We start from the raw sequence: 123,456 nt of genomic DNA, 5'->3' as shown, positions 1-123,456 counted from the left end.
TTAATTAGTATACTTTCACTTAAACATGGATACCTATTTAAATTAATACTAATAGTTTTAAAAAATATTTCAAATCATAATTTCTAAAAGAAAGGTCCCTAGAGGACCTTAAGTGCGTCAATATTTAAAACTGGGACCTAATATTATTTGTATACCTAATCGTCTATACTTCATCTTAACAATTAGTATTGATGCTTGTTGATTGTTATGATATTAGGTACCTAGCATTATGATTACCTAATGCTTTAAATTAAAATATTTTTAAATATTAATAGTAACAATCCTTTAAGCCCTAAAATAGAAATTGTATAATACTGAACTAAATAATAAACAACATTAAATAAAGAAATTATTTTATAGGGTATTTGTTATCATTATTATTTATAAAATAAGAAAAAATATGCGCATAAAAATAAATACATATAGGGACATAAAAATTGTATATAAAAGATTTTAGGTCAAAACAGACATAAGATATTTTAAACATCAAAAATATATTTAAATGCGACAAAATTATAATAATTAGAGTAAGTAATTATTTAAACATGTATATCATATTTATTAATGAAAAAAAAAATACTGTAGGTATCTATATAATTATTGTGTACCAGGTACCTGCAACACGAAATTAGATATAATGAGATATTATATATACTCACTAGACACACATCTCTTATATGCAGTTAATAAATTATTATAAAGCAAACTATAAAACATATCATAATAGATTTATTTTCCAATCGTTTATCGTGCAGTGGTGGCTCTAATAGCGTATTATTTTTAAATGCGAATATAATATATAAACACTATAAACCATTACAATTTTAATATTTAGGTCAAACCGATCAGCTTTCAATACTCACCAAAACTTATACTTAATAAATAAAACGTTTATAATATACCTACTTACGACGTTTTTATAATATCATCGAACTTAAATATCAATTTTTTTCAATAATCATCAGAAAAATGGCAAATATTTTTAATTCATTATTAATCGTTATTAACTGAATATAATATAATACAATCGAATTCAAATTATTGTACCTTCTAAGTTCTGAGTAATTTACAGAAAATACCAATACCGATATTGTTGATGATAAGTGAGCTGTAGATGTTGGCTACATATATGCTATTATATAAATAATTGCTACAAAAAAAAATTTAAATATTATAATATAAATGATTCACATTAGTAAAACGATTTTAAGCGGCGCTTGGTTAAATTAATACACTTAAACATATGTCTATTAATTTTACACGTCTTATTCTTTATTTCTAAATAGTTTTGTTTTTTTAAACTTTGAGGAAGTAACTAATCATAACTAATGATTAAATTAAAAAGAAATATACCTAGCTGATCAAAAAGTCTAAGTCATCAATTAACTCGGTTTTCAATTGATGTATTACATTTCTACACCATAATATTAAGTTAAGAACAATTAAGAGTTAAATCAAAAATCAACGTAGTAGTATGAGTTAAATATTAAATTAAATTTATCTAGTTCACGTCACACCAGGTTTCCTTAAAAGTATATGACTAAATTGTCATATTATTCCTCATTGAAGCCATAAAATTGAATCTAGTGAGTAACGGCTAAACAAATGTAGGTATTAACTATTTAACTATTGTTGATGGTCAAATATAATATTTTAATATGCTGTAATATACCTTAGAATCTGAATCAACAATATTCTCTCACTTCGTGTGACATGAAAACCGGACAACGAAAGGTTAATATCGGACGAACGGTCGCTTATTCTTCCTGTTTAGCAAACTCATCATCATGTAACCTCACACACGCTCCGGTATTATTTAATATTATATAACAAGTATAACGGTAAACCCGTGGCCCAAATATGAAATAACTAATAATTTTATTTGGCCATCGGCCATAATTAATCCATCTACTAATTTTTTAATACCTGGGCCACGAGTTTTCAAATGTCTGCGATTTGTGCATATATCAATATAACGGCTCGTAACGTAAATACTCAATATCGTCTTTAAAATAATCGTCTCTCTTTCATTTCCCAAGTATTTAAATTAGCCACCTTACAAAATGATCAAAGAATATTTTTAACATATTTTAATTTATAAATAAAAAAAAACTAGCATATCCATCACTAATCACTGTCGTGGACGATGGACTACGGCAGGATAAAAAGCACATGCCATGACTGGCAGAGTATAATGTCCAATATAATACTAATGTAATAATACTAATTACACTATATACATATTAATACATTACGTACAGGCCATCAAAATCAAAGGAAATAATAGCCTTAATTAGCTCATATTTGTGTACATTAAATGCCCTAATTTCAGTAATATCTTTTTATCATTTTCAAACTGCAATTTTTAACCCCTTAACCATTTCACTTGCTTTTATGAATATATCTTAGAGAATATTGGTAATGATTAAATACTATTGTTATACCTACATAATTCAAATAATGTTTTGTTGTTTAAATAAAAATTATTCATTCATAGTATTGATACGTAATATCAAGCCGTCTATATATTATTTAATATTGTATTATATTATATTCACTTAAACATGTTTTTAATCATTATTATTTAAAAAAAAATAAATGTGTAAATAATTTTAAATATTATGTAAAATATAACGGATAACGATGGTAAACCTTAGATTATACATTATCAAACATATTTTCAACTATCCCTTAAATATTAAATTGTTAAGCTCAGTAAGCTCTTTCAAAATAAAAATAAAAATACTATATATTACGTAAATAAATATCGTTGTAAAATTGTCCAATTTTCCGTTACTTTTTTAGTATATCGGCTAGTGATGTGCCTCTAGGAATATTCTTAAAAAAATATTTCCAGGAACAAGGAATATTATAATTTATAACATTATAATGAAAGTACTATAAAAACAATACTTAATCACTTTATTTTATTTCACATCAATAGGCTAAATTACTTAATATTGATAAGTTATTTTATTTTTACATGGTTAAAAATTTTATATTCATAATTCATTGTTCATACTTCATACTTATACCTACATATATCTAATAAAATTTACTATTGAAATACCTGGTGGTGAAAAAAAAATTGGCGTGTTGATCATAATATTACCAAGCAAAAAATATAAATAGATAAAAAACTATTTGATTCGTTTTTTTACAAAGTGCAATATTCTTTTAAAAATGACCATACATTTAATTAAAAGTTAAAAATCGAAACGTATGAAGAATGTTCAAATATATACATACCTATTACTTGTATTATATTTTCGATAAATTCCTGGTTTTGGGGATATTCTATGGAATTTCGACAGGGAATTTTTACAGCCAATTTGACGAGTCAATGTCTTCATATGCGTACCCATATCAAATATGAAATAATATATCATATTATCATATACAGAAGAAACCATTAGATTACATAAACATAGTAATGTATTATTTAAAGCTAGTATACAAGTTATTACGGTAAAAGTTTTAAATTTTTATTTATTCGTGTTGCGAAACTATGAAAACTTATTTGTAAGAACAAAATTCACTTATTAATAAATTATATTATTGTATAGATAGGCGACCATGGGCGATCTGCAAATGAAATATTTGACATAATTCAAATGGTAAAAATAAGTTTTATTTTAGGTAAATTATATTATAGTATTTAAAGCACATTTTTTTAATTACCTATAAACATCGCGGGCGATTGAAAATTGCGCCCATAGTGAGCAGGTAGTGAAAATAGTATAGTAAATTGCGCCCGGTAATTTTTAGGTATAAATTTGTATATAGTAAAATGCGCCTATCGTATCTAATCTAAGTGCGACTTAACCGTTGATTATTATATAATATTAGCGATTTTATTTGCTGACTTTCCTCCGAATATTTGGGCATCAGCTTCCGTAACATTAACACGGACTACTAATGATGTCTGTGAATCTTTCCAATCATTTTAAATAAAAGCTTTTATACTCATATTTATAATTGTATGGATAAAATATTAGAGTTACAGTCCGAAATTAACATAAAAATGAATAATATAAAGTTAAAACACTAAATCAAAAAAAATGTCAAACAATGGAAAAAATTATTCAACAATACAATTAAAATACTATTACGAAAGCTGAATATTATATAAAAATGATGTCTCATTACAACTTATAATTTTATTAAACTATTAACTCTATATTATATTATAATTTACTTGATATTTTAGTATTACATTTTTTTTATTATTATTTACTGTAAAAATTAACCTAAAAATATTTAAAACAACTTATAAATCCCATAATATTAAAAATAATGTTTGGAGGATAGTGATAGTCACCTCCTCGTTGTAATGCTAAATTATTATAATAAAAATAATATTTCTATTGGGCGCAATTTACTACATAGAAATTTATACCTGAAAAATACCGGGCGCAATTTACTATATAGAAATGTATACCTAAAAAATACCGAGTGCAATTTACAATTTTTTCCCTTCGTTGGGCGCAATTTACCTTTGCCCAATGTTTACAATCATACAAATGAATAATTAATGAAATACAAATGAATTGATAAAATATACATTTGATACCTATAGACTATCTTAGCAGCGTATGATTGTAAACATTAAACACTATAAACAAACTTGTGGTTCCGGTCTCTTTGCACTCAATCGATTATACCTCAGATCTAGAATTATTTTTTACCATTCCACTCCAATCCTCCTCGGTATGGAATTCGATAAATACCTGGTGTTATAAGACCTTGCGGCATTGTGATCTATAACACAGTTTTTTTGCTTATCGTGATATTATGATATCTTGATATTATCGTTTAGTATAAAAAAAAGTATATCCGTGTATGAGATACGAGTGATGTCAATTCAGTGTTTACATGTTTACTGTTCAATGTATTACCACAAAACAGACTTAAAAATTTTAGATGCGAGCCGATTAGGTTAGGTTATAGAGTATAGGATGTTACAACATCCGTTGCCTTAAAATATGATCGCCACAATCGATATAAATGTGCCTTATAAAAAACTTATAATCAATCTACTTAAAATTGATGTGAATTTTAAATGAGTAAGTTATAATTTTCAGGATAAAGTCGTAGATCTATTACTTTTAAAATAACTATAATAGCCAGATAAAGAATAAAATATTTTGTAGTAGCCTGCAGTAAGAAAGTAGGTTAATCAGTTTGATCAGCTATTTTATAATAATATAATGTTTACAAACATTATTATTACGTATTAACACATTATATTTTGTTGTTCGTCTTAAAATTATGTACAGCATCCCGCAGTGCTCTTTTTCACCAGTCCGCGACTGAAAGGCTTACACGTCAAGACTCTCTACAGACATCATAGGTATGTTCAGATAATAACATACCTTAAGCCCGGTCAGATAAACTCATAAATAATGATTTTTTTTTTATTACGCACGCGATGGGAAATCGGACGGGCGAAAATCCGTTCGAAGACGCATATAATAATAGTTGTATACTTGTAGAGTTGTAGAAAACGCATAAACAGTACCTATGACCTGTGTTATAAACATTCTTCTAGGTATACGAATTTCTTACCGGTAGATACCTATATACCTATTCGCGGGAAGCGTATATACCTGCTTGTATATAATATATAGGTAAATAAATACAGGTATATGCACTTGACCTGCACACACACACACTGGCCGACTACACGTGAGATCCAACTGTTGACCGTTGCACACGTTTATATTACACTATACACACGTGCGAAAACCTGTCACAGACTCACACAGACTTGTGCGAAGCCGTAAGTGATGTAGGTAAGTATATAGGTAAGTATATAGATGCATAGCATGTGTATACGACGACGCGGTACATTTGCTATAATTCCGCCATGGTAGGTATAATTATTAATAAAAAACGAAACGCGGCGAAAAGCTGTTTATTATAAATATATACGTTTATAAAAAATACACTTCCATTAAGACCATTGATTCCATCATCACTCATACTATGATCATACTAACTCCTTAAGACGCCCGCCATCTGCACTTTACCAAAAGACTGCAAAAAACTTTTTTTTAAATTTAAATCGATTCATTAACCATAAAAACGTACAATTTTCTGAAATAAAAATGCCGGACCGGACGAGCTGCGCAGATACGTTTGGAATTTCATATAGGTAATCGTTTCACTCCTCAATTATCGGCCGTTCGCATGATGTAATAATATGGTATGTTTTGATACACTGAAAGGTACATCATATCATTAATGATTTGAAAGCAATATGTTATAAATAGTTGTATCTTTAGTTGGCGGTTAAGCGTTTTTTTTTTTTTTTTTTAACCCTTAATAATGCCCATAAGTATGAAAAAACTTGTAGATTTCTAATTGCCACTAAATTTGCAATATTTTTGATATTTTAAGTCCATAAAATCGAATACAACTGAAAATTAATCGAAATGTATACCGAATTTGCTATTACTGTAATATTAAAAAAAATCCCAAATCTTTAAAATGGGTAAATGGTTGGTACTTTTAAATTTAAAATCACCATTTTTTATTATAATAATCTATCGATGTTCTATTTTAAGATTTATTTTACTTGAACTCTTTCAAATTGTTGATTATTTACACGTTAAGCGTGTAGAACTTAAATGTTTTTTAAACAATATTGAACTGTGAAGTAAGTATAGTTCATCTTTCGTTTAATCGTACCTAACTCCCTAATCTAACCTTTACTTTGTATAATTCATTTAACTCTGTATAATTTTTAATATATATAATATATATTAATTATTTATTAATTATTATAAAATAAATTACAGTATAAAGTGACAAGTGACGAATAACTTTGTAATAACCTACCTATGGAGACTTAAATGGTCTACCTCTACACATACACACTATAATCTATGTTCAATTATAATGTGATTTTTTTTATTATTATTACAAACCAAAAAATAATTGACTATACACAGAAAAGTGCAGACCTTGTATATATTTTGTTTTACAATAATTTTTTAACTTCGTTAATCATCTAGGTATAGGTATACAAATAAAAATAAACAAATTAGAAAACCGATTAGAATAAATAATTATTGTATTACATCAGTATTTTTTGGCCTACGGTCTGCTAAAGATATAATTTAAGTGCCGATATTATGTGTTATAAATCTGATATCAAATCAGTATAGTACCTATGTTATTTTATTTAACTTATTAACTTTTTAAATAAATTCTCTAATTTCTGTGGTCGAACAAAACTAATTACCAGTAAGAGAGAATTGAGAATCGATATTTACATTATTATATTACATTACAAATGAATGAACAAATATAATAATAAAAATAGTATTTGAAGACTACACTTACTTTATAAGAGTCTAGATTACTACGTTGAAATTATGGGAAAATGCACTACATAATATATATATTATATATATAAAATTCTTATATTTATGTATGCAATATACTCGTAACATTGCCTACATATTTAGATTGCATAAATAGGTAAACATAAAAAGTATACGAGAATATAATATATAGAAGTATTTTTTTGTTTTAATTGTGCAATTAAAACGTGTTTATTAATTAATTAAAACGTGATTCCGTAAGATAGTCGATCTGACATATAATACCTAATTATTCTCTTATAGTCGGCGAAGACCCGCTAACCAACTAAGCGCTTTGTTGAAAATAACTAAAAAAAAAAAAATGAAAGTTCCTCATCGGATATTTTATTAAATTATTATTGTACGAAGATTGTCAATTAAAATCGAACTATCATTAGCGACACAAAATAAATATTTTTATAATACAGTTATTTACTGTAAAATGTATGTATATAATATGTTTTTTTACTCTCTCTACAAATGAAGATAATGTGTTATAACAACATATTATTTATCCTCGTAATTCGTAAAAAAAGATATACTTTCGTATAAATAATTTTTTGTTTGGTGTTTTTAAATTTGTCACGACTTGAAACGTACTACTATTTTATAATATTATGTAGGTATACAATTCAACAAATCCTGAAACCTAACTACGAGTATAATACTTACTATAATACTGAGTAGGTGCACGTGTTATTATTTGTGGACCGATTACGATTGTAAAATGATGTCCACCGTCCTGTAAACGTTTTGGCACCGATAATTAAAAAAACTTAAACGGTGTGCTGTGTATTTATGCGTATAATAAAATGTTAGTGTAATGATTATGATCGACGGAGATGTGTAACACGGGTAGCGGCGCCGAAAAATGATTTACCATGCTGATTGTTACTATATAGTTTCATTATCAGTAATAGTGTCCAGTTCTAGGAATCGTCGGAATCGTTAAAAATCGATTAGGAATAGTAAAGTTCCGAATCGGTAGATCGATGTTTGCACGCCCACTGTATTATGAAATCTATTATAAATGATAATAATAATATAGCTGTTCTACAAATTACGATGCCTAATAATTATTATTATTGTTGTAAATCAAAAGTAATCATCGTGCAGGACCATCGTTAAGACGGGTCGCGACACTGCGTCGCACGTTTCCGCGAATTTTGTAAATCGCAATGCTATCACAACACTATTCAGTAGCCCGCAGTATTTACCTATATTATTATATGCATTATACTCGTAGTTATCAGTATTAATATAATATAATAATATGTCTATGGCATATTATAACGATCGTGTCAACTTACCGGCGAAGAATGTGAAAATAAATTTGAATAGCTACATTCTATATGAGTAAAAAGTGACATTATTTTTAAACTTAAATTTGTTGTATTTTTTCAACAAAAGATAGATATTAAATCAATTGTTTTTGATGAAGACTCCTCACACCGCCGGTCATCGGAAAATTTACCGAAATACCGTACCGCCACACACGCGTTTGACTTTTAAAATAAAAAGTTAACGTACACTGGAACAAGGCCGTAACTGAAAAAAAATTCAGTAGAGGACGCTCAACACTAAAATGTATTGTCTAACCGCACGAGCCACACGATATAGGTACTTATATAATATATTAGTATATTAATATAAGCTATAACTGTACATCGTGCTGATCACGCTCATGCCCATTTTTTATTTAAGACTTAATTTATAGTTTTGATTTATTCAAATTATGATTTTTTGAAACTTTTAAATGTCATAGGTACCTTATTTTAAAATTCCTGGAAATTGTTTGATCTATTTAAAGAATATCCTGTGGTGAACTAGTTCCTAATTGTTTTTAAAACAATAACTACTCCCCCTTCTTTACTATATACATTATTCAGTGAATCTTTTATCTTTTTTCTTTTTTTTTAGATAATTTTTCACGTATGACTTATGAGTAGAAAGCTCTGTCTCACCACATCACACAATTGGCATATTATCCATAATACAACTAATATATTAAAATAAAGCGTTGATGTTTGTTATAGGTACTTATTGGTTACTCCAAAATTACCAGTAATAATTACTAACTATTTTTACAACAATTTTTAAAATACTGTGTCTTTTGGCTTAAAGAATTATACAGACTTAAAATAGTTGTACATAATAATTAGGTAAATATATTTGAACAAACAAAGTAACTTTGTTATTATTTTATGCCCAAAAACATACACAATACCTTAAACTTTTTTTTAAAAAAAAACCACAAAAATACAAAATCTAATTTTCTAGATTTTTTTGTAAATTATATATTTATCACCATAAATGTATATGTTATTGTTGGTTCTAGGCCCATACGAATACCGGGATAATCTTTTTCAATTAGTTATCTAAAACAAATTTAATGAAAAAATAAATATATATTAATATCTTATCATAGATTAAAACAATTTATGGTATAATTGCAGTTTAACTACCAAGTGATTTTTTTGATTTTTTATGTATAACATATATATTTCAACGAATTAAGAACAATGGTGCAAACAAAAAAAATTGCGCAAATCATTATTTAGGAAGTTAAATCGTTCCAAAGTTTACGATTTTACGTTTTTACATATATGCACGGAATACCCACTACTTGTATGCCACGCGCGTTTTTTTTTATTTTTTTTATTTTTTTTTTTTTGGAAACATGTATTTCAACGAGTAAGAGACCGATGGTGCCAAAAAAATTTGCTCAAATCATTATTTCGGAAGTTATATATCATTTTAAAGTTTGGGATTTTACGTTTTTATGTATGCGCGGAATACTACTTTAATGTCACGCGGAGATGGTAGGCGAAGGAAGCCACTATAATATACTTATGTCACTTTAACAGACCAATGAGTCGGTCGACCGGAGCTAGTAGACGAAGGGAGGTTAGGTTAGGTTACTCGTCGTTGAAATAGGTACATATGTTTCAATAAAATAAATCAAAAAAATCGCTTGGTAGCTAAACTGCAATTGTTCCAAATCTGTATCAGTTAATGTAGGCAAATGAAACTCATGAACAAATATTTTTCTCAAAGAGGTAAGACTTTAGATTTATAACTGTGTTTTAAACGATTCAAAAATGTATCATCCTCTTAAACAAAATTTCTAATACAGTTAAATTTATTATTAAATTAACTATTAAATGATAATTATTCATTATTTTCATAAATCATTTCATTTTGTAAAATTTTTTGTGGATAACAATATCGTTTTCTTTGCTAATGAAATATGACTTATGTTTACAAACAATTTGATGCAAATTTCACCAAAAAATATAATTTAAGTCGCCATCAATTAACACACAATCAACAAAATAATGTTGATAATAAATTCGTATGCATTTTAAAGTTATAATTTATACTTTCCAGTATCTTTATAATTTACTAAAAGTTTTGTAAAAATCATAGCAAAAGTTTTAAAAAAATACATAGGTATTCAATTATACAATATCATAGTCGTAAAATATAGTACAAATTACCAATAATTATTGTTTACTAAAGACTATTAAAAATAATAATTACATATAATTACATAATATAATACATCATTATTTTTTACTAACATTTTTTTTAAAAGTCATCATAAAATACAAATTACAATTTTTAAAATTTCTACAAATGCTTTTTACAAACTCGTACCTAGTAATTTCGCTAGATCTATCTATAAAATTATACGTTTTCGCTATATTCTTATCTATTGTTTTTAGTAGATAATTATTTATTATTGGTAATTTTTATTATAATTTGTAAATGAGATAATGTTCAATTGAATATGATTTTTTTTAAACCTTTATTATGACTTTTTACATAAGCTTTAGTAAAAAATAAAAATAAATTATATTATTTAAAAACCACTAAAATAGCTTTACAATAATAGTATATTATAATGGATATAACAAAATAATAATAAAAATATCATAGTAATTAACAATAATGAATAAATTACTGTAATAGTGCAATGTGTAGCATTAATTTTTTATCTATTAATCAACCACCATATTAATATAGTGTTCATTATAATAAATTGTTTTCAAACGGAACGTAGTATTTTACTTAGATGACGCTACGTTAGATTTATTATATGTCTTACATGTATATTTGGTTGCATCAGTAAAATAAGAAATGTATACTTTGTTTTATTATAATATTACAATAATATACCTACAAAAACAAAAATAATAATTGTAAGCCTTCGCCTTGGTTCTTGTTCTTGCAGTAAATAATTTGTCATTTGTAACATTCATATATAGACGATGCATACTGTGCTAACTACCTGTACATTATAGTAATTACACGCGTATACGATGTACCTATACACATCATCGTTAATATAGAGTACCTCCTATATACGTTTAAACGCAAAAAATAAAATTACATTATTATAAATTATATCGAGTGTAGGTACGCGAATGCCTACACGTACAGCGTACATTATAGATCAAACATGGCGTGTTATATTAACTAGGTAGGTATTTCAGTGGATATAACAATGGATAATATTGAATTGAGTCCATGCTAGTTTTTAGCGTTTGTATTGAGTCCAGTTTGTTACATTAATGTGTTTGAATTATTTCCGCTAAACCTTCAACGGCTAAGTGGTCTATATATATGCGTTTAAAATTATCAAAATTATGCTTTGTGTAGAACACCTATTTTGTGAACACAACAATTTGTTACGAGTAGGAAATCACGGAGCTTATCTACATGGCATTATGTCAAGTGAAAAACAAAAATTTTAAAGTTTTGATTTACAAAAACGTTGGAAGAGGTGGATTTGTTGTATAAGCTCATGTAAATGTTTTAAATTCTGAGCAGAGCAATGAATGTATTAATTTTATAATGATTTATATTGGCTATTTTTTTTGTCTGTATCTATCATCACCTTTTGGTACAAATACTTTATATTTTATTATAACAACTTTATAAATTTTCAAATATTTATAATTAAGACACTACTGTACACAGATATTACTTATAATAAGTTATATAATATGGCACTAGAAAGTTAGTTAAATAAACCTCACAAAAAAATATATTGTTATGTAGGCTGTGTAGATACAAGTGTACATTAGGCCCAACCATGTCTAGCGAACATACATCTTACTGTTAATTAAAAGAAAACATCATACAATAAATTTAAATAAAAACACACATAAATACTGTTTATGATAACCTTATAAATTTATTATCAGTATTTATAAACCTATTAGCGCTTATTTACTACTAGTGAGATTAACATAAAATAAAATACAAATAAATAAATAAATAAAATAAATACAATAATAAAAATAAATTATCATAGATCTTATTTAATATGTTAGGAAATAGAATATATTTTAGACATAAAAATAGTGAGTATTTTATATTTAAAAGGAATAATTTTTTTTCAGAGATTTGTGAATAAGATCTATAGTTGATAAAAAATGTCAAACATTGATTAGTTGTTTAAGATTATTAAACAAATATGAAATATACTAATAAATACATTTTTTAAATATAATTTGCCGTTTTGGTTTCTAGAAATTGACCCATTTTATATTAAGTTTTTATTTGTTGTATTTGAATAGTTATCTTTAAAAACGTTTAACAACAATTTTTATGAGCATTTAAAATATGAATCATGTCGCAATCATTTATATTTTTGACTTAGAAAAATTTTTTAGTAAAACCTAAAAAAATAATATTTTATTAATTAAAATATAAAAAAGTCACATTCAGAGAATTAAAAAATATTTATGTAAAAAAATATTGTTACATTTTTAAAAATACAAATATGTACAATAAAAATATAATTAAACTATATGTATAAAAATATATCAGTCAAAACATAATGTTAGAGTATTAATATTTAATATAATATACCAATAGGTCTGTATACAAATGTAAAATATACACATATATACTAAGTTAATATAATTTCTCAGTGATTTTAATTTATTAGTAAAAATATTGGTGTTAAATTTATAAATATTATATTTTTTGATTTTGTTCTATATAAGTTGGTTTTCACTTTACCCCAATACCCAGACAAAGTTGATAGTTTTGATATTTTTTATAAAAAAATAATCATCACAATTTGTTATTAACAAGTTAAAGTTGCAAACTATAAATATATTGACAAATACATTATGAAAAGTAAAATTAACTGAATCTTATTTAATTGTGTAAAATTTTAAAATAAAACTTAATAATTATTTGATCAAAGTGTCTACTATGTTTAAATTTCTTTAATTTAAAATATAGTAGTCACATTTGAAAAAATATAAACAATTAAATAAAAATCAATTAATTTATAGGACAATTAAATATTATAACATTTATTATTTATAACCAAGACTAATACACATATTATATAAATTAGTTTGTAGAACATATAATAATACACAATGACACAATGTAACATTGTTAATTTAATCCTTAGTTAGATAATAAAAATATTTTATAAAAACTTAAAAGTTAGACAAAGCTTTCTTTAAATTCCAGTGCTAAAATATAATATTTTTTCCTTTATCCAACCAATTAATGAATCTATATTATCCATACAATTAGATTGATAATTGTTTAATTTATTATTAATGGGTTATGTTTAAACATTTAAAAATGTATAAAAATAATATTTTGATATAGGTCATCTGATTTAATTTTTTTTTCTAATGTTATATTAAATTCACCCATATAATAAAAGACACAAAAATAATAACTACCATTGTTGTCGTGTTTTTGTATGTTCTACAATCTACAATATAACAAATAGTTATGAGGACTAAAAATACTAATAAGGTACGCAATAAAAAAAATATAGAATCAGAAAAATACATAATAAATACATTTGGTTGATTATGGTAGAAAACAATTTACTACCACCGTTCAAGATTATACAACAGTATTCTGATCGTTTTGAGTTTCTGTTCTTTTAAACATAGCCATAATCCTAGGACACCGAGGACACATTGGTACTTTCCTTGAATCGTAACACTTTTTATGATAACATGACCCACAGTCCACACATCTCGTAACAAATCTGAAGTCCCAAGGAAAAAGTATTTTGTTGTTGTTGCAAATTTCACAAAGAAACCCTCTTGCTTGGCATAACTATAAATATTAATAATGTTAATAATGAGAAGTTAACAACATTTTTGTATAAAATATTTGATTTTTTTTTTACCTGACAATTCATAACGTGTTTATTACAGGCAGCGATTAGGTTTTGTAATTTTTTACCGAGCTCTCCATTTTTGACATCCACCAGGTTTTGAATAGAATACAAGTCCGGCTTAAGTATTATATGGGCGTCCATAATTTCCAATAACTCTTTTAATCTATTTAAACATTAATGTAAAAATTAAAATGTTTATCGCTTACATAAGTACTAAAGTACAAAGAATAATACTATAATAATAAAAACGTGAAAAATGATTAATTTAAATTTATATTAACCTGTCGGCATATCTGCATAAGAATATGAAATCTTTGATGTAATACAATTGCATTCTGTACGTTCGAACTTTGTCTAGGCCTCGGGCGCGCTTGTACAAAACGCTATTTAAGTCGGTTATGTTAAACAGCGGATCAAATAACATTTTCTCAAGCAGATTGAACGAGAAACACGACACCGGATACCTAAACAAAAAGTACACATCTTAGAATATTATGGACGCATTTGCGGCACTCGTGTGACGTACTTCGAAAAATCCCATTTTCCGATTATCCGACCGGGTATGATGGCAGTTTTATCTACATGACATCCTGTGCAAAAATAACGACCCAAATAAAAGCAATAACGGAACTTCGAAGCATATTTTACTGCCACTTTCATACTACAACCCGCACATCTATAACCTTGTAATTCCATTATGTTTTTCCTACTGTAAACATAAAAAATAATACACGATAAACTACTGTTTAACACAAATTTTTTTCGTAACAATATCTATCGCAATATAAAAATTAAATATTGTTGAATTGTGTATAATATAGGATACTTGTCATTGAAACGGTAACATGATTAATATTAAAAATCTTTTGATTGATATAGATAAGATGTACATTGTATAATGTCAAACGCATTTTGTAATAACAATTTACAAAAATATAGGTACCTACACACATTTTTAGCGGGTGATGAGTAATGTAGGATACTCACATCAACTACGTGTTGGGAAAGACATTTGACAAAATACAAATTATTTATAACCGACACAAATCACAAAATACAAAATACACAGAAATTAAATGAATTAGAGTTTTTTTAAAACCGTTTAGTTTATTTACATTGGCGATGGATGACTAGTGAATATAATTTGCGGCCGTGGCGGTGCCCAATCACTAGTACCTCGCAAGCGAGACGAAGCTTCCGAACGTTCATCAGTAGATTCATGCGGGTTAACGGGCCAGCTCGATGGCAAAGGTAAAATCTGCAATATCCAAAAAAAAATATTATACAGTTCAATTTGATAATATCCAATATATTTAATTCTGCGCTGAAGTCATGTCACCTCGCATAACAGTAGTGTATATTCTATGAATTTAAGCTACGATAGTTTAAATTTGTTATAGGGTGGGTTTTGCACATCAGAATTTGAGTAATTAATTCTGAATATTTCAAAATAATTAATTATTATAATTATAACTAACATTCATACAACAAATAACGTAAAATGTCTGGAAAAAGCGAATGATGTGGATGGGTTTACAAAAATATCCTCAACTGACTCGAAAACATTCTTAATTAATTATAGAATTATAACATATAGTGCTATAAAATATTAATTACTAATGTGCACAGTGTTGCAGATTATAGGATGTGATAACGTACCCGTTGCGGGACATCATTTTCTGATATTAGCCACTGAACATTGACGTCGACGGGCCAGTTGTTCTTTTGGCTGATCTGACGAATTAATGACCGCGCAACACTTTCTGCTGTGACCGTCGAACACACGCTGGCAGACCGCATTCGGTCTGCATTCAAGTATGACGATGAGCCCGCCGATGAACTGCACACAGAGAACATAGACGACGAACAAATACTGTCATCATCCAACTCAAACTCATCCATATCGTCCGTGGTGGACATGCTAGATGTAGTTGAGCAATAAGAAGACGTCAGCGAACTCATCGTGGCTAGAAAAAAAATTATAAAAACATTATTTTATTATTGTATAATTTATACAACACGAAGCAACAAGTCTAAAACGTGCATTTACAAATACAAGAAGAAAAGCATGTCGATTGTCACCACCTGCATACACGGTATAATACTTTAGACTTTTAAAGTTTTAGAGTATAGAGATTACCAAGACATAGTTTACAACTATACTTTTCATGAGTCAAGTTATATTTTTGAAATAATACATGTTTTGAAACATATGTTAAAAAAATGCATTGATAATATTGCGTAGGTCATTAAAATTTAAAAAATTTTCTTAATGGGTTGTTACATAAAAAGTTTGGAAACCTCTGCTATAGAGAGATTTGAGAGAGACCGTTAAACATATAAACATAATTTAATTTTTAATTTTATAAAAATTCTGTAGAATTAAATTTTAGTTTATATTAAAAACAAATACGAAAAGCTCATTCTCCAAGTGTGGTGCTAATTTGCAAGATTTTTATACATTTTTCAAAATAATTACTTTAAATTGAATTTTATAGATATTACATTTAAGAGGTTTCATTATTATTAACATTATGTCATATTTGTTTTTTATAAAAAATTATCAACACAATTTTTAATAAAGAAAAAATTTTTAATATATTATTAAATAACAAAACACCCTTTAACAGTCATAAAATTATTATTCGGGACAAATTAATTTAAAAAAATTATTTTTTTGTTGGGCAGTCGTTATTATAATTAAAGATTATATACAAAATGTCGTGGATATTGGATAATATTATATTGTACATTTTACTGTAGCTTACTTACATTCGGTCAAGCCATCGGATGATGATGTGCCGGCGGTCGGCGTCTGTTCGATCTGTAATTTTTGTTTACGTCGACAACGGATTCTGTGTTTCAGCCTATTTATCTCTTCGTCGCTCTCATCAATCACTTCGTCAGTGAATTTCAATTTTTGATTGCATTTAATCTGAAAACGTCGAATACAAAACGTGCATGGGTGAGACAACAGTAACTATTAACAATAAAACCATCACGATTATAATAAATGTATAAATACATAAACGAATATTAGCAAACAATAATACATGGGTAATTAAAAATAAAAAACAAATGAAAATAAAATAAGTAAGTATAATTAGATAGGTACCTAGGGCGCGTCAGCTTCGGCAATACGCAATTTTTTATGAAAATATGAAAAACATAAGTATACGATCGCAGGGTGTAAAATTAAATACTAAAGCAATTAGACGACATAAATGAAAACAGTCATGCAGGTATAATCGTTAGAATATAATATACATGAATATACGTTTTAGAAAATGTAAAAATAATATTAATATTTAGATGTCTTACACGTCATTATACATATCAACATCTGTAGGATACTTTTAGAAGAGTATACGGTGTGCGTGTGTGTGTATATGTATTTATACATATATAAAGGGTGTATATACACACACGTAAACATTATATACTGGGAGATTATTTTATCATTAAAGAGTCATTTTGTAATTTTTAACTTGATGTGCTTTTGAAATTATTTTTTTTTTATATATGATTTAAAACATTAAAAATGCCTTTAAAAAAAAAAATTATATTTTTTACTATCTACATAATATCATTTTTACAACATTCTACATAGAAACTAGAATATTTTTTTGACAATTAATGAGCATCAAATCAGTATAATGATTTGTATAAACAACATTTAGATGAACTGAGTGGAGTAACAGTAGTATACATTGAACATTTATACCTATACTCCACTGATCTAAGCTTTAAATATTTATTCAAGCTAATCAACTACTGTCTCAAAATTCTATGAAAAATGTATATTGGCATTTAAACTTTAAAGGAGTAAAATACTTTAAATATTATAATAACATATAGATATAACGATAAACAAAAATAATAGAAAAAAATAAGATTAAAATGATGTGTTGTTATAACTGTATTAAAAAAAAATAAAAATATTTTCAAAAACACATAAATTTACTGAGAAAATGGCAATTCAATGATATAAGAATCACCTTGTACATAAAGGGGATGCCGAGTGATGGTAGTAAATGGCACATTGCAATGTTGAGGATGTGTATTGCGTGAGTAGGTTTCTTTCTCTCCCAACTGCCGGTGAGCAGGAGACATTCGGCCGGAATTCCCTGGCCAGACCGATGCCGCTACAACCATTGCACACTTGCAGTGGAAAAAAAAATTAACATAGCCATCGTTGTGACAAAAATATTTTTGTCTACATAATATATAGTAGGTACAAATAAAAATATTATAGTGTTTATTCCATACTATATTATAATTAACACATGCAATTAAAACACAATTATCACATAATTGCTGACAGTAAATAATTTTTTTTAAACTGATGATTATTTATAAAAGTTAATGTAATTAATATTTTGTTCTTTGTAGGAAAAATATAATTCTAATTAAAAAAGTAGGTAAAAATTAAATTTGTTGACTTAATGATTTAGTTGATAGAAACGTATACATTTATAATTAGTATAAATGCAAAATTAATTTCTACGTGTATGGTAGCATGAAGGTAATTTAAATTAATTTAAAAAAAATCAAGCGTTTTGTAGCTTTTTTCATTTAGAGATTTATTGTCTGTCAAAATATGTTAAATTATTATTCATTACATTGACTGGACCATGTGGCAGATATAATAATAAAAACTATAGTTATAATTAAATACTTACTTGTTCAATAGTGCCAATGATTGCTTCAGAAATTTTGAAATGTGCATTTTCACGATCAAGTTCAGCATTGGCTTGAAGAAACTGTCCAGAAGATAAAAACTTGAACAAATCTTGATCAGGAAAATATGAAGATACTAATCCACACGTTCCCACATACTTTGAAGGCGGAAATTCATCATAAGGTATTAAAGTTCTGGACCCGTCAGATATATTGCTTCGAGTGTCGTCATCAGATTCTTCTAATATTTTCAATGGAAGTGTAAATAACTTTGACCGTCGTTTAGTTCGTTTGGGTGAATCACTATTTAATATCTGATGTTTGTTTGAATTTTCATTATCGTTTAGAAGCTGTTCATAATTTACATCTAATAACTTCGGGAGCGTAACCTGTGCTGTATTTCCTATTGTAGCAGCCTTGTGGGTACAATCGAATGAGTAGTCAGATGTATGCAATGTGTCAAAACTCAATGACCGTTTGAGTTTTAGATGATCAAATGTCTTATAAATATCTGGCCAACTTTTATAGCATTGTCTTTTAGACAAGTGCTTAATTTTATGCTTAGGTAAATCATTATGATGTCTAGGATTCATATTATGTTCATTTGTGTTTTCAGAAGACTTATGCGTCAAATTATTTGTCAATGATCCCAATTGTTCGAAATATTTACTATGTGTTTGCTTATACAACAATTTCGGCAAAGTAGTACAATGTTCATTTTTAGATGAAGAATTTAAATACTAAAAATGGTTTAAAACATGTCATTAACAATAGTATTTATAGTATTAAATAGTACTAATAGTATCTAGTTAATTAAAAAAATGACTTACTAATTTAGGATTGATTTCCAGTAATAAAGACGGTTGATTTAATTCAACAACTCTTAGACATAATAATGCAGCATCACTATATTCTTTTTGACATAAATAAGCTTCTGGCTTGTAACATTTATACAGATGATCTTTGTCAGACAATAACAATCCAAGTTTTTCAGATAGTGAATGATTTTCAAGACTAAAACATTTTTACATAAAATATTTACTTTACTAATGATATAATCAACAATAAATTAATGAAAATGGTAATTAATAATAAATTAATAAACCTTTAGGATACCTAACAATAACAATATTCTTATTAAATAGTAGTGGAAGTTTTAAGACAGGCAAGAATGAAATGCCCCATCTTCTTGTAACTGTGTTAATTTTTTTTTTAGATTCTAAATGAAGTGATAAATGTATAGATTTTACAATGATGTTTTTATTTTGTGTGTGTGTGTGTGTGTGTGTGTGTGTGTGTGTGTGTGTGTGGTGTGTGTGTGTGTGTGTGTGTGTGTGTGTGTGTGTACACTATAACTTGACGAAATAATGCTTCAATTTAAAACTTCAGAGGTAGTTTTCAATTTCCAAGTGAATATCCTTAGGATATTTAAGTAAAACCAATTTTCGACAAAATCAATTTTTTTTATATAGTTGTAACTCAAAAACGAATCACTCTAATACATACCTACTTTAAATTTTCACCAAATATTTATATTAGTGTTATACAATTAATTTTTCAAAATATTCTGGATTGTATTAAGCTTTTAAAATAAACAACTAAAATAACTAAGTATTTTTTTTTTTTTTGAAATGTCGATAAAAAATATTTTGAATGACCAAAAAAAACTTGAAAATGTAATACAATGATTGGTATAAATTGTACTTATTGTAGTTGAAAAAAAACATGAATCACAATTTTTTTGTAAGCGTTTTAAGTTCAAATTTTTACAAAATATTTCAAAATCACGAAAATTTGCAAGTAATTTTGTAGCTGAAAATTCATAAAATGTTTTGTATTTATATCTAAAAAAAACAATTCAACAATAAGTTTTCCATAAGTTTTCCTTCAAATAGCTATAGAGAAAACTCAAAACTTCATTATAAAAAAAATGTTTTGAACGTCTGATTTTAAAATGTTTACAAAATTGGGTAATGTAACGATTTATCCTCAAATTAGTTTAATTTATACATGATCAATGAAATAATCATATTTCACAGGGTCTTTATAGAAAATATATTAGATTCTTGTATAATTTTACTCTAATACTCAAATTATAGATAGATTAGATATATACTGACAGAATAACTGATTATACACATTAATGTCCAGACAAATTAAACTGGAAAAACTCAATAGAAAAATTGGAAACAAAGATTTCTATAAGTGAGGTAATTATAATAATATATACTATTTATATAGAACAAAGAGTATACATCTAGTATGTAATATAATAACAGATAAATTCAATTCAAAAATAGAAATTTAGATATTATGTTATTTAATTTAGCATACAAATTTACATAGGTAATTTAAATGATTTCATAATTTGAATGTAATCAATATTGATGAATAATAAATAAACACTCAAGTTTTTTTATTATTTATGTTAAAACTAACATAATACAGAAAACAATTATAGGGTCACAAAAAAAAAATAAAAATAAATAGTAGTTGAAGGTATAGATGGCCTAACCTATTGAAGGAATTAATAGCATGGAATTTTGTTTATAAATGGACAAATGGATAGGTAGCTATTAAAATATTGTTTGGTCAAAAATATATCATTAATGCATAATAAGGTATGATAGTAACTAAAACTAAACTTTACACAAATAGGTACTATAATTAAATATTAATTAATTACGTGGTGTTGATTATCTACACTTCCAACTAACAGTTATACATCTAAACAAATTGGCAAAACATTTTATAGTAATTTATAATTTATTGTGTTTTATTTATTAACTAGTGGATGACTAATTGACTTATGTGTCATGACATACCTTTTATAAATCCATAATGATGATTTATCCAAATGTTCGTTTTTAGAATATGTATTTCTAGAAAATGTGCATAGTGAGGCTACTGTTGGGTGCAACCAATTGAGCCCTTGAATAAAATGCCAAACAGCATCTTCAGCCTTTAGAAAAATATAGTTAAACATTGTTGCTACTTTTTAGTTCTATATAAAATCATCTTAATTGCAATTTGAGTATTTCTATTTAAATCTATTTAGATCTAATTATTTCCAAAATTCAACAATAGGTATAGCTTAAATAAGTTTTTGATGTAATTATTTTTAATCAAAATACAGAAAACACTGTAGCCATATTACTTAAACAATTGTGTGAAAACCAAAATATAATGTGTTTATTTATAGGTACTACTAAATTATTTAAATAACTTAATAAAATGCAAGACAAAAATTTCTTATTCCAATATTGTAATGATTAGAGCTTAGTGGGAAATAAAAAATCTATGCCCTACAGATGATAACAAGCGAAAAAATAAATACATTTCTAACATAATCTCTACAGCTTTACTTAAATATAAGAAACCATATTATATACAATTAAGATGGTTTTATAAAGTAGTATACTAGCCCAAACAATTATTTTATACTACAAAATTAAAATAATTGAAATAATGATATGGGGAGGAGTGTTTGGTCATCACAGCTATTAAGGACAATGAATCTATTTTGCACCTACAGAGCTAATCTTCTGCAGACATCCTTAACTATAGACGAAAGAACATTAATATATAATAATAACACTGTTAAAATTCAGAGGTTACGTTAAGGTTAACAGTTATAAAGTTATAAAAAATATCTTTATTATATTATTATATGTTATCTAATACATACTTAAATAAAATGTATCGTTATTTAAAATTTGTTTTTTTAATAAATAGGCTAATACCAGTATATTACATTGATTAGGTATATTGAATTTAATGACAAACTAAAATTGAATATAGTTTTAGGAACAACTAGCTCATCATTGATTCATTAAATATGTAGTGATTATTTATGCAACTTGACATAAAAGTTTCCAAAGTTAAATCTTAATATAATGAAAATTGAATGTGTTAAGAAATGTTTGTTATTTTGAGATAACTTCACTACCTACCTACCTACCTACCTACATTACATAATATTATTTCTTTATTAAAAAAAAATGTAACAATTACCTAACTAATAATAATATAATTATTAAAAGACCAAAAATATAAATGACACAATAATTATTATTATAGGTATACTTAAATATTTTTAAATTTTAAATAAGAATTAAAAAATATTTTATTGATATTATTATGATAGGTTCATAAAGAAAAAAACATTTAATTGTTGTAAATTCTAAATAAAATTTAATAAATTACCTAAATATTGTATAAAAACACGCCCCTAAATTTCTACTTACATTTGAATTTATTGTTAAACATCCATGGCTAAAAATATTCATCATAATTGAATGTAATCGGTCTAAGCCACCACATACTTCCCAAGTATTGGTTTGAGTGGACATAGACAAACATTCTACAGTAGATTTCAGATGATCTAGTATCGCTGGCAGTTCTTCCATCTACTTGAATATTTCAATAAAACTACAAGTATACACTTTACGAAACATTAAAATAAATTTTGTGCGCTTTTTTATAATCGCGAAAATATTAACGGAAACAATTACCATCGAGTACTTGGTGTCAGTTTGTAACAATAATTCATTCAAGTTTAATTAATAAAAATAAATGAATGAATAGTATGTAGAAGATTTACGACGTGTGTAACATACATAACATTACTCAGATGGCGTTAGATAAAAAATAAATAATGATAAAATTAATATTTGGTTTAAAACAAAATATTACAATCACAACGAATTTGTTAAAATTATTTACACTGTCTGCCGTAGGTACGTAAACAAAAATATAAATATTTTAAATTTTATATGATTATCCGTGAGAAAATAGTGATTAAAGTATTAAACAAGGTTATCTGTGTAGCAAAATAAAAAATAAACAACTGATAATAATATTATTATAGCGCCCCTGTTATCAAAATGCAGAGTAAAAAATAAGATGATGCCATTATTCTAGTGGTCGTACTGTCGTATTCGTAATTTAGTCGTAACTTTGAAGACGTAACTCGTAATATGATTTACATTTATTAAGGTGACTCTTTTTCTTTGAACAGAACTCTTTTTTTTATTCATGTCCTAGTGTCCTTGTGTTAAGAGTACACTACACCCACATGTGTTGTCTCAGTCTTACAAGTGCGTAACATAGCAAATTTACGCTCAGCAAATCACATTTTGCTCCATTATAGCTTAAAAATTAGAGTGTATCGGACCTATTATGAAACTTGATGGTAAGAACATTATCTGTGTTTTTGTATTGGTTTTTTACGATAGTTAAATTTTTTAGTAAATTATGATTATATAATATAGCGTAAATTAAAAATGCTCATAACTCGATTAAAAACTAAATAATTGTAAAAACCAACATACAAACAAGCATTTAATGTTCTTACCGTCAAGTTTCATAATAGGTCGATTCACTCTAATTTTTAAACTAACGGAGCTAAAAGTGATCTACTGAACATAAATTGTCTATGTAACCTATAAGCACTTATATAACGGAGACAACATTATGCGGGTTAGGTTAGGTACACGAAGTTGTACTCTCTTTTTAAAAATATTATGAGCTAATATATTATGTTTATGATTTTTTCATAATTTGGTATTAATTTAAATTTTATGGCTCGACCGCCTCGACTTAATGCGTTCTGATTGATTGGTAATGTGATGAAATAATTTAAAAATTAATTATGCTTCAGTTAAAGTTTACTTTAAAATGTAAATTACCTACTTAAATTTAAAAGTATTTTCATCATAAAAACACACACTAAATGAGTTGACATTATAATTTCAAACAATTATTTTAGATTCTGAACGGAGTGATGAATATATTGATTTTACAATGATGTGTGTTTTTTTTTTTTTGTGTCTGTCGACATTTGGAGCAGTAAAAATGCTTCAATTTTTGACTTCAGCCCCTCTTTGAAAAGGAAATTGAATCTAGTTGGTACTCTGAGGGTCAAAAATTTTCAATATTTTTTAAATGAATCGGGAAAAACCCCAAAAAAATGAGGGAAAAACGGGATTTTTTACGCAAAACCAGTTTTCGTCAAAATCGAATTTTTAATTTTGCTATAACTCAAAAACTAATCGATGTAAATATTTGACATTTTCACCAAATGTTTATATTAGCGTTCTCCATACACAGTTAAATTTTCAAAGAATTTTGACTTTTTTTGAACTATTTATAGACAATTGAAATTTTTCTAAGTACTTTTTTTTAAATAATGATAACAATTTTTTGGCTGACCAGAAAATCTTGAAAATTTAATACAAGGTTACTTATAAGTTGTTTTTAAAGTGATAAAAAAAATCAGAAATCGTTAGTCACAATTTTTTTTTATAAGTGCTTAAAGTTCGAATTTATACGAAATGTGTCAAAATTGCGAAAATTTGCCAGTAATTTTGTGGTTGGAAAATCGTAAAAATGTTTTCTTTTATAACTAAGTTTTGAAAATTTGGTACAAGGTTCTCCATAAATTTTTCTTCAAATATCTGTAAAAAAAAAACTCTACCGGATTCAAACAAAAAATTTTTATGAGCGTTTGAAATTTAAATTTTTACAAAACCGCGTTAAATAACGGTTTAGTCTCAAACGATTTTTGATATTTGTTGTTATTCAAATAGTATAAGTCGTAAATACTTAAAAATTTTACCAGTTATTTAGATTGTCATTTTTTTTACGTGATTTGATTTTCAAAATATTTTGACTTTTTTTGAGCTATTTATAGACAAATAAAATTTTCAAATTTCCTAAGAATTTTTTTTTAAAGTGTCGATAAAATTTTTTTGGCGAAGTCAAAATATTTGAAAAATTAATACAAAGTTCCTCATAAGTTATTCTTATAAAAAAATTATAAGAATACATAGGCAAAATTTTTTTTATTAGCATTTGTAGTTCAAATTTTGACAAAAACTCGTCAAAATCATGAATATTTGCAAATTATTTTGTAGTTCAAAATTCACAAAATTGCTTGTATTTATATCTAACGTTAAATATTCTAGACTGACAAATCATCTCCGTTCAGAATCGTTTTTCGTACACAATAATACCTATCATTGCATTCAAATTTAACCTACCCTAGTCCGAGGTCCACCCCACCCCCTAATGTACAGCAGAGCGGTACCCACTTGCCGACTTTTTTTATAGTTTATAATAATAATAAAATAGATTCATTAGATGAAAAATAAACAATTTTTATAGAAGGAGATTACCTACAATATGTAATGGGCTATGACATTGCAAATTATGTAAAATATTATACGCATTCAGTATTTTTCACCTACTTTTTTTTAAAATTATTTTATTTGGTCACCATAGCTCTAATACAACACTATACCTATATATTATAATATCATTAACAGATTAACTGCTACTTCATTTTTTAGTGCATTGCCAAAAGAGCTACGTGCAAGGGCCTCCGCCGAAATTTTCACCGGGGGGGAGGCAAGGTGTATATTATATATATATATATAAAAAACGCTAGGTTAGGTAAAATTCTGTAATAAGTATACAAACATTGGCAACAAAAGCAGAGGGGCCATGGCCCCTTCTGGCCCCTCCTGTGGGCACCCATTGCTACGTGTTTTTGGTACACTTGTTGTTTTGCCAAAAAATGTTATGTGTTCCTACTATGATATAAGTAAATACAATTTTAACACAGCAAAACATTTCGTAGCTCACAAATTTAAAACAAAACAAATTTTCGACCAGCCCATTGAAATCTTATAAAAATTCATTTTTTTAAGTAAAAAAAAACCAATTATAATTTTAAATAATATATTAGCAAATAAGGCATGTTCGGTACTTTTTGGCTTAGCTCGAATGGCAAATCAACCATGTACCAAAAATGGTACACACAGCGGTTAACCTTAATTTATATTAATATGTGTAATAGCTGGTATAAGATTATTGTAGTCTGTCGAACACAATATGGAAACTTTGATAGTCTTTTTTTATAAACACAAAATTGGAACACAACATTTTTAAAATAAAATAAAATGCTAAATTTATGAGTTAGATCGTTAAAATGACTAATTAGTTATAACTTACAACTTACAAGACACTGAATTGATTTTCAAAATATTTATGCAACAGCTTCAGTTTGATCGATTTAATTTGATAAACCTGACCTAAATGTATCGGAATAATTTATAAAAATTAATTGACAAATATTAAAAAAAAATGTATAGTTTAATATTTGTACTATTGTACTTCATAGATAATTACTGCTGCAACTTTCTAAAACACGACACACATCTAAAATCTTAAAATAATTTTTAAAAAAAGTATAAATCGATTTGAACGTAGTTAGAATGGAACCCATAATGCGAATTGCAAAAAATACAAAATTATCGTAATCTAAGGTGTCAGAAGAAACAATATAGCTTTACCGACTTCTCGTAATCCGTAAGTAATCATATAGTATACTATATTATTTAGATCATATAGTTTAAAATATGTTAAAATTTAAAAATTATATAATCACATAATATACGATTTTCAAATAGGTACAATTTATTTTTTCTTCTTCTTCTTGGTACAACACCGAGAATTTATGTTATTAATTCTCAAGTCTTCGATAAAAATAAATATTAGCTATAGGTACATAATAAATTATTATTATAACAAACTTATAAGGAGATTCACTAAACATTTCGATGTACCTATAACTAGTAGTTTAAAATGTATTTAAGTAATTAATATTATTTTAACAATTACATTTATAATTTGCAAAAAAAAAATTTCCTAGTATAATAATTAATACTAAACCCGATATTTTAAAAACCAACAAGAAACTAATACTCATTCAAATTTTGAAATAGGTCTGCCAAAATTTGGAAAAAAAATCCATTAAATATAGTATATAAATAAAAAAATTGTTTCTTGTTTGTAAAGTACCTATAGCCAAAAGACATTGCTACAGGGTGGTATCAAAAACATCAAAATTTGAATAAATTCATTGTCAAAAGAAAATAAATTTAGACAAAGCATAATATAACGCATTGAATAAATTGATAATATTAAATCAAAAAAAGAAAAAATTCTTATTTTTAGTTTTTTATTATTAATATGTGTTAGGGGTTCTGATGCAAACTAATCATCAGTCTCTACGCACACATTGAACAGTATATGAAAGAAATATAGAATATTGCCTATATCCAATCCCTTAAAACGCTCTGCTTTCAACAGCCTAATATTTTAATATCGGTGAAAATATGTCTATTTTATTAATAATTTTCTAACTAAAGATATTAGATTTCATTCAACATATATGAAACAATACCCATTAGACTTGTGTTTAAATTTAGACAAAATATAATATAACTCATTGAATAAAATGATAATATTAAATTTATAAAAAGCGGGCGAGTACCGCTCTGCTGTACATTAGGTGCCGTATGGATCATTATTATATATTATAGGAGTGTTAAATTTGAATCCAATGATAGTTATCATTGTATACGAAAAACGATTCTGAACGAAGATGATTTGTCAGCCTAAGATATAATTTCTAGTGGTTGGTGAAAAAGGTGGTTTATGTTTTAATGGCCTGAATACAACAAAATTTAAGTTCTTTTATAATAATTGTAAGCTAAACTTATGAAAAACCTTGTATTAAATTTTCAACTCTTAGCTACTTATACAAAAATTTTTATGAAATATACCAACAAAATAATTTGCAAGTATTCATAGTTTTAACGAATTTTTGTCAATATTTGAACTTCAAATGCTAATAAAAAAAAAATGTGCCTATGTATTCTCATAATTTTTTAATCACTATAATAATAACTTATGAAGAACTTTGCATTAAATTTTCAAGTATTTTGATAGGGCCAAAAAGATTTTATCGACACATAAAAAAACAATTTTCAGAAAAATTGAAAATTTCAGTTGTCTATTAATAGTTCAAAAAAAGTCAAAATACTTTTAAATTTAAATCACGTAAAGAAAACGCGAATCTTAATAACTGGTAAAATTTTCAAGTATCTACGACTTATACTTTTTGAATAATAACAAATATCAAAATTCGTTTGAGGCTAAACTGTTATTTAACGCGGTTTTCTAAAAATCTAAATTTCAAACACTCATAAAAATTTTTTGTCTGAATCCGGTAGAGTTTTTTTTACAGATATCTGAAGAAAAATTTATGGAGAACCTTGTACCAAATTTTCAAAACTTAGTTATAAAAGAAAAAAATTTTATGATTTTTTAACTTCAAAATTACTTGCAAATTTTCGCGTTTTCGACAGATTTCGTAAAAATTTGAACTAAAAACGCTTATAAAAAAAAATTGTGAATAACGATTTTGAATTTTTTTTAGCTACATTAAAAACAACTCATAAGGAACCTTGTATTAAATTTTCAAAACTTTTTGGTCATCCGAAAATTTTTTATCGACACTTAAAAAAAATTTCTCAAAAAAATCGAAAATTTCAGTGGTCTATAAATAACTCAAAAAAAGTCAAAATTTTTTGAAAATTTAACTACATACGGATACCACTGACATTAACATTTGGTGAAAATTTCAAGTATTTTCAGTGATTAGTTTTTGAATTACAACCATAAAAAAAAATCGATTTGGTCGAAAACTGGTTTTGCGTAAAAATTGCCGTTTTTCCGTCATTTTTTTTTTGTTTTTCTCGATTTTTTTGAAAACTGTTGGAAAATGTTAACTTTTTACCTCTATAATGCACCAAGGATATTCACTTTTACATCGGAAACCACCCCCATTGTTTGAAATTGGAGCATTATTTCGACTAGTTATGCTGTACACAGACACAAAAACAAAAAAAAAAAAAAAAAAAAAAAACACATCATTGTAAAATCAATTCACTTCGTTCAGATTCTAAAATAGAGGTGAACACGCCTGCAGTCGAATCTCCTCATCGTACACCAATAATATAGGTACTTATGTTCTATTTTATTACATTCGATTCGCAGTACAATATAATATGAAGGTAAGTATCCAAATTCATAATTTCTAATGTCGCGGTGTGTCAGGTACACAGGTTGTAAGTATACGGACCAAAGCCGGGTTCGGAGCTTCGCGGGCTCCCGACGTGTGTCGCGTTGCGTCCAAAAGTTCAAAGTTGAGTTCGGCCCGACTCTGAAAGTCTCTCGGTAGATCACGATTAGTAAACGATATTTCCATCATCGCGTTACGATGTCACGGCCGACCATCGAGGACGCACGACACGACGACGGACGCGTAGCCGTGAACTAGACTAAAATAAGATCTAAAAAAAGACAATTTGAGTCCGCGGCCGTATATATACCTACGCGTATTCTGCTTACGACGACGTATATAAGATAGGTAGGCATAGACGTGTGCACGGGGTAGGCCGGGTGGGCCCCCCTTCGGCCTCTGGTTTTTTCTTTAATAAATGCATAGAAATCTGCTATATTATACTATAGATAGTGAACGTTTTTACATTTATTTTTACGTGAAAAAAGCGAAGCCAGTTTTAATCTTAAATCAGTTATCATCACACAAGGAACTTTGGTTCGGAACTTTTTAAAGGTCGCCCTGGGGTCAAATTCGGCGCACGCCTATGTAGGTATAGGTATACCACGGTTACGATTTCGTTATACGAGTATAATATGTTATATTTTTAAACCGTACGACGTGCCCCGCACAGACATAATAATAATGTCTAATAAATAATTAGTATGCCTACGGTGTCACGTGGACGCGCGGGCCACAGCCCATTGAACTTTCACTGCAGATTCCCTGTCACGTTCAGTAGATATAGGTATCTACTTCAGTGTATAACAGTCACTATTTAGTATTTAATATTATACTATACGGTCGTCGTAGTCCGTACTCCGTAGACGTAAATAAAATGTATAATATAATTTGATTTAATTTAACGATGATTAATAATACGCGTACATATTTTGTCGACCGTCATGACGATGGACAGACGAAATAATTTTATTATGCAGACCGCGTCGTAATATCGTGTGTTGTACCTACCCACGTAATATAATATTTTACCCATTGACAAAGTCAAATCATAGCTACCCATCAGTCGTTAAATCGTTATCTGTTTGCAATTAACCATAGATAGGTGCCTACTTATTTGATATTTTTATCGTATATCCAGTCGAATGCGTATGCATTATAATCAATAACATATTTTCATGATTTTATAATTACCCAATGCAAAACGGTAGGTAATCGCCAATAAGCCAGTACCTGCCTAGATTTAATAATAATATCGTTAATTCAATTAAACAATGGAATAATAACAATAATACTAGTACTGGAAGAGTATAATACGTACCGTGAACATTTTGTTGTATTCGATGCTGATTTAGACAAATTAGCGCCATACCATTTCACCTTGTCACATACTGGTAATTTGGTCAGGGTCTTTACTCTTTTTAACTCGTGTCGTGTTTTATTTTTCTCCTGTCCCGTCCGCTCAAACGTGTTTTCAAAATATCACTAGTCAGTTGTTATCATCATCGCTATACCGAATACCGACGTTGTCGTAATAATACTATATAAAAATGGCTTACAACTACAGGAATGTTGAATTCTAATTCGTTTTTTACGTTCTACAAAGTGGTTTTTTTTTTTTTTTTTTTTAATAGAATAAATTATATATATATATTATAACATGTTTTGGCTGTAGTGAAACTGGTGAAAGCAATCCGGTTCATTCGATAATACAGATCTGTTAGCTTCAGAGTCAAATCAAATTAAGAATCACGTTAAAATCATGCAAAACATTATCAACACCGTCAAAGGTACTGCACTGGGAGTCGCTGGATTATTAACTCCAGTCTTAAAGGTAATCAAGCACGTGTATATTGTATATTTCAAATTAAAATTACCTATCTCATTTGGTTATGAAATAATACCTATACTTAGTTTAGTTCCAATATTTTAAGACAAATAAACAATCTTTTTTTGAAATACAATGTATGCATATCTATTGAATATAACTGAACACAGTGGGTACTTGAAAGCACTTGTAGAGTAGTCATAGACATAATTGGTTATTGTGTTAATTTTAATTGGATATTTTTTTTTCAGACCTATAGTTCTATTTCTACTGCTTATTTTACATTTTATTGTAATAAATAATTAATGTTAGTCTTGTTATATTTACATTATATATACACACTATGATAAAGTACAAAATAAAATAATTTTTGTTTTATAGGAATCAAAATTTAAAGATACAGGAGTAGTTACACCAAATGAATTTGTTACTGCTGGCGACCATTTAGTGCATACATGTCCAACTTGGGAATGGGCTTGTGGTGATGAATGCAAGATTAAATCATATTTGCCAAAAGAAAAACAATATCTTATTACAAGAAATGTGCCCTGTTTACGTCGATATAAACAAGTAATTAAACAATTAAATTGAATATATTTATAGATACAATACTAATGTTTTTTAGATTGAGAACAGTGAAATTCTTGAGAATATTGTTGAGTTGGAAGAAGGAAATGAAGGATGGGTTGAGACTCATCATTTTGATTCTTCACTTTTGCCTTTCAATGACAAAGTATCAGAGATATCACACAAAGTAAGTAATACCCACTTATAAGTTATAATTAAAATGTTCTTACCTATTATATTCCTAAAATATATTATTTTGTAACTTTATTTTTTTTTAAATATTTTATTAAAATTAACTAAACAACACAGTGACTCACTTGTGCATAGGGGTGTGGTATAACTATACTGCATGTGTACAGACTACAGATAGTTGACTCAATTAAGTCGACAACCAGGTGTCGCTGGGTTATATCCTTAACTTGAATAGAGTATAATACCTAATAATTTACTAATTTGATTGTAGTATGTGATTAATTTTGTAACTAATAGTATAGAAGCCATAAAAATGTTGAATGTATACTGTATAGCTTAAAGAAACTTAAAAAAAAAATATTAATGTTTAATGTTTGTAGGAAAATATTGAAGATCAAAACAAAGATTATCATGTTTCCAACATAATGACCCACGAAAATCAAATTATAAAAACTTGTAATTTCTATATTAAAAATAATAGTATAGGTGATGATGAAGATGATGATGACGATGAAGGTGAAGCAATAGATATGGATGCGTTTGTAGAAAGTGGTCTACTGGAAGATGATTCGGTAATAATTTCTCATATTGATTTTTAAGAATTATTTTTTTTATTTCTCAAAATATTCAAATTGTTTAGTTATGATTATATTATTGATAAAATTATTTTTTAATGGGATAAATTAAGATGAAAAATCAAAATATAATGTGGAAAAAATACTAATTATCAAGTATGCAATTGATTATAAAGTTTTTGTAACTTATTATACTGTTTAATCTGGTTATTGATTAAATTTATATTAACTATTAATAGTTATTTAACTGAAAGTATTTATTTTGGTGGAATGAAACTTAATTTATTCAATTTTCTATTGCATTTAATTTCTTAGTCTTAAAATATTTACTTTATCTTGAAGTAAGTTTTATTTATTCAAGTATATTAAATATTCATAAATTAATAAATAAATAAATTAAAATAATAATAATTTAAGTGAGAAATATAATTTAAGTATAGAGGAAGACAATTAATGCACTAAAAAAACATAAAATATGCTTATGAATTAAAAAAAAGAATCACTAGTGATTAAAATAGTTAGTTTTATAATTATTATACATATGAACTTTATGTAAAATTTTTAAAATATAATATAATTTATTGTTATTATTAAATCAGCAAATTTTATATTATTTTATTTTTCAATAAACATACTTTGTTGTATAAAAATCTTTTAATTATAATCAAGTGGTATTATTTAATCGATATTAGATATTAGATATTTAATCATATCATTTATAATAATTTTTGTTCTTTTAACAAGACATTTTTATTTTATATATTATACATGAACATTATTTTCTTTTATTTGAAAAAAAATTAATTTGATTGGTATCAAATATTTACTTTTACTATTATTTTTAAGGCAACTATTTATTCAACACATATAAAAAAGAATCAATTAACAAACACATCTATTGATGAAATATTAAAAACCCGAACATATGATTTACATATAACATATGATAAATTTTATCAAACACCAAGATTGTGGATTTATGGTTATAATGAAGTAAGTATTCAACATTGTTCTTAAACAAAATTTATTAACAATTAACGCATAAAAATTATAATATCTTAGTATCTTAGTCGCTGAAGTTAAACTCTGTATTTTATGAAAAACAACTTTTTTTTTTAAATATATTTTATAGAATAAAAAACCTTTAAGCGTTGAAGAAATATATCAAGACGTGACTCAAGATTATGCAAAAAAAACTGTTACCATGGAGTCTCATCCTCATATCCCTGGTCCGCTGATGGCTTCAATACATCCCTGCAAGTATGTATACAATATTTAATTAATATAAATCAATAAAATAGCAGTGTTAATAGTTTATTTAAATGCAAATTTGATAAAATACAAGTCTTTAAAGTTGATTCATACATAAAAGATAGTGTATTTTATTTTAAAAAATGTGGTGAGGCATGGCTAAATTAATAGACAGGGATTTGGTTAATGATATAACATATTTTGTTATTTGTATGCACCTATCATTATTTATCATTTTTTACTTTTATTAGACATGCAGAAGTTATGAAAAAACTGATCAAAATGATGGCAAAACGAAGGAAACATTTAAAAGTACACATGTACTTAATTATATTTTTAAAATTTGTGCAATCAGTAATACCAACCATAGATTATGATTATACACAGAATATTAATTTATAATAATAATTAAGTTCACATGAAAATGTCAGGATGATTTATTTTCAACCCATATTAATTATGTAAAAATGTTAACACATTCACTGCGGATAAAGCCTTTTGGCGTTAAGTATTTTACAATACACATATTCAGTTAGTGTTATTAACATATTAGTTATATTATTAGTTAATATGTGTATGCCAGTCATACATCAATATTTCTATAAACATCTAGAAACCTATAACAAAAACTTTGAATTACTTCCAGCAGATTTGAATGTATATTGATGATATATTGATGTATAAGATGATCTGCAGTGAACGTGTTAAATTATATTAATACAACATAGAAACATAACACCGACTACTAAATGTTGTAAGCAGTCAATATTGTTGAATTTAAATATTAAGTATTCATACAATTGTTATTAATTAAAATGTATTATTTAAACATATTATTTTATTATACTTGTGAACTAACAGTGCAAAGTATTATCATAAAAGAATACGTGTTTATAATATTTTATAAGAAAAATTATTTAAAAAATTTTAGCTGTAAAATTAAAAATAATAAGACATGTTATAATGAATTTAAAATTTTATAATTGATTTATTTTTAATAGAAAGTAAAACAAAAATTGGTCATTCAAAATACACATTTTAATTAGCATTTATTTTATTAATAATAAATAAATAGTAATTCTTCCTTGAGGTGTTAAAAGTTCTATTTTCATTATCAATTTTATAATTTTTTGCGGACATTATTGAACACTACAATTATACGAAAATAATAAATTCAACGACACCACGACACGGATGATATGAAAAAACTGATTTAATGTTAAATAGTTCGGTACAAAAAACTATACATATGTGTTATACGCGTATAGACTATGACATTTAGACATTTTAATGATGTTCATAACAATTATTATATCGTTAAGATAGAGTATAGACTTAACATATAAGTTAAAGAATATAGAGTATAGACGATAAACTTTAAAATTATATGATTTTATTTGGAAATGTAGGATGGGCAAGATAAAAAAAGATCCTAACCGCAAGCCACCAGTTGCCCACCACTGATATACATCAAGGATTCTCAATCTTTTGAGGTACATGCCTAATTTCATAATATTTTATGATGTCACACCCCCCTACCATAATGAGATTGAACTATATAAATGTTTTCTTTTCATATAATCATGCATCTCCTGGAATCTAAGCACACTTCTCTGGAGGGGGGGAAATATTATATACATACTAAATAATAATTTAAAGCTATAATAAGTAAATACATTTTAAAAACGTTTTAAGTAAACATTTTTTCCTAAAACCTTAATAAGTTGAAAAAAAAAAAAATTTTCGTTGAATTTCGACTTATTAGATTCTACTGTATTTATAAATTATTATGCAATTACTATTAATATATTAAACTCAGTTTTTTTTTTTTTTAATTTTTTAATAATAAGATCATTTATTTTTCAAGTAAAATTATTAACAATATTATCTAGGTATTAATATTGTATATTAAATAATAACAATAATATGATACATTTATCTAAATATAAATATAAAAATTATATTTCAATATTAACATACGTGTTAATCTCAATGTTACCATCGTCGAGAATTTCTTGTTTGATTATTATTTTAGGAACATTACCGTTTGATGAACTAGGCGTATTCTCGTTTTTTTTTGGTCTAAATCAATGAAATTAAAAAACTTTTATAGTAAAGAATATGGAAGTATAAGAATTATAATTTAATATTAACTTACATATTAATCCCCACATTATCATTGTTTTGAATGCCTTGTCCGTTAATCGTTTTAGGAATGAGATTGTTTGATGGATCATACATGTCATCTTGTGCTCTAAATCAATAAAACAAACTCTTATAGTAAAGTAGTACAAGTATACAAGTATAAAAATAATATTTTAACGTTAGCATACATGTATTCATCCACAAAATCATAATTACGGTTTTCTTCTTTAATTATTAATGGACGAAAACCAGCTGGTCTACTGGACATATTTTGATTTGTTTGTGGTCTAAATCAATGAAACACAAAAATAAAAGAAAAAATTTTATAGTAAAAAAAGTTAAATTATAAGAAATATATTTTAATATTAACATACATATTGATCCCCACATTATCACTGTTTTGATAGGCTTGGCCGTTTATCATATTAGGAATAATATTATTTGATGGATCAAACAGATTACCTTGAGGTCTAAATAAATGAAATTAAAATAAAACTTTTTGAAAATTATAATTCAACATTAACTTACATAAAGGTTCCCATGTGAATACCAGTAAGTTCTTGTTCATAAATAAAATTAGGAGTAAAATTGTTTGATAGACCAAACATATTTTCTTGAGCACTAAATCAATAAAATAAAAAGAAACTTTTATAGTAAAGACAGTGAAAGTATAATAATAACAATAACTCAACATTAACATACGTTATAGGCATATAGTTTTCCATGTTATCATTTTGCATTTCTGGATCAAATATATTAGGAATGAAAGCATTTGATGGATCAAACATATTTTCATTATCTTGTTCACTAAATCAATACAAAAATATATAAAAAGAAAACTTTAAAATTAAAACTATACAAGTATGAAAGTTATATTTCAACATTATCATACACATTATAATTATTTTCATAACCATCATCCTCGGCTTCTTGTTTTATAACTACATTAGGAAAAAAATCGTTTGGAAGATTGGACATATTATTCATGGATTGTGTTCTAAAACAATAAAATTAAACAGAAAAATAAATAATAAATAAATAAAACTTATACTGAAAAATAAATTGCATGTATACAAATTATTTTTCCACATCAACATGCTCATATTGGAAAGCGGATTTTTAGGTTTTTACATATTTTTATATGCAATAATGCATTATATTTCACATATTAAGGCATAAGTTTTAACCTAACTATTAAAAAAAAAAAAATCATATTATTAACATATTTACAAGTTTAGAGAATTTATTAGGTTTTTTTTAGTACATATTTTATCTATCATATTTTAAACATTTAAGACCCTAAAAATCCGCTCTTTACTCATATCTCCTCAATCCTCATGTTTACAAAACATTGAATTTCTTGTTTAATTATCATATTAGGAATGAAATTATTTTATGTAATAGGCATATTACTATTTACTTGTATATTAAATTCAAATACAAAAAATATATATAAATACGGTTGATTCGTGATAACTCAAAAGTTGAAGAGGTATAAAAATTCACTTTGAGATTTATATTATTCAAAATACCTAACTAAAATTTATTAAAATTAAGTCAAAGCTTTGAGTTATATAATAAAATCCAATTCATTTTATGATACAAACTGCACATAAATGTTATAAAAAAACTAAAAAAAAAAATGGTATAATAAGAACATAATATGAAGGTTTGTATATTTTTTTTATTTCATTAATGTATTAATTAATTTTCAAATTGCTAAACAACATTTTTTTAATAGCTTCAACATTTTATGTAAGACAATAATAATTTATTTTTCCCGTCAACATTGAGTAACTAAGAGTGCACTGTACTTCAACTAAGTTATTTACCACAAATTTATATTCAAGTTAGAAAGACTTATATTACATTAAATGTTATGATAACTTCTACGAGATTAAAAAAAATTCAAGTAGTCAAATTGTTCGAGTTGACGAGATTTGAGTTACTGTGCCTCGATTGAATAATAAAAATAGAAAAAAAAAATCTTTTTCAACATTAACATACTCATTATCCATGTAGCTGTCATTCACGATTTCTTGTTTAATAAGCCTAGTCGGAATAAGCACATAAGGTTGAACTGATGTCGTTTCTTCTTTTTGTACGGTTCTAAATCAATTAAATGTTAAAAAATTCTTTTTAGTTAAAATAGTTGCAAGTAAGAAACTATATTTCATCATTGACATACTCCTTGCTTTCCATTTCTTTATTTTCTTCTGTTTGTTCTGTGGTAATCTCACTCGGAATAACCACATTAGGGTGAGTTAGGGTAACTGATGTTACTTCTTTTTGTACGGTTCTAAATCAATTAAATATTAAAAAAATCTTTTTAGATAAAATTGTTGCAAGTAAAAAACTATATTTCATCATTAACATACTTCTTGCTTTCCATTTCTTTATTTTCTTCTGTTTGTTCTGTGGTAATCTCACTCGGAATAACCACATTAGGGTGAGTTAGGGTAACTGATGTTACTTCTTTTTGTACGGTTCTAAATCAATTAAATATTAAAAAAATCTTTTTAGATAAAATTGTTGCAAGTAAAAAACTATATTTCATCATTAACATACTCCTTGCTTTCCATTTCTTTATTTTCTTCTGTTTGTTCTGTGGTAATCTCACTTGGAATAACCACATTAGGGTGAGTTAGGGTAACTGATGTTACCTCTTTTTGTACGGTTCTAAATCAATTAAATGTTAAAAAAATCTTTTTAGTTAAAATAGTTGCAAGTAAAAAAAATATATTATATATTATTATAGAAGTGTTAAATTTGAATCCAATACTAGGTATCATTGAAAACTAAAAATGATTCTGAACGAAGATGATTTGTCAGCCTAGGATATAATTTCCAATAGTTGTTGAAAAACTAAACTTATGGAAAAACTGGTATTAAATTTTCAACTCTTAGCTACTTATACAGTCATTTTTATGAAATTTACCTAAAAAATAATTTGCAAATATTCATGACTTTGTCAAATTTTCGTCTATATTTGAACTTCAAATGCTAAAAAAAAAAAATTGTGCCTATGTATTCTTATAATTTTTTAATTACTATAAGAGTAACTTATGGGGAACATAGTATTAAATTTTCAAGTATTTTGATTCGGCCAAAAAATTTTTATTGACATTTCAAAAAAAAAATTCTCAGAAAAATCGAAAATTTCAGTTGTCTATAAATAGCTTAAAAAAAGTCAAAATATTTTGAAAATTAAATCATGTAAAAAAATGCCAATTTAAATAAATGGTAACATTTTCAAGTATCTACGATATATACTTTTTGAATAATAATAAATATTTAAAATCGTTTGAGGATAAATCGTTATTTCGTAAAAATTTAAAATTCAAACGCACATAAAATTTTTCCTATAATGATGCTTCGAGTTTTCTTTATAGTTACTTGAAGCAAAACTTAGTGTTGAATTTTTTAACTTAAGATATAAACACAAAATATTTTATGATTTTTCAACTACAAAATTACTTGCAAAATTCGCGATTTTGACATAGTTCGTAAAAATTTTAACTATAAACACGCTTATGAAAAAAAGTTGTGACAAACGATTTTTGACTTTTTTTAACTACAATAAAAACAACTCATAAGGAACCTTGTATTAAATTTTTAAGTATTTTTGGTCATCCAAAATTTTTTTATCGACACTTCAACAAAAAAAATTTTCAGAAAAATCTAAAATGTCAACTGCCTTTAAATAGCTCAAAAAAAAACAAAATCTTTTGAAAATTTAGCCATGTATTAATAACGATAATATAAATATGTGGTGAAAATTTAAAGTATTTATAGTGAATAGTTTTTGAGTTACCACCATTTAAAAATATCGATTTGGTCGAATACTGATTTACGTAAATATTCTAGTTTTTCCATCACTTTTTTTTCTCGATTTTTTTGATAACTGTTGAAAAATTTTTACTTTAAGCCTCTATAATGCACCAAGGATATTTACTTTTGTGATGTATGTATTTTTTATGCTTTTTTTTTATTTGTTAATTTGAATTGCAATAGGTTAAATTAATTTTCATCAAAAATGTAACATTTGAAAAAATTATATCATTGTTAACATCAATTCATTCATTTCTCAACTCAGAATCTAAAATTATACTTTAATATTTAACATACATATTTTTATCCTTGCGGAACTTTTTCGCAGGCTTATATCTTCTCTGCTTCTTTTGCTTTCTGAAACATTAAAAAGTAACAAAAAAATAATGACAAATAAACTATAGTTATATTTTATTACTAGGGTTCTGGACTTTAAGCGTTTTCATATTCATCATTGATGTAGTTAAGCATAAAACAATGTTCAATGATATACAACATTTTATTTTGCATGTTTTTAATTTATTTTTATTATATTCACGCATATCTACCATTTTTAATAATATATGAATAATATTTAAAATGTAACACTTTAAATATTGAACTATTAACAAAAATTTATTTTGAGCATAGTAGTACTATAAATCACAACAATTTTATAGTTTAATGTGATTTTTAAATACTCAACAAAAGCAATTTGAAACAATCAAAAACAATAAAGTTATACAAATTCACTTGTTTATTTATTGAAAGACGTCAGATATGCTTATGTACAGGCTACATTCATTTTCATTAGACAAGTGAAGAAAATAATCTAATTTATTAATTATTGTACCTATGATACAACTATACTTTTTTAATAAATACTTACTTATAAATTATACATATATTATAATAAGTACCTATATTTTTTCAAAACATTCAAAAACAATTTTTAAGAGATTTTTCATTCATTAAGTTCAATATTAAATAATATTAAAATGTCCAATAACATTTTTTTTTATATCTTATAAATCCTTTTTGTGGGATCATTTTTAAGTGCTTTAATTTTAATTTTTAGTTTATGTTTTTAAATCTATTAAGTCATGGAACAGTGCATATGTTTCAATTTTTAGTGATAAAAGTTCCAAACCCTAGTTATCACCTATGTTTATATTATAGGATTAATATAGTACTATATTTTACTACTTATATACTTGTATTCCTACTGGTAAACACATCAGTATAACACTTATGAATACTCACTGACTATTATGAAAATTTTGGCCAATGTGACAGAGAGAAAAACAATGGATCTCATCCTTACAAAAAGTTCTGAGCAATTGGGAAACCAATATTAATCAAACATTAAAAGTGACACAATAATGTTATGCTGGATCCATAAATTTAAAATCATTGAGTACATAATAAGACTCAAACTACTAAAGCTATCTCAAAATTAACCTGCAATGTGTTATAACTTACAATTCAATAAGTACAGGCACTTCAGTGATATTTTTAGCCTAGAACATAATTGTTTTATAATATGCCAAATTTCGACTGTTTTTGTTCAGTATTGCTTTATTAGCAACACCTATGTATATAAAAATTAATCCCTATTTCCCTTGATGATGGCATCAAGTGTGAACGGCTGGACCAATTTCACTAATTCTTTTTTGGTTGTATTTGTAATTATTAAGACATGGTTCTTGTATAAGAAAAAATTAAGAAAGTTGCACGGAAAATAAGAAAAAAATTAAAAATACCTACCAATTATTATAATTATTATTATTTTATTTTCAGTAACCATGGTAAAAATTTTTGATTATTATTTATTTTTCCCATTTTTGCAACATTTTTCACTGATGATTCACTTTCATTGGTCACAGCGTAATGTTATATAGCTTAAAGCCTTCTTCGACAAATTGACTATCAAACACAAAAAGAATTTTTCAGTTCGAACCAGTAGTATCTGAGATTAAGACACAATGATGAGAAGGCACATTATTGAATCTTATCTACCGTAGTAAAAAAAAATTGATATAACTTTGAAACTTAAGGGTTAGAAATTATCGGAAATTATAAACTTACGTACACATCTCGCCTACCTGGCCTTACCTTACAAAGAGTAATAGTAGTATTTAATGTGTTTTTGAAGCCAAAAGATTTATAACATCTAGGAATATTAATATTTACATTTTTCTTAAATCTAGTATTTACATTATGGCTGCATATAGGTAGGTACAAGATTCCTATGCTTATATATAAGTAGGTAGTAACACACTTTTTTTAAACAGCTTATCAAAATTAAATACATTTAATTCCTTATATATAGTATCAGTATTCAGTACTTGTGTAGCTAGGCAACTTTAATATAAATTCGAGTATAAGTTTAATTTATTTATTCATAGTTGTTTTTAGTTTATTTAAATGAGTATAATAAGTACAACTCCAACTCTCAATACCATACGTAATAACTGATTGAACGAGTGAGATATAAATTATTCTGAATTGTATTTTATCGAGTATAGATCTAATATTATGAAAAATATAAAAGAATTTACGACTTAATGATATTAAATGTTCAATGTGATTTTTCCACTTTAAACACGAATCAATCCTAGATACTTTATACAATTAACGTTTTCTATACATACACATGCACAATTTAGATCTTTATTCGCTAGGCACAGTGTTGAGTGCTCACAGATTTTTAAATTGTTCTGAATATCAATATTAGCTATACTAAAGACAATGTGTTTAGTTTTATTTAAATTCAACTCAAGAAGATTGTTATTAAACCATGATTTAATAGTATTAAAAATAACATTTGCTTTAATATATAGTTCTTCTATATTTTTATCATGGATAAGAATAACTGTGTCATCAGCAAAACACATAATCTCAGCTTCTGTATTAATATTAAGTAAACCATTTATATATAGGGTGATTTTTTTATCAAACAACACTCATTATTTCCAAAAGTATTCATGTTTTTGAAAATATTTTTTTACATAGTTTCTAATTATTAAAAAAACAATGTTTTTATAAAAAAATTATATTTTTAAATATTTTTTATCCTTATAATTTTTTAAGTTTTTTACTTTTTTGAATGACAATATAGATTTTTAATTTTATATTCCAAAGCAGAATAATTTTCTGAGTATTTCGATACATAAAAATCGAATTTAGGGTGAGTAGTTTATGAGTTATACGTATTTAAAGTTTAGTTGCGCGGAGTGGAGTGGTACGGGGTTACCCCGCAAAATGTTTGTCCACTACTCCGCTTGTCTAAAATTTGAATAAGTATAACTCATAAACTTCTCACCCTAAATTCGATTTTTATGTATCGAATTACTCAGAAAATTATTCTGCTTTGGAATATGAAATTAAAAATCTATATTGTCATTCAAAAAAGTAAAAAACTTAAAAAATTATAAGGATAAAAAATATTTAAAAATATAATTTTTTTATAAAAATGTTGTTTTTTTAACAATTTGAAACTATGTAAAATAATATTTTCAAAAACATGAATACTTTTGGAAATAATGAGTGTTGTTTGATAAAAAAATCACCCTGTATAGAATAAAAAATATCGGACCCAAAACCGTTCCTTGTGGTACACCGTGCTTGACTGACAAAGATTAACTTAATTTATCATTCATTTTGACTATTTGATGTCTATTACTTAGATATGAACTAATTAGCTTATTTGCAATTCCTCGGATTCCAGCATAATTTAATTTCTTAAGTAACAATTGGTAGTTCACACAATCAAATGCCTTCTTAATATCTAGGAATATACTCAATGCTAATACTTCATTATTTTGATCAAGATGTTCGTGTACATATTTATTAAGAAAAAAATGGGCATTACTTGTAGATTTTCCTTTTAGAAACCAAAATCGATTATTAGAAAAAATGAGTTTTTGTATAGAAATGATATAATTCTACATTTAATATATTTTTCATAGGTTTTAGACAAGCTTAATGATGGGGAGATTGGTCTATAATTACTACACAATAGTTTATCTCCCTGTTTATGGATAGGAGTAACCATTTTTTTAAATAAGTTGGATATGTGCCAGAAGACATAAATAAATTAAATAACATCATTAGAGGGAGGGATAAACTATCAGCAATATTTTTAAGATTTTTAAGCATAAAATTTGTGATTTCATATTCAACAAATGAAGAGAGGTCTTTAATTTTTTTTATATATTTTATTATTTCGTCACGGGTAATAGGAGTTAGAAAAATTGAATCTTTTACATGACATTTAGAATTTAGTTTATCCCAGTTTTCTTTCATAAAATTATTTTTTAGTATATTATTTTCAATTTCATTACCTACATTAATAAAATATTTATTAAATTCATTAGCAATATCTATACTATCTTTTAATATGCAATCATTATTTTTAATTTCATTTATAACTATTTTTTACGAGATTTTTTACTAGTTGGTTTATCTGCAATAATGAGATTACCAATGAGGGTAAGTTGCCATATTTTTTTAGGGTTGTATTTATACTTTTTAAAAAGGACTTGATAATGCATTTTTTTTTTGCTTTAATTATTAAATTAGTAAGTAAATTTCTATATTTTATGTACTTCATTTTTAAAATAAAATCAAATGGACTTAATAATAATTATTTGGACATTTTATTTTTATTTTTTATAGAAATCACTAAGCCCTTGGTTTTCCATGCTTTAAGCATATTAAATTTATTTGATTTATCAATTGTTATATTACATGAAGCATTTTGTATTATTTCATCTATTTTATGTAAGAGCAATTCATAGCAACACTTAAGTACTTATGCAATATGAAAGCATTTTACAAAATTCGCATTTTAAAGTGGTGTTTGCACATGTTTTTTGAGAAAAAAAATTGTTACTGAAAATGTCCAAGTTTTGAATACTGTTAAACTAAATATTAAATAACAAATTAATCAGAATTGGCATTTTTAACAGGAAAAGGATAGCACGGGGTCAGCTAGTAGAGAATACAATTTTATCTCTCGCCGCCTATGATGTGCAAATGCGGATTATGCGAACTGAAGGATATGGCACAGCTTAAATTCATCATCAGTTATATGATGTATACCTACAGTAATACGGCGATTAGTAATGGTTAGGTCCGTGATTGGTGTAGTGTAAACAATTTAAAATATGGATCCACATATATGAATAATGAAGAAGGCCAAGGGTGCAAATATATCACGATTGAAGATGTGGTTGACAAATTTGTTTAAGAAATCAGGGGTTTTAAGATTTCAGATACCTCTTTCAACAAGATTTTCTGAAATTTATCATAACTGTTAAACTATAGGTATGACTGTAAACAACATACAACCGACGATGAAACTTGACAAATTATTAAAGAATAATGTACTTGGTTAAAAAAATCACTGAAAAGTGAAGTGCTCGTAATTATTGAATCGTAAGTTGTAAAACGTCGCAGGTTAATTTTTGGGTAGCCCCGTATCAATAATAAAACGAATATCCAAAGACTTTGAACTGCAATAATCTTATTATAAACATGCTGCATATTATGTTTAGAAAATGTATACTCACTTGCCAGTGTACTTTGCGATTTCAGCACGCGTGAGTTTTTTAAGTTTGACGACAGAATTGAAATTCGCATTTGGATACTGTTGTAAAAAGCGTTCAAAGCTAGACAAAGGCTCAGACATAATGAAATCGGCACTGGTCAGTATCACATTCGAAACACCAATGACTCAGACGCCGACGGCAAAACGAACCGGCTATACGATTACAGGTTAAGATGTACGTAATTGCGGTACAACCGTGACCACTATAATACAGTCGTAATGTAATAAGCGTAAATGTGTGTGCGAGCTGAACGATACAAACAATTTAAACGTTGTACTCACGATAAAATGTCGACACTGTTGAACACAGAAACCACGTCGTGCAGCGCACTATCACGAGACCGAACTAACACAGTAACACACTAATGACTACGGCAAACGACGCAGTGTATTAGTGTGTGTTTTCCCCAGTTTCGTGATAAAATAGAACGAGTCGTTGTTGTTGTTGTTGCGCAGGCGCGTAGTTCTTCCCCTCGATAATCGTGATAATAGCCCACGGACTTTTACTAGCTATAGATATACAAGTCCGTGTAAACGCCCGGCGTTATCAGAATAATTGCTACCTTCGGTTGGTTTACGACACGAATAACGTGGTTAGTCTGTACAAGTCATTCCCTCCAAAATTTATTTTTATAACGCGCCATTGTTCCGCGGAAGACAATAAATTTCGTGCACGGCACAGTAAATACCGATTGCCAACTTATAACCAAATAATCGACAAGAACTTCCGCCGAGTGGTTCCTGTGTCAGACTGCTATCGTATTATCTGTTTATTAATTTATATATATCTCACTCCGTCTCTTGACGAAATTCCTATTTATATAATATATTATATATATATGTATATTACCTATATGTCATAATATTATAGTATAATAATATAATATTATTATCTATATTATATCGATCATTAGCAATTATTATTATTACAATTAGCAGGGATCGCGTAATAAGTGGTATCGACACTAATTACTAATTAGTAGTTTAATAAAATTAATTGATTTATCGCAAATACTATGTAGAATATTAATTAATACCTAGCGTAATATTTATCTGCTATTAAACATCGTCAGCCACTGTAGTAACACAACCAGTGTGGGGGGTCACACTGTCGGGGTACGTCTCCGCCGTTTCGGCCGCGGCGGCGGAAGACGGACCCGTTTCCGCGCGATCGACGTCCCGACTTCCGACATTTTTACCGACGGTCTTCCAAAATCTCAGATATAATCGGTGCCGTTCGCCATTGTTATTTTGTATAGTTTAGTACCTATGTGGCTATGTAACAACGTTAATGCATCGCGCGACCTATTATTATTTTTTTTATTTATTATTATTTATTAATAACAATTAATATTTTAATTATTTATCAATCGTCTAATTTATAGTAATATATTACCTATGAATACAGAAGTAATTACAGCGTTTAGATTATTTCCATTAACAATTCATGTTAAGGAAAAATGGGAATGTTTACCCAAAACAAATTTTCAAAAAAATCGATTACCTACCTACCACTTAGGCGTTTTTTGGCTGCGATTTAAAACAAATTATCGAAAATAGGAACTTGAAATTTTTACCAAATGTTTGTATCCAAATTTTATACACATAATTATTTTTTTTTAATAATTTCAATGTTAATAACGGAATAAAAATGTTAAATTAACATATTAAATAGGTATACGTGACAGTTACATATTAAAATAAGATAGATAATGGTGTAGGACGTAGGTAATAACTAATAGGTATGTACACTGTTCACAAGTATATAGGTAGGCAATTAATAATTAATATTTATATTTATATATATAATACATCTATACTATAATATATTATAATAAAGAGGAAAGATTTGATTGTTTGTATTTAATAGGCTCCGAAACTACTAAACCGATTAGCTACTTTAAAAAGTGATCAGCCTAACCCCGGGAGGTGTTCAAACAGACATCTTGAGATTACGATGGAAATTTTAGTGATTTGATATTTTAGTTTGCTTGCAATTAGTTACAACAATAGTATATTTATTATTAGAGTCGGCGCACACACACAAACATACATTACACTCGGAATTTCCAACGAACGTCGTTATGATCAGGTCAATGTCGACAAATTAAGACCGCGGTTCACTCTACTATATATATAGTGTATACTGTATTGTATTATGCTCTACTATATGGTCTATGGTCGGCTCGCTATGCAGTGGTTGTGTGTGTGCGATAGCGAATATTTTTCCTATTTCTTTTATCATTTTATTATGCCATCTATATAATACAACAATACCTATATAAAAACGGAGCCAAAAATGTATAAGTGTATAACAACTCGGTGCATTACACACTAGGCGATTCGAACGCGCGCGTCCGGGTTTTTAAAACGTTACGATTTGATCGCTCAAAATAAAACGGCCGTATGAATATGGCTATATTCACACCGATATAATACGCGCGCGTTCTATCTCGTTCGATAGCGTTGCAACGCACTTGTATTAATTTTGGGCGTTTGATCGCTCGAACGCTCTAAAATTAAACCACTTATTTCCAATGTTATTATTCACATTGGGCGTTTTACCCGCCGAAACGTAGCGTTTATTTTATATTTTACGAGTTCATACATAATTTATGTTTTTCATTTCATATTGATGAATGACGTAAGAAAATGTTTGACAACGAAGCTTCCATTATTGAGGTTTCCTTTGGGGAAAGCATATGCAATATAGGAAAGTTCCATGTTATTTATCATGTGTTAAATGCATAGTTTAATAAATATTACAATGTAATATATTATATCAATTTATCAAATTTATACTTATTAAAATACTAAAAAAATGTATACTTTAAATACTTAAATATTTACCTATAAAGTTGAATAAATTTCCCGAGCGTCGGAGACCTAAAGACCTTAGCAAAGTATAATATAATATTATATTAATATACCTACCATTTTTTCAATGTAAAATTAATGTTATAATTTAAATTAACTAACTTCCGTTCATCATTTTCATTATTTTATTTAAAACTGCAGGTTAATAGATCTATAAAATATGATCAAGCATCTACACCTATTTCAATCATTTGGAATGATTAATAATATAATATATACATTATACATTATACAGTGGCGTAGACATGATTTCTGAAAGGGGGGATCAAAAATAGAAAACGACATAGATAAATAGGAGGGGAAAATTGGAAACTCCCCCACCCTCTCAAAACCTTTTAGTTGGGTAGTAAAATATTTAACAATAAGAAACAATGAGTATAATTTTAATTAATTCAAAATTCACATCAAACGCAGTATGGAAGATTATGCACTCCAATACGGCAATACTCCATTAAGTTAAAACTTCTGTATAATAAAATGCTACATCATTCATTTCTCACAAGTCAATAGTCATAATTTAATAACAACGATAATATCCGTTAACATTATATTATTTTAAACACAGACACACTATTTAGTCGGGCCTACATAATACTTACAGACATAATATTATAAAATATTATATATATAGTATATTATGTTGTCTCTATAAATATTTAGGTAAGCTTAATTATTATCAATTGAGAACGGCTGGTCCGATTTTGCTAATTCTTTTTTTGCTGTATTCGTAATTATCAGGACAAGGTTCTTATGTAAGAAAAAGTTAAGAAAGTTGCACGGAAAATTAAAAAAAAATTACGATGAAAAATAAAAAATATCGATGATTACTATTACTATTATTATTATTTTATTTTCGGTAACCATGGTAAAAAAATGTATTATTATTTATTTTCCCCGTTTTTGTAACATTTTTCACTGATGATTTACTCCTATTGGTCGCACGAGAAGGTGCTTATGTAAGTAATACAATTTTAAGAAAATCCAGCAGAAAAGTACGGAATTTGAATGTAAAAAAACAACAACAATGACGTCACTGTGACACTGTCCAGCAAGAAAATAAACAATATTAAAGTCGCTATTGGTTATGACTTATGATTGAATATAATAGACATGTTAGACATGTAAACATGTTGTTATATTTTGTTTTTAAGTTTTATTGTTTTATCAACAGGCAACAATATAAAAACCACGAGATGGCACATTATTGTATCTTATCCACCGTAGTAGGTAACAAAAAAATTGATACAACTTTGAAACTTAAGGGTTAGAAATTATAAACTTACTTACACATCTCACGAGGTTCGCAATGGGTACATGATAATTATACTGCTCGCATAAATGTATTATCATAAGAAAGTCTCACGGGAAACGCTAAGCAGAATGACTACAATATTATTAGGTACTTCAGTACTTGACTAAGTAGTCATCACTGACTGATACCTAAACGTAGAGCCTGAACAATGATAGATCGATGCTTGCAATTTACACGGTACATTCGTAAAATCGTACCACAAATTTAGTGTGCAATAAGAAAGCATTTTACTAAATTCGCATTTTTAAGTGGTACTTGCACTCGTTTTTTGAGTCAAAGTGGTCAATGAAAATGTCTGTTTTAAATACCGTTAAGCCAAATAAAATTCGAATCATATTATAGAATTGGCATTTTTAACGGGCAACGAAGTGCACGGGGTCAGCTAGTATATAATATATAACAAAACAATTATACAAAACAATAAATATAAACATTAAGTAAATGAATAGGGGTACACATAGACAGAGAAGATTACTTTTTGCAATTGAAACATTTCCAGAAGTATTTTTGGGTTATTTTTAACACTACTCAATAGTTTATATATAATACATTACTTGTATAAATATGATTGACTTGGTATCACAAATCACAATACCTATTTTGAATTTGTTACAAAGACAGGAAAATTCCATGTACCTATGAGGCTATGAACATTAATTGTTTTTAAATGTTCAATGATAATATTACAATTGACCTATGACTATCAACCTATAACTGAAATTTTTTTTGTTTTTTCGTGTAAATTAATTCTTTACTGAACCAAATGAGAAATTTGGTGCTGTTATATTTATTGTAATAGTTGGAAATATTTTATTTAATAATGATAGAATTTATTCCATAATATTAAGTTTAGAATTAAGTATCAAGTAACTACGTTATACCTACTTAAATTCAACAACTGCATTATCATCCAGTTAATAATTCAAAAATTGAGGATTATGGTATGCACTATGTGTCTATGTAGTAGTCAGTATCCAAACACCCTTGTACATGGTGCAACACGATTTCGTACTTTTTACCTTTTTATATTTGAGAAAAAACAACACGATTGCGCACCTTAAATATTTTTTCTTTGAGCAAACACAAATATTCAAATAAATTTACCAACATTAATAATAACTTAATACGTATAGTAAAAAAATCTTATTATATACCTATCACAGTAATTACGCGTCAAAAAAAGGAATAATATGCCGATATTTATTTATAAAAATAAAGAATTAAGATGTACTCATAACGATGACAATAATAATAATTAATAAAATAAAACGTATAGTAAAAAGAAATCGTACAACCTAATATTACATATCACCAATAACAACTATGCATAAAATAAAATTACATTTTAATTTAATAATATATATTATACAAAACTTCTATTTAATGAAGTATCGCGAGGAACAAAAAAAAAATTGTATTGTAGAGATATTCATTTATAATGTATATTGTAATGTTTATTTATAATAGAAATAATGCATTATTAACAATAAAGGTCATGGTTGCCAAAAATAATTTGTTAAATAGAAAATTTCATCAAATGGAAGTTTGTTATATGGAAGTTTCACTGTATACATAACCAATACTCAAATTTTTCAAAATATTAGATTTAGATTTTAAATACCTATTGACCAAGTGTACATTTATAAAATTAGAAACTCAACAGTCCGTTACGAATTGGGAAGTAATTTAAGTTATTATAATCGAATGAACAAATTTTTAGCTATGATGTACTACTATTTTTATTTTATCCAATAAATTTATAAGTTATTATAAATAATATGAGTATGAAATAGAATAGAAGCAATTATTCTTAAATAGTTAAATATAGTAATTCTATTATACAATTATACATATTATCGTTTAGAAAAGCAGTTTCTAATGTTTCTAAGAATAGTTTTGTCAGTTTTGTAAAATGGTAACAACCTACAATAGTACAATGATAATTAAATACACAGTGTAGTTATTATATAAACTACTACTTGTATATTATCAGTGGCGGTTCATAGTAGTTAGCACAGGAGTGTGCGATAAATAAATTAAAGAGCTATAATACATCATACAAAAAATTAAAATGTTAAAATAATAAAATAATATACATACTTAGGATTAAGAATCAATTGTCAGCATATATATATTATCGAGTTTATTTCATGATAGGTACTATATATTATGTTTTATATATAGCTAGGTTATAGCTATTAGTTATTTAGGAAATAACTCTTTGTTTGGTGATTGAATGTGTTTAATTTCAATAACTGGTGAAATATTTAAATCTCTAAAGAAACAAAATAATTATAGCTTATACAATACAATATCAATATACTATAGACCTATATACAGGGCGGACTGGGTCGGCGGGATACCGGTAATTTTCCCGGTGGGCCGCTGCTCAAAAATAATTTATTATTCTTATATAGGTACTTAAACGGTTTTTGTGAGAAGGTGGTCAAGTCAGTTACTAAAAATTGAATATTATACTTTTGTTTTTAAAAATAAATTATAAATATATTATTTTTTTCATATCATAACACGCAAGACAAGTGTAAAAGTTCAAATGAGTTTACATTTGGTTTTTAAAAATAGATTTTAGGTTTCGAATTGGCTGATAATCCTCCACTACACCCTATCTGCATCACGAACAATTATTATTTATAAAGACTATTAATAATGTCGATTATACTATACCTACCAATAGATTAATGCGCGTTTATAACTACGGCTAGTCTTCGAGAATTTACATTTTACAATATATTAATATACTGTATAGTGTAGCGAGCCTATATAATAAATATAAATAAAATATATTATTCATTAATTAATTATTTATATTTAATAATTTTATATATATTATTATATAGGCTCTCTAGTATAGTGTAGTATACGTTCAATGATATGATTATTTTGTGAGATTTTTACTTGTTTTTATTTTATTATTGATTGTTTTAAATTAAAACTGGTATATTTGAGTTTTTATGTTTTGTGATCACCAAAACATGGCGAGGAAAGGTCAAAACATATATTTTCCGGGCCGAAAAGTTGCCCCTGTCCGCCCCTGGACCTATAGTCCAAATATATACAGTGGTGTATAATTGGGGGGGTATACGGGGATATACGGCGTATACTCACTTCTCAAGTTTTTTTCTAGCGTATACTTTCTAAATAAACGGCGATACACGGATATACGGCCGTATAGCCCCGTATCCCTATTAGAATTTTCGGCGATAAAAACAAAATGTCCTGTATATTTGTAATTTTCATTTCTCAGAGAGGTAGTATATTATTTTACTATATTTTAATTTTTAGTATAATATTATTAGCTGATTATCAAAACACATTTTTAGAATCAAGTACCAGTATTAGATAGTAGATACCTATATAAATAGGTATATTATGTCTCGTTATGTTTGTAAATGTATAATATTAATAATTATTATGTATAATTATGTATACTGTATACATGTTTAAATGTATAATATTGTATATGAGCATATGACTATGTGTCATAATAACATAAGTATAATAGTATAGTATAGTATACTATTATAATATATAATATTCTCCGTACTTCAATTCTGAATCGTTTATATTTATAACAATTTTTATTAAAATTATTTAAAAAAACTATCGTCTATAATCATAATAAACATCAATCACAAATCAGTTACTAATAAGTTTACTGGAAGTTAGTAACTGTTCTAATTAAGTATTTACTTATTTATTTAAGTATTTACTACCTACTAATTGTTTTTAGTTCTTCGTTGGTCAAAGTGATTAACCTGTGCGGGAGCTACAACTAAGTGAGAGCACTATATTCTTGTGAATTTTATATTTTAAATTAAAACGGACAAATTTGTTAAAAAAAAATCAAAAAATTAATTCGTTTGCCTACTTTGTAGTTTCTATGGATAATTTTATAATATGTGAGTAATAAAATACAATTCTCAACATTTGAGGTAAAATACCTACTCAAAATTTTTAGTGCATATTTTTGTTTTAAAGGCTATAGGTAATACATTTAATTTTAAGAGTACATTTAAAATAAAAAGACATTTTGTAGTTTAATGTGTAGCTATATTTTTTATTGAGTTAGTTGTTGAAAAATACTTGTATATTTATAGTCTAATAATTAGATAATTTGGTTGTTATGTTATTCGAGCGAAGCGAGGAAAAAAATTTTTTTATTTAATTTTATAGTTATAATATCATTGACACTTAAGACCTAGAAGGTGTATACCCACGAATATTTTTAGCAATACACCACTGTAGAAGTGAATTGTTGGTCAATTAAAAAAAAATTATTTAAACTTTAAATTATTACGGAATTAAAATTTCACGCGGAAATAACGATATATTATCAAATACTTTTAGATTTTTGTTATGGTTAGAAATTATTTAAAATAAGTGGTCGTAGAAACTTGAAACATTCACACATACACTTTAGTTGTCTAAATTAGTGGAATATTCTGTACATGATTTAGTTCTAGGATATTCAGAGATCATTAAGACATAAACCACCTTTTTCACCATCTAGTGAAAAATATATCCTAGGCTGATAAATCATCTCAGGGACCTACTCTATGTCCGAGGTCAACTCAATGCCTACTGTAAAGCAGAGCGTTATCCACTTGATCACCTTTTTTTTGGGTATAATTAAAAATCATTTTGTAGGTATAATTCGTAAAGTCTTTTGTATAAGTAGCTAAGAGTTAAAAATTTAATACAAGATTTTTCATAAGTTTGGTTTACAATAGTTGTAAAAGATGTTTAGTGTTGGCCTGCAATTAAAAAAGTTACATACTAAAAGTAAAGTTTACATTTTTCGAAATCAAAAATTCACACGTAAAATAACGATTTATAAATCGTAGTATACTATCAAATAATTTTACTACTAATTTTACTTAAGTTTCTTTATAGTAACAAATTTCTAGTCATAGAAACTTGAAACATACACCAATTGTTTAAATTAACATTTTCTGGATATGATTTCATTTTGGAGTATTCAGGTCATTAAAACTATATGCTAAGCTGACAAATTTAATCATCTCCGTTCAGAATCGTTTTTCTTACTTATATATTATGATACATATCGATATCATATAGTATCATTGCATTTAAAATGAATGTATTATAGCTATCAAAACAATCCTACGTAAAAACACGAATATTATTGTCATTCTTATGCTGGCAAAATTTGATAATTGTACGACTACTGTTACCCAAATGAAAGCTACCGGTACATGCATTTGAACGGAAAATACGTGTGTATGCGTGTTACTCGAATCTATTATAGTGACTTACTCTATCTCCGAAGTCCACTAATACCTATGTCCTATACTGTACAGTACAGCGTAGAGCGTAGACAAAAATTAAAAAAAAAAAAAAATTTAAAAATTAGCCGATTTCCTTATCATAATAGTTTTATTTATAGTTATTTGTAGAACGTCAACAATTCATATTGCTATTTACTATTACATCACATAATATATAATAATATACATATTAGGTATATGAGTATATGACGTATGTAGGTAACTATAATATTTTTATTTATTGTTATTTGCGTATAACACCAACGGCCAATAGTTCATATTGCTATTTACGATTATATTATAATAATAATAATAAAATATAATATGTGTAATGTATATTATACATGTATAATTTATATTTACTGTTAACTATAATCGGCATAATCTATGTATAAATAATATATATGTATTTATATTATTATATTATAATCGGCATGAACTATTTTCGGTAGCAATAAAATTTAAATCTAACGACGTAAACATGTCCAAGGAATGTAAAAAAAAACTGCATCAAAAAGTGGTTTTAGAGTAAAAATACCTATAATGAAGTTTGTAGAGAACAATATTTTGGAGGGAACTAGGTTTAGGTTTTGTATTAAGGCTGTTGAAAGCGGGTCGTTTTTGTGTGCATTTAAACCAATAAGCGAAAGTAAAAAAAATATACTTCCAGTTGTCCAATTTTATTTTGAAAAAATGTTTAAATTTGTTGTCTCCTTGTCTATGTTTTGTAGGAAATCGATTTTTGGTTTTTTATTTTTAGTAACACAATAATAAAAGTAAATTTTGGAAAAAAAATGAAAATTAATTTGGTACTATATTAATTAAACTATATAAAAAATTGAAAATCTATTTCCTACAAAACATAGATAAGGAGATAACAAATTCAAATATTTAAAAAGATATTTTAAATAGTCCGTTTTATGTGTTTGGTAGCCATTCCGAATGTTCAAGGTAATTTATTTATAACCAAAATTTTCACTTATTAAAAATATTTTACTAAAATTGTTATTTTGTTATTTTTGCACTGGTCCAAAAGAAAATGAAATTGATTTAGTTCCTCAAATGGAAACTTGCGGCTTATGGGCAGATATATCAGGAGCTAAAAATATTGTTGCCTATCATGCTCAAAGCTTAATTTATAATGTAAACAATAATGCTGTAGAAGGATTTAATAGCGTAGTAGCGAAATTTGTTGGTGGAAAGAGGGTGAACTTTTCTTTACGAGGTAAAAGTTTAAATTTAGAATTATTTATTTTTAAATTCAACATAAATTACATACCTAAATAAAATCACATAAAAAAATATTTTGTATTTTAGGATCATACAATGTAAGATGTAATGCTGCAGTTTCATCATTTAATTTTGGTCCAAAATATTTAAAAAATTTTTATAAAAAAGTTATAAATGTAAGTCCTGGAGTATATACTAAAAAATTCGTAAACAAAATTAATAAAAACCAGCATATAGTAGAGTTGGTCGACGTTTAAATTTTGAAAAAGCCAGGTATAAATTATTTAATTTAAGTTGTAACCATATAGATCGAGGTATCCTACAATAATATGGGGTGCAATAATATGTCTAATAATATAATATACTGTAATACATAACATAACACATTATAAACAACAATACTTACTTTAGTAGTTCAAAAATATATCTTTTTAATCTACCTGTTATTTAAATTAATAGAAAATTTGAGAAGAAAAAAAAATGTATTGCTGGACCAGATGAAGATTATGGAGCTGTAGACATTAGAATAGGTATAATTGATATGCCACTCGAAGAATACGATGCCAAAAAAAATGCATTTTTAAAAAAAATCTATTTAACCGTCGATGAAATAGTTACGATAGAAAGAAATACCATCGGACAACAAGAAAATGACGATTGGAAAAAATTTAGAAAACAACGACTCACGGCATCAAATTTTGGCAAAATATGTAAATTAAGACCTACTATAGTAGGTATACTTCGCGAGCGAATACTGTAAAATATATTTTATATGATATTTTCTAAGGAAGTTCTTCTACTAGGTTTGTAGTTTATTTTTATTTTATTTATTTTATAATAGTAAGTGTATAAATTACTATTTTTATAAAATGTTCTTCCAAGGTATGGTATTGAAAATGAATCAGTTGCCCGAAATGCATTCCAAAAAGCCATAAAGGAAAAAATCGAACCATCAGGATTGTTCATTCATAAAAGTAAGCCATATCTCGCAGCGAGTCCTGACGAGTTAATAGGCAAAGACGGTATCATAGAAATAAAATGTCCTCCAAGCATAAAAGAATATACTTCAGAAGAAGCAGTAGATAAAAAAAAAATAAAGTACATGATATTCGATGGTAAAAAAGTGACTCTAAAAAAAATGATAATTATTACCTATTATCAAGTTTAAGAGCAAATAAATATTTCAGAGAGGAACTACTGTTATTTTGTTGTGTGGACTCCGAAAGGTAATTATTATATGACTATTATAATATACGTAGGATCTAAAATATTATAATTTAGGTATACGTTCAACTTTATATACGTTTTTGATTTAGGTTTTATAGTAGACAAAATAAAAAAAGACGTCGAATTTTAGAATTCAAAAATCGAACCGTTTGTAACGACATTTTACATGGATTCTTTATTGCCTGAAATAATTGATCGGAGATTTGACCGAGGTCTACCAATTAGGTCCGGTATATCAGAAAAGAAGCTGTCTTGGTGAAATTAAAAATATGATTTTCTATAATAAGTATTTGTAATATAATAAATCGATAACTATGTGTATCATTTGTAGGTTGTCAATACTACCTATTACTCGCTGTGGCGGAAATAAAATTATTAGTAAACTATTTTACTGATAAAACATAATAATTACGCGTTCGGGGAACTCTCGCACACTAATGATCAGTCACAACGCACACACTCACACAGCAAATCACAAAAATTATAGAATATTGCCTATATCCAACCCCTTGAAAACGGTTCGCTTTCAACAGCTTCTATATGCAGCCTTTTGTCTAAATACACAGATCGTAATTAAAGGAACAAAAACATTATATTTAACATTCTTAGAGTAACTATAACTTTTTTAATACGTAATATTTAAAAAACCCGAACCATGTTCCCTTCTAAATATTGTTCTATACAAATTTCATAATAGGTATTTTTACTCTAAAACCATTTTTTGATGACGTTTTTTTTACATTCCGGCCACATGTTTTTACGGCTGAAAATGACCAGTGTGGCGTCCTCTTAAAGTAATTTATTTTGCTTTTAGTACGTACTTACGGTAGGTCGGATACAATTGTTTCCGAAAATATTACATTAATGTATTATATTATTATTTATTACCTACCTATTAGTATTCAATTATTATTATAAAAATAATTTATGCCACATATAGATAATATCAATTTATGTAACTCAAAATGTAATAACATCTTATTATAGATTATTTGTATATACCACGAAACAGTAAAAATTAATTCATAGCATAAATAGATAATATCTTACAATTAGATTAAATCAAAAACGTCATTGTGTAAGTGCACTAATTCGTACCACAATAATGACGTAAAAATTTGAAATCCCCGCAAATAATGTTTTTTTAAATTATAACAAAATAATTAGCATACCTAGTTATTTATTGTTTAAAATTTTAATAAGTAGTTTTGTACAATTTGAACTAAAATAATACCTACAAAAAGTTAAAAATGAATTGCCTTTATATATATTTTTTAATTTTGTGGTTTCTATATGGACTACTTACGAGAACGGAGAAATCTTTTAATGTTTTAAGATAAATATATTTATATTAACTAATTGTACGTTAATATTAGAATTTTTATTTTTTTTATCAACATAATTTTGAGCTATTATAAAAATAATAATAAAAAAGAAATATTTACTTATTGGCTAAATAAATTGGGTAAATATATAAACAGTAACAACGGTAATATAAATTAATAGTTTTTTAACATTTTAGAAGATAATACAATAACTCGATTTTTAAATCTAAATTAAGTATTTGCACATTTATTTTTAAATAAACATTTGAAGAGAAAATAATCAACAAACTTTAAAATGACTAAGCAGCCACAAGGAGAAGACAAGAAAGTTACTGAAATGGGTTTTACGTAATTATATTTAAATTTTTGTTTGTGTATCACTTAAACACATTGATCATCTTTTAGGCCAACTCCACGACCTGGTGGTTTTTTAAAGATCAAATTAGATGTAAAAGAAAAAAAGAATAAAGTACTCCAATTCGACCAATACCAAAATATAATAAGCAGAGTAGAAGATATGGAAAAGAATAAATTTAGAACTGAAAAGACGGTTGTTAAAAACCCAACGCCACCAACGATAACACCGATAAGAAATTTAAATTTGCCAAAGATTTCTCAGGAATCGTTGTTTGACAAATGTCTTATTGAGAATGAAGATAATGGTATATAAATATTTTATAATGTAGTAATATAACTAATGCACACTGCTCAGTGTATAATATCAACTATTTTACTAACAATATACCTAGTAATTAGTTATTACTTATTATATAACTTGAGCTTATATAAAAAAAAATTTTAAAAATGTGTGATCGAAAGTTGTGTACATCGTAAATTGCTTTGTGTCATGGTGTGGCTCACTGTGACTAGTGTAAATTTCTCAATTCTCATTGACACTTGACAGCTTAGGACTACCTATGCAATTTATCTTGAAAGTTTTACTTTTTAAATTTTAAGTATTTGAGTGAAGAAAACGCAGTATTGACTCTGAAGAAACAAACACATACCTACTAGATATTTTGAATAACTAAGCTCATTTTAATTTTATTACTAGGAACTAGGCACATATTTTTCCTATGTTAAACCTATGCTGTTAATATGCAGTATAATATTTTTAATTACGTTTTTATCTAGATTTTTTTAAACACAATCTAACTTCTATAAAACAAACTTAATCGATCTTTGAAAAAAAAAAATTCGTTAAATAGAAATTTTATAAAGAAGAAATAACATTTTTTCACCAAAAAAACTCACTTTAATTTTAATTTTTTTTTAGAGTACCTAATTCAAAAACGAATGACCCTAGATCTATAGACATTTAAATACTTCAGGAAGCTTTTAGTATTATCAATTTCTATACATGGCTTAATTTTTTAAATATTTTGAGTATTTTTGACCTATTTATAGACATTTGATATTTTTATTTAATATTGTTTTTATACCTAAATGTCGATTGATAATATATACATATTAATACAGAGTTCCTCATAAGAAGTTGAAAAATATTTATATGAATAACAATGTTTTTGTTATTTTTTTGTAACTTAAAAATAATATTGTGAATACTTAGGTACTTTAAACGTTTAACATAATATATTATTATAGTTTTTACATTATACATATTATAATAACGTTTTCAAATGAATATTTTTGAAAAAATAATTCAATATGATAGATATTGCTAACGGTGAAATAAATAAGATAAGTACTTTAATAGCAATATGCATTTAAATCATAAAATATTACTTATATAATATATTATATAACTAATCTATACAAGCTGACGTCTGCGTCGAGAATCATTTTTTATAGGTACCTACTCAAAGTGATTTATCATTGAATTCAAATTTATTACATATATATTTTTAGTAACTCACAACTTACTTACTCAAGAATGATGTACTCGAGCTGTGTTCTGTAATATAAGTGTATATATATTACACAAACACATACTGTATATCAGAGTTATTTACTTAATTTTATTACTTATTTTAAACTATTTATTCAACAATTTTAAAATAAATAATTGCATTTTTATGTAGGAGAAACGCAAAATGAGTACGAAAAATGGTTGGATGAAACTGCTCCAGCTAACGACACCAATCTCATGGATAATCTCGAAGAAGCGATCAATTTCATAGTACTTTTAGCATCTAAGCCAGAGGCGGATTCCAGCGATTTTGATGAAATGCAAGCTATTTCAGTAGTACAATTTTTACGTACCATTAAAACACCTAATGGAGTATATGAGCCTAACAATTTACGATTGATGGAGTACATTGACAAAAAAGGCGAAGAATTTCACAAACAATAATCTATTTATAAATATACATACCTATTACATAATATTATACATAACAAAAATTAACACAGCGTAATAAAAATTTAGTATGTAAACATAGATACAAATTTTGTTTTTCAATGTAATCAGTTTTAACATTTAAAATTCTTTAAGACATTATTACAGGAACAAGTAACAACTACCTACTTTGAATGAAAACGATTAATTAACCTAAATTTTCCTATGGTCATTTTATAATAAACTAATATTATGTGTATTATACATATTTACCTACCCATTATTCTTGGTTAATTAAAACTTTTAGGAGTAGAAGGTACCTAATATTTACAAAGTTCCACATAACTTTTTCTTAAAAGAATTTTACAAAAAAGTTTAGCACAATTCTACATTTAATATTTAAACTAATTTTAAGCTCATTGGTTTTTTTAAATATGTATTTTAAAATAATGATAAGAATTAGGTAGGTATTGTAATGATGTATACATTTTGATATATCATTATTTGAATTTATGGATGTTGAATTATGATATATACATTGTGATGTATCATTATTTAAATTTAAGAATATTAAATAAATTATTTATTATTTATTATATGAAATATATCATCCGGTACAGCTACACTAACAATAATATTAAAATAATTATTGTTAATTAGGTTATTTTTAGATTTAAGAAAATTAAATAGAATATTATTTGAACAACTGCACGAACATTAATTAACATAAGATATCGATTAAGTTATGTTTAGAGTTAGGTAAATAAATAATTTTTGAAGTTGTATAAACACAAATTATTAACACAATAGTACATATATAATAACTATATCAATATACGAATGATTAATGCCGGTATCTGTAAATTCATGAACAAAGGCAGCATATTAACATCTATACTAAGGACTACAACAGTCAAGTCAGTCAACACGATGTTCAGTCACTCATCTAACACTTACCTACTCAATAAGTATCCCATTTTTCTGCTAATTTATATAAATGTAATTTTCTGTAACTCTAATCTTTTGATTTTTTTTATTATAATATTTCAATATACCTTTTTCTCTTCCAACTATTTAATATCTACTACACCGAGTCGGACAAGATACAGCCGATGACCATCAGTGATTCAAAAGGTAAGTGAAAAATATACATAATAAATATCTTCTATACATTACCACTTCATAAAAGGGAAAGACTCTCATACCCATCCCCCATTTTATATCTCATAAAGTGGCAATTATATCTTTTGTTCTTTCTTTTGATTAGTAGTAGGATGCTTAACAGATGTTGTCCCATGGCCAATCAAAGTTTATATCACTCATACATTTTTCACAACATTGAAAAAGTGTATGAAGATATGAGCCAGGATTATGCAAAAAAAAGAAAACTGTTACCATGGAATCTCATCCTCATATATCTGGTCAGCTGAAGGCTTCAATACACCTCTGCATGTATGTATAAAATGATTAATTAATATAATTCTATAAAACTGCAATGTTAATAGTTATTGCAGCGCAAATTTGATAAACTGATAAAGTCTTAAATTTAAATACATAGATTAATGATGGTTGATATATTTTTTTTAATATGGTGAGGTATGGTGACATTAATAGACAGGTATTTGGCTAATGATTAAACATATTTTGTTATTTTTATGCACCTATCATCATTTTTTACTTTTAATAGGCATGCGGAAGTTGTGAAAAAAATGATCAAAATGATGGCAAAATGAAGGAAACATTTAAAAGTACACATCATGTACTTAATTATATTTTTAAAATTTTCGCAATCAATAAAATCAACCATAGATTATGACTTTACACAAAATATTAATTAAAAAAATTAATTGAATTCATATGAAAATGTCAGGTTGATTTCTTTCAACTCAAATTAATTATGTAAAAATGTTAACACATTCACTGCGAAAAAGCCTCTTGACGTTCAGTATTTTCCAATATGTACACTAAATAACAGTATTATTAGTAGAAATTAGTAGTAAGAAATATTATAAAAGAATACATATTTATTATATGTTAAAAATAAAAATATTTAAAACATTAAATGTAAAATTTTAAAATTGATATATTTTCATTATTACAATAAAATCTTATTACTTAATAAGCTATAACAAAACATTTAGGCAATATAATACACATCAAGAATCCTCAATCTTTTTAGATGCGTATGAGATGAAAATTGAATTAACAATATTAATGGTTCAAATTAGAAGTTGAGCATTTTTATACATAGTTATGATATGAAATAAGGTATTTTAGTTTAAATTCTCTAATAGATTACCTTTACATTTACTATCTAAAACAGAAAATGATGAATTTGTACTTATTAACATATACTTACAGTTAATTTAGTACCTGATCATAGTACTTAAGTAGTCTTGATAAATTAAAATAAGCATAGTATCTAATAGGTTGAATTACAGTTTTAAGCTTATGACAATAGTTACATGTGTGTGATATAAAACGAGGACTTTTAGTTTTACTGATCTTATTCTAAAGCACTGTTGGTCTTAAATTGGCATATTGCTTGTTTAAAAAGCAATATACACATTTGATAATTAATTTTTGCATAGTTGATTTTATATACTTTGTTATATTTTTAACATAAGACAAACAAAAAGTAGTTATGTTGTTTCAATAAAAATATATCAGAAATTATTTGAAATAAGAAAATCATTTAAAATAACTTCCTATATAGTACATAAATGATTAATATTTATAATTGAAAAATGTAAATGAACCATTGATTAAAAAACAATGAAACTACCAAATTATGATTATATTAAGTATAAAATATTTTGATCATAAAAAAATTTATTTTTCAAGTAAATTTTTTTACAATAAAATTATAATATTATATAAAATAATAACAATATAATACATTTATTTAAATATAAGAACAACAATTATATTTAAATATTAACATTTGTACAGATCTCAATCTTCGAGAATTTCTTGTTTGATTGGTATATAAGGAACATAACCGTTTGATGAGCTAGGTATATATTCATTTTGGTATGATCTAAATTAATAAAATTAAAAATTTTTGTAATAAAGAAAGTGGAAATATAAGAATTATATTTCAATATTAACTTACATATTGTTTTCCACATAATCATTGTTTTGAAAGCCTTGTCCGTGTATGATATTAGGAATGAGATTGTTTGATGGATCATACATATGACCTTGTGCACTAAATCAATAATATAAATTCTTATAGTAAAGTAGTACAAATAAAAAAATAATATTTCAACATTTACATACATGTTATTCATGTCATCATAGTTATGATTCTCTTGTTTAATTCTTACTGGAGCCGAATCATACGACGTACCGGGCATATTATGATTTGCTTGTGATCTTAATCAATAAAACACAAAAATAAAAGAAAACATTTTACTGAATAGAATGTGAAATTATAACAATTATATTTCAATATTAACATACATATTGTGTCCCACACAACCATGGTTATGAATGCAGCCTGGTCTGTGTATGATATTAGGAATGTGATTGTTTGATGGATCATACATATGACCATGTGCACTAAATCAATAACATAAATTATTATAGTAAAGTAGTACATGTATAAAAATAATATTCCAGCATTAACATACTGATTGATCCACTCGTTGTCATTGTTATGAAAGGCCACTGGAAGAATTTCGCCATTGTTATTATACATATAGTGTGGTCTAATTCAATGAAAATAAAATAAAACTTTTTAGCAAAGATGTACATATTGTATAAAATTTATTTTTCTGCATTAACTTACAAAACCATTCTCATGTTTACAACATTATGTCCTTGTCCATAATTAAAATTAGGAATAAAGTTGTTCGATTGACCAAACATATTTCCTTGAGCACTAAATCAATAAAGTAAAAAGAAACTTTTATAGTAAAGACAGTGAAAGTATAATAATGATAATTCAACATTAACATACGGTATATGCATATAGTTTCCCATGTTGTCATTTTGCATTTCTCGATTAAATATACCGGGAATATAATTGTTCGATGAATCATCATACATATTGTCATCTTCTTCTTCACTAAATCCATACAAAAATATATAAAAAAAAAACTTTAAAATTAAAAATTGTACAAGTATAACAGTTATATTTTATAATTATCATACACGTCATTATAATTGGTTGTGTAACCATGATCTTCATCCTCGACTTCTTGTTTTATAATTATATTAGGATCAAAGTCGTTGGACACATTGGGCATATTATCAATGGATTGGGTTCTAAATCAATAAAATCAAACAGATAAATAAACAAAACTTCTTGTAAAAATAAAAAGCAAGTATACAAATGATTTTTTAACATCAACATACTCATTACTCATATCTAGAGAGCTGATGATCTAAAGGTTTTACATATTTTTATTGGCAATAATGCAAATTATTTTGCATATTAAAGCATATTCTGTACTTTAGAGAATATTTAACCTATTTTTCATAGTTTAGAATATATTTTAATATTATTCATAAAAATTCATATAAATTGTTCATTACTCGAGTTAATTTTTTTTTTTTTTTTTGGAAAAAAAATTTGATTTAAGAATAAACAATTAAGTAAAAAACAATTAATCATCTACTTTTTTGTAATCAAATTGGTAATGGTGCTCATTCTGTGACTCTACTTCTGTGATTGTCAAAGATAAATAGAATAAATAATATAGGAATATAAATAAATATATCTGTGGTGATTGTATTATAAATATAATTTAGCTGTTACCAAAGGAATGATGCATAATGGTTATTTGTTGTTTTAATTAAAGTAATAAAAAATATATCATATAATTTGCATATTTACAAGTTTAAAAATATTTAGAGAATAAATTAGATTTTTTTTAGAACATAATAGCATCATATATTTAGCTTTTAAGAACCTTAAAATTCGCACTTTACTGATATGTCTTCATGTTCAAAATACATTTTGTTGAAGAGATTTGAGTTACTGTGACTTAATTTAATAATACAAATTGTAAAAAAAAATCTTTTTCAACATTAACATACCCATTGTCCACCATGTAGTCGTTATTATGCATTTCCTGTTTGATATTCACACAAGGAATGAGCTTATTAGTTTGGATTGACGTTTCTTGTTTTTGTACGCTTCTAAATCAATTAATTGTTAAAAAAAAAACATTTTTAGTTAAAATAGTTGCTAGTAAGAAAATTAAATTTGGTCATTGACTTACTCATCCATTCCATTATTTTCATCAACTGTTTGTTCAATGGTCATCTCATTTGGAATATCCTCATCAGATTCCACTGATGAATCCTGTTTATGTTCGCTTCTAAATCAATTAAATGTTAAAAAAAAGATTTTTAGTTAAAATAGTTGCTAGTAAGAAAATTAAATTTGGTCATTGACTTACTCATCCATTCCATTATTTTCATCAACTGTTTGTTCAATGGTCATCTCATTTGGAATATCCTCATCAGATTCCACTGATGAATCCTGTTTTTGTACGCTTCTAAATCAATTAAATGTTAAAAAAAACATTTTTAGTTAAAATTGTTGCAAGTAAGAAAATTAAATTTCGTCATTGACTTACTCATCCATTCCATTATTTTCATCAACTGTTTGTTCAATGGTCATCTCATTTGGAATATCCTCATCAGATTCCACTGATGAATCCTGTTTTTGTACGCTTCTAAATCAATTAAATGTTAAAAAAAACATTTTTAGTTAAAATTGTTGCAAGTAAGAAAATTAAATTTCGTCATTGACTTACTCATCCATTCCATTATTTTCATCAACTGTTTGTTCAATGGTCATCTCATTTGGAATATCCTCATCAGATTCCACTGATGAATCCTGTTTTTGTACGCTTCTAAATCAATTAAATGTTAAAAAAAACATTTTTAGTTAAAATTGTTGCAAGTAAGAAAATTAAATTTCGTCATTGACTTACTCATCCATTCCATTATTTTCATCAACTGTTTGTTCAATGGTCATCTCATTTGGAATATCCTCATCAGATTCCACTGATGAATCCTGTTTTTGTACGCTTCTAAATCAATTAAATGTTAAAAAAAACATTTTTAGTTAAAATTGTTGCAAGTAAGAAAATTAAATTTCGTCATTGACTTACTCATCCATTCCATTATTTTCATCAACTGTTTGTTCAATGGTCATCTCATTTGGAATATCCTCATCAGATTCCACTGATGAATCCTGTTTATGTTCGCTTCTAAATCAATTAAATGTTAAAAAAAACATTTTTAGTTAAAATAGTTGCTAGTAAGAAAATTAAATCTGGTCATTGACTTACTCATCCATTCCATTATTTTCATCAACTGTTTGTTCAATGGTCATCTCATTTGGAATATCCTCATCAGATTCCACTGATGAATCCTGTTTTTGTACGCTTCTAAATCAATTAAATGTTAAAAAAAAACATTTTTAGTTAAAATTGTTGCAAGTAAGAAAATTAAATTTCGTCATTGACTTACTCATCCATTCCATTATTTTCATCAACTGTTTGTTCAATGGTCATCTCATTTGGAATATCCTCATCAGATTCCACTGATGAATCCTGTTTTTGTACGCTTCTAAATCAATTAAATGTTAAAAAAAACATTTTTAGTTAAAATTGTTGCAAGTAAGAAAATTAAATTTCGTCATTGACTTACTCATCCATTCCATTATTTTCATCAACTGTTTGTTCAATGGTCATCTCATTTGGAATATCCTCATCAGATTCCACTAATGAATCCTGTTTTTGTACGCTTCTAAATCAATTAAATGTTAAAAAAAACATTTTTAGTTAAAATTGTTGAAAGTAAGAAAATTAAATTTCGTCATTGACTTACTCATTCATTCCATTATTTTCATCAACTGTTTGTTCAATGGTCATCTCATTTGGAATATCCTCATCAGATTCCACTGATGAATCCTGTTTTTGTACGCTTCTAAATCAATTAAATGTTAAAAAAAATATTTTTAGTTAAAATAGTTGCTGGTAAGAAAATTAAAATTTGTCAATCACTTACTCATCCATTCCATTGTTTTCATCAACTGTTTGTTCAATGGTCATCTCACTTGGAATAGCCTCATCAGATTCCACTGATGATACTTGTTTTTGTACGCTTCTAAATCAATTAAATGTTAAAAAAACATTTTTAGTTAAAATAGTTGCAAGTAAGAAAATTAAATTCCGTCATTGACTTACTCATCCATTCCATTATTTTCATCAACTGATTGTTCAATGGTCATCTCCCTCGGAATAACCTCATCAGATTCCACTGATGAATCCTGTTTTTGTACGCTTCTAAATCAATTTTATTTTAAAAAAAACCTTATTAGTTAAGTGCAAGTATAAAAAAGTTACTTGGGAAATTGGGTTACCTTTATACTGTACAGTAGGTGTCTAATGGGTCACTGTGATGTAAGAATTAAATTTGATTTTAATGATTATAAATTTTGGTTTACAAGAAATTAATCTGAGAGGAGAATTTTTGTTACCTTATATTTTTAAGCATATATGATAATATTTTTTTAATTGTGTTACAATAGGTTAAATTATTTTCATCAAAATGTAACATTTAATAGAAATATATCATTGTTTACATCAATTGGTTCATATCTCAACTCAGAATCCAAAATTATACTTTAATATTTACTTACATATTTTTTTCAATGCGTAGCTTCTTGTTTGGTTTATATTTTCTTTGCTTTTTTTGCTTTCTGAAACATTAAAATGTAACAATAAAATGTCAAATAAACCATAGTTATATTTTATTAGCAGGGTTCTGGACTTAGTTGTTTTTCATATTTATCATTGATGTAGTTAAGCATAAAACAATGTTCAATGATATGCGACATTTTATTTTGCATGTTTTTAATTTCCCTTTATTATATTGGCATATCTACCATTTTTAATAATATATGAATAATATTCAAAATGTAATACTTGATATATTGTACTATTAATTACAAAAATTTGTTTTGAGTATAGTAGTACTATACATCACAACAATTTTACAGTTAATGAGATTTTTAATACTCAACAATACCTAGTAGTTTGAAACAATCAAAAACAATAAAGTTATACAAATTCACTTGTTTATTTATTGAAAGACGGCAGATATGCTTATGTAGAGGCTACATTCATTTTCATTAGACAAGTGAAGAAAATAATCTAATTTATTAATTATTGTACCTATGATACAACTATACATTTTTAATAAATACTTACTTATAAATTATACATATATTAAAACAAGTATCTATTTTTTATTTCAAAATATTCAAAAACAATTTTTAAGTGATTTTTCAGTCATTAAATTCAATATTAAATGGTATTAAAATGTCCAATAACATTTTTTTTTTTTATATCTTATAAATCCTTTTTGTGAGATCATTTTTAAGTGCTTTAATTTTCATTTTTAGTTCATGTTTTTAAATCTATTAAGTCATGGAACAGTGCATATGTTTCAATTTTTAGTAATAAAAGTCCCAAACCCTAGTTAATACCTATCTTTATAGTATAGGGATAATACAATATTTATTAATTATGGACTTGAATTTGTACTGGTAACCACATAGGTATAAAATTTATGAATACGACATTCCCTTCACATTCAATATTCATACCCACTACCAAATTATGCAAATTTTGGCCATTGTAATAAAATGAGAAAGAATGAATCTCAATTGTTCAGAATTTAGAATCAAATGTTATGGTTGTCAATGGTAACAATTTTGTTAGTAAAAGTTTTTGTTACGATGCATTCATAAGTTTAAAAACAATGAGTATATAATAAGTTTCATAACTACTAGAGCTATCTCAAAAATAAACAGCGATGTGTTATAAATTATAAGTTAGGTTTGGGACTAATAGTATTGCATATTCATCATAGGTGATGTAAAACTTAGCAGTGATGTACAACTATGTTTTATAGTATGGAGAATTCAAATATGAAATTTTATTTTTGTATATTTTGGGGGTTTGAATAATACATGATTTTCAACAATAGTGAATCATATAATTGGTCAAAATAGATTAATTAAAATATTGTTCGATTAATTACAAAAATTTGTTTTGAGTGTAGTAATACACTCTATACTTACTGTATACTCAATAAATCCAAATCATATAGTTATATTTTGTAAAGATTATATTTTTATTATTAATTAATATTAAAACCTATATAATTATAAATAAATTACAATGTTTTTAATAATTATATAACAAATTTGTTTGAGAAATCTAGGGTTTTAGAATTCCCGATATATTTTTCAACAAGATTTTCTGAAATTAATTATAACTGTGTTACTGTAAACAACATACAACCGACGATGATTTTGACCTGCACCATTTAACCATCTGTTCGCAAAAAACAAATTACATTTCGCACCTCGTAGGTGGCAAAAGATAAAATTGTATTCTCCATGTTGTTACAGTTACTTATAGAGCAATCCTGAACGAAAATAGTCGAAACTTGACAAATTATGAGATAATAACGTACTGTGTTAAAAAAAATCACTGAAGAAAGAAGTGCTCGTAATTATCGAATTGTAGGTTGTAACATATCGCAGGTTGATTTTGGGATATCTCTGTATCAATGAGAAAATGAATATTTGAAGACTTGAATCGTATTAGTTCTATTATAAACATGCTGTATATTATGTTTTGAAAATGTATACTCACTTGCTAGTAAATTTCGTTATTTCCGCTGGTGTAAGTTTCGTAAGTTCGACAACAACCGAAGGTTCGGACATTATGAAATCGACGAGTTTGGTTAAGGGACACAAGATATTGTTCGAGACGCCGACTTAAAACCAAAATGCCTACACGATTACGAATTAGAATGAATGTCACTGCGCCACACCTGTTACTACTAAATAATACAATAGTATTAATGTCTTATGCGAAAATGTGTGTGTGTCTAAAGGATTATCTGAACGCTTAAAATGTACTCACAATAATGTCGATACTGTCGAATGCATAAACAACGTCGTACGCGCACACTCCAATGAGTCTTAACTGCAGACTATAGACAATAGAGATTACGGCAAAACAAACCTACGCAGTGTATCAGTGTGAGACGCGAGATAACCCGATTTCATGATAAAGATGCGTCGTTTTTGTTGCGCAGGCGCGTCGTTCTTCCCTTTGATAACGGTTATAATCGCCCGGCATTATCAGAAAATTTTTCATAATAATATCCATTTTGCTCACAGAAAACGTAGTTCAACCAGAAAGTCTCCTCCAAAATATAATATTATTATATCGTATCCCGAAAAAAAATAAATTTCACACACACCCCGGTAAAGGAAAATATTAATTCTTCTTAAATATTGTTGTTGCAATGCACAATTTCTAAATTTTTGAATAAAAGTTAATCGGGAGAATCGTTTATTATAAAATTGTTGTTTAGAAACCAAAATATTCGGTCTATAGTCTTAATAATCTAATAGTTCATTAATATTTATTCAGTTAGTGTGTCTTTTAACCCTGTGACCTTGTTCAGGCGGCGTCATAAACGTGCGCAGGACTCAGTGGTAGGTGCTGCGTAAATGTGTGTGCGAACGGGATGAAAATTCCGTACTAACAATAATCAATAATGTCGACACTGTCGAACACATAAATCACGTCGTGCTACACACTGCAGACTAATGACTACGTCAAAGCACACAAACGCAGTGTATCATAGCGTTTTTCATCGGTATGGAACGCGTCGTGCGGTATTCACTATTTCACCAAGATGGAACTGGTACAGTTCACTGATTATATAAATATTTATTCTGTAAGTGTGTCTTTTAACAATGTGACCTTGTTCAGGTGGTGTCATAAGCGTGCGCAGTAATTAGTGGTAGGTGTTGCTTAATTATATTCATAAAATTTTTGCAATCAATAATATCAACCATAGATTACACAAACTACTTTACACAAAATATTAATTTAAAAAAATAATTTAATTCATATGAAAATGTAAGGATGATTTCTTTCAACTCAAATTAATAATGTAAAAATTTTAACACATTCACTGCGAAAAAGCCTCTTGATGTTCAGTATTTTCCAATAGGTACACTAACTAATAGTATTATTAGTAGTAATTAGTAGTAAGTATTATTTTTAAAGAATACATGTCGTTTATTATAAGTTAAAAATGCACTTTCAAAATGCGTTTAAATTATACTTATGATTGTTTAAAAACTGAAAATAAATTTATATTCTATTTTTCAAAATTTAAAATCCACACTGTTCTAGAATTGTAGAAATCTTCCCCATTTTCACCCTTTCATTTATTAGGTTATACCATTATCAATTTATGACTTTCAAATAATATCCTATACTTAAAGTTTCATAAATTAATATGGTTTATTTTTTATAAATTGTCACATTCAAATTTTTATTTTTCGTCAATCTAATTATGAGATGTAGCTTCTCAAAGATAGGTAGTTTTGGATAGTGTTTATAGAGTTTAAATGTGTTGTAACTCGTCAGTATATAATTAGTGATAAGTAGTAATATTAGTCCAATTAATTATAATTATATGACAATTGGTAATAAGCTATGTCAGTAGTAACAGGTACAAATATTATCACCACTCTCCGCTACACCCTGGTGTCGACGACTTCGAATGCATTAATAATATAGCTACTGGATTTTACAAATTAAATCCCAGGTATGACGGTGCAAATTAGTATTAATGTATAACACCTAAAAATATTCTAAAACTAACCAACTTTGAGCAGCTATAACTCGCTGACGGATCAACGAGTTTAAAATTTTTACATGAATATTTATGAAAAAAAATGGCTTTTTTAATTTATGAAATTATTATTATATGTTGCATTTTGAAAATCAAAAGTTGATAGTTTTTTAACTATTAAATATAATAATGAAAAAAATTAAAATTTTATACTGCTGTATAATAACATGCATCTAGAAATTTGAAAAGAAATCTATACTTTTTAAAATAATGAGTGTTGTTTGATAAAAAAATCTGGATACTATATTATACAAAATATTAATTTAAAACTATTATAACTACCGTTTGAATTTTGACTTATTGAAGTTCCACTGTATTTATAACTATTTATATTTTATTAATGAATACAATATAATAATAATAAAAAAAAGTAAGTCAGCGCATTTCGGTGGTGGATGTTTGTTCATCGTCCTTCCGGTCCTCGGACAGGATAGTGTAATTTTACTGTAGGTATTCGATTAGAATGCAATGATTGCATTCGACAAAAAATGTTTCTGAGTGAACGAGGGAATCTTTTTATTTAATTTTATTCGTTTCTATGGTGACAAGCAATGCTGTAATTAGTTGTACGTAATTATTTAATATTACAAAATCGTGATATCGTATGTTTTTTCTCCTTTAACCGCTTTTATTTCAAGTACCGTTTTGAAAATCCAAAAATGACCTCTCTAAAGTATCAGCTCAAGAACATTACCTTTCAGAAAATAAGCTACACTGTACTTTTGAGCAAGTTTAGGGGGGAGAAAAAGTGTTTACAGAATAAAAAAGAAATAAACATCATTGTAAAACCAATACATTCCTCGCTCCGCAAATATTTTGTCCTATCTGTTGGTTACACTAATTCTAAATATTTAAGTATAAAATATTTCGATCATAAAATAATTTATTTTTTAAGTAAACTTTTTTACAATCATGTCTAAGTAATAATATTATATTATGTTATATAATAACAATATAATACATTTGTACAGATCTCAATCTTCAAGAATTTCTTGTATGTTATTAGGAACATTGTTCTGAACGCCTTGTTCGTTTATGGTATTAGGAATGAGATTGTTTGATGGAAACAGATGACTCAGCAGTAGCTTATCATTTTTTGGTGGTCTAAATAAATGAAATAAACTCTCATTACTATTAGTATAAGTGTAAAAATAATACTTCAACATTAACATAATAATAATGGATGCACAAATGTGCATAATAAAGAGGGCCATGGGTGCAAATATATCATGAAAGAAAAAATGTGGTTGACAAATTTGTTTAAGAAATCAGGGGTTTTAAGATTTCAGATAGGTACTGTAAAATGCTACAACTTGGGACAGGAAAATTCATTTTTGGTTTTTTCACCATGGCTGCTCTGTATTTGAGATAATCTATTTTTTATATATATATATAATTATCTACACAAGATTATCTATGGACTCGATGTGATAACACAGCCCAAAACACAAATAATAATGACAGAGAACCGTCACCATGTTTTACTATAGTAAATAGTCCTCAAAAACTTTATCAGTCATTAATTATGCTTTAAATCACAAATTTGTAAGTTTTGAATTTTTCTTTTGTTTTTTTTTTCCTAAAACTATATTTATTGAAATTTTTTTTTCTAATACTACATAACAACTTTTTAAAAATGTTTATATTTGTCCCAAGTTGTAATTGGTATTGGAAACATGATTTTTAAGCATTCTTAGTACACTGGTCTAAGTTGTAGCACCCTGCATACAACTAGGGACAAAAATAAAAAAAATAAAAAGTAAAATTAGGTAGCACTAAAATTTGTAAAACCATAAAGGTATCAAAGAGCAATCCAAGAGTAAACTTTTGATACCAAATTCAAGATTGTAGCTATCTTGTTTTAGAAGGTATGCTAGTTTTAAAGTTCAAAACTGTCCCAAGTCGTAGCATTTGCAAATATTTCAACAAGAATTTTTGAAATTTATCATAATTGTATGACTGTAAACAACATACAACCAACGATGAATTTGACCTGCGCCATTTAACCATCTGTTTGTAAAAAACGAATTACACTTTGCACCTTACAGGCGGAAAGAGATAAAACTGTATTTTTCAAGTTATGCAACTAATAGAACCATATTGAACGAAAAAGCAAGGCTGGGCAAGTTAACTTTTTTTTTTAATTTTTTAAGTTAATTGGAAAAAATAAGTAACTTAACTTGGTTAAAAATAAGTTACTTTTTTTTTCATATAAAACTTATAATTACACCATTTAGGTACACTTCATGCTAAAGATTTACAAATAACATAATATTATAATGAAGGTCTTTATATCTTAAAAAAATGTATTTTGCTGTAGGTACTTATAAATTATGAAATCTAACAAAATTAAATTAGTAAATAGTAAATATAATTGGTCACTCTCTCACCCCGAGCAAAATTATTCTTATCATTTCCATGAATGAATTTAAATATAACAAACCACAAATTTGAAATTTTAATTAAAACTGAGAGTTTACTAACGTATATGGGATTTGGGTATGGATAATATTAAATATATGTTTTTCTTTTCTAAATAATAATTACCCGTATTGCACTATTCTTTAATATTCAGACATACTATATAGTATATTCTATGCAAAAGAAATAATATAAAATATTATTCTTTATTTCTCATAAGTCGTCTGGTATATTTTTACATTTTGTAAGTTCCATTAACTATTAGTACTGTTTAAATATACAATAACTATATTATTATAGTATATTTAATCAATAATAGGTCTCTACTTATATTTAAACACGTTATTTTAAAATCCAGACATAGTTATTGCAGAATACTTCGACAGTGTAATATTTAGAATACTCGATACCTACATAATAATACATAGCAGAATAATTTATATTTAACATAATAATTATTGTTATTATTATCGTTTTCTTTTTTACTAAACAAAATGCAATTATAAATCTTTGAGGTTCGTACAAAGAAAAAAAATAACTTAATGTGGCTATAAAATAAATAAGCGCGTTAAGTTAGAAGTTTCTTTGAAAAAAAAAAATAACTCGTTAAGTAACTTAACTTTAACTTTTTAACTCATTCATGCCCAGTCTTGCGAAAAAGGTCGAAACTCGACAAATCATAAGTGAACAATGTACTTGGTTAAAAAACCACAAAAGTGAAATGCTCGTAATTATTGAATTTTAAATTGCAACTCATCGCAGGTTGATTTTTGAATAACCCCGTCGTATCAATAAGAAAACGAATATATCTGAACACTTTGAACCGCGATAATCCGCTATTACAAACATGCTGCACGTTATGTTCAGAAAATGGGGTACTCACTTGACATTATACTTCACCATATCCGCTGGAGTCAATCTTTGAATTTCGACAACAACGTCGTGTGTCGGATACGGTTTTTTCACACTTTCCTCGGTCATCATATGGAGTCGACGACGATCGGCACAACACTCGAAACGGTAGTAGTTGAAACGCCAACGGCACAGACGCCGACGGAAAAACAAAACCACTAGAGGATTACAGGTTAAGACGCTCGTCACTGCGTCACAACTGTAACCACCACTAAATAATACATTAGTGTTAATACCGTGTGTGTGTGTGTGTGTGCGTACGGGATGAAAATGCCGTGCTCACAATAATCAATAATGTCGAACAAATAAACGGCGTCTTGCGCCGCACTGTAATGAGACCCACTACAGACTAGTGATTACGTCAAAGCAAACACAAACGCAGTGTATCATCCGCAGCGTTTTCCTCCGCCGTACCACCGCACCAGGGTGGAACTGGTACAGTTCACTGATAATCGTCCCCGGGCCCCGGGCGCTGGTGCGAGTGTAGACGTGAAACGAAGGGTATCAGCGCGAGACGCGAGATATCCCGATTTCGCGATAAAATAAAATGCGTCGTTATTGTCGTGCACGCGCGTCGTTCTTCCCTTTGATAACGGTCGTAGGCAATCGACGGCTGTGTCGGAAAAAATTTATTACTATAATGTCTGTTTTGCTTACAGAAAACCTAGATAAACTGTGAGAGTCTTACCCTCCGAAATAGGTATAATATTATTACATCGTATCCCGAAAAAAAAAATGAACGTCATACGCAGAGCCCGGTAACGGAGAGGATTATAATTATTGTTCTTAATTAATACCATTGTTGTTGCGATGCACAATTTCCAAATTTTTGAATAAAAGTCGATTGGGAAAATTGTTTATTACCTATATAGGTACAAAGAAACTCGGGAAAATTGTTCGACGACTAAGTGTTGACTATACTTCGGCCCACGAGAGAATATCCCGCCGCCCAACGAAACTCGTCCGATTCCGCGCATTCCCCACTACTTTACTATGCAATGGGACCAACCCGCGACCCGCCGTCAGTCATGTGCATGCGCAAAACGAGGATACTCTCTCGTGGGCCGGAGTATAGTAAATTATCCATATTATACTATAAATATTATTTATCGTGAATAATAAATATTTTTATAAGTATAAGCACCAATAAGACGTAGTTAGCGTATACTATTTTATAAGTAAAAATATTTAAAACATTTGAGCTGTACAATTTAAAATAATATATCATATTATAATGAATTTAAATTTTTAAAATTTATCAACTTTTATTGTTAGAATAAAAATTCTTACTTATTTATAGGCTTTAGCAAAGCATTTAAGCAATATTATATACCTAAGGATTATCAATCTTTTGAGTTACATGACGTCTCTTTTCATAATATTTTATGATGTCACGTCCCCTCACGACCTCACCAGAGTAAGATTGAACTAGGTAGGTACCTATATAAATGTTTACTTTTCAAATAAACTTGCCTCCCCAGGGATCTCGTCATACTTCCATGAGAGGGAGGGAAACATCTCTCTGGCTGAGAGTTGATTATATTTACACATATCTAATAATATGTAAATATAATATACCTACGCTTTAATATAACTGTGAAATTAGTTTATAATGACTGATATTCTGCGTTATAAAAACAGAAAAGACCTAGAGCTCAATAGCCATTTAAAGTAAAATACAGTAGGTATTGGGTAAAAATTATACATCAAGGACAAAGTATCACTTATTGAAATAATCAATAAAAATAGCTACTTTAAGAAAAAAAACATATAGATTAGACAAAATTTCTGTATGAAAAAAAAATTTAGTCATATGTTTAAACAGGGAATATTTAAAAATGTATACCATTTATTTTTAAGTTGCATTCAATCGTTTAGTGATTGTAAAATAACAATTACAAATTATAAATTATAATACTCTAGTAGGTGAACGTTTTTTTGTTTTACTAACCCCACTCGTTAAAATAATAAATATTTACAGTAATTGTTAATTTTAATAGCTCAACTATGAAAAAAAGAAATAGGGATGTACCCGTAATTATTGAATTGTAAGTTGTAACACATCGCAAGTTGATTTTTGGATACCTAGCCCCGTATCGACGAGAAAACGAAAATACGAAGACTTTGAACCGTAGGTATTAAACCTATTATAAACATGCTGAGTTTTGTGTTTAGAAAATCTACACCCACTGGTTAATAAACGGTATCTATTTGGGCTTGTGATGGCTTTATGTGTTTGAGAACAATCGAAGGCTGACATTATGAGGCTGAAGAAACTTTTCGTTTATAGAGCAAAAACGTTCGAGACGCCGACAGAAAGGTTAGAGGTTACGATGTACGTCAGTGCGCCACAACTGCGTCTACTAAATAATACTTTAGTGTCAGTGTCATATGCGTAAACGTGTGTGCGTGCAGGACGATCTAAACGCTTAAAATGCCGTACTCGCAATAATGTCGATACTGTCGAACACATAAACGACGCCGTGCGGATTTGAGATCAAACTACGAAGCACGGACTTATATAATATCTATACTTAGATTACGGTCTTAGAGCTACGGAGTACGGCAAACCAGTGTATGTTTTCCGATTTCATGATAAAATAAGTATGAGTCGTTGTGTGATTGCTACGGACCAAGATCGTAGTCCGTCCGTTCTTCTCGCATTGACAACGGTTGTAATCGCTGAACTTTATTAGAAAAATGTTTATATCCACTTTCCTTAAAAATAACATAGGTAGATAAGCTATAAAAGTATTCCCTTCAAAATATAATACTTTAATGTACTCAGAAAAATTTTTCACATTTTTGCAATAAATAATATCAACCAAAGATTATGACTTAACACAAAATATTAATTTAAAAAAATAACTAAATTCATATGAAAATGTCAGGATGATTTCTTTCAACTCAAATTAATAATATAAAAATTTTAACACATTCACTGCGAATAAAGCTTTTTGGCGTTCAATATTTTAAAATAGGTACACTAACTAACAGTATTATTAGTAGTAATTAGTAGTAAGTATTATTAAAAAAGAATACATGTTTATTATATGTTAAAAATAAAAATATTTAAAACATTTGAAATGTAAAATTTAAAATAATGTGTCATATTATAATGAATTTTAAATTTTAAAATAAAAATATTTTCATTATAACAATAAATTCATATTAATTAATAAGCTATAACAAAACATTCAGGCAAAATTATACACATCAAGAATCCTCAATCTTTTTAGATGCGTATGAGATGAAAATTTAATGAACAATATTAATGATTCAAATTAGAAGATGTGCATTTTCATACATAATTATGATACGAAATAAGGTATTTTAGTTTAAATTCTCAAATGGATTACCTTTACTATCTAAAACAGAATATGATTATTTTGTACTCATTAACATACTTACAGTTAATTTAATTGCTGATCATAATACCTTACTTGTGTTGATAAATTAAAATCAGTATAGTATCTAATAGGTTGAATTACAGTTTTAAGCTTATGATTATAGTTACATGTATGTAATATAAAACGAGGACTTTTAGTTTTACTGGTCTTATTTTAAAGCACTGTTGGTCTTAAATTGGCATATTGCTTATTTAAAAAACTATATACACATTTGATAATTAATTTTTGCATAGTTGATTATACATACTTTGTTATATTTTTAACACAAGACAAACAAAAAGTAGTTATGTAGTTTCAATAGGAATAGATCAGAAATTATTTGAAATAAGAAAATCATTTAATATACCTCCTTATTTAGTACATAAATGATTAATATTTGTAATTGAAAAATGTAAACTACCATTGATTAAAAAACAATGAAACTACCAAATTATGATTATTATTAGATATTGTAGGCCAGAACCAACTTTTTGGTGTTTGGGATTTCTAAGAATACATAACGATAAAGAAAATCACTGTTGAACAGTTTGCCTCCTCATGTTGGCATTATATTTTATTATTAGGGTTGGAATTTAAATGGCGTAAAAAATGTCAAAAAATGCACTTTCAAAATGCGTTTAAATTATACTCATTATTGTCTAAAAATGGAAAATAAATTTACATTTTATATTTCATTTTTATAGTATTGTTAATATAGTGTTTGTAACTTGTTTACTTCTGGACATAATGTTCTATGCATAGAGTAATTAATAGATTTAATAGAACATAATTGATTAAAAGAGATATGAAAAATTCCTTAACCAATGCAATATTTATCAAGGATTTATTTAAAAAAAAAAAATTCTAAGAATAAGCAGAATAAGCACTACTACATCCTATATACAAAATATTAATTTAAAACTATAATAACTAAACTTTGAATTTTGACTTATTGAGGTTGTACAGTATTTATAACTATTTATATTTTTATTCGAAATATTATTATTAGTTTTTTTTTTTTTTTTTATTGGAATATTTTCTCCTATCTGTTGGTTATTTTAATTCTAAATATTTAAGTATAAAATATTTTGATCATAAAAAAATTTATTTTTCAAGTAAATTTTTTTACAATAATATTAATATTATAATATTATATAATATAATAACAATATATAATACAATTATTTAAATATAAGAACAACAATTATATTTAAATATTAACATTTGTACAGATCTCAATCTTCGAGAACTTCTTGTTTGATTGGTATATAAGGAACATAACCGTTTGATGAGCTAGGTATATATTCATTTTGGTATGATCTAAATTAATAAAATTAAAAAACTTTTGTAATAAAGAAATTGGAAGTATAAGAATTATATTTCAATATTAACTTACATATTGTTTCCCACATAACCATGGTTATGAACGCAGCCTTGTCCGTGCATGATATTAGGAATGAGATTGTTTGATGGATCATACATATGACCTTGTGCACTAAATCAATAACATAAATTCTTATAGTAAAGTAGTACAAATAAAAAAAATAATATTTCAACATTTACATACATGTTATTCATGTCATCATAGTTATGATTCTCTTGTTTAATTCTTACTGGAGCCAAATCATATGACGTACCGGGCATATTATGATTTGCTTGTGATCTTAATCAATAAAACACAAAAATAAAAGAAAACATTTTATAGAAGAGAATGTGAAATTATAACAATTATATTTCAATATTAACATACATATTGTGTCCCACACAACCATGGTTATGAACGCAGCCTTGTCCGTGCATGATATTAGGAATGTGATTGTTTGATGGATCATACATATGACCTTGTGCACTAAATCAATAACATAAATTATTATAGTAAAGTAGTACATGTATAAAAATAATATTCCAGCATTAACATACTGATTGATCCACTCGTTGTCATTGTTATGAAAGGCCACTGGAAGAATTTCGCCATTGTTATTATACATATAGTGTGGTCTAATTCAATGAAAATAAAATAAAACTTTTTAGCAAAGATGTACATATTGTATAAAATTTATTTTTCTGCATTAACTTACAAAACCATTCTCATGTTTACAACATTATGTCCTTGTCCATAATTAAAATTAGGAATAAAGTTGTTCGATTGACCAAACATATTTCCTTGAGCACTAAATCAATAAAGTAAAAAGAAACTTTTATAGTAAAGACAGTGAAAGTAAAATAATAATAATTCAACATTAACATACGGTATATGCATATAGTTTCCCATGTTGTCATTTTGCATTTCTTGATTAAATATACCGGGACTATAATTGTTCGATGAATCATCATACATATTGTCATTTTCTTCTTCACTAAATCCATACAAAAATATATAAAAAAAAAACTTTAAAATTAAAAATTGTACAAGTATAACAGTTATATTTTATAATTATCATACACGTCATTATAATTGGTTGTGTAACCATGATCTTCATCCTCGACTTCTTGTTTTATAATTATATTAGGATCAAAGTCGTTGGACACATTGGGCATATTATCAATGGATTGGGTTCTAAATCAATAAAATCAAACAGATAAATAAGCAAAACTTCTGGTAAAAATAAAAAGCAAGTATACAAATGATTTTTTAACATCAACATACTCATATCTAGAGAGCTGATGATCTATAGGTTTTACATAATTTTATTGGCAATAATGCAAATTATTTTGCATATTAAAGCATATTCTGTATTTTAGAGAATATTTAACCTATTTTTCATAGTTTAGAATATATTTTAATATTGTTCATAAAAAATCATATAAATTGCTCATTACTCAAGTTATTTATTTTTTTTTTTTGGAAAAAAAGTTTGATTTAAGAATAAACAGTAAAGTAAAAAACAATCAATCATCTACTTATTTGATTGTCAAAGATAAATAGAATAAATAATATAGAAATATAAATAAATATATCATATATTTAGCTTTTAAGAACCTAAAAATTCGCACTTTACTGTTATGTCTTCATGTTCAAAATACATTGAATTTCTTGTCTTATTATCAAAACAGGAATGAAATTATTTTATGTTTTTGCCATAATATTATTTACTTGTGTACAAAATTCAAATTTTAATGTATATATATATGTATAAATACAATTGATTCGAAATCACTCAAAAGTAGAAGGGGTACAAAAATTTACTTTAAGAAATATATTATTCAAGATACGTGACAAGAAGTTATTGAAATTAAGTCAAAAATTTGAATAATGTAATGATATATAAATTAAAATATTTAATGATGAAAATCTGCACATAAATGTTACAAAAGATTAAAAAAAAAAAAACCATGGTATTATAAGTATACAATATGTAGGTTTGTACTTAGATTTATTTCTTTAATGAAAACTGCTAGATTAATATCAAATTGCTAAAAAAATTTTTTTTAATTAAGTTAAATTTTATGAATTGAAGAGATTTGAGTTACTGTGACTTAATTTAATAATACAAATTGTAAAAAAAAATCTTTTTCAACATTAACATACCCATTGTCCACCATGTAGTCGTTATTATGCATTTCCTGTTTGATATTCACACAAGGAATGAGCTTATTAGTTTGGATTGACGGTTCTTGTTTTTGTACGCTTCTAAATCAATTAATTGTTAAAAAAAAACATTTTTAGTTAAAATAGTTGATAGTAAGAAAATTAAAATTGGTCATTGACTTACTCATCCATTCCATTATTTTCATCAACTGTTTGTTCAATGGTCATCTCATTTGGAATATCCTCATCAGATTCCACTGATGAATCCTGTTTTTGTACGCTTCTAAATCAATTAAATGTTAAAAAAAAGATTTTTAGTTAAAATAGTTGCTAGTAAGAAAATTAAATTTGGTCATTGACTTACTCATCCATTCCATTATTTTCATCAACTGTTTGTTCAATGGTCATCTCATTTGGAATATCCTCATCAGATTCCACTGATGAATCCTGTTTATGTTCGCTTCTAAATCAATTAAATGTTAAAAAAAACATTTTTAGTTAAAATTGTTGCAAGTAAGAAAATTAAATTTCGTCATTGACTTACTCATCCATTCCATTATTTTCATCAACTGTTTGTTCAATGGTCATCTCATTTGGAATATCCTCATCAGATTCCACTAATGAATCCTGTTTTTGTACGCTTCTAAATCAATTAAATGTTAAAAAAAACATTTTTAGTTAAAATAGTTGCTAGTAAGAAAATTAAATTTGGTCATTGACTTACTCATCCATTCCATTATTTTCATCAAGTGTTTGTTCAATGGTCATCTCATTTGGAATATCCTCATCAGATTCCACTGATGAATCCTGTTTTTGTACGCTTCTAAATCAATTAAATGTTAAAAAGAACATTTTTAGTTAAGATAGTTGCAAGTAAGAAAATTAAAATTTTTCAATGACTTACTCATCCATTCCATTGTTTTCATCAACTGTTTGTTCAATGGTAATCTCACTCGGAATAGCCTCATCAGATTCCACTGATGATACTTGTTTTTGTACGCTTCTAAATCAATTAAATGTTAAAAAAAACATTTTTAGTTAAAATAGTTGCTAGTAAGAAAATTAAATTTCGTCATTGACTTACTCATCCATTCCATTTTTTTCATCAACTGTTTGTTTAATGGTAATCTCACTCGGAATAGCCTCATCAGATTCCACTGATGAATCCTGTTTTTGTACGCTTCTAAATCAATTTTATTTTAAAAAAAACCTTATTAGTTAAGTGCAAGTATAAAAAAGTTACTTGGGAAATTGGGTTACCTTTATACTGTACAGTAGGTGTCTAATGGGTCACTGTGATGTAAGAATTAAATTTGATTTTAATGATTATAAATTTTGGTTTACAAGAAATTAATCTGAGAGGAGAATTTTTGTTACCTTATATTTTTAAGCATATATGATAATATTTTTTTAATTGTGTTACAATAGGTTAAATTATTTTCATCAAAATGTAACATTTAATAGAAATATATCATTGTTTACATCAATTGGTTCATATCTCAACTCAGAATCCAAAATTATACTTTAATATTTACTTACATATTTTTTTCAATGCGTAGCTTCTTGTTTGGTTTATATTTTCTTTGCTTTTTTTGCTTTCTGAAACATTAAAATGTAACAATAAAATGTCAAATAAACCATAGTTATATTTTATTAGCAGGGTTCTGGACTTAGTTGTTTTTCATATTTATCATTGATGTAGTTAAGCATAAAACAATGTTCAATGATATGCGACATTTTATTTTGCATGTTTTTAATTTCCCTTTATTATATTGGCATATCTACCATTTTTAATAATATATGAATAATATTCAAAATGTAATACTTGATATATTGTACTATTAATTACAAAAATTTGTTTTGAGTATAGTAGTACTATACATCACAACAATTTTACAGTTAATGAAATTTTTAATACTCAACAATACCTAGTAGTTTGAAACAATCAAAAACAATAAAGTTATACAAATTCACTTGTTTATTTATTGAAAGACGGCAGATATGCTTATGTAGAGGCTACATTCATTTTCATTAGACAAGTGAAGAAAATAATCTAATTTATTAATTATTGTACCTATGATACAACTATACATTTTTAATAAATACTTACTTATAAATTATACATATATTAAAATAAGTATCTATTTTTTATTTCAAAATATTCAAAAACAATTTTTAAGTGATGTTTCAGTCATTAAATTCAATATTAAATGGTATTAAAATGTCCAATAACATTTTTTTTTTTTATATCTTATAAATCCTTTTTGTGAGATCATTTTTAAGTGCTTTAATTTTCATTTTTAGTTCATGTTTTTAAATCTATTAAGTCATGGAACAGTGCATATGTTTCAATTTTTAGTATTAAAAGTCCCAAACCCTAGTTAATACCTATCTTTATAGTATAGGGATAATACAATATTTATTAATTATGGACTTGAATTTGTACTGGTAACCACATAGGTATAAAATTTATGAATACGACATTCCCTTCACATTCATACCCACTACCATATTATTCAAATTTTGGCCATTGTAATATAATGAGAAAGAATGAATCTCAATCGCTCAGAATTTAGAATCAAATGTTATGGTTGTCAATGGTAACAATTTTGTTAGTAAAAGTTTTTGTTATGATGCATTCATAAGTTTAAAAACAATGAGTGTATAATAAGACTCATAACTACTAGAGCTATCTCAAAAATAAACAGCGATGTGTTATAAATTATAAGTTAGGTTTGGGACTAATAGTATTGCATATTCATCATAGGTGATGTAAAACTTATCAGTGATGTACAACTATGTTTTATAGTATGGAGAATTCAAATATGAAATTTTATTTTTGTATATTTTGGGGGTTTGAATAATACATGATTTTCAACGATAGAGAATCATATAATTGGTCAAAATAGATTAATTAAAATATTGTTCGATTAATTACAAAAATTTATTTTGAGTGTAGTAATACACTCTATACTTACTGTATACTCAATAAATCCAAATCATGTTGTTATATTTTGTAAAGATTATATTTTTATTATTATAAAACCCATATAATTTTAAATAAATTACAATGTTTTTAATAATTATATAGCAAATTTGTTTGAGAAATCTAGGGTTTTAGAATTTCCTATATATTTTTCAACAAGATTTTCTGAAATTAATTATAACTGTGTTGCTGTAAACAACATACAACCGACGATAAATTTGACCTCCGCCATTTAACCATCTGTTCGCAACAAACAAATTACATTTCGCACCTCATAGGTGGCAAAAGATAAAATTGTATTCTCCATGTTGTTACAGTAACTTTTAGAGCAATCCTGAACGAAATTGGTCGAATCTTGACAAATTATGAGATAATAACGTACTGTGTAATAAAAATGACCGAAGAAAGAAGTGCTCGTAATTATCGAATTGTAAGATGTAACACATCGCAGGTTGATTTTGGGGACCTTTTCCGTTAGTTCACTACCACTACTTTTTTTGATTTTTCTGTTCATTCCCTAACATTAATCCATAAACATATTATTTAGATTCTGGGGGTATGAAGTGTGCTTTATGTGTATATAGTTACTACCAATAACTATATGCGTGTTTCGGCACTCGTCGCTACACTCTGCACAAATCGAAAATATCCCTCGACTTGCTATGCAACGCCACCTCAAGTAAGTCACAGGATAATCACTGCCCATATACTACGACATAACTTACCCTGTGACTTACTTGAGGTGGCGTTGCATAGCAAGTCGAGGGATATTTTCGATTTGTGCGGAGCGTAGCGACGGCGCCGAGGAGCGTAGCGACGAGTGCCGAAACACGCATGTGTAGTCATTGGTAGTGAATAAACGGAAAAGGTCCGATTTTGGGATAGCCCTGTATCAATGAGAAAACGAATATTTGAAGACTTGAACCGTATTAGTTCTATTATAAACATGCTGTATATTATGTTTTGAAAATGTATACTCACTTGCTAGTAAATTTCTTTATTTCCGCTGGTGTAAGTTTCGTAAGTTCGACAACAACCGAAGGTTCGGACATTATGAAATCGACGAGTTTGGTTAAAGGACTCAAGAAATTGTTCGAGACGCCGACTTAAAACCAAAATGCCTACACGATTACGAATTAGAATGAACGTCACTGCGCCACACCTGTTACTACTAAATAATACAATAGTATTAATGTCTTATGCGAAAATGTGTGTGTGTCTAAAGGATGATCTGAACACTTAAAATGTACTCACAATAATTTCGACACTGTCAAACGCATAAACGACGTCGTACGCACACTCCAACAAGTCTTAACTGCAGACTATAGATAATAGAGACTACGGCAAAACAAACAAACCTACGCAGTGTATCAGTGTGAGACGTGAGATAACCTGATTTCATGATAAAGAAGCGTCGTTTTTGTTGCGCAGGCTCGTCGTTCTTCCCTTCGATAACGGTTATAATCGCCCGGTGTTATCAGAAAATTTTTCATAATTTTATTCATTTTGCTCACAGAAAACGTAGATCAACTAGAAAGTCTCCTCCAAAATATAATATTATTACATCGTATCCCGAAAAAAAATAAATTTCACACCCACCCCAGTAAAGGAGAGGATTAATTCTTCTTAAATATTGTTGTTGCAATGCATAATTTCTAAATTTTTGAATAAAAGTTAATCGGGAGAATTGTTTATTATAAAATTGTTGTTTAGAAACCAAAATATTCGGTCTATAGTCTTAATAATCTAATAGTTCATTAATATTTATTCGGTTAGTGTGTTTTTTCACCCTGTGACCTTGTTCAGGCGGCGTCATAAACGTGCGCAGGACTCAGTGGTAGGTGCTGCGTAAATGTGTGTGCGTACGGGATGAAAATTCCGTACTCACAATAATCAATAATATCGACACTGTCGAACACATAAACCACGTCGTGTTGCGCACTGAAATGCGACCCACTGCTGACTAGTGATTACGTCAAAGCACACAAACGCAGTGTATCATAGCGTTTTCCACCATACCGCACTATTTCACCAAGATGGAACTGGTACAGTTCACTGATAATCGTCCTAGTACGGGCTAGTGCGAGACCTGTAGATGAAACATAAAATCTAGTTTCATCACTGATATATAAAGATAATAAAATATGTAAAATAAATATGCGAGGAGTTGCATTGCGCATGTGTAAATTGTGACGCCTTACCGAGAGACTATAGTCGCATTATTAACAACAACAAAATACGCTGTGACTACATCCATAGTTTACGATCTAAAGGGTATTGTAGTGTAGCTCGTGCGATTATCATTGCACTGAGTGTAAAAATCTGGCGTAGTGCATTGAGGTGAAACATAAAAAAGTCCATTCAGTGCACATTTTTTGTTGTTATTGTTGCGTATAAATGTCGTCCTCTTTGATATCGGTCGTAATCGCCCAGCGTTATTAGAATAATCTTTACCTCTACTTTGCTTACAAATAACATCATCTAAAAATCTATCTATTTTATAATAAGTAGTAAGTGGTACCTATTGATACTAATTTTATTTATTTATTAACCGCAAATATTATGTATATTTAATACCTAGTGTAATATTTATATTTTATTAAACATTGATGCGTTATGACAATAACAAATACTTTAATTATTTATTAATCAACTAATTTATTAAATATTACCTATGAATACAAAAGTAATTATAGTAGTAGTTACTCTGCGTTTAGATTATGTATTTTCATTAACAATTTATTTTGAAGAAAAAAGGGAATTTTTACCAAAAACAAATTTTCAAAAATATTGATTATCTACCACTTGTACTTTTTTTGGCTGTAATTTAGAACAAATAATGGTAAATAGGAACTTGAAATTTTCACCAAATATTTATATCCATATTTATGTGTATTTAAATGCCCAATTAACATATTAAATATACATGATAGTTACATATTTAAAATAAAATAGATAATGGTATAATGGTATAGGTATGTACAGAATTATATAGGTAGGCAATGAATAATTTATATTTATATATATAAAAAACAATAACACAAAACAATAAATATAAAGATTAAAGTTAATAACCTACACATAGACAGAGAAGATAATTTTTTGCAATTGAATTAAAAAATTTCCATACGTATTTTGGTTTGTTATTTACATTAAGTAATACTGCAATATTTTATATAATTACTTGTATAAAATAAATATGATTGACTTGGTATCGCAAAATGTTGTATTTGTTACAAAGACAGGAAAATTCCATGTATGAACATTAATTATTTTTAAATGTTCAATGATAATATTGCAATATAACCTATGACTGAAATTGTTTGGTTTTTTCGTGTAAATTAATTCTTTACTGAACCAAATAAGAAATTTGGTGTTATAGTTGGATATATTTTATTTAAAAATGATAGAATTTATTCCATAATTAAGTTAAGAATAGAAGTAACTAAGTTATACTTAAATTCAATAACTGCATTATTATACAGTTAACAATTCAAAAATTGAGGATTATGGTATACAGTAGTCAGAAAGACTTAATACCTTTAGTATCCAAACACCCTCGTAAAACCTAATATTATAAATATAGTATTTTTCAATAAAGTTTTATACCTTTTGGAAATACTACTAAATTGCCAATAATAACTATGCATAAAGTAAAATGACATTTTAATATAATAATATATAGTAAAACTTCTATGTAACAAAGTCTCACAGGGAACAAAAAAATTGTTATTATAGAAGAATTTGTTAAATAGAAAATTTCATCAAATAGAAGTTTGCTACATGGAAGTTTCACTGTATATATAACCAATACTCAAGTTTTTCAAAATATTAGATTTAGATTTTAGATACATATTGACCAAGTTTACATTTATAAAATTAGAAACTCAACAGTCCGTAAATTGGGAAGTGCTGAAGTTATAATCAAATGAACAAATTTTTAGCTATGATATACTATTTTTATTTTATCCAATAAATATATAAGTAATATAAATAATATGAGTATGAAATAGAATAGAAGCAATTCTTAAATAGTTAAATATAGTTATTCTATTATGCAAATATACATATTTATCATTTAGAAAAGCAGTATCTATGAATATAATAGTTAATAATAGTTAGTTTTGTAAAAAGGTAACAATCTATAATGATACTTAAACACAAAGTAGGTACCAAACTACTATTTGTATATTATCTTTTAAAAAGCAGAGGTATGACTAATTACATGGAGATTGTTGACTTAGAATAACTAAAATCATTAAAATTAACTAATATAATATAAAACAGAAAAAAATTAATTTTAAATCTTTAATGAAATACAATATGAGTTAAGAAAGACTAAAACCAGCTAAGTAGGTTACTAAAGATTAAAATTAAGTTTGATTACCTATTGACTATAAGTAACTAAATCAGACTCAACTTTAAAAACTGCAGCATCATGATTCATTAAATGTTCTACAAACTTAGTATTACGGAATGCAGCTGCTGGTGTTAAAACGCCCCTATATACAACATAATATTTTAATAATGTTATAAAGTCTATTATTTTTAAATAAAATGTTATACCCTTTGGGAATATTAATTTGATCTTTAATTATAGTTACTGCTCCCAATATAACAGCTTTACTAGTGAATTCATTAGTGTTTTTAATCTCGACCTATAGACACAAATTAATTTCAAAAACAAGTATAAATATTGATGATTCAACTATATAATGATGTAAATAATTAATGAAAATAATAGTTACCGTGGTAATAGTCTTCTTACTGGCAGTAATATCGTTTTTTTCATTATTTTGATCATTAGTAGGGTGCTTAACAGATGTTGTCCCATAGCCAATCAATGTTAATGTCAAACATAAATTTTTCACAAATTTTTCACCAGGGCCACAACTAGTTGAAACCCCAAATGTAAAAAATGTTGGAAGCTAGAATTTTGAATAAATCACATACTCATTTGTTTTAAAAAATACAAGTTAATAATCAAAGCGGTCTTAAAGTATGCGCTCGGAAATTTTATGGGTAACCAATTTGTTTAAAAAATATTATTAATAAATTTTATAAAACTGATGAATGTTCATTAATAAAAACTATAGGATTGAATATGGGTTTCATTTTGCCTTCAAAAAGAGTATAATATTAAATAGATTTTATAGAAGTAATTTCTACTATATAATCACTTTAAAATGACAAATTATAAAATGTTAATTATTTTATTTATTTAAATAATGAGTAATACAGTTTATAACTAAATAACTGTATGTAAGAGATTCAAATAAAAATTGATTTTTTCCTAATAAATTTAGTATTATAGTCAATAAATAAATAATTAAATAATAGTTTGAGAAATTCAAGATCACAGAAATATATTGAGCTTACATAACTTTAAGACAGCTCTACTAATAAAAATTATATTTATCTTACCTGAACAAACAGAGATCTAATGGGCTGAATTATGACCAATATTGATAGAAATAAAAACATTAATAAACCCAAAATACCTGGTATTAAACCAGAAACAACTCTATAACCTCGAGCATTAAAATTATAAGGTAAACGTTTTTTTGGTTTTGGCATGATGTATTGACCTAGTAACAACAGCTTGATCTGGTTCTGGACAAGCCAAACACCATGTTTTGTGGTCAGTTCGCATACTGAGTTGCTGTCTATGAAATAATCTAAAATTATAAATGTATAAATTAATATTCATTCTCATACAAAGATAACAAACTATTTTTAAAACTAGAAAATGTTTTTATGCTAGTGTTTGTAAATTGATAAAACAATTTTAAATGACTAAACCTTAAAAATATTTTAAAAAGAGTAAAAAGATAGATTAGGTAGATTTAATACCTCCTAAATGTGAGGTTTTCATGTATTATTACACACACAGCATATAAAGAAAATTTTTCAAAGTAATCTTTATTATAAACATTAGAGCGGAATGACCTTATTATATCAAATAGAATGCTAAGAATAAAATCTAGAAGCTGACTTAGTTTATTTGATTATAATTTTAAATTAAGTAGTGAACATTTTTAAATCATTAATTATTTTGAACATAAAACTTGGTGATAGTAATACACCAAGAAATATGGAGTTATTCTTATTATTTGTTAACACAATGTATTTCAATTTTGAAGTATCATAATAATCTTATAATAATAGTTTTATTAAAACAATTAATATTTTCTATAATTAAAAAAAAAAAAAAAAAAAAAAAAAATTTAAATGTATAACTAAGTTTTATTTTTATACTTTTTGATATATGAAATCAATATTGTGTTTGAATAATTAACCATGATACATAATATGATAAACTCAATGATGTTGTCAAGAAAAAAGTTTACATACTTTGAAACAGTTGGTTTTATTCTAATTATTCCCATCAATTCATCCAACAGATTTCGATAGTATAAACGTCGTTTTTTAGTAGCCAAATGCAATAAAAAACTTATCCAAATATTGTGATGTATCATTCCACCAACCTAAAATATAATAATAGCTTATTAGGGTTTAAAATTATAAATACTAATATATTAAATTGGATTTTTATATAAAAATTTGAATATTTATATAATTAAGTAAAATATTAACAACTATTTTTTTTATTTAAAAAAATAAAAATATATGTATAATACCTTAGCTATAAACTTTAGTGTATTAACTTAAGTTAATGAAACTAAAAGTTAGTATTTATGTAATAAGATCAACTTATAAAAAAACAGTATTATAATTATACATTTATTTTATTTGATATTAAAATATATTGCTGAGATTCATTGTTTTAAATCAATTATACTTTATTATTTGTTAAAAAAAAACATACTTATCAATAAATGTTTAATGTTATTATTTTGTATAAATGATGATAAGTTTATTAGTTTATTATAAAAAACAGTTGTTAAAATGTATTATAATACAAATAAAAATATATTACTCACGGTAAATATTATTTTACTGAGGTAAAGATACTTGTACATATCAACATTCTTCAATTCACCTGAAAAATAAAACACAAATAATTCAAGTACCTGGTTACTTTTTTTTTTAAGATGTCTATTAGTTCTAAATATACCATTAAAATGTTGGAATAAAAATTCCACACCGAGATCAGAAGGTACACTCTCCACATGAACTCCACTAACAATTATTGAATTGTTCTTTTCAGCCTGTTCATCATATTTATATGCCATTTTCTCCATAAACTATAATTACAAATACATTATAGAATTGAATACAAACAAAATTAACAATTATCAAAATAATATTTAATGAGCACAGTTTTAATATAATATATTTGTTTATTTTCAATCATACGATAATATAATAACTCGCTACACACACGGCTAAAAATGAACAGAGAAGAACAAACAAAATGCATAACTTGTGGAATCCATCTGACTATTAAACATATACTCGTTGAATGCAGACAAACAGAAGTTGCCAGAACTGAATACAAAATTTCAGAATTTCTATACCAGTTACTAGGTCTGGAACGTATCATCAATCAAACAAACATTAAATTTTATAAATATAATAAATATTGAAAATCTGTTGTAAAAAATAATCTAATAACTAATGTTAACTATGTAAAAAGATAATTGTCAAATGTCAGCCAATGGCCACCGTTGTCAAGGCTTAATTTAATAAATAATAATAATAATAATAATAATAATACAATAAAAAACACAATAAAATATTTAACATGCTTTCAAATATACAAAAAAAAAAAAAAAAATTTGCTAAATTCTTCAGCATCCCATTATAAAATAACAATTTATCTAAATTTAAACAACCTATACATCATTACATCACTTACTATAATGGTTCACCAGTAACATCTACATAATGAGTAGATGTTAAAACACAAGATTTGACTACAACTTCTCCAAATATATAGTACGGTGTAGTACAATTTATAACCACAGAAGTTGTTTGAGTCATTTTCAGTTTCAAAATCGTATAAATTGACATAAATAATATCAATTTTTTTATCTTCATAACCATCTATATAATAGTTTATAAATACATTAAAAATTACTAAACTTAATATATATTAATACCTATGGTATTATATTTCTTTAAATACATTTTTTATGGGTATGATATCAAAAAAAATAACATTCTATACTCTGACAATAAAATAATGTAATTACTGAAGACAGTGCTTAACATCATTTATAGAAACGAAAAACACCATTGTTGTTTTAAAGGTTAAAAATTACTATATTTACACAATGGTTTTTAACGTTCCTTAAAAAATGAAAGCTGTTATCTGTAAATCCTAAGTGGAATAATTATTTTTTAGTAATAGATATAATGAAAAAATAAGAAAACTTACCAAGCGTCTTATACAATTCATTCAATATATTTTGTAATTTTTTAATATTACGCCCAGCAACAGCCCAAGTTAAATTGTATGTTTGGGAAAGACGACCCATGTCCATAGTAACATGTCTTCCAGTATACCCCGAAGCACCAATGATGATTATATCATATTTACGTTTTGATCTTGTATTAGCGATTTGTATGTTGGCAGGATTTTGTTCAGCAGTGGTTTCTTGGTCGAGTATTTTACCTTCCATTTTGGATACTTAGTCTTTTACTTGAAACCTATTACAATATAAATAAAACAGTATTTTTTAAACAGATTCCAGATATTATAGTATAAATTATAAAGCCATAATGGAACCATAATGACATAATATACCAAATAGTTAGGTTAGAATAACATTATACAACACTGACCTATATGATAGTGGCTAGGTGATTATTAATGAGCAGTGAAATCATTTTAACCAAACAAGATTAGTTAATTTGCCAAAATAACAAGTAAACCCTGAACACAGGAATACAGGAGTGGTCAGTATGTCAATACCATTTAATCTATTGTAACTTTAAATTTTGACCATTTTTGAACCATAATGTTGACCTGGGAGAGTTTACTACCGTCTCCGATCATATATGATGGCGGAGGGGAGGGTGATTGTCACGAATTCTATCGCCTACGGTTGAGCACAGTCCCAAAAAATTAATTAATATATTTATCATTTTATGAAACACTCGTGACACGATTAGCAGTTTCGGACTTGACATTCGAGGACATGTCATCACAAATCTACCCACGTGGATATAATATCTAATCGCCCGAAGAGACCGATCGAACCACGTACGACCCGTATCTAGCAGAACGAGCCATTATTTGTTTAATGTCCCGATCATTTGGTACTCACCTCGGACGCCGACACAAACTATGAGGCGGTTAAGTCACCGGCGTGGCGAGTTTGAAAAGCGACGACAGCGGAAATTCACGTCCGTGTGAATGTGTCAATCCGGGAGCCAAAAACTCTAGAGAAACTGACTGGTCGGAAACGAGACGGGCGGGCTGCTCAAATAACAAAGACGACACTCTCATACTAATAAAATAGCGATCGACAAGACAGTATGAGCGGTATGCATTGCGCGTGTGTAAGCGAGTTTGGCGGCGACGGCCGCGGCGGTCGTCGGCGTCGGCTCCCTTCCCGCTCACGAGCGCGTATTGGTGGCGGTGATAGCGCGCACTTCTCGACGTCCAGGTAAATACCGTTGTAAATTGTAATACAACTGTTCGCGGTAGCCGGTAAGGTTAGGTTAACGTAAAACGTTTACTGTGCTACGTTGGGCGTGTTATCGGCAAAACTCAAGATAAGACGTATAGGATAATAAATTGCGGCAATCGCTTTAAATTTAAATACAAACGACCGAACCACCACGACGAATAATATTATTAAGAATAATTATTGAGGAATTTTTAATTCGTGATCCATCTTATATCGTAAAATAAATAAGTACCGTGCATCGGGTCTTTCATTGTCGAGATGCGTCATCCGTGCGCGCGCGAGTACGCTCGTCGCATACCATTTGTCGTATAAGCAAAAGCGCAGTATTATTGATATTCAAATAAAATAATTTAATGTAAAATATAATATACTAGGTAGTTATTTGTTTACAGTAATAGATATTGAACTGTTATACGTCATATCGCGTACCTATAGGTATACGATTTGGGATTTATATTTTTTTACGACACGATTCAATCATTCACGGACAATTCGACATTAGCCGTTTACTCAATATGACGATTTCTTAGAATAATAGTATATAACTATCTGTGACACGAATTAATGGAATTATGTACGTGTTTTATTTATCTTTGTATTTATGGCTGGTAATATTTTGTTCCTTGTCGTGTGCTGCGTTAATCGATTGTTTTTCCCTCGTTCTCGACCGTTCACCGATTACAAACCTGAGTACTTGACTGAACTCTCAGGTCGCCCGACGATCTTACCGTATTTTCTTTACGAAATCAATTCGTTATCGATCGGCAATCATATCGCGTACATTTTATTCATTTGTTATTTTTTATACAAAGGTTTATAAGCTTCGGCAAAAATCGCTTGAGAGCTTAACTGCATTTGTTCCCAGGCTTCAACTACTAAGGTTATTAGCCAACATTTTCTTTCTTGTTTATTTTTACCGAGTATTATTGTCAGTTTGTCCTTTACAAACATTTGTTCCAAAACATATTATACTGAAACTGAAGTGCACATTGCAAACGAGTCGTGTCCTTCTGTTTTTTGAGGGTTACTTACTTACTAGTTTCGTCTAATATAGAAAAAAAGTAAAAATAATTTCACAAATAATAATTTTAATGACTGACTAGCAATTAGTTGTGTAATATTTTATTAATATTTTTTTGAACACCATAAAGACCGTACTTTCGTTGTCAGTCGGCCAGTATAGTGCTTGTATAAGAATGAGTGATTAACGAAAAACAATTTTGTGTACCTACCTACATACTTTAATAGTAATAAATAATAGTTACTCAAATAATAATAATTTTAATAACTAGGTAATTGTGTATGTATTAAATTTTATGTAACATAATATTATTTTTTAGATTCTGAACGAAGTGATGAATGTTTTGGTTCTACAATACGGTGTGTGTGTTTTGTTTTTGGTGTCTATGTACAACATAACTTGTCAAAATAATGCTTCAATTTCAAACTTCAGGGCCTCAGGGGTGGTTTCTGATAATAAAGTGAATATCCTTGGTGCATTATAGTGGTCAAAAGTGAGAATTTTCTTATAGTTTTCAAAAAAAATCGGGAAAAACAAAAAACTTTGTTATTATATAACATAATATACAAAAAAAATTAAAATAAATTTTTTATTTTTAACCGAGTCGACATTCTCTTTTAAAATGTATTGCATCAAAATTCAAATTAATCATGTGTTAATTGTTTTTAATTAACATCAATTGTTAATTAAATTGTACCGTTGAATTAGGATTTAAGATATAGATGCAAAACGACACTAGTACAAAAATTAAATTTTATACAATATATTTGTAATTTTTGGAAGAAATGAATATTTTTGAAAATAGAAACTATATGTATACACATTTTCATGATTTTCTGGTGGTTCAATAGCCAAAATAATATAAACTTGCCCTGCCACATTTTAAATGTGGTGGTGCAGCAACAATTGCACCACCCAATTTACACCACGACCGTTTATCACTGAATTCAAATTTAACACATAAATAATAGACAATAGTGACCTGCTGTACAGCAGAGCTTTAGTCACTTGACAGCCTTTTTTTTTTTGATTTAACGTGTGTTTTATTATTTTTAACTTTTGTTGAGATGGGTTTATATTATATTATTATTGGTTATGTCCTGTACCTTGTGATTACATTAAGCGATGACAACTGCATTATACTGTATAGACGTATAGGATATTTTTGTGTAAAATATCGATTTGAATTAATTATCACACAAATTGTGTATAACTCAATAAAATAGTTGGGACACAACATTTGTTCATTTCAAAAAATTATTGGTTTACAAAATATGTTTTAAATTATTTGAAAAATAATATTATGCATAATATTAATTATAATAATATTATAATAACTACACATATAAGTAAACCCTATTGTTTTGTTATATTTATTTATGTAATAAACTAAAGTATGGTTAATTTTGTAGGTATTATTGTGAAATATATTGTTAATAAATTTTAGAATAAACATTATTATTTACTTAAAATTAACTTTTACATATATATCTAAACATTTTTTTGTTTAAAAAAATATTAACTTTAATTATTATACCATGTTCTTTTTTTATGTTTAGGTACATAAAAAGATAAGTGTATTATAATGAGTTTCAAAGTATCATGGGATGAAGTTGATCAATACAACTATACAAGACTAGTTTTGAAAATACAGATCATTAGGAATTAAGGTGTGCATTTTTAATTGTCATTAAAAATAAATATGATGAAGATCGATTAGTGACTTATTCTTATATTTTTATTTTTATTGAATTTATGAAATGTAGGTGAGTTAATTGATTAATTATAATTAATTATGATTAGGTACTTAAAAGTGAGTTTATGATTACAAGTTATAAAAGTTCTTAATTTTTCAAGGTATTCGAAAGCAATTATAGATCTTATTGAAGACCTATTTAAAATTTTTGTTAATGATGAGAGAAAAAAGTTATGAAAATAAACAGAAAACCTTTGTGACAGATTCAAATGCTACTAAGGCTAAAGATGATTATATTTATTGTGAACTTATCTAGAGAAATAATATTATTTTAAATAATTACAAATGTAAATATAGTTTTTGATAAATTTCAGAAAATATTCAATCCATTTTATCAAACCTTAATATCTATCAACTGCCTAACAATAAAATAAGATTTACAACACTTGATATTCTGTTTTATGTTAAAGGTTGAAGATAGTCAAAAAACACTTATTGTATTATCAGAGATCCGTGTACTTCAAGTCAAAAAACAATATAAATATTTGGCATCTCAACATAATATGTAATTATGATTTGATTTTTATTAGTTAAGTTAGAATTTTACTATGAACAAATATTTTAATTCTTAAATCTTACAATTGACACAATTATAAATGGGTTAAGCTGTTTTATTTAAAATTACACTCACTTATGTCTTAGTATATTAATTAGGAACAACTTATTGCGATAAACACTGGTTTTTTTTTTATTATAACATATTTTTGTATTAATTTGATTTCATTATAGGTCAATTATTTTAAATATTTAATAAATAATGTATATATATTAAACAATATTTTTTAGTATAGATAGTTTTGGTATTAACATTGTGATATCTGTAAAATTGAAATAGTTGTTAAGAAATGTTAATATTTAAATTAAAATATTTAATATTTTTATTTTGTAAAATCTATATATATTTATAATTAATCAATTACAGTTATTGACGTATTAAGTATAGAAGAGTAGAGTTGGTTGTTGTTGAATTTTATCTTTAAATGAATCTTTAGACATAATCAGTTTATTTGAGTTAGATATGTATTTAGTAAGTTAGAGATTATCATCAACAAGAATAGTGATTAGGTTTAATAGATTGAATAATTATGGGATAGTTCCAATATCTTTAAGATTTTTTTCAGTTCTTATAAAATATCAAATAGTTTTAAGTGTTTTTACATGTAGGTACTGTAAAGTATTTCCTTTATTTTAGCTGTAGCATAAAAAATATGATTTTAATTATTATTTTACCATTAAACTATCTACTTGAATTTTTTTTTTATATGATATTAAATATCTATTGCAAGTGTTTTTCCTTTTATTAAAAGGTATTATGTTTTCGATCATAATTCAATAAAAATACCAAGTGTAAAATTTGAATAGATTCATACAAAATTTTGTTAAAATGCAGGAAATATTAACAAATAAATTAACTATGCTAACAACCAATTAGATTGCATGAGTTCGAACCATAAAATATAAATTAATATCATATTATATGATTTGTATATGATTTATATATGATTTATTATCATAAGATCAGGTTTTTTAATATTTATCATTTATTATAAAATTAAAAAAAAAACTTTAATTTCATTGTATTGTAAAAATTATTTTTAATATAATACATTAATAAATTGTTTATTAAGTTTAACCAATTACTGTGATACTGATGCAGTGTTAGTATTTTGAGGCGTTGCAGTGCCATTTGTGATCACGACAGGATCTGCACTTGGTTGATTCATCTCCTCAACTTCTGCTAAACTCAATTGTGTAATAAATCTTAATTTCTTTTGTAAGGGCTGTCTAAGGCGGTACACAATATCTTCCACTGCAGTCTTCATTAAATTTCCTACGTATTGATATTTAATGTGATACCTAAATCCATTTATTAAGGAAAATTATAATTTTCAAATTCCTTTTCAGAGTAATAAATTTTTTAAAAATTTGGCATTAGAAATTAAAAAAATAAAATAAAAGGATACAAAAGATCGCAGATTTGATCCATGTAACGTAGAGTATGAACATGTTTGTCCACTCTTTCCAAAGCATTAAATAGTTCGACAGTGATGTCTACTATAGAGGGTGATGGCTTATCGGGATTATAACGGGATAAGAATGGTGCAACCAGATGACATAAAAATATGAATTGTTCTTCGCTATATACTGACGGACCAAGCTTTTCTTTTACAAACCTATACAAAAAATCAGATATATAATGAATTAAATTTACATAACAATAAATATACCACAGTTTTGACTCACAGTGGTATAGAAGATATGTGTCCAACACCAGCATGATGCCATGAGGCATGTGCCAAGGCTAACATGTACACAAACCGGTTGTCAAGCATACACCCATGAGCAAGATCAAAATTAAATAATTGGAATGGTGTGTGTGCATACTTCCATGTGACCAAACCAGGACTTTGCATAATTTGCAGGATTCGGTCTTGTAATGTCACCCAGAATGGTTCTGGCATTGAGGACAATATAAGGCCAATACTGTTTATCCAACAATGTATTTCATGTGATGGAATTTCAGTATACCTATTCACAAAATGTTATAATAAAAATTAGTTTTAACTAGATTTAATTAACAACAATACTAAAAATTACTTTTTCATCACGACATCAAGTAAAGAATTAGCCACTAAACCTGGAGATAGTGGTAAAGCCATGAGTTCTGCACATGTCATGTAAAGTGCGTAAGCAGCAGGATTGGGGAATTCATTAAATCTCCAGTCTATATTTGGAAACTTCATATTTCCATTTATGGCTTTAAAAAAAGTCAAGGAAAATTGGTAACTATGAACCAAAGACAGTAAATTGTCCAAAGAGAATTGTCTTCATTGGCTTAAAGGGGGTTATGTATGTATAAAAAAACTTTTTTTAAATTACTTAAATAACTATTACTTAACAATCAATGTTTTAGAGTAAAATTGGTACAATTGACATACCATAAAGAAATATTGTTTAAAACGCTCAATTTATAAACTAAAATTGTTGAAATTGTATCTAATCATTTGTTAACAAAAGGATACTGTCTGTAATTCGTTTGACCAGCATAACATAATATTCGAGATCAGGCACCCATATAGGATTCGAAAGTGTAACTGTGACATCAGTACTAGTACCCATAGAATTTGAATTTATGGATGTTGGTGTTTGTATATTGTACTTTTGATACGCTTCAGATAGTGTCCAGCAGCCACGTGTTTCACATAGTGATCCAAGCACCGCGTACACAAGTTTACGTTTTAATGTTGGTCGATCACGTAATTTGGATTCATAGTAATGCAATGTGTTATATAAATATGTGACGGGGCGATCTACATAAATTAGAGATATGTATTATACACATATTTATAATTTGTTAATACAAATAATAATTCAAAGTCAAACAGGATGGAGAGAAAGTATTCAGTACAAAGTTATAATATAAATTGATACAACTTTACATTAACACTTGATGGTGCCATACTGCCATATGATCAATAATTTCAGATAACATTGAATTAGTTAATAAATTAATTTGTATTGTATTTTTATAATAATTAAATAAATTACTATGAATACTAAACTGTTATAAAATATGATTCATATAATTTTTATTATTTAGTACAATAATATTATACACCAAAACTGGCATTGAATGTATTTTTACTTTGTATGAACATTGAACAAATTTTTTCCATTCTATTTAATATGATTAGTGATAAAACTTTAAAAATATGTATTAGACAATAGTTACCATGGAACTTATACAAGCATCCCAAATGATCCAAGAGAGTTTCTAATGATTTGGTTACTGGTGGTAATTCAAGGTATCTATGAATAACTATATCAAAAACCTAAAGTAAAATAATAAATGTATGAATATTAATAGTAATATTACTGATATTATTTTAAATATTAGAGATATTTTTATTATTTACACAAAGTTATTTTAAAATTACCGGTAAAAATCTTAGGCAAACATTTCCAAAATACACAGGTAATGGCTGATAAGATGCAGGATCCAAAATTCCTTCAGGGGCAAATTTTTCAGGGTATTTTCTATGAAATGCTAAATGTTTATCATGCCTATACAACAATCATTAACAATTAAATTTGACACAAATACATCATTACTGTTTAAAATGTTATTACCAATTAGATTGTTTCCAGTGTTCAGGTGAATTTTCTTTAACAAATTCACACACTCGAGCTCTGAATTCAGAACCTTTAAATAAGAGTAACTGTATAATAAAAAAACACACTTGTGCTTCACTGCCCTCCTGAGTACGAAGTGCCTGCAATATAATAAATTATTAGAGTATTTAATAAACTTAAGACTGAGTTAAATGGTTTATTTCTTTGACTTACAAGACACAGAACAAGGCGATCAATTGTTACAATATTGTACTTCCAAATCATGCTATTGATAGCATCCACACATTTATTAACATGTTGGCCTTCTTCTGACACAGCAAATTTGAATACCAAATAATCACAAAACTTGCGAAGGTGTGCAGATAAAGCTCGAGCACCTATTCGCTCCAATATTCTAAAATACAATATACAAAAACATTTTTGAGTGGAGTGAATGAGAATATCTAAGCCTAGTAATTACAATTATGATTTATATATATATAAAGGACATAAAATAAAAGGGGTTAGGAAAGTAATGAATAATGAGTACCTCATTCATGACATGAATATAATATTCACTATAATTAACATGGGGCTTTCTTTTGATAAAACCCATGTCAAATATAGTTGACATGGAGTTCTTTCACTTATATACAAAATTATTTGACTCTGGTTTATTTTAATAAATAAAATGGTAACATGGTTATTTTAAACACCTATGTATTAATTGGTATACTTGGTTTTAAAATCTAACAAATAGTTATATTAGTATTATTTATTGTAGCTATATATATATTTATTTTTAATTTAAATTTTAAAATTATAAAATGAATATATTAATTTCATCATACTTATAAGCAATTGGATTGATTCTGTCAGTTTCTATTATCATTTTCCACAGAAGACATAAGAACAATGGATGAGCAGTAGGTACAGAAAAATGTGCAATGATATCATTTTCATTAGTCATTGATGCCCAATTTCGATACTCTTCTTCAACTGCTTTCTAAAAATAAATATTTATTTTTATATTTAAATAGAACACAATAATTTGAATTGACATACTTTTAGTTGCTGTTTATTTTCTTTAGTAATTGGATTATGGACAAAGAAATCTGCAAGTGCAGGAGGAAAACATTGTAATGTATGTGGAGCCCAAGTATGTGGTGTATTGGCCATAATTGTAGTTAGTAACTCTTTGCACCAAAACCCTTCTTGGCTAGCTGATGTGCCTGTAATATGCATGGATCTAGCTAATGTTAAGACAAGCGCACGGTTGAGTTCTTCACATTCAGCTGATACTATAGTTTTAGGTTCACTTAAAAATCGAGATAATTGAGGTTGCACTTCATTGCTACCAAGCCCAGTAATCAGTCTTAATGCAGTGCTTTCCACACTAAACACAAATATATAATACAGTATACATATAATATATTAGGTATGAATAAATATATATTTAATATCTAGTTAACATTTTTACCATAAATGGAGTTGAGTTTGATTAGTTTGAGGTACTGAAGATAAAGTGTGTAAATGAGAAAGAAGTTGAACTCTATAATGTGGATGAATATGATGCGTTCTATAACTGAACATCTCTAACAGAGTGTATAGAATTCCCCACGCATGAGATTTAAAAACAGTAGGCAATACTTGACCTGTAATAAAAATTAAACAAAATTAATAAAATCATTATAATTATGAACATTTATAACATAATATTAACATGTTTTTTTGGAATTCGTATACTATATTTCACAAGGCTGGGCATTAACGAGTTAATAAGTTAAAAGTTAAGTTAATTTTAACTTATTAACTTAACTTACTAGTTAGCTATTTTAATTAACTTAACTTTAACTTAACTCATTTATATCTACGTTAACTTAAAATCAACTTCTACTTTTTTAATATTACCAATTAAGTTAATTTTGGATTTTTGTTTTATCTAGAATATACTTTAGTCTATAACGATTCGTCGATTTAAAATTCATAGAATATTATAAAATATTGTTGGAAAAAAAGAAAGATATTTTCGTAATTATTTCTATAAATAGCACGGAGGGCTAGTAATGCCTAGTATACTAATAAAATATTAAAATAATAAATAATAATATAAAGATAACATTGTAACAATGTGACATTTAAGTATTTAACCGCCCGTATGACCATATTATATAAGATATGTCAATAGCTACGAGCTCACGAAGTCACATTTAAATATTTAATAATACCAGATTATTATTATTGTTATTATTACTTAATATTTATTTATATCTTATTCTATAATTTTTATGATTATCGATTATCATTTTGTTACAAAAATACTAATAATAATTTTCACTTATTTTAAAACCTTTTTCAATGAATTTTTTTTTTTATTATTAACTTAACTTATTAATTGAAGTTAATTTAGCAAAAATGTGTTAACTTAACTTTAAATTTAATTGATATATTAAAAAAATAAATTAACTTAACTTTTAATTTAATTGAACAAAAAATTTTTAACTTAACTTAACTGAGTTAAAAAAAATCATTAACTTGCCCAGCCTTGATATTTCATACTTTAGTAGAAGAGGAATTAATTTAAATTTTAAAGATATTCAAACTATTTAAATATTGTAAATAACTACAGTATAATAATATAATAAATAATTGAATTATATGATAATGTGTTATTAGTTATAACTTTATTTATTTTAATTTATCTCAATTATAATATATTTAATTACTTATAAATCCTTTAATTCCCAATGATTCTATTTCAGTGTAAACTAAAAGTCTACTGTACGTTTCTGCGAGCGAGGGTGCCAATGCTAAATTAGACTTAGAATGCGCCAACTTCAGTACATGAGTCACTATACTATGAATTAAACTCATTTTTGCGTGAATTGTCAATGAATCTAAAACAGCCATTCTGAGTGGAGTAGTTGGACTCATGGTATTAGAAGAAGAGACATTCCCATTAATTGGACTTGTAGTACCACCAGAACCTGGCACCGAAGCTACTGGAGATGTACCACCTACTGCAGGAGTTATTACTGGCGACTGTGTTGACTGCTGTGTATTAGATGTTATACCAGATATACTTCGATTATTACTACTCCCTAACACAGCATCTACAAGAGCTCCCATTGGACGATTTAAACACTCATTATTTGTTGAAAATGCATTGCACAATAATGGTACACGGTAATCAGTACCCATACTCAAAGCACTATTTGAAGGCTGTACAAGCATCTGTAAATAACTGAACAAAATATGATCATAAAATTAAAATGTTAACAACATAATTTTATTAGTAATCTTACTCGTGATGTGCTTTTAAAGCTAATGGTATTGGTCTATGGAATTTAATATTTTCCATTAGAGCTTTACGTAATAAATGAATCCAAATGCAAGTAACAGCCATTTGATGAGTGCAAAATGCATTACTAGTGTCAGGAACAGGTAATGGTTCTTTTTCAGGATACAGTAAGTCATACAGTTTCAATACAGGCAAAATATTTTCAAGCTAAAATAAATAAAACCATCCATATAAATATGTAATATTCTATACTTTGAGTATATAAGATAGTAAATACTTACTGAATTTCGTTGAATACTTCCTGATATGTATTGTAAAAATACCCACATCAAACGATCTCTTGATCTATGTAAATCTTTTTTTAATAGCTATAATTAAAATTTAATTTTTATTAGTTAGTTAAAGGTAACTACATAGGACAATGTTAAGATTTATAGGAATGATATATTTTCATACTTTTTCATAAAGAGCATTGACAATATTTGGGAACACGGAAAATTGGAATAATATAAAATAGATTAATTGACTTGAAATATGTAACCATAGCCAATGGTTTTCTTCTGGATCTGTGCCTTCTGTCATTTCTTTATCAGTTTTTTCCATTGCTCTAATTATTAACTCTACCAACTGTTCTTCCAATACAACACATCTTTGTTTATTCTAAAAAATATTTATTTACTAAATAAAAATTATATTTGGACAAAAGACATAACATAGTTAAAATAAAGATTTTTCTAATCTATGATTACTGTCTGTACAATATTTGACTTGAAAGCTATTTATTATTCAGAAAAATATAGTCTTAAATTTAATATGATGCTATTGATATTCTTAGTACTATTATATGTACAGCTAGATAATTTGGATCTTTAATCTATTGAAAATATTACGTATATAAATTTATTTGAATCAAAATTAAAGGATTTTATTTGTCCAGAATATAAAGTACCTATATCATTAAATTTTTTTTTTAAGTTATATAATATTATACAGTTATAATTGAATAATTTCTATTTTTAAAATGGTTACTTTATAATAATAAATTAAATTGACTCTGTGCAAAAATTGCTTGAAACTTCAATATTTGACTTATTCAAAATATAATACAATTATTCATATATCTTGTTATATCATTATATAAAAATATACTTAAAAACTATAAAAAATAATTTACTATACGTTGCAAATAGAATTTTAATGATTTACCACTTTTTGTAGACCAAGCATAGAGCAAACCATATCTCTAGAATAAGGCTGTTCAAGTACATAACTTAATAGTTTTGTCTGTGGTAGCAAAAGTTTTTTAGGGTATGGTATATTCCCTTTTAAACTCAGTTTTAATGTATTTGGATCTAATTTCCAAGGAGTAATCAAGTGATCACCATAACCAGAATGTTCTACTACAGGTAACATGAAAGAATGACCAATCATTGTTGTCATTTGTGCAGCACCTCGAAAGCTCTCCACAAAATTTGATACCAAACAACTCAATTTCTAAAAACGAAAATAATTTACATTAATAACACAAAAACATAATTGTTAATTATAATAGAAAATAATTTACCCAATGTGGCCATCCCTTGTTTTCACTATATACTTTGAGTATTTCATTAATAACGAAATAACCAGGAAGTAGACAAGCTTCTCTATCAAATATATATCGAATAACTTTTTCAAGTGCAAAAAACTGAGGCAATATAGCTGCAGGTAATACTTTTGGCATTGCAACCATTTTGTCAATGCAACCCTAAATGATAATAAATACATAAGTACATTTAATATATTCACTTAGTGTAATTTATATTATATTTACTTTCATTATTTCTCTAACTCCTTTATAGTCAACTGTAGCTAATATGCTTTTAATTATATGAAAACACTCTATCCAGAATTCAGAATTAGTATATACAAGGTATTCAGAATTAATTATACATTCACACATCAACCTATATTAAATAAAAAATATATAAGTTCTATTATTAACAAAATTTAACAAACCTATCTAATATAATAAAAAATAATTTATTATTATTAAACAATTTTTAATTCACTTATAAAAATACATGTCTATAATATTTAGACTATTTAATAGATTATAGTATCAATTTTAATGATTTTATTCATGATAAATTTATTAATCAAAATATTATTACATAAAATACATAATATCTAAATCTAAATTTGATCAATTAAGATTATTTTACCTTGAAGAAACACCATGTTTTTGAACTAATTTTTGAAGCATATTAAGAAAACTTTTTTGGCGCACACTAACTGTTTGTGTAGAAGCAACTTTTAATATATTTTTAATACTCATGCTTAATTTTTCTTCATCCAACTGAATTACTATATTAGTAAGCTTCATAAACAGTTTATCGATTTGTTCACGGTTCTCTAGAGAATCTCTTTGAATATATCCATTAAGTGCTTCAACCAATGCGTCAACATTCTGAACCGATAAACATAAGTTAAGTTTAATAATTATTTACAGTTATTCATATGAAAAATTTAAACATTAACATTCACTAAGGTGTACGTTTAGATAAATAACCATAATATATATAAGTATTTAAATTGCAAATTTCATACCAAAAAATCCACTTTTCCAAAACTATTTAAATAAAACTAAATTTAACCTGCACATAATAAATTAGTAAAGAATTCAATATAGATTGTTCTGTAATAGACTGGTGATTGATTAATAATATATTAAATTACAAACCAATAATTTTAAACTTCTAAACAAAACAATGGATAAATAAATGCAAAATCATCACAAAATGATATTGAGAATTTCATAACATTAATAAAAACATGGTGTAGTTTATGAACATTCTATTTTAAATAAATGTCTTTATAAAATATAATTTTAAAGCTTCTTTTTTAGAATTCAATTTAAAATTTATTTAAGACATAATTTACTCTGCTGATACTATGTTCAACGCTTTAAATACATAGCCATATGTTTTTTTTTTTTTAAATTGCTTATCTCTAATGATCGCTAATGCGAATAGTTAGCAAATTGCTCGGAAGCTTTAACAGGTTTAGTAGGGGTCATCTATGGCCGAGTGCGTCTGAACTAATGTTCTGGCGCCTGCGGTCTTGGAAAAGATTGTAAGGTAGCTAAGGAGCATTTTTGGTAGTGGTGGCATCAGGGCCGTATTACGCCTATGCCCATGAGGCTCGAGCCTAGGGCGACAAATTTTGTAAGAAACGAAAAAAAAATTATATAAATATTTACTACATTTTTTTTTTGTTGGGGTAGGGGTGGCATATTTAAAAGGGCCTAGGGCGGCACCTGTTGTAAATCTGGCACTGGATGGCATCAAGATTTTGGAACAAGCCGGCCAGTTATTACTGTATCCCTCCTGTAAACCACTTAGGTAACTAGACTTGTCTAGATTTTGATTGAAATGTTTTTGGTCATAATGAAGCACTTCTCAGTCTCAAAAATATAATTGTTATCTTATTAGACACTTAACACTTATAATTATCGGCTTTAACTGGGTCTCAATTATGATATGTTACGTGCTATTACAAAACTATGAAATAATTTACCGCTATTTCGTTGAGTATTTGATTGAGAGCGGCTTCCGTCGTCAAATTGTTGTCAGGCGTATTAGTATACGTCGTAACACCCGTAATTGGATCATATTCAATGTCGAAAAACATTTTGGAACTAAACAATGCACTAAAAGACTGAAAATCCACAACTTTTACAATAATACAATGAAGCTTACACGATAATGCATAATATTAAATTATATCACGATCATTATATTATTAAGGATTCAATAACACCGATTTTTCTTTAAAATATAAACTACACTTGTTAGTAACGCACGAATGACGTGTACACACTAGTTGCTAGTATTGAGATTAACGCCATATTTCAATGGAAGAAAAGATAAATAAGTTGATTTTCCATGAATGCGCTGATTCGAACCAAATATGGTGATTAGGTGGTCATACCTATTTTTTTAATTTTTTTGTAGTTCTTTTGCCATGTACTTAACCATTTATTTTTTAGGTACACAGCTGTTTATAATCGGAGAATAAAAAGTGACCGCTGGCAAATATGATAGCAACGAGTTTTTCTTGAAAAACAGGGATTCTCAAACTGAGTTATACACACTACACTTAATAATATAATAAATTATATTATATATTATAAATATTCAAAATTCACCTGATCTTTTTTTTCATTACCTTGGAAAAGCCATTATAGAAATCGACCACCGAGAGCGTTCGCATTAGCGGCCACTTTTCATTCTCCCGACAATAGTGTTTGTTATATTTGAGAATTAAGAGCTTTGGCTTTAATCAATAATTATAGTTGGATTGTTTACTTGTGAGTTATGATATAAGATAGTTATTTTCAATAATGAATTAAACCAGTGGTTCTCAGCCGGAGTGTTATGTCATCAAAATGTGACATGAACCCAGTTTAGGAGTGACACGAAATATCAACGGTAAAAGGATATCTCATTTAATTTAAATAAATCATTATTATTTTATTTGACAATTTAAAGTTTAAGCTGTTTAAAGTGTCAACGTTTTGAACGTTTTTCATTCTGTGTACTATAGGTATTTTTTTTTAAATAAAAGAATTATTTTAAAATATACGGCTATGATTGTATTTATTTTGATTTTAGGGTGACGCAGGGTTTGATTCTAGTGGCTAAAGGTAAAATTAACTAAAAAAGGTTGAGAACCACTGCTCGACTTCCACTAATTACAAAAAAACTCAAAATTAACTAAACAAATAAATAAACGTATAAATAATTATCTATAATCTGTAGTTAAATCTATATCAATCACAGAATACACATGTTACATTTTAAAAATATCATACCTGACGAAAATTTATGTTTATGCTTTAAAGCACTGAATACAAATTTCTAATTCAAAAATTTTCCACAGTGTAGTTTCCTTATTTTATTGTACTGTTACGTGTTATGAAACTCGTGGCAATCGTTGACCTACGACCATTTCCGTCATTATAGCGAACATGTACTATGATTTAATCCTATAACAATTTGCTTTTTATTTTTACCAAATTAGGTTCCACGCTCCTCTGACGCCCTCCTTAAATCCGCTACTGCTTCTTTCATTGTTGACCTTAAATAACTCTTTTAAATGTAGAGAAAGATTATTCTTAAGTGGTATTATCATAAGTCTTTTTATCGTATAGTCTTTCATACTCTGTTCAAAATAAGAAACGCCTGCGGTAGCCAGTTTCTGCTCATGGGTGTGGTTTCACTAAAACTGGGTCAGTCGAGCCGAGTCGGTAAAGTAGGTATATAATGAGCATGACTGACCGCCGTTGACTAAAACTTGTCGCCGTCGCAGGCGTTTCTTATTTTGAACAGAATATAGAGTAAGTACATTTATTTACTTATATTTAAATTTTAAATTTTTTATGATTAATATTTATCATTCAGAGTTGTATTTATATCAATCAACATTAAATAATTACTTATGGTGTAATTTATTTGTAATCTTAAATTCTTAACAAATATATAAAAATATAAAGAATACAAAGAACATAAAAGAGTAATATAGAGAAAAAAATGAATTTATAATTTAAGCTAAGGATCCCATCAAAAAATTAGCCCCCAAACCCTAAACTTCCTATGTAAGACTCTGAGATTAGAAGGTAAAAAGAAAAAGAAATTATTTTTTGTGTGCACCGATTTAACATTTATTTTTAAAAAAAAATTGCGAAAAGACAAATTAAATTAATTATTTATTAAAAAATTAAAGGTAGGTATAAAAAAAATGTACAATTATAAAATGATTCACTGATCAGTAACAAATTGATTTTGACAGAAATAACAATTTTATAGTTGAATTATGAGACAGGGGAATTTTGGAATCGAACAGTCAACACTCAAAACTAGTCACAAATATTATAAATGATCATTTAAACTTTAATTTGCTAGTTAAAAACTGTTAAAGTCAACACTCAAAAGCGAACAAGCTCGTTCGGTGAGAATAGAAAATGGAGTACAAAACGATCTGCACTGAAGCTAGGGGTAAACAGCTATTTACACAAAACATAAATACAAAAATAAGTATAACATGCTATTGATATCGAGTTGTTTGTGAGTGGTAATAGGGGGTAGTTATTATTATAGTGTTATCACAATCATTATTGACAATCTTCTAAGATCAATTTTTTACTGTGTTAGTACTGTTTAGACTTGGACAGTCAGACTACTTACTAAAATATGAAAAGACAGAAAGTTTAAATAGGTACTTAAACAAATTTTTACCACAAAAAAAAATAAAAAAATGTACTAATATAATATTAGACCATAGTTCAACGGTGCCTGGCCACTACTGACTTCCATTAAATACGGCTCTGGTTTGAAATGAGAAAATAAAAAAATAAAGGAATTCATACAAAAATGTATTAGTATTTAATAAAAAAATGTATTTTAATTTGAAATGCTCTATAGTTTATTTGACTCTTTATAAAATATACTAAATAAATTATTAAAATGTAATTATTTATTATTATTTGTATTTAATACATTATGTGTAGTTCAAAAAAATTAATACAAATAAAATAGAGATGCAATTATATTTGTTATAAATATTTTTATAAATAATACCTAAACATACATTTATTCGGTTATAACTAAGTTTGTTTAAATTGTAAAACATGTTATTAAATAGTAATGATATAATTAACATTTCATTTAGTACACGTCTTTTATAGCTACATTAATAATGTATTATTATAACAGTAATTCTGTAATAGTTTTACTTAACTTATTGTACTATTTACTTATGAGGTTATTATGAGATAGCTTTAAGTAGCACTTCCAACACTATACTATTTAAATGATGACGTATAATAATAATTAATATACTAACTTAAATTAAGACTCCAATATTTGAACAATATAATCTTGAATATAATTAATTGGTTATTCTAAATAAGAATTCTATGAATCACAAACAACAAATTTAACATAGCTACCAAAAATTATTATTAAAAAGTAAAATACCTACAATAATCAATCTAAATATAAATTGCAATGTTTTACCTTAACGTAGTACACTAGGTGTCCTATAATAACGGTAACTGTAATTTTTATAATTTTGATTGCTTGATTAGGCCTTTAAGTACTCTTCGTAATATTTTACCACTTGGATTTTTGGGAATACTATCCACAAATCGAACACCTCCTCTAAGACGCTTTTGTGCTGAAACATTTTCTAACAAATAATAACATAACATAAGTAGGTTTAATTAATATATTAAATTTAAAAATCAAATTTTTTTACTCAACTGTTAACAAATTGTACAACATCATTTTCACTGAGGGTTGAATTTGGATATTTAACTACAAATGCCATAGGAAGCTCTCCAGCTTCTGGATTTGGAAGCCCAATAACTGCTGCATCTTTAATTTTGGGATGTGTTAATAATAGCGATTCTAATTCTGCAGGCGCCACCTGGAGATAGAAGAAATATAATATAAATACAAAAAAAAAAAAAACACTAAAATAATGTAACTAAATTTACCTGATACCCTTTATACTTAATAAGTTCTTTGATTCTATCAACAATATAAAAATTATGATTTTTATCATAGTATCCAATATCTCCTGTATGGAGCCACCCTTCAGCATCAATTATTGATGTTGTTGCTTTGGGGTTTTTATAATAACCATTCATGACCATGGGCCCTTTGAAGCATAGTTCACCACTTTCATTTACTCCCAATGATTTACCATTGTTTAAATCAATTACCTATAATTATTACATAATAAATGTCAACTTCAGTTAATTTTAATTTTTAATTATTAAAATAATTTGTATACAACTAACTTTTCCTGACATGCCACATATCAATTTTCCAACAGAACCGCTAGTATGTTCAACTCCACCTTGGCCAGATGTTGTTGATACCACAGATAATTCAGTCATTCCATATCCTTGAAATACATTTAATGGCTTACCTTTACTTATTCTATTGATTACTTCATTTTCAGTGTTTAATGATAATGGAGCAGCACCAGAATATATAACTTTCACACATGATAAATTGTATTTTTCTACCAAGGGATGTTTAGCAAGAAATACCATCAGTGGCGGTACAGCAAATAAAACTGAAACCTTGGCATTTGGTTATTTAAAAAACGTTAAATTATATACTCCGTTTTAAAAGAGATTATGCCGGGCGGCCATGGGCAAAACCGGTTTTTTTACGTAAATCTGGTATAATCTCTTTTGAAACTGAGTATATGTTTGACAATTTGATTATAAAACTTATACATTGTATACATACTTTTTGAACTTCCAAAGATTTTAAAAACAATTCTTCATCGAAATATTTAAGCACTACGACCTTGCTACCAATTGACATACACAAACATATTATCAGTAATCCATAACCATGGAACATCGGCACTAGACCCATCAAGGTATCAGTCTTAGTTACCATTTGATTAATATGACTACAAAAGTAAAAATAAAAAATAAATTTTTATGCATAATTTCATAAGTTCATCAATAAGGTAATTTACTGCACAATATTTTTGTATATATCAATAGAGGCTTACAAAAATCATAATACACAGTGATGGTACTATATTCTTAGTATTATAAAAATTCCACGACACATTAAATCTAGTAAGAACACCATACCTGCATGGGTTGTCTCAGTCTTACATATATATAACAATATAACATAGCAAATTTTCATTCAGCAGAATCAATTTTATGCTGTTAGCTTTAGTACTAAGGTCTATTTACCTATTATCAAACTTAAAACTAATAATATTAACCTAGACATCTCAAAGGCTTTTATTGATATTTTAATTTTCAAGTGATTTATGAGCATTTTAAAGTTTTATTATTTTACATAACCATAACTCAATTAAAAATTAAAATATCAGTATAAAGCTACTAGACGCCTTAGACAATATTATTACTTTTAAGTTTGATAATAGGTAAATTGACTGTGGTATTAAAGCTAACAGCATACAATTTATTCTCCTAAACAAAAATTTGTTATGTTGTAAGACTGAGACAACACATGTGGGTATAGTGTTCTCTAAAATTATATAATCATACCATTGTATAATACATACACTATAAATTAAAATACTTTGATAGACTAATAAAAGTATAATTAATATATTACTTATAAACAATTAAAATAAATTGTAAAAATCATACTAACTTCAAGATTGAAACTATGAGAAATATAGATTTATGTGACAACTCTACTCCTTTAGGTAAACCAGTTGTCCCACTAGAAAATAATATCACACAAGTTTGATTATTGTCGCACGGAGTTGATACAAAATCAGTATATTCTTCAATTATTCTAGCATCGCAAAGTATATCAATAGGACACACATATTTGACAAAATGCAGTGATTTGGCACTATCTTTTGCAACGTTCAATCCCATTTGTGATGCTATCATGAGTTTTGGTTTAGTTATATTTAGCACATGTGTTAATTCCTCTAGTGAACACAAAAGTTAATAAAATTAGTGATTTAATGTTTCAGACATTTTAATATGGTATAAAAGTCTTGTTAAGCATACAATTTTTAGTAGATTATACCTAGCATAATTTTAAAATATATTAATTAAAAGAGAATAGAAGGTTTGTAATGATAACAATGATAACAAAATAAGTACATATTATAAATGTAACTATATTGGTGATTTAAATTAATTTTAAACGTACTAGTAGTATACATAGGATTGAATAATGCACAAACACCACCAATATGCCATACTGCCAGTACAAGAGATGGATACAAAATTGTGTTTTCACTATATATTCCAACAATATCATCTTTTTGTATTCCAAACTCATATTTCAAGGTATTTGCTATATTAAAACTTGCATTTAAAATATTTTTGAATGTAAATGAAGACTCATTATGTGCATCAACCTGGAAATAAAAAAGTATAAGTAATGGTTACAGCAAATCAGTAATGCCCAACCTTTCTCAACTAGCAGGCCACATCCTTAATTTATACTACGGGCCATATATACCATTCATTTTGAAAAAAATTTACAATAATACTAATCTAGTTTATGATTTTTATTGTACTTGTTTAAACTATTGAATGTTTTCATGTTAGTTGCTAATTTATTTTTGTCATTAAGAACTGCAGGTTTGCATTTCTTATTTGCAACAAATAATAAATACAATTTTAATTACTAAAATGTCTCAAAATAAAAAGCACAAAACTGATACCAAATTCTGTGATACTGAATGAAATTGGTTAAAGAAAAACAAGTCAAAATTTCATTCTAATTTATTTCTATTAAATATTCAAAGTTCTAATATATATTTTTGTAAAAAATTCTAAGATATTTTCAATTATAATTTTTATTTTTATTTATACCTATAGAATTTTTTAATTTTCTAAAATAATCCTGGGTCAGTTTGAATACTTCCGTGGGTCAGAGACAGAGGCGTGTTCAGCAGGTAGGCCTGGTAGGCCCGGGCCTACCCTGATTTTTAACCTTTAAGTATACCCAACATATGCATTTTAAAATTATATTTATACAAGCACACAAATGTGTTGACTATACAAATTATTTTTATAACCAGGCCTGTCCTAAATTTTGGTCCTAGACACGCCTCTGGTTAGAGATGTTTGCAGCAAATGATGAAAAGAATATTAGTATTTAAATATATTATTAGTAAGTATAATCGTAAATTATAAACATTTTAATTTACTTAGTTTAATCATTAAAAATTATTATGAGTAAATAAAATAATATAAGACTTTAGGGTAACTTCTCACAATACAAATAATAACAATTAAGTTACATAAAAGAAGAGTTTCAATATTATTCAACTGTGGAGCACAGAGTACTGAAACATAATAAGATAAAAGTATTAATGTATACTGTCACTGATTCAAACCTAGCTTCAGAGAGCATTTCTTTCTGGAAAAATAACCATCCTAAGAAAATAGATCACTATTTCCCTTGTACATAATGCAGCAAAACTACAGAATAACTATCCAAATCAAAAACACAAGAAAATACAAGACCTATTTTGACTATTTCAGAATAGGACAAACATTCCTTACACACAAACAATTAACATATAATTAAAAGATAAGATATTCCCATATGTATTAGCTGAGGCACGCCCTTTACATTAAAACACATTTTAATTGAATTAATTCAAGAGCTCATTAGAAGATGAGAGAAATGGGAATTCTCAACTATCTTCCTGAAACTCTTAATTAAGAACCAAAAAACATTGTCAAACTTCTAAATTTTTTAAATCTTTATTAACAAACCTAATAAAGTTAATATAGAACAATAAATGCAAAAAATGGTATTTTATATTTATTATTTTTTTAGTTTGGTCACCATTATCTATGTCATCCTATAATATTTATACTACGGAATAAAAATATATATTTTAGTTTCTAATGTTTCTAAATAAACACAATAAGAATTAAATAAAGCTGGGTTCATAGCTATATCGTCTGTGGTGTTATGTCTTTAAGTTGAGCTCAGCCCAACTCTGGAATTTTTGATAGATCGTAGTTAGAAAAATGGTACCGTGATTATTCCATCAATCTGAATAAATATGATAAAAGTGGCACAATGACATAAAAGACAACATAACAGTGAACTCGGCTTAATAGATTCAATAATTATATAACTAAATTTGTACTAAGAATATTAACAATATAGCTTAACATACCATAGCAGTATTATTTCCAAATTCCATGAGCAATCGAATAAAGTACTGGCTTAAATTTGATTTACTGTTTAACAAATAATCAGGAATTCGAGATCCATGTATTATATTTTCTTTGGCCATTGTTTGTTAACTAAAAACACAAAAAAAATAATAATATATATTTAAATGATCAAATTATATTGATTTATTTGCAGTGTTTGACATTTTGTATATTAAGTCACAGCATAGAAAATTAAAACTTCTAAAAGTATTTTACAATCGTTGTGTACAAAGTGTGATAAAACAAAATAATTTAATATTTTCAACAATGTAGAATATTGCACAAACATGCATGTAGAATATTTTTAGTTTTTTTTCTTATTCCAAATGAAATAATTATTCAAGTAACTATATTTTGAATAATTTGAATTAGTCCACTTCATAAATAATTGATTTTTGTTATTTTTTATTGTAACCCTATGCATTCAATTGTTCTAATTCGCAATACACAAATAGCATAAAAACTCAAATATAATAAAAATATGTGGACTAAATAGGTTAATATAGTTTATACAAACAGTTACCTTAAAAGGTCAGAACATGAAAGACTAATATAATTCACTGTTTATTAGTTATATAATGTCCAGAGCTAAAAGTACCTGGTAGTATACTATATTAATAGTAACTAAAACTCATATAACTTGTACGTAAACTTAGATGTATTACATATTAATTATTAGTTTATTAAGTCTTACATTGATCTACAGTCTTGAGTAAGTATCCTACCATCACAGATAAGCCTATGGATTTTGGTTAAAAAACAGCCTACCTTCAACATTGATTTAAAATGTATTCATAAAATCAAATTTATATCAAAACAAGACTAAAATACAATAAGTATTAAGTAAATACAGTGGAGTGTCGATTATTCGTACAAATTGTGACCGAAGGGGGTATGGATAATCGATTTGCGTGGATAATCAAATAACCATAAAACATTTACAAATATTGTTTAAACTTATTTACTAGATATAATATTTATACATATTATAAAAAATATAATAAAAATATAATGTGCTTATATTATATATTTTTATTTTAACACTAAATTTGTATGCAAAAATGTTGTAGTACAGATAATTGACGCTCCAATGTACATGAAACACTAAAATATTTTTTAATCAATGGAGACATAAAATGCTTACAAACATAATTTGGAAATTATGATTTATCTACAGAACTTACTACCAAAAGGTCTTACAAACATGGGACCATTAAGAAGGCATAGTATCTCCATGAGTTGTCTCCGTCTTACACACACACACGACATAACAAATGTTTCTTAACCATTTTCAATAGTATGCTGGTATGCTGTTAGTTTTGATACTATTAAGAGTAAGTCATTATCATTTTAAAATGTAAAAATTTCATAAAGGTCATAACTTACTTAAATATAAGAATATCAATAAAAGACTGCGATCCTACTTATACATTTAATAATTGGTCAATTCACTCAAACATCAAAACTAATAGACACTATTGAAATTAGTGAATGAAAATTTGCTGTATCGTACGTGTAAGACTGAGACAACACATGCAGGTATACTAAGTATACTTGTCTATGTGCAGGAACAATGTCCTATTAAAGAACTGGATACCTATCCATACCTTTTAATATGATTACCGGAAACGTACGTTCAGTAGATAGTTCAAAGGTTTAATCGCAAAACACACCAATTGATGCGGTACCTATTTCAATTGCTTAATAAATTAACAGCCAACTGATTTCTAGTAAAGCAATATCAAAGAACAATTAAAAAATTATTTCCATGTGTTTCGTAACAATAAAGGTATTTAATCATTAAATATTATAATTTAAAATGCATTGTAGTTTATCATTTTACAATATTGTCTGTGACTTGTGAGACTGTGAAAGTGTGAAGAAAATAAGCCGCTTACGCCACTTATCACTTCCTGATAAGCAGCAATCTGAACACTGAATATTATATTGCCTATGTATTTTTTAAAAGGAGTTATACATTAAACATATTAAGATAATACCAATATGATAATATAATATTATTACGTCTTCTATAATACAAATGCCATTATTAGTATTACATTAGAGGTATACGGAGAAAAAAAAAAATATTTATTTTTACTTTTCGTCGTAAAATTACCATAAAAACATTATAAAATATAGGTATGAGTTTTAATTTTTTTTTTTAGATTATTTGTAATTTGTTAAGACTGACTGGTATTCGATTACAATTAAAAAACAGGTTATCAAAAGTTACTAGTCAGTAAAACTAAATAATGTGATATGTATACATTTTTTTAAATATTTTAAAAAGATGTAGTAAATAAAAATGTAATGTTTCAATATTATGTCATTAACACAACTAGAAAGGAGGAGAAGATTCAAACATTACACATTCTTTTGTAGCATAACTAAATATAAAATTCCAAATCCAATGTGTCTAATATCATACTTACTGATTAAGTATATTTTTAAGAAATTTTTGAACACCATAAATTAATATAAGTAAAAAAACATTGAGTTAAAAATTAAAATATAAAAAGTAATATTTAATATAATATTATATTCATACAAAATTCCAAATTCTGAATGAAAACTTTTTGCCTTATTGATAGTTGCATTACTGTTTTTCTCCAGGTTGTATCATGGACACATCTATGTTTATAAACCATGATCTTTATTAATTATTCTATTGATTATTTATTTTATATCATATAAAAATATATTATACGTTATATTTGTAGTAGGTCAATTAGGTTAGGAATGATTATTAAGTATTATAATTATCATTATATAATCGTGTTTCACAGTGAATGAACTATGCATAATAAAATTATATTTTTAAAAGCCATTTGTTAAGTATTAAGAATTGTAATTTTGTAAGCCAGACAAATAAAAAAAAAAACCAAACAATATATTGTGTAGTAATTCATTATTAAAAGTTAAAATATATTTTGATGTGGTAATTTATAATACACATAAGTCATTGGTAATCTAATTCGGCTTACAAACAGAAAAGAATAAAAATAAAACTTAATTTTAACTAAATTAAATATAATATAATGATTGCACAATAGAATTAATAAGTTAAATATGTATTATAAACTTATAATCAAATACCATAGATATGTAAATATTTTTTTTATTAAATAATACTGTTATGTTACTAATAATACTGTTTGACAACGTAGTAATTCTTAACATTAATCAAGTAAAATAATATTACATTTATATTCTAGACTCAATTTTTTAATGGCAAATTATTATCATGTAAAGAAATGCAATAAATTATTTACATCGAGTATAAATATTAACTTTTTAATTCTAATGGGGAGAGAAAGTAACAATTTATCACTAACCATTTTGTATATAATACTAAAAACACGGAATGTATAAAGTAATACAATGAAAAAAAAACCTTTAATAAGGTACATAATATCAAAACTAAAATGTAAAAAAGACAATTACCTACCTATATAGATTTAATGATTACACTCGCAACCACTGGGCAGTTCTTGGAATGTGATAAAACTAATTAGAAATATTCTAGGAAGATATTTGTACACAAATACAAAATAAGTAGTAACAATTGTTCATAAGTAAATTATTGAAGTAATAGGCACACGAATATAGAGTATAATATAGGTGGTTGGAATGTATCAAGTATTATACAACATTGTAAAGGGCGTAGGTTGTAAAATCTATTTTAAAATACATTTATTCAATTTAAAATAACTAGTATTTAAGAATCCTTTACCGAATACAAGAATGGCCGAGTAAAACCATCCGACCCACAATGAAGTACCTATTATTTGAAATCACAGAGTTTATAATATGCGGATGAGCGTAGTCTATTTAAATCGTTTTTTCTGGCAATTCATCGGGATTTTCATCCCCATTGATACCGTTGCAGTGCTCTGAGCTACTGACCACATGGCCGACAGCTTTTTGTTCGTATCTCTCGGCGAAATCAGCGTCCATGGAACGTATGCCGCTCAGGAAGCTGTCTTTGTCGTCGTCGGACCACGTCTGGACCCATTCGGTGAACAGCTTGATGCGGCATTTGAACAGACTGAGCGGACGGCCTTCCTCTTTGCACAGGGTTTCCATGATCGCCGGTAGACCGTTGGCAGCGGCGGCGGTACCTCCGAACCCGTGAACCAAAACCGGCAGGAAGTCACCGCGTTCCATTTCGCTCCACTCGCCAAACCACTGTAACATGTAACGTACCTGCGCCACGACGGTCGGTGTGTACGCGCTACCGTTTGCGTTGGCCACTACCATTATGACAATGTTCGCACTGACGGGCGAGCTGTAAAATCAATATAAAACCGTCGTTGAAATTGAGATAAAAAAATAAAATACAAAACAGAGCTCACAAGTGTCCTGTAATATTATAACGAACAATTATTGAACGTCGTTTTACGTTTTGCGTACGTAACGGTCTCGGCGCGGCGAAATTAATAATTAATTACGACGTGTAGTGTGTATCATAGCAACGACAGTACGACGAAAACGATTTAAAATTATTGGTAGGAGACGTTAACAAAGAACATTTTAGAATAAAGACGCAACGATTCCGTCGAAGATTTTACGGACTGCGGTCTACGATCGCACGATTGACATAATAATATTTGGATTCGGTTATCATATCGGTCGACAACGAGGAGTCGTCGGCAAAGTTGATAATGATAATAATATTTATATTTTATCCGCGGATAGCTACGGCCAACGATAAACAACAACAAACGCTGATGACAAATCGGACCTCAACGTACTACGGCCGTTCGACCTAATAGCAACTACGACTACGGTACCTCATCCACAGACATACCACTAATATTTGAGTGACTTGAATAAGACTGATTTAAATTCTTAGCCATTTTATAATCGAGTAATTGTCATCAGGATTTAATTGTTTCGAATTTGTATGAAGAACGTCATTTTATTTGAACTATGCACAATATTATTAATATTTTTGACAGTAGTATTAAAAAAAAAAAAAATGCTCGGTCAAGTGGGTACTTACCGCTCTGCTGTTGTAGTGCTGTACATCAGGTGCCGCGCGTAGATCACTATTATAATTAATATACCTATGACGTGTGTTAATCTTGAATCCAATGATAGGTATCGTTGTGCACGAAAAACGATTATGAACGGAGATGATTTATCAGCCTAGGATATAATTATATATATTATATTTTAAATTGG

At 26.9% G+C, this 123,456-nt stretch overlaps 9 protein-coding genes, 1 long non-coding RNA gene and 2 pseudogenes across 67 annotated transcripts; 5 read left to right on the top strand and 7 right to left on the bottom strand.

Moving 5' to 3' along the window:
- Positions 1 to 12,548: 12,548 nt before the first annotated feature.
- LOC114131720 (run domain Beclin-1-interacting and cysteine-rich domain-containing protein) lies at positions 12,549 to 24,017 on the bottom strand. Of its 2 annotated transcripts, XM_027997014.2 has the most exons (12): positions 23,742 to 24,017; positions 23,475 to 23,671; positions 22,053 to 22,189; positions 20,058 to 20,241; positions 19,230 to 19,967; positions 17,320 to 17,482; positions 16,207 to 16,514; positions 15,663 to 15,805; positions 15,074 to 15,256; positions 14,829 to 15,011; positions 14,557 to 14,710; positions 12,549 to 14,483 (listed from the first exon to the last, which is right to left on the bottom strand). In XM_027997014.2, exons 2-12 carry the CDS (start codon positions 23,634 to 23,636, stop codon positions 14,265 to 14,267), a joined length of 2,574 nt encoding a protein of 857 aa, XP_027852815.2. In that variant the 5' UTR covers positions 23,637 to 23,671; positions 23,742 to 24,017; the 3' UTR covers positions 12,549 to 14,264. The 2 variants fall into 2 exon arrangements, with proteins under 2 accessions (XP_027852815.2, XP_050062432.1); XM_050206475.1 differs by having other exon boundaries at positions 23,475 to 24,017.
- Positions 24,018 to 31,922: 7,905 nt separating this feature from the next.
- Positions 31,923 to 34,399, top strand: LOC114131721 (ubiquitin-like-conjugating enzyme ATG3). The gene is made up of 7 exons (XM_050207247.1): positions 31,923 to 31,994; positions 32,370 to 32,558; positions 32,614 to 32,742; positions 33,128 to 33,203; positions 33,246 to 33,319; positions 34,169 to 34,315; positions 34,385 to 34,399. The coding sequence occupies exons 1-7, from the start codon at positions 31,923 to 31,925 to the stop codon at positions 34,397 to 34,399; spliced, it is 702 nt and encodes a 233-aa protein (XP_050063204.1).
- On the bottom strand, positions 34,330 to 46,574 carry LOC114131719 (GATA zinc finger domain-containing protein 14-like). Of its 6 annotated transcripts, XM_050206569.1 has the most exons (15): positions 46,425 to 46,574; positions 46,105 to 46,345; positions 40,847 to 40,906; positions 39,287 to 39,397; positions 39,097 to 39,207; positions 38,907 to 39,017; positions 38,726 to 38,827; positions 37,611 to 37,715; positions 37,421 to 37,525; positions 37,247 to 37,339; positions 37,093 to 37,188; positions 36,907 to 37,005; positions 36,732 to 36,827; positions 36,554 to 36,655; positions 34,330 to 34,576 (listed from the first exon to the last, which is right to left on the bottom strand). In XM_050206569.1, exons 2-15 carry the CDS (start codon positions 46,221 to 46,223, stop codon positions 34,522 to 34,524), a joined length of 1,365 nt encoding a protein of 454 aa, XP_050062526.1. In that variant the 5' UTR covers positions 46,224 to 46,345; positions 46,425 to 46,574; the 3' UTR covers positions 34,330 to 34,521. The 6 variants fall into 6 exon arrangements, with proteins under 6 accessions (XP_050062526.1, XP_050062531.1, XP_050062528.1 ...); XM_050206574.1 differs by lacking the exon at positions 46,105 to 46,345 and having other exon boundaries at positions 46,425 to 46,532; XM_050206571.1 differs by lacking the exon at positions 39,287 to 39,397 and having other exon boundaries at positions 46,105 to 46,539.
- A 10,094-nt stretch (positions 46,575 to 56,668) lies between these two features.
- Positions 56,669 to 57,656, top strand: LOC126552716 (uncharacterized). Its single transcript, XM_050207475.1, has 3 exons — positions 56,669 to 56,865; positions 56,958 to 57,106; positions 57,340 to 57,656. The coding sequence occupies exons 1-3, from the start codon at positions 56,703 to 56,705 to the stop codon at positions 57,628 to 57,630; spliced, it is 603 nt and encodes a 200-aa protein (XP_050063432.1). The 5' UTR covers positions 56,669 to 56,702; the 3' UTR covers positions 57,631 to 57,656.
- Positions 57,643 to 58,874, top strand: LOC126552527 (uncharacterized; annotated as a pseudogene).
- A 714-nt stretch (positions 58,875 to 59,588) lies between these two features.
- On the top strand, positions 59,589 to 61,985 carry LOC126551802 (uncharacterized). Its single transcript, XM_050206016.1, has 3 exons — positions 59,589 to 59,770; positions 59,828 to 60,084; positions 61,465 to 61,985. Exons 1-3 carry the CDS (start codon positions 59,718 to 59,720, stop codon positions 61,734 to 61,736), a joined length of 582 nt encoding a protein of 193 aa, XP_050061973.1. The 5' UTR covers positions 59,589 to 59,717; the 3' UTR covers positions 61,737 to 61,985.
- Positions 61,986 to 63,786: 1,801 nt separating this feature from the next.
- On the bottom strand, positions 63,787 to 88,139 carry LOC126551550 (protein PFF0380w-like). 50 transcript variants are annotated; one of them, XM_050205166.1, is made up of 30 exons: positions 87,973 to 88,139; positions 87,700 to 87,889; positions 85,272 to 85,331; positions 84,817 to 84,915; positions 84,637 to 84,735; positions 84,457 to 84,555; positions 84,277 to 84,375; positions 84,097 to 84,195; positions 83,917 to 84,015; positions 68,933 to 69,031; positions 68,754 to 68,852; positions 68,574 to 68,672; positions 68,394 to 68,492; positions 68,214 to 68,312; positions 68,033 to 68,131; positions 67,853 to 67,951; positions 67,673 to 67,771; positions 67,493 to 67,591; positions 67,313 to 67,411; positions 67,133 to 67,231; positions 66,953 to 67,051; positions 66,768 to 66,869; positions 65,880 to 65,993; positions 65,686 to 65,793; positions 65,515 to 65,607; positions 65,357 to 65,434; positions 65,187 to 65,285; positions 65,004 to 65,099; positions 64,837 to 64,932; positions 63,787 to 64,761 (listed from the first exon to the last, which is right to left on the bottom strand). In XM_050205166.1, exons 2-30 carry the CDS (start codon positions 87,768 to 87,770, stop codon positions 64,677 to 64,679), a joined length of 2,784 nt encoding a protein of 927 aa, XP_050061123.1. In that variant the 5' UTR covers positions 87,771 to 87,889; positions 87,973 to 88,139; the 3' UTR covers positions 63,787 to 64,676. The 50 variants fall into 50 exon arrangements, with proteins under 50 accessions (XP_050061123.1, XP_050061124.1, XP_050061133.1 ...); XM_050205167.1 differs by having other exon boundaries at positions 87,700 to 87,886; positions 87,973 to 88,107; XM_050205176.1 differs by lacking the exon at positions 66,953 to 67,051.
- Positions 88,140 to 90,887: 2,748 nt separating this feature from the next.
- Positions 90,888 to 96,286, bottom strand: LOC114129927 (lipid droplet localized protein-like; annotated as a pseudogene).
- Positions 96,168 to 100,530, top strand: LOC126551572 (uncharacterized). Its single transcript, XR_007605506.1, has 3 exons — positions 96,168 to 96,296; positions 98,901 to 99,011; positions 99,508 to 100,530. It is a non-coding gene; the product is annotated as an uncharacterized LOC126551572 (long non-coding RNA).
- Positions 100,531 to 100,655: 125 nt separating this feature from the next.
- Positions 100,656 to 113,714, bottom strand: LOC114129931 (mediator of RNA polymerase II transcription subunit 23-like). 2 transcript variants are annotated; one of them, XM_050205326.1, is made up of 23 exons: positions 111,568 to 112,937; positions 111,367 to 111,493; positions 110,070 to 110,210; positions 108,716 to 108,960; positions 108,325 to 108,457; positions 108,076 to 108,258; positions 107,718 to 108,005; positions 106,968 to 107,171; positions 106,793 to 106,879; positions 106,516 to 106,718; positions 105,937 to 106,454; positions 104,691 to 104,865; positions 104,276 to 104,606; positions 104,062 to 104,216; positions 103,445 to 103,625; positions 103,229 to 103,371; positions 103,036 to 103,162; positions 102,831 to 102,930; positions 102,121 to 102,408; positions 101,696 to 101,855; positions 101,342 to 101,626; positions 101,062 to 101,271; positions 100,656 to 100,954 (listed from the first exon to the last, which is right to left on the bottom strand). In XM_050205326.1, exons 3-23 carry the CDS (start codon positions 110,181 to 110,183, stop codon positions 100,735 to 100,737), a joined length of 4,350 nt encoding a protein of 1,449 aa, XP_050061283.1. In that variant the 5' UTR covers positions 110,184 to 110,210; positions 111,367 to 111,493; positions 111,568 to 112,937; the 3' UTR covers positions 100,656 to 100,734. The 2 variants fall into 2 exon arrangements, with proteins under 2 accessions (XP_050061283.1, XP_050061284.1); XM_050205327.1 differs by lacking the exons at positions 111,367 to 111,493; positions 111,568 to 112,937 and adding an exon at positions 113,570 to 113,714.
- Positions 113,082 to 120,165, bottom strand: LOC114129932 (uncharacterized). 2 transcript variants are annotated; one of them, XM_027994802.2, is made up of 9 exons: positions 119,874 to 120,165; positions 118,227 to 118,356; positions 116,231 to 116,441; positions 115,715 to 116,003; positions 114,818 to 114,986; positions 114,358 to 114,645; positions 114,052 to 114,279; positions 113,816 to 113,981; positions 113,082 to 113,741 (listed from the first exon to the last, which is right to left on the bottom strand). In XM_027994802.2, the coding sequence occupies exons 2-9, from the start codon at positions 118,344 to 118,346 to the stop codon at positions 113,617 to 113,619; spliced, it is 1,596 nt and encodes a 531-aa protein (XP_027850603.1). In that variant the 5' UTR covers positions 118,347 to 118,356; positions 119,874 to 120,165; the 3' UTR covers positions 113,082 to 113,616. The 2 variants fall into 2 exon arrangements, with proteins under 2 accessions (XP_027850603.1, XP_027850604.1); XM_027994803.2 differs by having other exon boundaries at positions 119,901 to 120,165.
- Positions 120,166 to 121,369: 1,204 nt separating this feature from the next.
- Positions 121,370 to 122,901, bottom strand: LOC114129929 (uncharacterized protein C14orf119 homolog). Its single transcript, XM_027994797.2, has 2 exons — positions 122,625 to 122,901; positions 121,370 to 122,557 (listed from the first exon to the last, which is right to left on the bottom strand). Exon 2 carries the CDS (start codon positions 122,527 to 122,529, stop codon positions 122,101 to 122,103), a length of 429 nt encoding a protein of 142 aa, XP_027850598.2. The 5' UTR covers positions 122,530 to 122,557; positions 122,625 to 122,901; the 3' UTR covers positions 121,370 to 122,100.
- Positions 122,902 to 123,456: the final 555 nt, after the last annotated feature.

The sequence above is a fragment of the Aphis gossypii genome, chromosome X (assembly GCF_020184175.1).
Source record: "Aphis gossypii isolate Hap1 chromosome X, ASM2018417v2, whole genome shotgun sequence".
Lineage (NCBI taxonomy): Eukaryota > Metazoa > Arthropoda > Insecta > Hemiptera > Aphididae > Aphis > Aphis gossypii.
The sequence above is the reverse complement of the archived record's forward strand: the minus strand, read 5'-3'. Positions and strand labels throughout refer to the sequence as shown.

Coding starts and splice junctions, on each gene's coding strand:
- LOC126552716 (XM_050207475.1), top strand. CDS start 56,703: ATGGAAACTTGCGGCTTATGGGCAGATATATCAGGAGCTAAAAATATT. Junction 56,866..56,957: donor GGTGAACTTTTCTTTACGAG/GTAAAAGTTTAA, acceptor TTTGTATTTTAG/GATCATACAATGTAAGATGT. Junction 57,107..57,339: donor TTAATAAAAACCAGCATATA/GTAGAGTTGGTC, acceptor AGAAAATTTGAG/AAGAAAAAAAAATGTATTGC.
- LOC114129931 (XM_050205327.1), bottom strand. CDS start 110,183: ATGTTTTTCGACATTGAATATGATCCAATTACGGGTGTTACGACGTAT. Junction 104,866..105,936: donor GGGAATTAAAGGATTTATAA/GTAATTAAATAT, acceptor TTTTTATTACAG/GTCAAGTATTGCCTACTGTT. Junction 102,409..102,830: donor ATGCTTGTATAAGTTCCATG/GTAACTATTGTC, acceptor TAATTTATGTAG/ATCGCCCCGTCACATATTTA.
- LOC114129929 (XM_027994797.2), bottom strand. CDS start 122,529: ATGGTAGTGGCCAACGCAAACGGTAGCGCGTACACACCGACCGTCGTG.
- LOC114131721 (XM_050207247.1), top strand. CDS start 31,923: ATGCAAAACATTATCAACACCGTCAAAGGTACTGCACTGGGAGTCGCT. Junction 33,204..33,245: donor AAATCAAATTATAAAAACTT/GTAATTTCTATA, acceptor GTGATGATGAAG/ATGATGATGACGATGAAGGT. Junction 33,320..34,168: donor GTCTACTGGAAGATGATTCG/GTAATAATTTCT, acceptor ATTATTTTTAAG/GCAACTATTTATTCAACACA.
- LOC126551550 (XM_050205166.1), bottom strand. CDS start 87,770: ATGTCCGAACCTTCGGTTGTTGTCGAACTTACGAAACTTACACCAGCG. Junction 67,772..67,852: donor GAAAATAATGGAATGGATGA/GTAAGTCAATGA, acceptor TAATTGATTTAG/AAGCGTACAAAAACAGGATT. Junction 65,435..65,514: donor GTAAACATGAGAATGGTTTT/GTAAGTTAATGC, acceptor TCATTGAATTAG/ACCACACTATATGTATAATA.
- LOC114129932 (XM_027994802.2), bottom strand. CDS start 118,346: ATGGCCAAAGAAAATATAATACATGGATCTCGAATTCCTGATTATTTG. Junction 114,987..115,714: donor CTCATAGTTTCAATCTTGAA/GTTAGTATGATT, acceptor TTACTTTTGTAG/TCATATTAATCAAATGGTAA. Junction 113,742..113,815: donor TGTTGTACAATTTGTTAACA/GTTGAGTAAAAA, acceptor ATTATTTGTTAG/AAAATGTTTCAGCACAAAAG.
- LOC114131719 (XM_050206569.1), bottom strand. CDS start 46,223: ATGTCTGAGCCTTTGTCTAGCTTTGAACGCTTTTTACAACAGTATCCA. Junction 38,828..38,906: donor AAAGAAATGGAAAGCAAGGA/GTATGTCAATGA, acceptor TAATTGATTTAG/AACCGTACAAAAAGAAGAAA. Junction 36,656..36,731: donor GATAATGTGGGGATTAATAT/GTAAGTTAATAT, acceptor TCATTGATTTAG/ACCAAAAAAAAACGAGAATA.
- LOC114131720 (XM_050206475.1), bottom strand. CDS start 23,636: ATGGAAGAACTGCCAGCGATACTAGATCATCTGAAATCTACTGTAGAA. Junction 16,515..17,319: donor ATCCGATGGCTTGACCGAAT/GTAAGTAAGCTA, acceptor TTTTTTTTCTAG/CCACGATGAGTTCGCTGACG. Junction 15,806..16,206: donor AAAATGATGTCCCGCAACGG/GTACGTTATCAC, acceptor TGGATATTGCAG/ATTTTACCTTTGCCATCGAG.
- LOC126551802 (XM_050206016.1), top strand. CDS start 59,718: ATGACTAAGCAGCCACAAGGAGAAGACAAGAAAGTTACTGAAATGGGT. Junction 59,771..59,827: donor GTTACTGAAATGGGTTTTAC/GTAATTATATTT, acceptor ATCATCTTTTAG/GCCAACTCCACGACCTGGTG. Junction 60,085..61,464: donor TATTGAGAATGAAGATAATG/GTATATAAATAT, acceptor ATTTTTATGTAG/GAGAAACGCAAAATGAGTAC.